We start from the raw sequence: 121,896 nt of genomic DNA on the forward strand, positions 1-121,896 counted from the left end.
TGAATAGTAATAATATTATATAGTATTCATTTGGAATGGTAAAAACGTAATATAACGTAGAATTAGTCACAATTATTCACAAAATTGTCAAAGTTTTTTTTTTCATTGAAATTTTGCTTTACATCACAGCTTAAGATATTTACTAAACTTCAACAGAAGATCCATCACTTAAGAACATAAATATTTTTTCACATTTATCGGTTTCCATCTTTGCTTTACATACATGTATTGTCCACAGGTAAATACACCTTACCCATAATGAACACTATTAATTGTCAATATGAAGCCCTTGATTTAAACACTTTTCTGATTTAGATAGTAATCAGGCAGGTGTAAAAATTAAATGCTTACCAGGAACAACTCTTATATCAATCAAAATATAACAGAAGCTCCTTATATTACTGGAACAAATATCATACTGAAGGAAAAAATATTCCATGACAGAAATTCTGCTGAATATATATCATTACAACATTGTTTCCTTTTGGAATAAATATTATTAGGAACAAATATATGTTGACAGTTCAAGTCATTCATAAGTAATTTAGTGATTCTTGTTATAAATTCCAGAAGCCATGGTAACATACTGAAAAAAAAAATATTACTGTCTTTTAGTACAAATCAGGGGTGCCTTTCCAAAACTAACAGCCAAGTACTATGTTTTATAAACTATCAGGCACTCAGACACTACCACAGGATGAAAGCATGCATGGCGTAGGTGGAAAAAGGGTAAAAATAATAAGACCACCTGATGCTGAGAAGAGGAACTAATACATCAGGAGACTGAAACATTCTGGATACCATTCTTCATTTGAATTGCACCTGTTTACCATTACATATATTATATCAGTCTATGTATAAATGCTTAACTACATTTAAACAATATATCCACCAAATTTCAACTTTTAATTTTAAGTTTTACAAAGTTTGAACGGGGTAACTTGGTGTGCGAAACAGTGCATCTTCATGTAACTGCATAGTGCACCCTAAACATCTCAAGGAGTGTACAAGTTTGAGTCCTGCGGAGTGAACCACCAAAATTTGCTTTCCAAATTTGAGTTCTAACATTGTTGGGAATTTTTCAGACTCTTCTATACTTATATTATCTTCCATGTATCAATTTGATCTGATGGAGCAGAGTGGCGAATAGAGTTGTCACATTCTTAAAATTCTGGCATTTTAATATTGTTCGTCTTCATATTTATTCATAGTAATGTAGTTTGTCATAATGTAAACATTGTAGAGTTTTTGACATTCAAGACATCATATTAGTTTTTAAAATAATTATTGCAGACTCTTTTTGTTATTTTGTATTTTCTCACTATACATATAACTTTTTTAGAATGAATTTTTGTTGGCAACCTCCTGCAACCTAACTTGTTCTAGAGCTCTCTACTTTCTCTGTGGCTTTGTGGCAGCTTGAGTTGTGCTCGTTATAAACTGGAAATATTGTGAGCAAGCTCACAAAGAGAATACTTCCTGCTTAAAATAAATCCCTTAAGTTGGATTATTCTCTATGGCATCAATCCACAGTAACTATGTTCCTCCTTGGACATCTACATATGATGCCTAACATTCTAATAAAGTTTTATCAAAATCCCTTCAGTGGTTAAGAAAGTGTTCTGCTTATAAAAAATATGGATGAACAGACCAAAGAACAGACAGACAAGGTGATTCATATATACCCCCAAAACATTGTATGATAGGGGTATTAAAAACAGCTCACACAAGACTGAAAAGCCAGTTACTGTTAATTTAATATATTTTTTTTTAATTTTATACAATATTGTTCCTCAAATATATTTTGTTTTTATATAACACATTTAAATGAAGAAGAAATGTTTCATCAGTCTCTTCCTATATATGCATCATTCTTTGACAGGATCAAACCATCCATCTAAAAAATAATTGTAATGTTATTGGGACTGTATCATTATAGATCACATTTCAGCCATAGTTACAAGAAACTAATCAATATATTATTTATGAACATAATTGATATGATAAAATACAACAAACGTATATGTAATACAGCAAGTGTTACCAGATTGATGGAAAAAAGATATGGTGAAACCCCATAACACCAGCATATAACCTAAATACATGTAAACACTTTCAGAGATCACCAAAAGGTCTTCAACAAGTGTAAACACATCTTTAAGTAAGTTCTGAAGGGCCCAAATAACTGATGTAGTGATCTCATAGACTTACCCAAACAACTGGTGTCTTGGTCTCATAGACTTACCCAACAACTGGTGTAATGATCTCACACTTACCTCGACAACTGGTGTCATGATCTCATACGTACCCCGACAACTGGTGTGATGACCTCACACTTACCCTGACAACTGATGTAATGATCTCACACTTACCCGACAACTGGTGTAATGACACCATAGATTTACCTCGACAACTGGTGTCATAATCTCATACTTACCCCCACAACTGGTGTCATGATCTCATACTTACCCAATAACTGGTGTCATGATCTCATAGACTTACCCCGACAACTGGAGTAATGATACCATAGACTTACCTCGACAACTGGTGTAATGATACCATAGACTTACTCCCCAACAACTGGTATAATGATACCATAGACTTGCCCCAACAACTGGTGTCATGGTCTCATACTTACCCCAACAACTGGTGTCATGATTTTATACTTACCCCCACAACTGGTGTCATGATCTCACACTTACCTGACAACTGGTGTCATGATCTCACACTTACCTGACAACTGGTGTCATGATCTCATACTTACCCTAATAACTGGTATCACAATCTCATATACTTACCCCAACAACTGCAGTAATGATACCATAGACTTACCCTGACAACTGGTGTCATCATCTCATACTTACCCCACAACTGATGCCATAATCTCACACTTACCCGACAACTGGTGTTATGATCTCATACTTACCTCAATAACTGGCGTCATGATCTCATAGACTTACCCCGACAACTGATGTATTGATACTACTGACTTATCCCAACAACTGGAGTAATTATACCATAGACTAACCCCAACAACTGGTGTAATGATACCATAGACTAACCCCAACAACTGGTGTCATGGTCTCATACTTACCTTGACAACTGGTGTAATGATACCACCGACTTACCCCAACAACTGGTGTCATGATCTCATAGACTTACCCCAACAACTGGTGTCATGATCTCAAAGACTAAACCCAACAACTGGTGTCATGATACCACAGACTTATCCCAACAACTGGTGTCATGATCTCATAGACTTACCCCGTCAACTGGTGAAATGATGTCACACTTACCTGACAACTGGTGTAATGATACCACAGACTTACCCCAACAACTGGTGTCATGGTCTCAGCCTGAATATAATGCCCAACTCTTCATAATTTTCATCGAAACTGAGTGGTTTAAGAGAAGTTGCACTTACAGGAAGTGTAAACAGACAGGGTGATTCCTATATACCTCAAACTTTGTTTTTAGGGCTGGTGAGGGGGTACATTAGCAAATACCGAAGTTACTGCTTGAAAACCAAGTGTCTTTTGATATGATGACACAGACCATGATATTAATTTAACAACAACAGTTAATGATTTGCTGGACAAAGCTTTATTCAACTGCAGAAGTTAAACCCTGAACAGTTGATGAAACTATGGCCACATCATTCAAGCTTTGTATGGCTATAAATTTCTATAAATGGTCACTTTTTGGTCCCTCATTCATAAATAGTTCCAAATCAATCGAATCATAGATTTCCTTAGGTTAAATGGTACTCAAAGAAATCAATTATAGTCAATTTATTGTCCAGAAAAAAAACAAAATGTTTGTTTCTGGCCCATTATTCCTTAACAATTCCAGTCACAATTCCATAATGAATTCCAGCATTATTTTTGTGGTCTGACACCTAGTGGTTCATTTCTAAGAGAAACCCAATCCCTTACAGTCAAGTTATTGTCCTTACATAATGAAAATGCTTGTATCTGACTTCTTTTTGGCCCCTAATTCCTAAATGGTAACAGTCACAACCCAAAAACCAATCCAAGCCACCCAATAATTGATATGGCACCTTGTAAAATTTCAGAAAGATTTATACAATTAAACTGTATTAAGTATTGTCTGGACATCAGAATGACACTTACAATAACAGTGTCATACCATTATACACCTGATATTTTTTTTTGCATTAAATTGTTAACAACTTACTTCTTCTTTTAGCTCTAAGTTGCTTCCACAACTCTTTATTTGCTTCATCACCAATCACTGTAAAATAAATTTAAGAAATTTATGATGAAAAAAAAGGTAAAACTAACCCCCAAGCTATGCCTTGTCACTAACCCCCTTAGCTATGCTTTGTTACTACCCCTCTAGCTATGCCTTGTCAATAACCAACTTAGCTATGCCTTGTTACTAACCCCCTTAGCTATGCCTTGTCAGTAACCCCCTTAGCTATACCTTGTCAGTAACTCCCTTAGCTATGCCTCATTACTAACCCCCTTAGCTATGCCTCGTTACTAACCCCCTTAGCTATGCCTTGCAACCAACACCCTTAGCTATGCCTCGTTACTAACCCCCTTAGCTATGCCTTGTCACTAACCCCCTTAGCTATACATTGTCACTAAGCCCCTAATTTAAGCCTTGTCTCTAACCCCCTTAGCCATGCCATGTCACTAACACCTTAGCTATATTATGTCACTAACCCCCTTAGCTATGCCATGTCACTAACACATTAGCTATATTATGACTAACCCCCTTAGCTATGCCTTGTCACTAACCCCCTTAGCCATGCCATGTCACTAACGTCTTAGCTATGTTATGTCACTAACCCCCTTAGCTATGCCTTGCCACTAACCCATTTAGCCATGCAATGTCACTAACGCCATAGCTATGTTATGTCACTAACCCCCTTAGCTATGCCTTGTCACTAACCCCCTTAGCTATGCCATGTCACTAACCCCATTTAGCTATGCCTTGTCACTAACCCCCTTAGCTATACCTTGTCACTAACCTTTAGCTACATGTATGCCATATCACTAACCCCCTTAGCAATGCCTTGTCAGGGTTGGTTTTACAAATTATTTTAATCTCATTTTCTAATTCCAAAATAATTCTAACTTTAAATAATACCTTGTAAATAACAGTAAATTTTATTACATACCACAACTGGAGGGAAAACCAGCATTGTATTTCACAATTCATTGGAAATGCTCAAACTAAATATATTTTTTTCTACCAGGTAAATAAATTTATTTTTACTGCTATCAGATTAAAGTTTCTGTATAAATTATCAGTACTTGAAGTTAATTAACATCCCATCAATAATTTTCGACATTTTAGATAGACTTTCAAAGTTATAAAAGATTAGACTAGTAAAGAAGAAAAATGTATACATTTTGATGGATATTTATATTGCTATGACTTAACCTTAAAAAAGTTAAGTTTATCTTCAATCTTTTGGGTGTAAATACCAAGCAAGCAATGACTTATGATTATATTAAAAAGGTACATGTATGTCTAAATAACATTTAAACTTTAACATGTGTACAAATGTGGGGGGTCATTAATGAAACAGTAGAAGGAAATGTCCCAGTGTTCTCCCATGGCCAAAATTTTCAGATAGTGCAGTATTCAGTGCGAGTGACGAAACGTGCCACTTTGTGTTTAATGTATTATATAAAAATTTATCAGTGTATTAAAAATGTACATTTGTACATTGCTGTTTATGTTTACATGAATTATTTGCAGGTAAATATTTTACCTGTTTTCTTCTACTGCAGTATTTATAATTTTAATACCATTTTTTTAATTTTCCTTCTTAAATTAACAGAAAAATTAAAGATATTCTATCAAATTATGACAGGTAATTCTTCATAAACATTTCCTCTAATTCATACACACCCAGTTTCTTCAAATTTCTGCTGACACCAGATCCATTGAAAATTACAGTTTTTCATTTATTTTGGGGCCTCAATGGCTCATTTGAATGTGATATTCATTTGAGCAATCTCAATTAAACTCTAATCTTAGTAATTTTCAATAAATTTATAGATTTAGAATAATATCTAACCATGTAATAGACTACTCTGGTCTTAATATTCATGTTTCTAAAAAATGTTCAGGAAGTCAGTAGTGTGGATTTGACCTAGTTATACCAGGAAAAAACATAAATCTTATTCTTGTTATTTAAAGTTGGCACACTAGATTTGTTTTTTTTTGTTTTTTAATTATTATGTTAATATGTAGTTTATTCATGACAAAAACCCCACATCATGACTTACAAAATTTTTTTTTACACACACCTGTTTTTAGACTTGGGGGATTTTACGATCTATTTCTTAACTAATCTTTCAGCCAAAAAAAGATGTGCTCATTGATACACAACATGGCAATGTAAACAAAAGACATTCATTTCCTTTTTCTTTTCAATGTGTTTTGGAAGTATCTAATGGAATAAATATTGTTTGGGAATTTAATATGTTCTTTTATAAGGTAAATCAGCTTCTTAATGTTGAAAACATGTGATTGTACAATTATTCTACTTTGCATTTATAAATAGCCACATGCTTTTGGCCAGGGTTGAGTTAATTTTTACTAATTTTTAATTTTTAGTCAGTTTTGATTGGTTCAGTGTAAGAAATTAGTATCTGATTGACACCGTCCTTAAAATTAATTTGTGGCCTGGTGGGGTCCTATCAAACATTTAAATAAAAATTGCAAACATCCTGCCAAAGAGTGTAAATGTCCTTTGCCAAAATTTTAAATTGCCAAATGAAGTAGGTCGCTGGCATAATGTACCACACCAGGAGTTGGAAATGAAAACCATTATCTTTTTACTTGTAGTAACAATGAGTTAATGGAACTGAGGAATACGTATAATCCAAGTCATTACGCTCTAAACCATCTTCCGTCGGGATGCAGGGTTTATTGTCCATTCATAATAAAAAATTGTTGTAAAATTTCTAAGGAAACAAGAAAAAATGTTTTCACGACTTTGACATACGTGTTGATTTTCATATAAGCTGTTGATATGCATGGTTTGCCACTTGTTTACATATTCCTCTTATAGCACTTAATTGAGTAAGCAAAATAAATTATCTTGTCTTGGCAAGTTATAAACAGTTTTAAAATAACTTGCACAAACATCATTCACAATGGATTAAGTAAACAAATAAATCTATATAATTTTTATATGAAATACAATTTTCCTTTATATTCCATTGAAATAAAGGGGATGAAGTCTGTTTAAAACTTTAATATATGTACATTGTAATTACTCTACATAAAAAATGATTCTTCAAGAGTTTTACTTCCAAACAATCTCCTATGTTACACTCATACATAACAAAAATAAGAAAATATGGTAATTTTCCAATAATTAAATATACAATAGCACTGCCACAATTTTCCAATTTTTCTAAAGGGCAAATACACATGTACCATCTAATTAAAGCACCAATGCTACTTCAAAAAGCACCAATTTTTCCACAAACCACTAGTCCTGAACTTAATGAAGATGGTGGATCGAAAACACCCATCCAAAACTATGTTTACACTTTTCATCATATTTATAGGTGTCATTTAATGCAATAGGTAGCTTTTTGAGCTGTTTGTCAATTAGAATGATGTCAATCCTAGAGTAAAGTTACCAATAATCAATGTCCTGCAATGACTAAGCATTTTACTGAAAATGTTGCTTGTGGGTTTGACTAATGATTTAGTGTATTACAGCTTATCAAGTGGTTGCTGTTTTTCAATATTTTGAAGTACTCGTCCTTTTATTTCACAGGTTAATTCATTGCCTGAATATAACTGAAATATTGCTGCTCGGGCGTTAAACCCCAACAATCAATCATCTCCAAGCAGACTGCACATATAATAAGATAAGTAACTTTATAAATGAACTCAATTATGGTTAAAAAAGCAATAACATACATGTACTTAGTATTTCCAGATCAATCAGTCAACATATAGATTAATAAATAGACACATAATTTTGGCAACCACTTTATGTGCAACAATGACTGCATACACTAATCAAACCATTACTTACTTGCTTTCTGAATATTCCATGCTAAATAGGCAGCAATTGGCAAAACATAAAAACGGAACCTCAACATTCTGTCATTATGCCATCTGTATCTGTAGTTAAACCTGGCTAGCTTCCCAAAAAGTGTGTATGGATAAATCATCTGCCTTCCACCTGCAGGTTCCATCTTCCTGAGAAAAATCAAACAACTGATAATATTTAACGGAGTATGAAGAAAGATGGGGAGAAAATCAACATCTTAAAAGCTTACTTCATGTTTCTTTCCTGACTAATGTTTTGGCAAATAAATATAAACTAACCGGTATGACTTATATAATGAAGCAATCACCACACTATGTCTATGGCATTACAAACTTGTTGTTACGGATAAGTTATTTTCAAGTGTTCAAAATAAAAGTGAGTGAAATTTTTTTTTTCTACAGCTGAAGAATACATGTCTTCACAAACTTTGTGGACACCTCATATCCAAGTACCATAAAAAAAACTGCATTGAAAATTGAAATCACCTCTAGAGTGATTTTTTTATACAATGAAATGTAGACAATCATTTGTAAAAAGAACAAAATTTTACTTTATCAGCTATTCTATTTTACAAGATACATGTACAATGTACATGTATCTTATAAAATAGAATAGCTTATTAAAGATGGAGTGTCAGTGACTACTATATATGTAGATGCTCTAATACATGAATAGCTCAGAATATGTACATGTATTTCATAATTAACATATGAAGTTAGGAAGTGATAGTTTGAAATTTCAACGCAGATGCAAAGCATGATTTATAGAAAATCTGGTATATATAACCCTTGGTTGATAAATCAGGTTGATTACCGGTAAACCTGTGAAGCTTACTCTTAAATGTATAAAAAAAAATCATCTAAAAATTCCTCATATTGACCACTTGAGAAACTTTTGTCAAAGAACACTACATGGCTATCTGTTGAAGTTTTGAAAAACACATGTATGTATTGTCAAAACACTTCTGTCTAGACAAAACATTTGAAAGACAAATATTATTTCATAGGAATTATTCAGATATTAAAAAAAAAATGAAACTTCCTGTTGAAGAGATAGTGACAAAACCCAGCATTCAATACCAAACCTTTAACTGTTCAACTGACTAAATAACAAATATTTGGAATATCCTTTGCAAGCTCCAACAGATGAAAATATCATAAATCAATCCCAACAATTAGGGGAAGATTTCTGCTAGGCTTACATTTAAGACGTTAATGGTCATCAACTGGGTCCCGTATACTTACAGCCAGAAAAAGCATCGGGTTTGTGCATGTAAAATTGGGAACTTAAAAACAACTCATAGCACCTTCATTCTCATATACTAGTAAATGCAATTGAGAAATACACCATTCTCTGAAAACAATTGCTAGATATCCTTTGAAAGCTCCATAAATACAAGCGACTCTATGCTTTTTCCATGATAGGGATGGTCAAAACTTGGCACCCAAATGTTTACGAAAATGATGTAATCAGCTTATCAATACTGGACGATTAGACCCAAAGACATTTCAGACTATGACATCCCATAGTTCTGTATGAATCCCTGACATTTCAGCCCATAGACATTTCAGACCATGACAATATGGAGAATGCGTTAGGACAATAAAAACAGTTATTGAATACAGTATATCAGAACAAATTTTACCATTTTGGAAGTTAATAAGAATAATATATTATATCAAGGCTGACAAAAAATATAAAAGGTGTTTTTGGATTTATGTTCCTTCAGGAGTGTTTAAGGTTTCACCTTCCTCATAGGGGCGGCTCTGGCTCATAAAACAACATATCAGTGCATTATGATAATGATTAACAAAGTCAAATGTTATTTGATTGATTGATTGTTGGTGTTTAATGCTCAAGCAGCAATATTTCAACTGTATCTGGGTGATGAACATGAAGTGAAGATGAAATGAAAAATGGGACGGGACACTCCTTAACAGAGTTGACGAATTTTGATTGTCACTAGAAATAGGGAGATGTTGATAGCGTAGGGCAATTGAGCCTACTGTGTTGGAGCCACAGCAGGGTTCTTTTAAGTGCAAGGAACATGGCATCTTTCCCAACATGGTGCATTGCTATGGTTTGCAGTCACCTTTTCTGTATTCTGGCTTGACGACCCCCACATGTAGCATGACAAGGCTACCCCATTCAACCAACTGGGCCACACAACCCAGTTGCTCTGTGGGCAAAGCACCCTTGTCTCTGGCCAGGGTTCTGTGCACTTTTTAGTCTCCTTTTAAGGCAAGCTTAGAGCTGATGTGGACCTATTCTTTTGACACCCAGACTTGCACAGGGCAAAATGTTATTTGAGTACAAATATCCTTATATCACAAGCCATAAACAGAAAGTAATATCACTTTTCGATACTGCTTCCAAAGTTGTCATGGTGACGATGCCCACATTCTAATTATATAAAAAAAAATGTTTTACTAAAATGGGAAATTTGTTGGTCTAATATGCTCCTAAGGGAGCGTTTATGATTGTATTATCAACTTGGTTCTGTATATGGCAGGAAAAAGCATCAATATCCAGTTTGAACCTTCATTTTCAGGAGCTGAAAGACAGCATAATGGCAGCTTCATTTGTGTATACTTGTATATATGCGATTGAGAGCCAAACCAGTCTCCAAAAAAATTTGCTAGTTTCGATAATTAAATACAAATCGAAATACAGCTTTTCCAAAATAGGGTTGGCCATATTAGTCTGCAGTATGGCGACCAGATGTTTACAAAATTACGTAATCAATATTACCCATAATTCTTGGGTCATAAAAATTGTGAAACGAAAATAATAGATAAAAAGAATCAAAACAAAACAATTCAATAAAATGAATCAAATCGTAATAAAAACATAATTAAACGATACAAATCGAAACAGAATGAAGCAAAACTAAATTGAATAAAAGAAATCTTTTAAGACATTTCGCAAATTAAAAGAACCATAATGTTAACCAGTACCGGACAATTCAACCCAAAGATATTTCCGACCATGACAACCATCCTTATGAATGCCGGACATTAAGTATAACTTAAGTATAATGGGTAGGTACAGATGTGCGGCCCATATCGGTCTACTTTTTTATGATTAGAAATATATGAAAAGGGTAGGAATTTAATTGCAGTATATGTGATTGGGGTTAAAATTTACAAATGATAGCATATATATTTACGCATGGTAATCGATTTCACATCAATTGAATCATCCTTAATATCATCAAAGTAAATAAAGATTAACACTTGACTGATTAGCAGGAAGAGATCCAATTAGCTAGGACAAGATAATGTCTTTAGATACTGAAGTCAAATGTTCTGATCAGCATGCTGCTGTGACAGGTAGATTCTGATAAACACCACGCATATGTATGAATGGGTGTCGATTTTTCATTGTCAGAATATATGAAGGGGGTGGGTAAAAATTTTTGGGGCCGCACACCTGTACCTTTTTACCAGTTAAGTTACCCCCCCCCAAACCTCCTGCGTTATATTTATAATATATCAAATCATCCCCAGTGATTGGACTAAAGTTCTAATTGTAAAATTACCAAAGAAGGGGGATCTGCAAGTATGTGAAAACTGGTGAGGCATCACCTTTTTGTCCACCCCCAGTAAAGTCTACTGTAAAATACTACTAGGGATTTAGCCAGGATTTTCAACCCATTAGTCACTTTTGCGTAAGACTAAATCTCAATACTGTTTTTTCTTTTCGCGTCGCAAATTTATCAGCATGCAAGTATATACTTATAACAACTATATTATAAATAATAACATGTTTATTTCTATTTCAGCACTGGTATATAAATAACAGATAATTCATAATAAAAAATATATAACAACATACAGTTTCTACATGAGCAACTATTCATGAATAAAAAATGCAAAAAAATACTTTGTTACTGTGTCATACATATCATGTGTGTAAAAATCTAAAAATTATATACATCAGCTACTATTGTTGGTATGTGCCTAAGAATGTAAAGCACTGTTTACTTGATCAGTAATGCATAAACCTCCTGTCCTTAGCCATGCACCACAAAGTGAAAGCCCTCTTAAAATCAAAGGAACCCATATCAGAAGGATGGAGACAAACCTTAAGAAGAGTGTTCACTGATTCCACCTTCAACCTATTCCTCAGACTGGTCTTGATCAGATTGTACCTACTAAAGTCCCTCTCAGTCCACAGAAGATACAGCAGAAAGAAGACAAACAGAGAGCAACTTAGAAACATTAGGATAGTCATCAGAAAAACTGCCCTTGGATAACAAAGAAGAGAATCTGCCATACTCAAACCTCTATACCCTTCAAGAACACGCCTCATCATAGACCATTCCTCTCTAAAATGCACTTCACTGATCAAAGCACTGTACTCACCCTTGTCCTGTCCAAAATGCCTACAAAGAAAATCCACATGAACACTGCCATAGGAAACAAGCTCCTGACTACCCTTCTCTGGAATCTACTTGGGATCAAAGATAGAAAGAGCATTGAAAATGTCCTGTGATGGGAAATATCTTTGACCACTCTGGTTTAAATTTTGACTTTAATAGTCGATCACTGCGACTCTTTGTAGTAGTTGACTTATTTTTAGACTTTTGACCTTTAGGTACGTTGTCATGTGACGACAAACTAAAATAGGTTGTAATGGCGAACATAGTTGCGATTCGAACTGTGATTGAAAAATCCAAACATCTTTCCATTTTAAATACATACGATGACACTTTGAGTACTTTGAGAACGTGTCACAGCGCTCAACAAACAAATCATTACCGTTAATTAATTTGTTTGTCGGGATAATTAGCCTCAACCAGGTGATCAAGCAAGGTGTGATCAAAGGTGATGCAATCAAAACATTGGTCATGATTGTTTATTGTAAAACCCTAATTGGCTTGGGAAAGGTAATAAAGTTGTCAATTATGGGGTCATGGAAACATCGGGGGCTTTTTTACCGATATTTTTTTTGAGGGGGGAGCAAAATATCAAGTTACAAATTGTGCACGAGAAAAATTCGCCACTTTCGAAAATCATTCGTCAATGGCGAAAATGGCGAGCGCTAGCTAAATCACTGACTACTATCTAGAATAGAACCATACACCGACCCAAAACTCTGTCCATACACCGACCAAAAACTCTGCGAAGAACAAGCCGGATTTCAAAGAGGTAGAGGATGTGTAGACCAGATCTTCACTCTGAGAAACATCATTGAACAATGCATTGAGTGAAATAGTCCTCTTTACATCAACTTTATTGACTTCACAAAGGCCTTCCTTAGTATAAATAGAGATACGCTATGGAAGATATTGCAACATTATGGATTACCATGGAAGATAATTACCATCATCAGAAAGTTCTACAATGGCTACGAGTGCAGTGTCATCCTAAATAACAGCACATTTGCTTGGTTCCAGGTCGAGTCAGGAGTAAGACAAGGTTGCATCATCTCACCTATTTTCTATCTCTTGACTGGGTAATGAGAAAAACATCAAACAGACCAAGAGGGATACAATGGAACCTTATGTCACACCTTGAAGACCTCGATTTCGCTGATGACCTAGCCATTCTCTCCACAAACTTTAAGAATATGCAAGAAAAATCAGACAACCGAAACAAATTTTCCCGCCAAATAGGCCTTAACATCAGTACTACAAAAAAAAAAGCAATGAATATCAAAGCTAACTCTTTACCAAAGATCAATATCGGAAATACCCCAATAGAGTTTGTACAAGAATTTACCTACTTAGGAAGCTTGATCAGCTCTGACAACGATGTCCAAAAAAACATCAAAGATAGACTAGAGAAAGCACGGATAGCATTTTCCACCCTGCGTCCTATCTGGATATCCAACTTATACTAGTTGAAAACTAAGATCAAACTCTTCAACAGTAATGTGAAATCAGCTTTACTATATGGATCTGAGTGCTGGAGAATCATCCAAAGCGACCTACAGAAAATTGTGAGTTTTTAACTATGGATGCCTACGGAAGATGTGCAAAATCTTTTGGCCAAACAAAATATAAAATATCATCAAACTGTTCCAAAAAACAAATTGCAAGAACATCAACATTGAGATCAAAGAAAGGAGGTTGAGATGGCTAGGGTATGTTTTTTGTACGGACCAGCAACGGTTACCTAAAATAGCCCTCAGATGGGCCCCAACTGGAAGGCGGAAGCCTGGTACGCAAAAAAACAACTTTGCAAAGAACAGTGGGGGCTGTGCTGAAACAGAGTAGATAAACATGGGGAGAAGCCCAGAACTTGCAGAAGATAGCCAGACAGACCCAGGTGGGGGGAAACAATTGCAGCCTTATGTCTCACCGGAGACAAAGAGGATTAGATAGATAGATGTCAAATCAAAGCTGACGAATATTCAATAGTAAAGTTGTTTATATTTAATGTTTCTTCGTGAGCGCTAAAAGATTTCGCCGTCATCATATTAAAATGACTATACGAGACAAAAATCCTTTAAATTTAGGTAGTGCCTTCCTAAAATTATGTTCTTGCAAAGATCAAATAATTACGGCAAGATATTGAAAAAACCTAAGCCTAAATGTAACCCATTAATGCTCGAATAAAGGAGAAATTCGAAGTCGACCTTGCCTTACCTGTCCTTGTAACAAACAACCGGAAGTTAGGATATGTTGGGGTGTCGTTATTTTGTGTAGTTCGAACCCGAATCGGAATTCCAGAACCGGAAAATTCCGTTTTCTCTGTATATTAGTTTAATGAAAATAAAGTCATTTTTATTTGTTTGTGTGTTTGAAGTTTATATAATATGATGAAGGTGAAACCTTTTAACGCTCCCGAAGAAACATTAATAAAAACTATTTTTTTTTGTCAGCTCTTATTTGATATGTTATATGAGCAACTCGGCGGGTGTTTCTAGAAAAGCAGAGGACGCTTACCCTACCGGTACACCTGGTCCATGCTCCCAGTTTTTAGTGGAGTCCGAATTGCTCATTTACTTTTGTTACTTTGTATGTATGATTTTAGTTACTTTATGTCTATGTTTGATTACCGCTATAACCTTGGTTCCCTTGATTACTCTTATACCTTCTAGGTTACAGACCACCAATTCAACCAATGAGCATTTGGAACGTAGGCAAAAATAGTCCTAAGCAGAAATTACCCCTGTTCCTCATAGTGCTGTGAAAAAAGTTCTCATCTTATTTTAAAAAATTAAACAGTTTCTGAAAGGAAAAACATTTCTGTACATTTTATAGGTGCATTTTGCTTCTTGTGACGTGAAGCCTAATCTCCATAATGATTTCTAAATATACCCCTATCTTGTGAAAACACTGGGATTTCCCATGCTATTTATAGACACTTCATTTCCGGTGACCAGTACTGCACTGCAAGTCTGCTAACCTCACATGCCATTCTGAGGATTGTGAGCTGTCATATGTAGAATCATGCTGATATATAGTCTTCTGCAGGTTAAAGTTAAGGTAAAGTCCAGAGAAGCCATTGGATATTGTGAAATTTGCATAGAAGCCTATGGGAAGTGGAATTAGTGGTTTCTAGCCTCAAGTATGGTAATTTTGTAATGATTGTATATATTTGCCCTATAGCATTATACTAATTGTCATGGTCTGATATGTCTATTGGCCGAAATGTCCGGCATTCATAAAGAATTATTGGTTTTCCTGGTCCGAAATGTCTTTGAGTCGAATTGTCCGGCACTGATTAACATTATGGTTCTTAAAATTTGCAAAACGTCTTAAAAGATTTCTTTTATTGTATACAGTTTCGCTGCATTTTGCTTCATATTAGTATAGTTTAATTATGTTTTGATTACAATTTGATTCATTTTATCGAATTGTTTCCTTTCAATTCTTTCTTTTATCGATTACTTTCGTTTCGTTTTGGTTCGTTTTCGTTTCGCAATTTTTATGACCCGACAATTATGGGTAATATTGATGACGTAATTTTCGTTAATATCCGGGAGCCATACTGCAGACTACAAGGCCAACCCTATCTTGGAAAAACTATGATTCGATTTGTATCTAATTATCGAAACTAGCAAATATTTTCCGACACTTGTTTGGCGTTCAATCGCATATACGCAGGTATACGCAAATGAAGCTGCCATTATGCTGTTTTCAGCTCCTGAAAATGCGGGTACAGAATCGAATATTGTAGTTCTATAACATGAAACCACACATTTTACGTTTATTTTTAATGTTTTCATCGGATATTTTCATTTTTTGTTTATAAAAAAAAACAACAGCCGAGACCTTATGATCTAGTTAAAAAAACTTTACAGTACATTCTGAAACATTACAACACAAGCTCTACTGAACTTTTAAAACCGACATATATAGCAATAAAAATGAATACACATAAGACACAATATATAACAATAAAAATAATACACATAAGACACAATATATAACAATAAAAACAATACACATAAGACACAATATATAACAATAACAACAATACACATAAAGACACAATATATAACTGTAACAGGAGGGTCGGGCTTGGATTCTTCCGTCCCCTGCTGTTATCTGAAAATGTCTAATTTAGACAATGCAATGACCTCAAAAAGCACCAACAACGACTACGCTTTCCCAATTCTCAATTCAGACCATCGATTAATTGACGATGGCTGCAAAATGAGGCAGTTGCTCTGTTATATATAGACACTCTCAGTTTACATAAGTTCGATCACAGGGAATCGAGTTATGGCAGTATATAGAGAAAATACTATAGTTTTTTATACTTTATATAAATTCAACATAATGTATATGCAAACATAACAATGTCATATCAAAACATATCAATTCAACAGTTGTAAATTAATTGAGTATCAAAAATATAAATGTATATTTAGCTAGCAAAATTAATTGTAGTTTAACTATTGCACTTGTGTATTCCCTAATGAGCACCATAAACACCCGTATTTAAATCTATTACTTACATTTCAAGACATGTACTTTGTAAGTCCGGCAGCACAGTTCTATATTTTAACCTACACCTTGAATTTGGATATGAAGAACAAAAGAAAAGACAAGAAAAGAAACACGCTGTGGTGTTATTTAAATAAACAAGTTACCTATTTATAATTCACGTTTTAGTAATAAAGAAGCTTCTGAAAAATAAAAGATTTTGTCATATTTTATTCTATTGTAGTATTGTCACATTAGTGACTTTCCAAAAGTTCAAGTAACACTTATTTCATTATGAAATCATGTGTTAAAAGTGAGCCATACTTTAGCTACTGGTCGTCCCAAGAAAATTCGAAAATGTTTTGTAAAAATATATATGTAGAAATCATTTCTTTTTCCATTTGGTATTGAACGATCAGTAAAACATCAAATATTTATTTATTATAAAACTTTAAAACTTTAAAAGACACAATATATAACAATAAAAATAATACACATACGACACGCAAGACACACAGCATTATAATACATACAAAGCAGCAAAGCAAGCAAATAAAAAAATGGCAATAAGAGACAGGTCGGGAATGTCACGCTGTGCTCTGCCCTTAAACTACATACATGCAAACTGTAAAATTTACTATAAATAAACTAAGGCTAAAAATAAAACAGCTAGTAATAAGCATAACCCAATTTTTTCCTGATGATAGCTGATCAGATATCACTATAAGCAAGCAAATACAAGTTATAAATTAATAAAAACATAAAAAGCACTATTTTAACAAAAGCACGAGGTTATGTGCATGCAGTGCATTTGCACGAACTGCCATTCCATGCATTGATGAGACTTTTAAATTGATTGAAAGAAGTCTGGGATCAAAAATGGTTGGCAGCTCGTTCCATAGTTTGGGTGCAGCGTACCTGAATGATTTTATGCCATATGTGGTTGTTCTTGCTGATGGAACTGCAGCTAAATTTTGGTACCTAAAAGAATAATTGGTGTTTTTAATATTTATTAAGTCGTGTAAGTATGATGGGCTTCTTGATGTTGGTGTTAAAAACCTCAATTGCCATATATCTTATTCTTCTGATTTCTAATATTGACATTTTAGATGTTTCTAGCAGTTATTCGTAGTTTTACTTTGATAGTCTTCATAAATAAATCTGAGAGCCCGTTCTTGAATTTTTTCGATTTTGTTTGTATTGCTTTTGCTACAGAAGTGCCAACTGAGTAGACAAAAGTTAAAGTTTGATAATATGTAGGAGTGGTATATGGTAAGTTGCTCATTCTGTTTAGGTATTTTCCAATCCTTTGAGGACATTAAGTTGTTTTGATACCTTTTTGTAAATATTTGAGATGCGACTTGAATTTCAGTTCAAAATCAATGGTTACCCAGAGTAGTTTTACTTCATTTTCACAATGGATTGTATTTCCAGCCAAATTAAAGCTTTTATTTTTATCCCTTGTTTTTTTTCCCACCGCCAAAACCTGAAACTTTTCTTGATTTGTCTTCATTTGATATTTCTGGAAAACCAATCTTTAAGTGCTAAACTGTCAGATTCTAGATTTTGTATAACATATCTATGTTGTGATGTGCATAGGATAGGGTGTTGTCGTCTGCATAATTGTATAGAGTGCTATTTTTCGTGAAGTGGAAGATGTTATTGATGAGGAATTATATAATATGTATATTGATGTGATAGAGAATTATCAATTATTCCACTCCCGATTCAACCCGGAAGGCGTCTTTTATATGCTCGACTCCGCATAAAGATGCGCTATCGTCACCTGAAATATGCAACCCGACTCCACGTTCGAGTTTGAAAAGAAAACATGCTTTACCGTCTCCATACGCAGGTGCCACAGATGAAAGGAAAGTTAACAATTCTGAATGAAAAGTCATCCCGTTTGTCGTAAAGTTTGATCAATAGTTTTCCTTTACCATCGATTTCGAAGTGTAGGTCAAGATATGAGGCTGACAGACAGTGTCCGTAGTATCCTTTATCTCAAGTTCTTTGGGGTTGATGCGATGTATCAAGTCCCCGAAATTAGGATTGTTTAAAGATAACGCGTCATTTATATAGCGGAAACTGAGATTAAATGGTCTAGGTAAACGATATTCTTTCTTTCAGATCAGATCAGCTATAAAGTCAGTCTCATAAGAGTGAACGAATAGATCAGCAAGTAGAGGAGCACAATTTGTTCCCATTGGAATAGCGACCGTTTGTTGAAAAATGCATCCACCACACTGGACAAATATGTTGTCGATTAAAAATTTCAGCATTTTGTAAACATCTTCTTCTGTATATTTGGAAGATGATTTTGAATTATTTTACAAAGTATGAGGAATATCTACCACGAACTATATATTTGTATCTAGGTGTACCATCTTTTTTGAAAAAACAACGATGTATAATGTATTTAAGTCGGGAAGAATTTATTTATCTTTATTCGTAATTTATTTATCTACATATTGATTGTTATAATTGACACTGAGAATGAAATGGGGTGGGTTCCTTTTGATGTTTACATTAACAAACTTATATTCAAAACGGAAAATATTCTGCCTTAGGATACAACACGGTGATTTTTTCGTTAATGTCAATATGATGTAACTAGATTATTGATCAATGTGCAAACAGATTATCTGGTACGGGTAATACAAAATATCGAGTTGAATTTTGTTTCACAAATATCTTCCGTTTCATATTTTTCTGTAAAAATTTTGTCGGTTATATATAAAAACCGACTCTCTCTTTAACTATCTTTTAATTTTAGTACACCAAACACTTTAGACAATCAATTTATTCAACTCGTGGAAAATTCCGGTTTGGGTTCGAGTTTGGACTACACAAAATGCTGACACCCGAAAAGTTGCATTTTAAAATGTGTAACCAGTATTCGTACCCGTACTAATTCCCACAGCAAACTCCGGAGCATTGGTTTCTTCCATGCCGGCACTACTTTTTGCCATTCCACCGGTACCTGGAGCTCTGTTAGTATGTAAGTAAATTCTGTATTGTAAAAGGCTTAGGGTGAAACTCTTGAAGAGTAATCAAGGAAACCAAGATTATAGCGGAAATCAAAAGAATGTAGTTCAGGGAAAAGACCAGAGATGGAAAACCGACAAACACATCAAAGGACACAAAGTAACAACAATAATGCATACAAAGTTACAAAAGTAAATGAGTAACTCGAAAATGGAAACACAAATAAAATTTAAACAACTACACAACATATTACAGCATGTGTGTAACAATACTGGGCACGTTATTGCTACATACTACAGATATTATGTAATATAAAGTCCCTGTATACTCTAAAAATTGTCTTTAATCGCGGCGAAGTATCTATCCTCTTCAATTACAAAATAAACTTCCTGCATGGATGTTAAATAAAAGCACGAACCCTATTCAAAAAGTGAAGTTATTCATCATTACAATTTCAATTTAATGATTAATTTTTCGACAGAAAATGAGAAAAAAAACGTTGAAAATACGATGTCACTTTATACCAGTATATACAGACGTGCCGCTTGGGTGGGTCTTTTTTTTCTAGAGTTGAAATATATGATTGGGTCATAAACGTTTCCCTTTCCTATAGTAGAATATATGAATGGGTATGCATTTCTTGCAGACAAATATATGAATGAGGGAGGGGGTTTCCAGCTCCAGCTGCACCCCTTAAACAAAAGTTACATTCCTCCCCCAGTGCGAAATTCACTCGTGTTCTACGTTCAAATTGCTGGAAATCGATATGTCTGCTCTAAAAAGTTAAAATTGTGTGATATTCAATGCTCACATCATAAATGTCATGACTTGTAATCGGTTCTGGCGTCAGTTATTTCAAACAGCAGTTTTTGAAGGTATCAGGACAGCAAAATTTGATGGATGACCAAAACTAAAAAAAGAAACAGCCAGATGTGGCAAATACTGATAGAAAATTGTGCATATAACCAGTGACCTATAATTTCACAGGTCTATGATATCACTTTAGAGTATTCATTGTTTTTTCCATATACATGCAAGTACATTTTCGGTAGAAAATTTTGCCACACATTAATTTTATCAAAGAGTAATCAAGGGAACCAAGGTTATAGCGGTAATCAAAAGAATGTAATCCAGGGACAAAGACCAGACATGGAAAACAGACACACACAACAAAGAACATAAAGTAACTAAAATCATACATACAAAGTAACAAAAGTAAATGAGCAACTCGGACTCCACTAAAAACTGGGAGCATGGACCAGGTGCACCGGTAGGGTAAGCGTCCTCTGCTTTTCTAGAAACACCCGCCGAGTTGCTCATAAAAAGTGAAGTCCGGGGTAGACAAACGACGAAAGGTAAACTATGACCCGTTGAATAAATCAGTTTTCATGGTGCTGATGGATATATCATAACGATCCACGAGTTCATGATGACGACCATAAAATTTCTGTAGTGATGACTTCAATCTTGTAGCAACATAACCCTGTTCCAGAAGCAACATATCCGCAAGTCTATCAATTTTGTCCAACGCTGGAGTGTTTGCATTTAAAGCTACATGTATATTGTGTCAAATACGTGGGGTAGGAAAAAATTACATTTCCAAAAAGTATAAATTAACAGTACACGAAGTAAGCTTTACAACGAATCGTTTATCATTGAGATGTTTATTTGATGTATCTGACACGTGACATTAAACACTTGCAGAGAAATTACAAATTAACTATAAAACTCTGGACGAAAATGTTAACTTGCATAGGGTCATGAAGTACTATTACTACTAAGTCTAAATAAAACAATTCTAATGAAAAAAAAAGAAGTGTCAGAATTTAAGTGTTTAACATGCAACTCGGACTTACATGCACCACAGGGGCTTGAGTTCACGAATTTGATCCACAAAATTGCAAAAAAATCGACTAAAATGCCATTTTAATGATTTTTTGCGTTTTACTATCCATGGCCATCACACAAAAAACCACGTCTTGTGAGACGGTTGTCTGACATGATAATACCTTAAGTGTGCTGGCCGTAAGTCTGTCCAGAGATCATGTATTGAGTGTGCACATTAAAAAAAAGTTTATGAATGTGATAGCCTTTAAAACTGTATTAATGTTAGAATGTAATCATTTAAAAAGACGACGAACACTTTTAAATTTAATGTTTACATTTTATAACCTTCTTGTCATTTAACTAGTATTTTTAGCTATTTTAAGTGAAAAAAATCTGAACTAAATGTTTCATTGTTGATTTTTATGTGATGTATTCAATTAAGTGTAATTACTGTAATTACTTCAATTTACGTGTATCGCCTGAATATAGCTGAAATATTGCTGCTCGGGCGTTAAACCCCAACAATCAATTAATCAATCAATTTACCTGTACGTTCTGGCCGCTGTTAATAAACTTGATAAAACCGGAACTTAGGGACGGGGAGCCATTGCCTATAATTAACATATAGTATACATGTTTATGGAACGCCTAAACTGTCTGATGAGATACACATTTGTTTACGTGTTGTCAACTTTATATTACTTGCTGTGGTTTTATAATTACATGTGGTCATTTTGTAATTACGTTATGTAGGAACATCTTTACATTATGTCCTTTTGTCTTTAGATTGATTGATAGATTTTATTGATACACTCAGACACAATTAAGGTAACATGAGGTCAATAATAAATATATAAATACACAATGACAGGAAGAATAAGTTGACAGAAAGTAATACAATAATCATAGAAAATATTTGTTAAGTTTGCTTACAAGAGTTGCAATATAAGATAACAATTTTACATGACAAAAAGTTAACATTCCTTTCATCTTATAAACACTGGGATTCATATAATAGTACCTTGGTATGTATGTTTGCCTAAGCTGAACAATAGATTCATTATCACAGATAAATAGATAGTGGTACTCATCTCCTATACCATTCCTACACAGAGGACATATCCTCTCATGTCGAGGGGTCTTATTCCATCTACCCGTTTCGATTGGTAGTTTTAGATTACATGTTCTTAATTTCGTAATATATTTTCTTTTTGACTCCGGCAGCCGTAAGAGGTAATTCTCGATGCCAAAATCTGTTTTAAAAGTTTCATAAAAATCCCCTTTAGATGAATTCACTATATTCGAAAACCAACTCTGAATAAACTGATCCCTAAAGCGGTTATACAAAACAGGCTTTAGAGTATTCCATTCAATGTGTAGTTGATTTGCAAATATGTATCCAAGACCAGTATTGTCAAATAAGGATCTGATGTGGGCAATCCATCTAAAGTTCATGCCTTCGTTAATGTTTAAAGCTAGCATCAACTTGTAAAGAATGCTACTAAGTTTTGTCTCATTCTTTAAAAGTCTACACCAGAACGAGACCATTCTCATATTTGCTCGAACATGTAATGGGTGACGTCCAAGTTCTCCATACACCATGAAGTTTGGGGTCGAAGGTCTGAGATTGAGTATCCTTTTACAAAACTGTAGGTGCACTCTTTCAATTATCTCAAGATTCTCGTAACCCCAGACCTCAGATCCATAGAGTAAAATAGGTTCAACCAAGGAGTCAAATAGCTTAAGTTGCACATCTATAGGTATACTATGGTTTCTAATTTTTTTGAATATAGAAAACAAAGATTTTTGTGATTGCTCGACAAGTTTTTTTCTTGCATCGCTAAAATTGCCGTTAAATTTAAAAACAATACCAAGGTATGTCAGCGAATCAACAATATCTAACTCTATACCATTTAGTTTAAATACAGGATTATTTCTGGATTTACGTTTGCTAAAAATAATAACTTTAGTTTTTGATACATTTACCGAAAGCTTCCATTTAGGCTAAAAACCACTAATTCCACTTTCCATAGGCTTCTATGCTAATTTCACAATATTCAATGGCTTCTCTGGACTTTACCTTAACTTTAACCTGCAGAAGACTATATATCAGCATGATTCTACATATGTCAGCTCACAATCCTCAGAATGGCATGTGGGGTTAGCAGACTTGCAGTGCAGTACTGGTCACCGGAAGTGAAGGGTCTATAAATAGCATGGGAAATCCCAGTGTTTTCACAAGACAGGGGTATATTTAAAAATCATTATGGAGATTAGGCTTCACATCACAAGAAGCAAAATGCACCTATAAAATGTACAGAAATGTTTTTCCTTTCAGAAACTGTTTAAATGTTTTAAATAAGATGAGAACTTTTTTCACAGCACTATGAGGAACAGGGGTAATTTCTGCGTAGGACTATTTTTGCGTACGTTCCAAATGCTCATTGGTTGAATTGGTGGTCTGTAACCTAAAGTACAAAATTCTTGAAAAATATCAAGTGCTTTCTGCATTCCTTCTTCAGATTCAGAAAAAATAACTGTATCATCAGCATATAACAATACAAAAATTTTAATTAAATGGTGAAGTGTGTTTTCAATTTTCTCTTTAATGACTGTTAATGGTAGAACATTAAGATCTTCAAAGTACTTTTCTAAGTCATTTAGAAATATTGAAAAAAAGAAAAGGTGAAAGGTTTTCACCTTATCTAACACCATTCAGACACAGAAAAAAATCAGAAATCTGGTTGTTAAATGACACACAAGATTTAATATTATCATACATGTTATAGATTATTCGGAAACACTTTCCCTTGATACCATAATTTTGTAACTTTTTCCAAAGACCAACTCGCCATACAGTGTCGAAAGCTTTGCGAAAATCGACAAATGTGCAATATAATTTTTTACCACAAGTCAAATATAATGAAATCAGGGCATGCATAATGAAAATATTATCTGTGGTTGAGTAACCCTTCCTGAAGCCGGATTGACATTTAGAAATAATATCAAACTCACTAGAAAGAAAGTTTAATCTACTGTTGATAATTGATGTAAATAATTTACCTAAGCAGCTAATTAGTGTAATAGCTCGGTAATTATCTGGATCATTTGGATCACCTTTATTCTTGTATATCGGACGAATAATTCCATTTAACCAGGTATCTGGCACAATACCAGAATCAAACACAATATTAAAAAGTTTACAAAAAATAGAGACGAGATGCGGCGAGGAACATTTAAAATATTCATTTACAAATTCGTCGATACCTGAAGCTTTTCCATTCTTTAACCCTTTAATTGCTTCATTTACTTCATCTTCAGTTATCACCCCATTAATAATTACATCATAAAGATCATTGTCGCATATGTTATCAAGGAAAGCGTCCGAATCATCTTCATCAACAACATCTTCACTGGTATCATTTAATTTCTTAAAGTATTCATATAATTTATCAATATCAATATTAGCATCTGTCTTATTTGAAAAGTTCATATTATTAAGTATTTTCCACATTTCTTTGGGATCAGATTTAGAGGTTTGTCTAAGTTTTGTTGCATTCTGCTCTTGAAAAAGTTCAAAACTTTTGTTCATAGCATTTCGAAACTCTTTTGCTTTTAGATTTAATTCATTTTTGACTTGATCTGATTTATCATGTTTATATTTATCTCTGAGTTTATTAAATTCTTTGCGTTTTTCAGCACAAGTTTTATTAAACCATGGTTTTGACTTATTATGATCATTTAATCTCTTTTTAGGAGTGTGTGTCCCAAATGTATTTTTTGCATTATCAACAAAAATATTTTGAAGATCTAAAAACAAATCATCTATAACACCTTTGGTAATGGTTTCTATACAAACGGAGTTGACCTTTTCATCTAATTCTCTAATGCAATCATTTTCATCTGAATTAAGATTATTCACAAACTCTTGACTCTTCACCTGATTCCATTTAATAATTTTTTCCCCTTCACTAACTTTAGCACGATTATCATGCTTGTCATTTTTGGACAAGATAGTAAAGTGTATTCTATTGTGTATGTCAGAGAACATGGGATTAAAATCACATATTTCAAACTCTATAATATATTGGATTAACAATGGAAACATAATTAGATAATCAACAGTGCTAATGTTTTTGCTAGTTGTTTTACCACAAAGTTTATCAGCATGTAATCTACCATTAACTATAAATAAAGAACACCGTTTACAAAGATCTAATAATTTGTGTCCATATGGATTAATTCTACCTTCATCCTTGTTAAATCTTTCAAGAGGAATACCTATATTTTCTAAAATTTTGTGAGTATACATGTTTTCAGTTAAATCATCATCTACAATATGGAGTATTTCTTCTAATAAATTTTCATCAGGTGTAACATAATCTGGAAGTCGGGCGGTTCTTGCATTAAAGTCGCCAACTAGTGACACATACTTCGATTTTTGTAAAAAATTAATGATGTCATTTTCTAGTTCAATAAAAGAATTTTCAGACGAATAGACCGAATTTTCTGGAGGTATATAAACACAACCAAGATAAACTTTACTCTCCAGGTTTAGATTTAATTCTACCCATTGAACAACATCTGATTCTGAATCAATAAACTTAATAAGGTTAGATAAACACTTTTTGTAAATAATAATAATACCCCCAGATTTACGTTTACACCCTTTCCGATTTTTACAATAAAAAAGATAATCGTTTGGTAAATCTATAGTATCAAGTTCGTCTAGTTTTGTTTCAACAAAATTAAGTACATCATATTTTAGTATGAGTTCTGAAAAGTCAGGATTTAACAATTTCGATTTTAATCCACATACATTAAGATATGTAACATTTAGTTTTTTATCGTAACAGTTTAATTCATTGGGATTTAAATGTCCAGTGTTATTGTTTACAGATGTTTCGTTGGTATTGATTGTGTCCGAGTGACTGTCCTATTTACTCAAGTCGACGTGGGGTCCCTCAGGGGTTGCGCTTTCATATGGTTTGCCATTTATCAAGATTTTGTCATACACCATTTTAGCGTTTATGCCTTGCCTTTTAAGTTGTTTGAGTTCTGGTAATAACGCTCTGCGTCTATTTGCAATTTCTTTTGGGTACTGCTGATTTACGGTGTAGCCTCTTTTTCCTTTAAGGGCCCTTGGTACAGCTCTTAAAACTCGTTCATGATCACTATATTTTGTAAATCTAGCTATGATGTTCCTTGGTTTGTCATCGTTTCGCTGACCCAATCTATGAACATTTTGGAATTGTATGCCTTCCACGTTTTCAATATGAAGTTGTCTTTCTAGAAACTCACGAATTACCACCTCAGTATTTTCATCTTCATTGGTTTGTCTAATTCCACCAAATATCAGGTTATACTTCATAGAGTGACTTTGAAGTTTCAAAAAGTCTTCTCTCAAGTTATAGTTTTCAGCCTCAAGATATTGGTTTTGTCGTTCCAGCTCTTGAGTTCTGTCTTCTATTTCATGATGATGCTTTTCCTGTCTTGTAGTAATTTCACTTTGATTTTTCTGAGCCTGCTTTATATTGTCAATCTCACCTCTCATGTTGATGATATTTTCTTCCAGTGCGTCAAATCTCCTGGAGATTGAGTCTAGAACATCAAGCTTCTGTAATTTTTCATGTAGGATAGATTCAAGATGTTGCATCTTTTGTGAGATTATATGAATATCTTTAACAATGTTTACAGATTGCATATTATCTAAAGTTGGTGGTGCACATACAGAGTATGTTTTGTTTGGATTCAGTGATGTCATTTGAGGGATGTATTCTTTGTTCACAGTGTTTAGAGGAGGAGGTGGCGCTGGCTGTTGAGTATAATTATACTGTGGTGGTTGTATAATGTTTTGATTTGGTACAGGTGTACTATGTTGAATATGTGGTTGGACTGGTGTAGATTGAAACACAAGTTGCTGTGGCTGGACAGGGGATCCTGTTATGTTCAAATTAGGAGCTTTATATAAGGTCTCATGAGCTTGGGCTATAACATTTGAGGTCTCATTTTGTTGTTGTTGTTGTTGTATGGAGGCCGCCATATTTGACTTGAATGGTGGTGTCTCCCCTGAGTGGCTAAGATCGTTTTTCTTTCGCTTCTGGTTAGTTTTCGTACTCATTTAAATGTTCAGTTGATGTTCAAATGTTTAAAATACATCAATATCACTCTAAGCACTTATAACTCTTCATAAAACACACAAGAATAGTCTTTTTATGTACAGTGTATACTTCTGTCAACTCACTCATCCGCCATTTTTTTCCTCCTTTACGTTCTGTCGTTTTATGATTACGTTATTCAAGATGGCTGGTAAAACTTAAGATTGATTGGCAGTATTGGCCACAGCTTTATTATCATTATTGAAACCAAAGTAGATAATACACACAGATAATAGATTTGTTCAACGTTAACTAACACATATACAGATAACTATATTATAATATTGAAATAAATGTCAACTCTAGATAGATAATTAATTCATTTTTTGGTTACCTCATCGCTATGGCAACCTACAGATGCTAACTAGATAAAGATAGATATATATAATCCTGGGATACAGCGATCTATGAACTTTACTGATGGATCCTGGGATACAGCGATCCATAAAATGAACTTTATCAATAAAACTAAAGATGAACTGTAACTATAACTTATCACACGCAGCAAAGTTTCCATATTATGATTCTAAAAAAAATAATAATAATGAGTCTGTAACGGTTTTAAAACTTCAAAGTTTTTATCATGAAATTCCATCGTTACACTGTCGACGTGAATGTATTTGGAGCCATCACTCTCTACTATTAAGGAACTACTGCATCTTACACTGGTACCTCCATTTTACCTGAAAATAAAGAGCAAACCCAAAGCAGTATCTAACACAATACAAATGAAATATATGAGAGGGTGTGGTGGGTTTCATTAAAACTTCTCTAACAATTTTTCCGTCTTTTCTGTCCCAAGTTGAACGCTGAAAGAACGCTCACGTCGAATTGACGTCACAATTCTATAGGCAATCCTATTACCATATGCATGACAAATAACCTGAAGCACAACTACGGACGGATGAAGTATTCCCCTTGAATAACCGAATTTATGTAGAATTACATAAATTCCATTATTCAAGATGGCTGGTAAAACTTAAGATTGATTGGCAATATTGGCCAAAGCTTTATTATTATCATTATTGAAACCAAAGTAGATAATATACACAGATAATATATTTGTTCAACTTTAACTAGCACATATACAGATAACTATATTATAATATTGAAATAAATGTCTAGATAGATAATTAACTCATTTTTTGGTTACCTTATCGCTATGGCAACCTACAGATGCTAACTAGATAAAGATAGATATATATAATCCTGGGATACAGCGATCCATAAAATGAACTTTATCAATAAAACTAAAGATGAACTGTAACTATAACTTATCACACGCAGCAAAGTTTCCATATTATGATTCTAAAAAAAAATAATGAGTCTGCAACGGTTTTAAAACTTCAAAGTTTTTATCATGAAATTCCATCGTTACACTGTCGACGTGAATGTATTTGGAGCCATCACTCTCTACTATTAAGGAACTACTGCATCTTACACTGGTACCTCCATTTTACCTGAAAATAAAGAGCAAACCCAAAGCAGTATCTAACACAATACAAATGAAATATATGAGAGGGTGTGGTGGGTTTCATTAAAACTTCTCTAAAAGTTGAACGCTGAAAGAACGCTCACGTCGAATTGACGTCACAATTCTATAGGCAATCCTATTACCATATGCATGACAAATAACCTGAAGCACAACTACGGACGGATGAAGTATTCCCCTTGAATAACCGAATTTATGTAGAATTACATAAATTCCATTATTCAAGATGGCTGGTAAAACTTAAGATTGATTGGCAATATTGGCCACAGCTTTATTATTATCATTATTGAAACCAAAGTAGATAATATACACAGATAATATATTTGTTCAACTTTAACTAGCACATATACAGATAACTATATAATAATATTGAAATAAATGTCTAGATAGATAATTAACTCATTTTTTGGTTACCTTATCGCTATGGCAACCTACAGATGCTAACTAGATAAAGATAGATATATATAATCCTGGGATATAGCGATCCATAAAATGTACTTTATCAATAAAACTAATGATGAACTGGAACTATAACTTATCACACGCAGCGAAGTTGCCATATTGATCCAGCATAGCCTGAGGTGCCGTGTACTGTATCCCGACAGCCTGGGTTGTATTGTACTCTATTCCGGTAGTACTTGATGTTCCTGTTGCCAAACCTCCTGAAGTCGTACTTTGTTCAAATTGCCCAGAAAGTGACATGTCAGGGATGCGGACTATATTGTTTTCAGTTGAACTGTAAGTGTTACTTTGTAATTGGCCTAAATGTGGCGAAAATGTCACTGTTGAGGTAGTTGTAGACAAATTCAGAGTTCTAGGTTCTGAAATCTGAGCTGGCCGTGAAACCCTAAAGCATGTCCTGGCCACAGACGTTCCCTGTGATGTCACCGGGGTCCTGCTGACGCCCGTCCTGACTGAAACGGTTCTTTTCCTAGTACTTCTTCTCAACATACTGGCTGAAACTCAATGATAATAATAATAATAATGTACAATTATATTTATGATAATTTTATCATTCTACACATAAAAGTTTTACACCATGTAACAAAAAAAAATTGTAATATTCATACTGCTGAATGAAACATGAAGCTCTGACCGTCTAATTGTAGGTTATTATTTTTTTAGTGAACCATCGTGTGTGTTTGTTTGTATGTGTGTGTCTGTGCTTTTGAATTTCAGATAATTAAAACATTTATATCATACCTCCGTTTCAACCACGTGGAGACCATGCGGTTTCCAAGCTCACAATACTTTGCTTTACTTTGCCTGTAGAATGCTGAATATCAAATCGAAATTATCAATACCCAATGAATTACTTTACCTGTTGCGTTACCGGGTAACAATTTATTTTTCAATTCTAAACATTTTCTATTTTTAGCGATAATTATTTGAGGCCTGTTAGATTTCTATTATAGATGTTTCATTCCCCGATAATAAGTTTCCTCATGTTAACAAACCACATGAGCATAAACAATCGACAATTCGTTTAAATCTATGATAGCTCACGATGTAAGTTAAATTTTATTATTAGTTACAATATTTATGTAGTAAGCATTGTTATAAGCCTATTTTTTATATAGGATACGCCCCAGAAGGTCAATTTAAGAGATGTGTTTATGTAAAATGTGTGGAGCGCCTTGTGGTACTATTTATGGTTTTTGATTATGAATTATATTTTTTGCGTTATTATTCCATATTTCACTTACCCAAATCTAATTATATGATTTTCGCAACCTTAATTACCCTTTAACCGAGATTTATTTTGAAATTTTTGGTTTTACACCTCTCCTCGCTTTTTTCGTTTAAAAAATGTACGGAAAGCCAAAAGTGTCACCTTGGTAATTTTTTCTACGTTATTTATTGTCGAATATTTGTCGAAACACGTGTCTCTATGCTATATTTGAGGGATATCTACTTGAATAGATCTGATGTTTAATCATATGTTTTTCTCGTTTTTGTGTTTATTGTATTTTTCTTTTCATTTTAGTTAGAATAGTGAACTTAGAATGTGTTCCTTTTTCTTTTGTAGCTTTTACCGCTATCATTGTTGAATAAAGATGTTCTATGAGACGATGTTGGTTATACTATCTGCACTGCGGCAGAATAGTAAAAAGATCGTACAGATTCAGATGTAAATGAAGATAAGTGGATCATGGATGCAACAGACGTGAAACCAGAAGATACTGTTCGAGCAATGACAATGACTGAACCGGGGAAACAATTATTTCAATCACAAGTCGATGAATTTAAACGTAAAATCTATAAAGCATGGGAAAGATTCGAAACAATACTTGAAGGACTTGATGAGTCTGCCAAGGACCTCAAAAGTTTACGTACGTTGGAGAAATCGATACTTCAAAGTGGGGAGAAATATAAAGTAATTTCTAAAGAATATATAGAATTCTTGTCAAGGAAAAACACCGACGAAAGTGGTGGTATCTTGTTAATGTTTAGCGCGGAATTTAATAAATGCTCAGGCATTATACAACAGACACTCTTGCGAATAAAATCAGAGAAGCTACAGGTAGCCGAGACGATGTCACGGTGTGCGAGTGTTAGTAGCAGGGAAGGATCTGTCGGTAGTTCAGCGTTAGTTAAGAAACGCGCAACAGCTGAAATACAAAAGACAAAGGTACAATTTGCACAATATGAGGTAGAATTAATGAAACAGAAGGCGAGATTAAACGAACTTGAAACTCAGTCAAAAGCAATCAGTGAAAAGAGAAGAGCAGAGGTTGATGCTGATTTAAGTCTACTCAAAGCACAAAGTGAAGCGGCAATATCGATTGCAGAAATTAAAGTACTGGAGGAAGCTGAAGGTGAAAATTGAAGTGGTGAAATTCAGGAGCCGATATTTAATGTTAACGCGGAACCTTTCGTGCCATTAAGTTGCATTTAAGACGACTTAACGAAACAATATGTGAATGAACAATATCACCGGAATAACGCTCAAGCTGAAAGTATACATACTCACGACACAGCAGCTTCAAAGTTAAATGTTGGACTTCAGTCAACTCCAGGAAACTTAAATCCTAACGGTGTGAATAGACCATGTCCGCCAATTAAAGCCGGTGATTTTAACAATTTCAGAACATTTTCACAACCTTGTCAATCAAATAACGATCCTGCTATTGTGACGGACTTTACAAAATTTCTACTAAAGAAAGATTTACTACTCTCTAGATTCCAACAATTTGATGATCGTCCTGAAAATTCCTCAGCATGGAAAGCTAGTTTCAAGAGTATAGCAGAAGAATTATCAGTGACTGCTTTCGAGGAAATCGACTTATTAGTGAAATGGCTCGGTCCAGATTCGTCAAGGTTCTCACAAAGTATAAGATCGTCAAACGTAAATAATCCATCGATTGGACTTGTTCGTATCTTGGAGAGGCTCGACGAAAGGTTCGGGAGACCAGAGATGATTGAATCACTTATTAAAGGAAAACTTCAGAAATTCGCTAAAATTGGAAGCAAGGACACATCACGTTATTACGAACTTTTGGACATTCTCGTTCAGATAGAATCTTCAAAAGCAAATCCTGAATATGCTAATTTACTGCCTTATTTCGATTCATCGTCAGGGGTTAATCCGATTGTTGAAAAGTTGCCTTACAATATCCAGGAGAAATGGACATCTCGAGCATCTAGATACAAAACTGACTATCGTGTTCCATTTCCGCCGTTCTCGTTCTTCGTGAATTTCATCAGAGAAATTTGTACAATCAAAAACGATCCAGCATTTAACTTTCATAATACAGACAATGTGTATTCCAAGAAACAAACGTCGAAATGATCATAGTGCAACTACGGTATTCAATCGTAGAACTAAGGTGAATGTCGGAGAGAAGGAAAACGGAGAATTTGAACAGTAAAAATCATGTAACGGTAATGCATCGTCCCGAGAAAGTCGAAATTCCTGATGGCGGGGAGCGCTCATTTCCTCAAACTTCGTTCGAAAATATTTCATCTAAGCGTACGTCTTTAAGTGATTTCAGTGGCAAGTCGTGTGGTAAAACCGTACTGGTTCGTCTGACTCCGAGGAATTTTCCGGAAAAAGTGATGGACGTCTATGCGATCTTAGATGATCAGAGCAATAAAACTCCTGCTAAACCAGAACTTTTCGATCAACTTGGTATTGACACTGATAAGCTTCAATATACAATGTCGACATGCGCTGGTCGAACAGTAATGTCAGGAAGATGTGCTGGTAACCTCGTCGTCGAACCTATTACTGGTGACAATAGTTTGAATTTACCTTCAATTATAGAATGTGCTAATATTCCTAACGAACGTTTAGAAATCGCTACACCAGATGTTGCGGCATCCTTTTCGCATCTGAAGGAAATGTGTGAATACATACCAATACTAAACAGCGAAGCTCAGATACAACTGTTGATCGGACGCGATGTTCCAGAAGCACATCACGTTTCGAAACAGATTACAGGTCCTAAAGGAACTCCATTTGGTCAGAAACTACTGTTAGGATGGGTGATTGTGGGTGACATTTGCTTAGGACAAGTTCACAAACCCAAGACTATAAACGTAAATAGAACTCATGTGATTACCAACGGTAGAGGAACGATATTCGAACCTTGTGCGAACACTCTATTCGTGAAAGAACGTGTCAAGAAGGAAGTTGATACAAGACAACAAAGTGAACCTTGGTTTTCTGATGGTGACGTATTCCGTAAAACTAAGGACGATGAAAAGGTAGGAATGTCAATAGGAGATCGGGAGTTTCTCTCAATCATGGACAAGGAATTTGTAAAAGACTCTAGTGACCACTGGTCAGCTCCATTGCCGTTCAAATCGAACCGTCAACGTCTACCTAATAACAGGGAATTGGCATCGAGACGAGCTCACACATTAGGCATTTCGCTCAAAAACGACCAGACGAAACGTGCTCATTTTGTTGAATTTATGCGTAAAATTATCGACAACAAAACAGCTGAAGTAGCTCCACCTAGTAGTGATGATAAAGAATGCTGGTATTTATCCCCCTTTTTGGATAGTGATGATAAAGAATGCTGGTATTTACCCCCTTTTTGGAGTCTACCATCCCAACAAACCACATCAAATAAGAGGCGTATTTGACTCATCGGCAACTTTCAAAGGTGTGTCTCTAAATAGCGTTATGATGACCGGTCCGGATTTAACAAATAGTCTCTTAGGCATTCTTCTACGTTTTAGGAAAGATAAGATAGCTGCAACAGTCGACATTGAACAAATGTTTTATCAGTTTTTCGTGAATGAGAATGATAGATTTTTTGCGTTTCTTCTGGTATAGAGACAACAATCCCGACAACCCTCTTATTGAATTTCGCATGTGTGTTCATGTGTTTGGAAACTCTCCCTCTCCCGCTGTGGCTACATATGGACTAAGACGCACAGTTGAGAATTGTGATCGGTTGTATGGATCGGACGTCAAGTCGTTCATCGGTAGAGACTTCTATGTGGATGATGGGTTAATTTCGATGCCGGATAGTAATAAAGTCGTAAATCTAATTAAACGAGCGCAACAAGTACTAAGAACGGACGGAAACATCAGACTGCACAAAATTACGTCAAATAGTGCCGATGTTATGAAAGCATTTGCGGTCGAAGATTTGGGAAAAGAGATAAAAGACCTGAATCTAGGTGAAGATATTTTTCCGATTCATCATAGTTTGAGATTAGAATGGGACTTGAATACCGACAGTTTCATGTTTAGTCCATTGGAAGACGACAAACCTTTCACTCGCAGAGGCATTCTCTCATCCTTGAACAGTATTTTCGATCCGATTGGATTTTTGTCACCGATTACGATAAGTGGTAAAATTTTGTTACGAGAAGCATCGCCACCTGGAACTGACTGGGATGAGCCTTTATCATCGGACTTTCAAGATAAGTGGATTGCATGGAGAAATTCAATTGTGACATTGAAAGACTTTCGTATTCCACGCATGTATTTTCCTTGCTCCTTCAGTGAGATGAACAATCTTGAAGTCTTAGTATTTTCCGATGCCTCTGAGAAGGCTATTTCTGCTTCTACGTATTTACGAGGTGTCGACGACGAAGGACAGCTTCATATAGGATTTCCCATGGGTAAATCGAAGCTTAGCCCAGCAAGCGGGAATACGATACCCCGACTTGAACTTTGTGGTGCAGTCATGGCTACGGAAATTGCTAGTATTGTATCTGACAACTTGGATATTCCTCTTGGAGCAATCAAGTATTTCTGTGACAGCAAAGTCGTATTAGATTATATCGGGAACAAGACGAGACGTTTTCATACTTGCGTGTCAAATCGAGTTGATCGTATACTCAGAATGTCAGACTCGTCACAGTGGAATTTCGTACCAACGCATCAGAATCCAGCCGATAGTGGAACTAGATATTTATCTAATCTGGAAAGCGAAGATTATAACACTTGGCTAAATGGTACACCATTTTTGAAAATGTGTGGTAGTAATAGTGGACTCTTACCTTATTTTCCGCTTGTAACTCCGAATCTGGATAAGGAAGTGAGGCCGGAATGCAACGTAAACGTAACTAGTCTTGATACTTCTGGATCAATCGTCGATCGTTTCGAGAACATTTCAAGTTGGAAAAAGCTTCTCAAAGGAATAGCGCTGTTGAAACACATCCCTAGGAACTATCGATCAGACAGTCAGTCATGTGAAGGATGGCATGTTTGCGAACATTACATATCAGTTGATGCAATTAAAGAAGCTGAACAATATGTCATAAAGGAAGTTCAGAAATCGGTATTTGCACAGGAGATAGACTTACTTACACAAGGACAAAATGTTTCATCGAGATCATCGATCAGTGCGCTTTCACCATTTCTTGACTTATCAGGAACACTTCGTGTCGGTAGACGATTAAGTAAAGCTACAGGATGTCTTCCGACAGGAGAAATCAACCCGATCATAATTCCTAAAAATTCACATGTCGCAAAATTACTCATAGATCACTACCACAATGCTGTGAAACATCAGGGTAGACATTTTTCGGAGTGTGCCTTGAGGAGAGCTGGTTTCTGGATTATCGGTTCAAAGAGATTGATATCTTCATTCATTCAGAAATGTGTAGTATGTCGAAAGCTTAGAGGAAAATTCCAAGAACAGAAAATGTCTGATTTACCAGAGGACAGACTTACACCGGGTCCACCTTTCATGTATGTCGGTCTGGACACCTTCGGACCCTGGAACGTATTGACCCGCAAGACTAGACAAGGATCATCGAATAGTAAGCGATGGGCTATTCTTTTTACGTGCATGACAACCCGGGCAGTACATATTGAGCTTATCGAGTCAATGAGCGGTTCATCGTTCATAAACGCTCTCCGAAGATTTCAGTCAATTAGAGTTTTTCGTTCTGACCGTGGATCAAATTTCATAGGTGCAACTGACAATCTAGACATAGAAGCTATTCATGTGGAGAATAAAGCCGTCAAGAACTATCTTTGTGAAAACGGATCCGTTTGGAAATTTAATCCTCCCCAATCCTCACACATGGGAGGAGTGTGGGAAAGAATAATTGGTGTGACAAGGAGAATATTAGACTCAGTTATCTTAACATCTTCGAGCAAAACATTGACAAATGAATCTCTTCTTACCTTCATGGCAGAAGTTGTAGCAATCATTAACTCTAGACCCATTGCTGATATATCATCGGATCCTGACATGCCTTCAATTCTAAGTCCATCGATGCTTTTTACCGGAAAACAAGATTACTTACCTGTCTTAGTGGACTCTTTGAACATGAAAGACATTTATAGAGCCGAATGGAAACACGTCAAGATGCTGTCAGATATCTTTTGGAAGCAATGGAGGTCGGACTATTTATATTCTCTGCAGAAGCGACGGAAGTGGCACAATGACAATGAAAACTTGAAATCTGGTGACGTAGTTCTATTACAAGACAAGACTCTTTATAGAGGTGAATGGCCTGTTGAAATCATTGTTGAAGCCATCGAGAGCGATGATAGTAAAGTGAGAAAAGCTAGTGTCTGCATTCACAGGGACGGCAAAAATGTGACTTACACAAGACCAATTAGTGAAATGGTTTTGTTGGTAGATTAATCGTGTGACACGGACAATTGTCAGAGAATTGTAACATTCAATAAGAGTTATTTTGTAATTATTTTGGTTCATTTGTGACATTAATGGTTTAATGTCAGACGGGGAGTGTTGCGTTACCGGGTAACAATTTATTTTTCAATTCTAAACATTTTCTATTTTTAGCGATAATTATTTGAGGCCTGTTAGATTTCTATTATAGATGTTTCATTCCCCGATAATAAGTTTCCTCATGTTAACAAACCACATGAGCATAAACAATCGACAATTCGTTTAAATCTATGATAACTCACGATGTAAGTTAAATTTTATTATTATACTCGGCGTCACATAAATAACATACTGTTAAAATTTGAATAAAAATATTTTCTACGACTTTATTGACACCTACCGTCGTTTAAATTGTCTTAAATGACTTGCTCATTCGTTTAGCCAAACGGCTTCTCCCTAAACATTGAATGGTTAAATTCCGGTCAGATTTTAATTCTAGGTGCCAATATTTACATTGTAAAAAGTCGGTCATGTTTACAGTGATCGGGTTGCTAGGAGATGTTGTTTACGTTTAAATGGTTTGTCCAAAAACCGAAGAACCCAGAATGCACTTCGGCGTTATTTCGGATATCTCGGATTTATTTTACGCGAACAACGTACAATACCGAGAAGTTGATCAAGCAGACGATTGTCACCGGACTTCGACGGGAACTTACGAACTTCGTTTGTAAACAAATCGTCCCGTAAAAACCAACATGGCGGATATTAGTATGGGATTTTCCCGTAAGGATTTGTTACGCATGATTTAAGCTAATAAGCGACTTGTTTTTGAGAAGCTGTTTGGCTAAACGAATGAGCAAGTCATTTAAGACAATTTAAACGACGGTTGGTGTCAATAAAGTCGTAGAAAATATTTTTATTCAATTTTTAACAGTATGTTATTTATGTGACGCCGAGTATAGTTACAATATTTATGTATTAAGCATTGTTATAAGCCTATTTTTTTATTTACGCCCCAGAAGGTCAATTTAAGAGATGTGTTTATGTAAAATGTGTGGAGCGCCTTGTGGTGCTATTTATGGTTTTTGATTATGAATTATTTTTGCGTTATTATTCCATATTTCACTTACCCAAACCTAATTATATGATTTTTGCAACCTTAATTACCCTTTAACCGAGATTTATTTTGAAATTTTTGGTTTTACACCTCTCCTCGCTTTTTTCGTTTAAAAACTGTACGGAAAGCCAAAAATGTCACCTTGGTAATTTTTTCCACGTTATTTGTCGAATATTTATCGAAACACGTGTCTCTATGCTATATTTGAGGGATATCTACTTGATAGATCTGATGTTTAATCATATGTTTTTTCTCGTTTTTGTGTTTATTGTATTTTTCTTTTCATTTTAGTTAGAATAGTGAACTTAGAATGTGTTCCTTTTTCTTTTGTAGCTTTTTACCGCTATCATTGTTGAATAAAGATGTTCTATGAGACGATGTTGGTTATGCTATCTGCACTGCGGCAGAATATTACCTATACCCTCATACAAACCAATTTAACATCAAGTCTACTGCAAAGATTTTCGTTCTTTTCATTAAAACTTCTCTAACAATTTTCCCGTCTTTTCTCTGTCCCAAGTTGAACGCTGAAAGAACGCTCACGTCGAATTGACGTCACAATACATAGGCAATCTTCTTACCATATGCATGACAAATAACCTGAAGCACAACTACGGACGGATGAAGTATTTCCCTTGAATAACCGAATTTATGTAGAATTATATAAATTCCATTATGTCAACATATATTTACATTATGTGGATTTATCTTTGCGTGCAGTGGTTTTCTTATAACGTGAGGTCGTTTCATATTTACGTTATGTCGATCTATAAAAACTTTATGTGCATTTTCTTTTCTTTGCGTGCAGTGATTTCTTCTTTACGTGATGTGGACAAAAATTTCATGATGACCTGTGACCCCGGAACTTTTCGATCCGGTGTTAACTTCAAATCAGTCCGTAAAAGGCAAAATAGACGCCACAACGCCGATTAGAAAAATGCTGAACAAAATACACTTGGGTAGTCTATCCAGTCACCCTAGAGTGTTTATTCTCTAGTAAAAAATAGCTTATTTGTTATTTACGTTCAATATCATCACAGTTGATACACCTGGGACTCTGTTGAAGACTTGTGGCGATTTTCGTAGTCAGAATATATTGTTTTTAATTCCAAAAACATGGGAATTTCGACTCCCGCGAAAATTTGCATAAATTCGACTCTACAAGTTATTGCGTGACTAAATTTATTTTCTTCACATTAATAAACCACCAAAACTAATTTTCAAGAAATAATTTTCAAAAAAAAAAAATTAAAAATATTACCCCTAACCCTAGAAAACTGGTCTCAGTATCAAACATAATTTTCATTCACAGCGTACCGACACTGTGAAACTCATATTTTAGGCATTCACAATTAAGATAATGATTTATTCAACATGTCTGATCAATTTGAATTTCTTTATGACTTTTCCCTTTTTATGAAAAAAAACCACATTATTGTCGCCTACGCTCTTGAAATTAGCAAATATGTTGGATGCATCGATAATGAAAGCAATCGCCCGCAACATGCCCAATGTACGCCGTTAATATGTTAAAAATTAACATTTTTGTTCATGTTGAGGTTTTTTTCAATAGGTAGGGGTGGTAATTTTTGCATCAACTTTACTTGGAAAATTTCAAAAATTAATTACCTGGCCGATTTGAAAGCTTAGATACTATACAAATCTACTGTATCACACAAAAGCTTGTTTAAACTATGGTATTCTGAAAAAAAAGATAATAACGGGTGATGTAGAAGAAATTCTGAAATTCTGTAAATTCTACTTTTTACGATTTCATAGTAATTGTAACCCTATAAAAATCACACGCCTGAATTGTTCAGATATTTTGGGCAAATAATTATCTTTTAAATTATGAATGCCTAAAATATGAGTTTCACAGTGTCGGTATGCTGTGAACGAGAATTATGCTTGATACTGAGACCAGTTTTTTCGGGGAAGGGGTTAAATTTTAAAACATTTAAAAAAAAATCTTTCTTGAAAATCAGTTAATGGTGGTTTATTAATTCAGGAAATTTAATTTCTATCGAATGATTATTTGAGACTTTTTAGTCGAGTAATATCTTGTAGAGTCGAAGTTATGCGACTTTTTACGGGAATATTGACATTCCCATTTTTACATTTTTTATTATTATTATTTTTTTGTTTGTTTGTTTTATAAATTCTGACTACGAAAATCGCCACAAGTCACCAACAGAACCCAAGAAGTATCAGTTGTGAATATCCCGAAAATAAATAACAGATACTAGTAAGCCATTTTTTACTGAAGAATAAATACTCTAGGGTGACTGGATAGATTACCCAAGTGTATTTCGTTCAGCATTTTTCTAATCGGCGTTGTGACGTCCAATTTGCCTTTTACGGACTGATTTGAAGTTTACACCGGATCGAAAAGTTCCGGGGTCACGTCATCATGAAATATTTGTCCACATCACGTAAAGAAGAAACCACATCACATAAAGAAGAAATCACTGCACGTAAAGAAAAGAAAATGCACATAAAGTATTTAGAGATCGACATAACGTAAAGATGGAACAGCGCTCCAATGCCCCCCCCCCCCTCCCGCGAAAAAAAATGTGGAAAACCAAGGCCATAACTTCAATAAAAATCAATCAACCGTAACCAAAGTCGAACTTAACCTGTAACTTCTCATAGTAAGACTAAATACAAAAGAAAATATCAATTCGAAAAAGCATTACAAATAAGTGCGGAAAACTGTAAATTCACTGAAATATTCTAAGTCCAAGGCCATAACTTCCGCAAAAATCATTCAACCGTAACCAAATTTGAACTTAATCTGTATCGCATGCTGTATCAACCCTCGACCTATATCACCCCAAGGGCCTATGATGATATAGGTCGAGGGTTGATACAACATGTGATACAGATTTTGATATGTAGTATTCATTATCTCATATATTCTAACCATACTTCAAGTCTGTAAAGGGCGTGATAATGGGTATGCGATATAGGTCTAGGGGTGTGATAATGGGTATGCGATATATGTCTAGGGGTGTGATATATGGTATGCGACATAGGTCTAGGGGTGTGATATATGGTATGCGATATAGGTCTAGGGGAGTGATATAAGGTATGCGATATAGGTCTAGAGGTGTGATATAGGGCATGCGATATAGGTCTAGGGGTGTGATGTATGGTATGCGATATAGGTCTAGGGGAGTGATATAAGGTATGCGATATAGGTCTAGAGGAGTGATATAGGGTAGACAATATACGGTTAAAACAAATTCTTATAATGCATATACAAAAAAGTTATATTCTAAGTTAAATTTATGATATAACACTGCCATTTATATAACAAATAGGTAACCTAACGTTTCTCATACTAGGTTTTTTCTTCGCAATTTTCTTCTGCAGTGATAGTTAAGCATAATTCCTACGAATCAATTTTGTAAATTTTGGATGTTTGTCCACTATTTTCATGTTTTTTTTTTGCTGCGCTTGCAGCATCAGGCTGTCAAGTGACTTTTTATGAAAAAATAAGGGCTATTTTTAGGGCCAAATTCTTAAAATATAAGGGCTAAATTTATAATTTTTTAGGGCTTTGAACACAAAAATAAGGGATGACATTCTTTCTTTTTCAATTATTATAATAAAAGAAAAACAAATTACTTACCACTGGCTAAAGACAACAGTTTAAAAGCTATTTATCATGTCAGTGGCCAACAACAATTGTATTCAGCAACTGCTAATGACCACCAAAATGTCTTCTGAGGTGTTTATTTGATCATAATATTAATTTTCTGAAAGTATACTAAGCTAGATTCCATTAATGCAAACAATATAAAGGGAAATTACTATTTATAAATTTTAAAATTAGAAAAATAAGGAATTTCTCAACAAAAATAGGGCTTTTTTAGCATTCTTCTGCTTTTACTAGGAAAATTAGGCCTGCTTTTGAAAAATAAGTAAAATTAGGAAAATAATGGCCCGATTGAAAGCCTGCAGCATGGTACTTGGTAAGAAATGACTGGTTTCGTCCAATGTCAATAGTGTTTGACAATGTTGGTCATTTTTTAGTTTATTTTGAAGAAATGTCATCGTTCTGTTACCGTGGATTTTATTACTTTTGAGAGCTTACTTGAAGGTGTGTTTACACTTATTGAAGACCTTTTGGTGACATCTGTCAGTATTTACTATTTTTATAGGGGCCATACGACGGTGCATTCGCCACGTTTCACCATATCTATTCCTTTCGTCTGTTGGTGTAAACTGTAGTGACAGTGAATGATTCTTTAAGAATGCTATAAAAGCTCTTCAGTTCATTAATATTTGACCTTTCCGATGTCAGGTCATCAAATTATTATTGAACATGTATATTTATTATATAGATAGCAGTGTTTTATTGAAAGTTTCCAGTGTAATAAATTATGATAATTCACACTGTGAAAATAAATTCGGTAATTTCACTCTCGGACTTTCTCCCACCAAAATGTCACAACGCTAGACGTCACAACTTTGATATCAATCCGTCGTTCCCAACTTTTTAAAATTATGTTGAAATCAGCAACCAATAATACAGGAAATCTATATAAATAATAGGATAATCAATTGGTTATCGTGAATAATCAAAATATGATCACTCTTGCCAAGAACGAATTAAGATTTAACAAGTTCCGCACACTCGTTAAATCTAGGCGTTCTTCGGCACTCGTGATCATATTTTTAGTTATTCACTCCTTCCAATTAATTGTCCTATTATTTATGGATATTGTATCAGCTGTCCTACCAGTTATATTTTAAATGTAAGGTTTTATTTTCAATAGACGATATGGGTAATAAGGACAGTATATACATGTGATTCCTATGCTATACGTCCATAGAAGACAAACTATGACAACTTTATGCTGTTGCTGAGATGAATTTTAATATGTTAAGCAACAGTGAGAAAATGTTTTTTTAAATATTGTAAGAAAACATTGTCAAGGGTGAACAAACCAAGCAAACAAATGTTGAAAAATGTGTATTAAGCAATGTTCATAATATGATTGGTATACAGGTCAAATGTGAAGACCTAATAATAAAAACCATAATATATGAAATGTAGAATTTTGATCAAATTGATTTTATGTCAGACCTACATGATATAAACAGGGATATTAATGTAAAGAGCAACATAAACTCGGAGTATTATCATGTCAATGATAAATAGTTGGTAAACAAACAGGCTCAAAGAAAGAAAATAATTACCAGATCAAATACCGTTCGTTCATGTCAATAAAAACCTTAAAAAGAATGCCTTCCATTTATTTCAAATTTACAACAATACCAAAAAACATGGGATGCATGTAGAAACTAGGTCACCAAACTTTAAAAAAAAAAATAATAATCAATAAACAGCTACATGTATTTTGAGGAAAGATGTTTCGGGGGCCCTAAAGCAAAAGGGTTTGTCCCATCATATTTAGCCCTTTTTTAATTGAATATCGCAAAAAGTATTGGTGACACAAACATTGAAACTAATAACAACCATCCTAATATCAAAGCCATGAAACAACCCCAGAACTCAGATGTGAGAGAAAAAAACTGAAAATAGTAACTTTCAAACAGTCGATGAAGCTTTTAATTGTTGCCCAATGTATTTAAATAAAATCATGGCAAAGAAAGCAACTGGTATTGACGGCATAACAATAGAAATATTGATTTATGCTAAATAAATTGACACCATGACACCAAACCAATTACCGTGCTTGTAAATCTATCATTGTCTAGAGCTACTTTCCCAGACAAGCTGAAAATATCCCAAGTGGCACCAGTTCTTGATAAATTAAGAGAGAAATCTCTCTGAACCTGTTTATACTCAATTAAACCGAAACATTTATATCGAGTTCCGTCTATCCGTCTATCCTAAAAATAACATTATTTGGTAGCCAGTTCTATTTTTGCAGTAAGGTGTTTCCTGGATTTATATATAAGGGAAAAAATAGCAAAAATGACCAATATCATTTTCAATAATGAAATCACAATAGCAACAATTAATTGGTACAATTATACATTCTATCCGTAGTATTTAAACATCAATTTAAATGATTGAAAACACAAAGGGTAGAACTTTTAAGGTAAGATTGGAAGCCTCTCCATAAACACGAAGTATATTTTTCATAATCATATTTTGAACCTTTTTAAATGGAATTTTACCCATAATATCGAAGTTAAGTTTAAATTCCGACATCCATGCTGGGAATCCATGCTTCAGATCCATAAGTTAAGATAGATGAAATAACGGAATCGAACAGCTTTATCCATTTTACATAAATATTTAAGGGTCTGAAAAAATTCCAAACGATGTTAGAACTCAAATTTGGGAAGCTTCGCAAATTTTTGGTCGTTCCCTCCAACTAGACTATACATGAGTTATAAGATCTCTAACACACTAAGTTGGATCTAGTAATATTTTCCTATCTGCCATCACAATTAACGCATAGCGACTCATGAAATGAAAAATAAATTGTGAAATATGTGATCGAGAAGTAAAATGAAGTTTTCTAATGGACATAAGTGATCATATGAGTATGATATGAATGGAAGAGTAATCAAGGGAACCAAGGTTATAGCGGTAATCAAAAGAATGTAATCCAGGGACAAAGACCTGACATGGAAAACAGACACTCACAACAAAGAACATAAAGTAACTAAATCATACATACAAAGTAACAAAATAAATGAGCAACTCGGACTCCACTAAAAACTGGGAGCATGGACCAGGTGCACCGGTAGGGTAAGCGTCCTCTGCTTTTCTAGAAACACCCGCCGAGTTGCTCATAAAAAGTCAAGTCCGGGGTAGACAAACGAGGAAAGAAAAACTATGACCCGTTGAATACATCAGTTTTCATGGTGCTGATGAATACACCATAACGATCCACGAGTTCACGATGACGACCATAAAACTTCTGTAGTGATTACTTCAATCTTGTAGCAACATAACCCTGTTCCAGAAGCCTATTTGTTAGAGTTCTAGCCCGATACAAAATGTCTGCGTAGTTTCGGCAAGCTCTGGCATAATGTATGAGTTGTGGTATGAACACTCCATACGCAGGAGCCGAAGGGATGTTGCCACAGATGAAAGGAAAGTTAACAATTCTGAATGAAAAGTCATCACGTTTGTCGTAAAGTTTGGTCAATAGTTTTCCTTTACCATCGATTTCTAAGTGTAGGTCAAGATATGAGGCTGACTTCACAGTGTCTGTAGTATCCTTTATCTCAAGTTCTTTTGGGTAGATGCGATGTATCAAATCCCGGAAATTAGGATTGTTTAAAGATAATACGTCATCTCTATAGCGGAAACTGAGATTGAAGGATCTAGCCAAACGATATTCTTTCTTTCAGATCAGCTATAAAGTCAGCCTCATAAGAGTGAAGGAATAGGTCAGCAAGTAAAGGAGCACAATTTGTTCTCATTGGAATGCCGACCGTTTGTTGAAAAACACGTCCACCACACTGGACAAATATGTTGTCGATTAAAAATTCCAGCATTTTGTAAACATCTTCCTCTGTATATTTGGAAGATGATTTGGAATTATTTCTTACAAAGTATGAGGAATCTCTACCAAGAACTATATATTTGTAGGTGTACCATCTTTTTTGGAAAAACAACGATGTATAATGTTTTTAAGTCGGGATTTTAACTGAGTATGGGGAATAGAAGTATACAGTGTTGAAAAATCATAGGTTTTAATGCTATTATATTAAGATAATAGTCTTGAACTGATTGTCTCCAAAAGATCTTTCGAATTTTTCAGGATCCACATTGAATTAATACCACTACGGGAGTAACAAGTGTTGTGGTAGGACTTTAGACCCTCTTTGACAGTTGTGAGTATAGAAGTTAAAAGTTTTGAAAGAGGTTTGGTGGTACATTTTGCAGATCCAGCTATGAAATGTTGTTTGTATGGATTCTTGTGAAGTTTAGGAATCCAGTACATATACGGTAAATCACAATCATCGTCCTTGGTAGAGAGACCAAAAGACGATAGCACAGATTTATGGTTTTCCACAATCTCTTCTTTGGAGAGAGTGGTAGCAGTGTAGGTCCTATCACTGCTATTATTTTCTACGTCTACCTCTGATAATAAACATTGGATATAAAACGTTTTGCAGACAAAAACAATGTTGTTTTGGGCTTTGTCTGCTGGTACGACAACATACTTGTCATGTATAGTAGACAATGTTTTTGCTACATCGGGGTCTTTGAAAACTGATGTAGCCTTGGCACACATTGACCTACCCAAAACCTTCATTCGTTTCAAAATTAAAGACCTCACGGCCTTTAACCACTCTGACAGAGAATCAATGTCTTCTTGTTCTCGTTTTATCCATTTTCTTGCATAGTTCTCGACGGCATCCATAAGAACTTTAAAGTTATAATTCCAATTTATGGAGCGTGGTTCACGGTACTTGGGACCTTTAGAAAGGATATTACGCAGAGATTAGTTTTCGATAATGGTTAAATCTCCCGTAACGACGTGACCGGAAGGACCATATTTGAATGGAGGGGTTTTGCTAGAACAGTCAGGTGGTTTAGCCTTGAAGTCCTCAGTCTCGAGGTTCTGCAATAGCCTTTTATAATTGAAAATTTTGGATGCGATGGGTGAAGTATAGGAATATGAAATAATTGGTATGGATTTGTCTTTGAAATATAGGGGAATTTTGTTAGTAACGTTTTTGTGGAGGATGTTAGCCAAATTAATTGCATCTATACCTTTGTTGACAAACGGTAGTGGAAGAAATGATCGTTTTTCTTCATCTTGACTTTTCACACAAACTGGTTTAAAGAGTCTGTGGAAACCAATATCCAAAATGATGGCAACAAGTCTGTATAATGATGACGTGGGGTCAGAAACAGGAGTGTCAAGACTTGTTTTGTAAAGGGAGTGTAGTAGAGTGAGAGGTATAGAATAAAGTTTGGTTCTAATGTGAAGTCCAAGAGGTTTTTGTATGAAAGGAAGGAGACCATCTATGGAGACATCATGTAACTTAGGTGACGTATAGTGGCGATGGCCATGACTCCTTTCTCGTCTTGGATTTTTGTCAAATAAATTCATCACATGTATGTTATTGTTATATTGGCTTGAAAGGTTTCCTATACTTTTGATGTTGTCATTGCATCCGTAAGGTATTGCAGTACCTAGTCTGCGTATCCAGTACTCCTCTCTTTCCCTACGATACTTTTTACTTAGAACGGGATTGTTCGTAGGATGGTAATTTTTTTTTCTAAAATACGAACTTTCATGGAGAATACTTCATTGATAGAATGGATATTTGCATTTAGAATCTATGATAAAACTATTATCTATATTTTAAAATCTAAAATAATCAAGGAGGATCGTAAGACACAAACTATACGTAAAACCTCATCATGCCAATGAACAATACTAAAAATTAATATCAATAAATGATTTAATAATATGTAAATAAATATTTATTAACGTGTTAATAAATCGTACAGTTGATTGATATTAATAATTAATTATCAACATGTTAAATAAATATTTATCAACGTGTTGATAAATCATTTATTGATATCACTATTTATTTATTAATGTGTGAATAAATATGTAATATTTATTGAAATCAATGAATTACAATGTATTAATATCAATCCCTAATATCAATAATTCATTTGTAGAAATCAATAAATGAAGAATTGTGAGACACACACAACAAAGAACGTAAAATAACGAAAATAATACGTGCAAAGAAACAAAAGTAAATTAGCAACTCGAACTCCACTAAAAACTGGGAGCATGGACCAGGTGCACCGGTAGGATACAAGCGTCCTCGAGAACTGCTTTTGTAGAAAGACTCGACGAATTGCTCATAAAAGGTCAAGTCCGAGGTAGACGAAAGTGGAAAGGAAAACTATGACACGTTGAACAAATCGGTTTGAAATATACTTTTCCTGCCTTATCAGGAATTAAATTTGTCCGCAGCAACTTCCAATTTACCTTAATCAAAGTATTTATATGCACCAGTCGCTTCTAGCGGAAAATGTCCAAAGTATATATTTTGTTATTTTTCTATAGATTTTCTATTTGCTCTCGGATATGATCATTGCTTTAGCTTTTAATGTAATAATAGGCATCAAATTATGCAGTAGTGCAAGCCTGAAGGCCTAGTTGTCTCAGAAATTAAAACCATATTATACACTTACATAATTTTCTTCCAATGGGAACATCTGTTATGAATGAATGTCTATTCCGTGACAGAGTTGGTATGAGAATCCAGATTGAATCAAATTTAGCGTTTAGGGTGTACTATCTTACGTCTTACGTACTGGAAGAATTGGTACGGATTCGAAAATGGATTACACATTTTATACTGAACCGGAAATGGTTTGGCATTTACAGAACACCGCTGAGCTGATGATGGAACTGTTTCGAGCAGTCGTACAATCAACTTCAAATGTGTAATAGATGACATGTCTGACATTTTTCATGGATTCGAACTTTTGTTGTTCAAGAAATTTTCAAGTTATCCAGAAATATGGTTGAGTCTGAGGAAGCAGATTCAAGATAAACTTAAGGAATGCAGCCCCGATGAAACAAAAATAGATATCAATGATATAGTACAGGTCAGGTCATGATGAATATCGTGGAAAAATATGTCATTAAAATATTTTTGTACTTTCAATACCCGGGAGGTATTATGATACAATTGCTACATAAAATACTCCCTAAGAGCTTTTATTATATATCTTCAACTGATTAACAGCTCCCTCTTAAGGCTAAGCTAAACAGTATGAGTATTGCATAGCTACATGTTCGTATAAATATGTAATAGACATTTCCTATAAATTGATTATACATTACGCAAATGCACAAACAAAGGACTTCTAGCTGTGAATTGACAGCTCCAGTCCAGTTTAAACTTACTAAAAGTTATGTCCTAATCATATGAAATATTAATCCCACAGTACTTCACAAGTCATACAATAAGGACACAACCCATGTCATGCCGAAAACTTCTTCAGTGCTAGGCATTAACTGAGTGTGTAGGGTGGTAAATAATGTGAACACTGCATCTATTGAATACCTGTGACATATTAATGTGTAGAGGACAACAAGGATTGAATTATAATTTTTTGTTATGAACTTTTGATACTTTAATCCAAAACTTTTCCTGTTCCTCCTTTTGTATAGTGGTCCAATAACCAATAATTATGTTCAATAATGAGGATTTTATTTGTATTAAAATCCATGAGGTTGTGGTCAGGAAGCTTGAAGTGCTGACTTATTGGAAGAAAAGGTTTTTTCTCAGGTTGCTCCTGTGGCCATTTAGCCATTTGTGAAAAGGTTGTATTGATTCTCCAACATACTGGAGACCACAGGCTCGGGAAAGATCTCTGAAGTTTTAGGCTCTTTTCAAATAATTTTCAATGTGTATGGATAATGGCAGAACTGTGTTCCTTCAAGTTTGGTGTTATTTAGAGAACACCAAGAACTCTCTTCATTTTTCTTTGATTTTGTATCGCAGCAGTCTGCTTTCGTGGAATAGACCCTGCTTTCATAAACCTTTTTTTTTTATAGTTTTTAGCTCACCTGGCCGAAGGCCATCTGAGCTATTGCCATCACTTGGCATCTGTTGTCATTGTTGACAATTTTTCAAAACTCTTCTCCTCTGAAACTACTCGACCAATGGTAACCAAACTTGGTATGAATGTTCCTTTGCGTATCCTGCATAGGACTGTTGTGGGGATTTTTTATCCATTGAAAAAACATGGCAGCCATTACTAAAAAAAGAACATATGGGGTCAGACTGAAGTTTTTCGCATATATCTCAAAAACCATCAGGTTTAGTCATATTTTGAAATGAGTAAAAGTGTTAAGCATGATGAGATCTATCTGTGGTCAAATTTTAGTTTTAATCCATTAAATCATGTTAGAGTTATTGCCCTATTTCAACATTTTTTGCTATTTTTAATGTTATATCTTTCAAAAATCTTTTCCTCTGAAACTACTTGTTAAATTGGAACCAAACTTGGTATGAATGTCCCTTGGGGTATCCTGCGTAGAACTGGTGTGGGGATTTTTGATCTGTTGAAAAACATGGCCACTCTTACTAGAAATAGAACATAGGGGTAAGACAGTAGTTTTTCGCATATATCTCCAAAACCGTTAGGTTTTACCAAATTCTATCAATAGCTGAAATGATCCTTATTATTAGGACTACAAAAGTCTTAAGGGATAAAAGTTGTCAGACAACTCCTTGTAAGAGTTATTGCCCTTGAAAGGGGAAACAATAATGGTTTTTTTTTATGAGTTTTCTGCCAATATCTTGAAAACTATAATACATTTAGATAGAAAGAAACTTTCAATTGCTGAAATTATCCTGGTGATAAGTCCTACCAAAGTCTTCATGAGTCAAAATTGTTGAACAACTTCTTGTTGGATTTATTGCCCTTGAAAGGCAAAATTCAACCAGGTGAGGGATTCTGGCTCCTGGGAGCCTCTTGTTTTTTGTAGCCCCTTCTCTTTAAATGACCCCTCAGGACACCTAGTTGCTGTTTCATGTTGTCAATGTTGGAGCAGATCCACTTTATAGGAAGAGCCTCACTGTATGCAAAGCTTCCGTCGCAGACGGATGGCAGCTTTTTGGTGACAAATGTGGTAATTGACCTGTTTGAAAGAGTACTTGAGGTGTCCAGAAAAGTGATATTGGTTTTGGAGACTTCTTGGGTGAATTTAATTGTTAGGTGAAAGTTGTTGACATGAGTTATCAAGCTGTGAAGATCTTCGTTGCTTTTGTTCCATTTCATGTCAACATCCAATAAAGCAAAACCAAGACAATGGGTTTCCAACTGAGAGCTCGAGAAGTTGTTGCTCCAGTTTGCCCATGAAGATGCTGGCATAGGAAGGGGCCATTTTGGTTCCCATAGCAGTCCCATTAACTGATATGAAATTGTCTCCATTGAACGTTAAATTGTTGTGTTTAAGGACGATGATGAGCTTTTTAGCTAGGCACTCATTTGGTGGATGATTACTCTTTCACAACTCCCAAGCTTCCCTACACACTTCTATGCCATCAGAGTGAGGAATATTTTTATAAAGAGAGGTAACATCTTAAGAAGCTAGAGTGATACATGTATCAGTGGTAAGAGGTTGGACAGCTTCTATTTTCAGTACATAAGTGGTGGTGCTTTATATAAGATGCTATTAAAGCTTTTACAAAAGGATGGAGGTAATAATCTACTAATGCTGCTATTTTTTCCCTAGGTTGTCTGTTGGCTGTTCCCAGATAATTCTTATGAATCTTTGGTAGAAGGTAAAAATCCTGCTTTTAGATCTTTAGGTATCAAGTATTCAAAAATGTTTTATCGATTTAGCCTTTGTAATGCATGTAATTTAAGCTATCAGATATATGTTGGCTAAATTGGGCAATTGGATACGAGTCTAAATTCTTGTTAAAACAACTGTTGCTATGTTGGTGTTCAGCTTCTCGGGTATAGGCTATTTTTTGTCCATAACTGGTACTGCACCCCCTTGTCTGCAGGTTTGACGACCAGTTCTTTGTTTTATTTAAAGAACTCAATGCATATTGTTCACAGGGAGATAGAGTGTCACGGCATGGATGTTACTATTGTCTTGAGCAAAAAAAGAATGTGTTTTTTGCATTATCAATGGAGTTTTCTAGGGTTGTGTTTTTGCTTGCTAGGGGAATCCAGCTGCTTTTCTTACAGAATTTGAATGTTTCCTCTTTCTCTATATCAGAGTCACTGTCTGAGCTGGTATCGTAATTTTTAGCAAAATATTCCCTTAATATATATGTATTACGGTAATACTTGGTTATATATGTACATACATTGTAGCACAGATTTTACACTTCTCGGCACAAAATTTTCATTATGTCTTGAGAATATGATAGAGCTAAACCTTAAACAAAAATTGCAGGACATTACAAAACTATTGAAAAGTTGGAAGCACCGTAAACTATCTCTTTTATTAAAGGTCCCAGTTGTGAAATCTTTACTTCTACCAAAAAATGTACATCTGCTTACATCTTTGCCAAACCCAAACGTTTCCATGTTGAATGATATTAATCGACTTTTTTTATAATTTTTTTATGGGATGGAAAGACAGAAAAGATTAAGAGAAACACTATGATTGGAAAATTTTGTGATGGTGATTTAAATGGGGTCCACATTGAGTCTTTTATTATATACTTAAAACTTAGTTGGGTTAAAAGAATTATAAATGATAGCTCAAGCATTTGGCAAGATCTTAGAAAAAAAAATTTATGAAGTCAGGAGGTTTCAAAATTTTTCAATTTGAAAAAGAAAAGTTGCTTGAAATGATGGATTTAGTTACAACACTTTTTGGTTGGATGTTTTGAAAGATTTATATATTGTCAAACCTGTTATGGATATGAAAATTTATGATATACTGAGTTTTTTAAAACATTATAAATTATGCACCAGTACATTACATTCCTAATTTTGTAAAATGGAAGGAAAAAGACATTGAATGTCTCATGGATTCGATAGATAAAAAGGAAAACAGATTTTACAGTTTCAGTTAGAAAAGCCAAATTGTTAATACTAAGAACTTCCTATTATCACATTAATTGATCACTTCCATTCTCGTCAAACTATTATCCCGTTTCATATATGTTTCACAATCAAGTTTGAATACTGTGTTTATATTTGCCCCATTTGTTCAGGGTTAGACCTCTGCGGGCGCTACTAGATGTACTTTGCCAAGCATTTTATTTATATCTGGTCCGATTTTGAAATTTTTTTCATTGGATTCCTGGATTCCTTATGCTTTTAGTTACTATTTAACTCTGAAACAATTGTTAAGGATATGGGATCGGAAACTATTCATAAATATCTGAGGGAAAATATTAACAAACTTTTGTAACTAACTGTAAGGAACTTTGATGCACTGCATATGTAATTAAATAAAATGCCAAGTTTGACCTGTGTCAAGATGGAAATGAGTTGAGATCTCATGTAACTTTAAATCCCCACTATTTGTGATTTCCTGATAATAGCATGAGAACAGTTTTATTCTGAACAACTGTAAGGTTTCTATGGAATGACTTTAAGTTAATTCCCATTTTCAGTTCTCCAGTTATGCTGTTTGAAACTGATGCCTTCCCTCTTTTATATGGTTTGACTTTTTTATGTACATAGTTTATTCTACAATGTAGCAGTCCTATAAGATGCCGTATTTTTATTATTGTGATACACTGTTAACATATATCTTAGGGAACTATAAGAAATACATTTGATTTATAAAGAAACTGTTAAATTTCTGCATTGATTAATAAACGGTCTTTTTCCCAAAAGTCACGCCAGGTAAACAGTACAAAAAGTTGTTATCAGTGATTACTTTTTATGGCATTTGGGAAAAACCATCCATTATTGACTTCCACTTGACTAAATCACATAAGTGTCCTCTGAACCTTCAGAAAATTATACAAATTGTATGATATCCTGTGGCTGTGTCCTGTTAAAAAAAATTACATGATTACATTTTATATGGTATCCTATGTCCTGTCAGAATTCTTTTTAAGACAAATAATCTAGCAATGATTGTTTATTTATCAGATAAATTATAATATTATGATTTTATAGAAAATTCCTCAAGAGTTATGGTACCTGTCTGTTTGTTTACATCGTCAGCCAAAGAGATTAATAGAACTTTGCCAGCATGATTTACAACTAGACTGCAAAATATCAATAGGTAGAGTATCAAATGTAAGCCAACAATTAGAGTATCAGATGTAGAACAAAAGGTAAAGTATCGGATGTGGGGCAACAGGTAAAGTGTCAGATGTGGGGCAACATGTAAAGTAATAGATGTGGGGCAACAGGTAAAGTGTCAGATGTAGGGCAACATGTAAAGTAATAGATGTGGGGCAACAGGTAAAGTAATAGATGTGGGGCAACAGGTAAAGTAATAGATGTGGGGCAACAGGTAAAGTGTCAGATGTGGGGCAACAGGTAAAGTGTCAGATTTGGGGCAACAGGTAAAGTATCAGATGTGGGGCAACAGGTAAAGTATCAGATGTGGGGCAACAGGTAAAGTAATAGATGTGGGGCAACAGGTAAAGAGTCAGATGTGGGGCAACAGGTAAAGTGTCAGATTTGGGGCAACAGTTAAAGTATCAGATGTGGGGCAACAGGTAAAGTTTCAGGTGTGGGGCGTCAGGTAAAGTGTCAGATGTGGGGCAACAGGTAAAGTATCAGATGTGGGGCAACAGGTAAAGTGTCAGATGTGGGGCAACAGGTAAAGTGTCAGATGTGGGGCATCAGGTAAAGTATAGATGAGGGGCAACAGGTAAAGTGTCAGATGTAGGGCAACAGGTAAAGTAATAGATGTGGGGCAACAGGTAAAGTGTCAGATGTAGGGCAACAGGTAAAGTGTCAGATGTGGGGCAACAGGTAAAGTATCAGATGTGGGGCAACAGGTAAAGTGTCAGATGTATTGCAACAGGTTAAGTATCAGATGTGGGAAAACAGGTAAAGTATCAGATGTATTGCAACAGGTTAAGTATCAGATGTGGGGCAACAGGTAAAGTATCAGATGTAGGACAACAGGTTACATATCAGATATAGGACAGCAGGTTACATATCAGATATAGGACAGCAGGTTACATATCAGATATAGGACAGCAGGTAAAGTTTTAGATTTTGGCCAACTAGTTAAGTGTCAGATATACTATGGTTATTATGAACAATATTGATGTATCAGTGTCATACAATACAGAAGAATATTCTCATTTGATATGAAACTAATAAAGCGAAGGGGCTTACGTGAGCAGAAAATGTTGGACTGTAATTTGCATATAAAAGTCTCTTTCTAGTCTATGCATTTTTGTGGTCTTAAATCTTCATTAGGCAGTTTGAAATAAAAATATTTTGACTTCAAGTGGATGATATCCTGGCAACTTCATAATAATGTTACCATAGTGAACTTAGTAGTACAGATGTTATTGTTGAAAAATAAAGCTTGTTTGTGATGATGAAGGTATTGATTATTAATTTGTTGTCCATATATATAGATCTTAAGAATTTTATTCATTTGATGAGTTATTTTTACAGATTATTTGTTGACCACATATGTAGACCTATATAATATAACAGAGTTCCATCTGGACAGTATCTTTAAATTTCGTGAAGATAGAACATTACCAAAAGAGGTTTGTATGAATAGAAGTAACTTATAGAAGTATGCAGATATTGTTCAAATAATAAAGTCATGTAAATCAAGCGTCACATGTAATTCTCTTACCATGAACTTCATGTGAAAAGTTCACACAAATATTATGTGAAAGATCTATTCACCTGAATTTCATGTAAACTCTTGTCACAAATGTTATTTGCTGAACTCTGGGGAAAATCATGTGAAATAATTGAGTCTGTGGTAGGTATACCATCCTTGCTCAATAAGTATGCTAATGTGACTTTTTTGTAAACTATTGTATTCAATTTATAACATTGTTTTTGCATGAATAAGGTATAAATTTGTACACATTTTATAATTATAGTTTCATAATGAGTGAAAGTTGCATATCGCAAAAGCAACTGAAGTTATTTAATTTCAAACCTCTGCAAGGTTGTTGTGATGTTGAAATTAAATAAAGCAAGTTGATGTTTGCAACATTCAAGTCTTCATGAGTTATAAAACCTTTTTTCTCCATAATTCTCTTTTTCTTAAGTTGTCTTTCACAAAATGGTCATTTTGATTTTTGAGCTGTGAAAAAACTGGGTCGCCTTTACTGAAAATAGAACATCAGGGTCAGAGAGCAGTTTTCCCCATAAATCTCCAAAATCATTGCTTGCTTGCTTTGCTTAAGCCTTTGGAACCAATGGGGTTCATAGGCCACAAACAACACTTCTCCATCTAATTCTGTTTTGTGCCAGTCTGACCATATCTTGCCACTTGTATCCCTCTTCTTCTATTTTAAGCTTGCAGATTTCTCTTCCATGTGATTCTTGGCCTTCCAACTTTTCTTTTTCCTTGAGGGTTCCATTGCAATTCTTGTCTGGTGATGGAGTGTGCTCAAAATCATTAGGTTTTGCCAAATCCTTACAAAAGGTAAAGTGTTCAGCATCTGTGGTGAAATTACTGAGAAAATTTGTTGACCCATGTTGGAGTTACTTTTTTGGACATTTTTTAAACATTTTAAATGTTAATACTATCAAAAATCTTCTCAGAATTCAATGAAAGTTGGTCAAGGGAAATCCTGCCCAAATTGACCATTGGGATTTTTTATCCCTGAAAAAAGAACATGACCACCATTACTGAAAACAGAACATAGACAACTTGTATCTCCAAAATTGTTAGGTTAAGTCAGATTCTGACTTTCATAAAAGTCTTTAGATCTACATGTGGTTAATCTTTCATGAGAATCTGTAAATCCATGTTGAAGTTTTTTTCATTTTTTCTGTTTGCTGTTCTTGCTATTTATTACATTGAAAAATGTTCTCAGAAATTATTGGACAAGTTCAAAGAAAGTTTCTATGATTGTTCCTTTGAATACCCTGCAAAAAATTACTTCAGATTTTTTTTTATCCATGGTGGCTTTAACAAAAAAAAACAAGCTTATCAAACAAGGTGAGCAATTCAGGCTCTTTAGAGCCTCTAGTTCAGCATTGTATGTTATGGTTGGAAATACTTTGTGTAAAATATTTCGCTGCTTTTATTACAAAATAATAGAATGATATCATAGTGATTTGATGCACTTGAAAATGTACACCTATTATGGACAAATTTCATAAATTTATTCCTACATTTTAACTTGTTATAATTAGCCAGATTGAGCTGTATAGTCTATCATTGGAACATTACTTTAGAAAATGAATAACCCACACTATTTTTTTTTTTAACTTGCTTTGGTTAAATATACATATTAAAGATATTTATTTTCTGACAAATACATGACAGTGAGGCTGGTCCAGACATGGTATTGGCCTTGTCCATTACATTTGTTCTTTTGACAGTTGTTGTTAATTAATTTGCCGGTCTTAAATTGAACCTATTTATTTAAATTTTATGAATGCATATGTTTACCTTTCAGTTGTTTCGATGTTACAACATGAGAATTCTTTCGTTAAAGTACAATTGTTTAGAAGCGATACCTGCAGATATTGGGCGATTGAGGAACTTGGAATACTTAGCTTTGACAAACAATAGACTTCAGATGCACTCGTTACCCTTTACACTGACATTCTGTGGTAAACTACGTACAATATTATTAGACAATAATCAGTTGGATGCACTTCCTGGCTTCCTTCTAGAAATGTCATCTATAGAAACAGTCCATCGCCATGGCAACCATAACTATTTCAAGTCTACATTTATGTGGTATCATACGGATGTTGAATACCGTATAATTCCTACCTCTGGTACCAATGTTTTACCTTCATTATCCCCAGAAACCTTACAGTTCGTGTCAGCACAGTGTATTATTGGGTCAAGGAAAGATTTTTACAATGATCCTGACGTCGCTGGAATATTGAAAGACTTCATCTCAGACATCTACTCATTGTTTAATGTCTGCTCTCACTGTAATGCTGTATTGAGAACATATTTGAAAGGTCTGTTATTTATCTACATTAGTAATGACCATCCTTATATGTTGGTAGTAAAAATGCTGAGGAGATAATTGCACGTATTATATGAACTAAAATTTGGATTCATTAGATATTGGCAATCAAAATATTCATTGATGTTAGTTACTCATGTGCAGACACAGGTAGATCAACTACTGTGAAAGTACCTTAATTTGTATATACCAATTATCATGGATTAGGGAAGGAACACAAGTTCTTGAATTTGAGGTTTTCGGTATACACATCAATGGGAATCTCCTTTTCATTGGGAGTCACATTTTGTGGTCTGGCCTACCCATGAAAACCAATTTTAACTTTGGGAATTGAATTGTATGTAAGAAAATAGATATTTTATTTCTAACACTGGTGATTGAAGTATAAGTTTTATTTCTAATGCGGGTGATGGCAGTATAGGTTTTATTTCTAACACTGGTGATTGCAGTAAAGGTTTTTTTTCCTAACATTGGTGATTGTAGTATAAGTTATATTTCTAACATTGGTGTCTGAAGTATAGGTTTTATTTCTAACATTGGTGATTGTAGTGTAAGTTATACTTCTAACATTGCTGATTGCAGTATAGGTTTATTTCTAACATTGGTGTTTGAAGTATAGGTTTTATTTCTAATGCTGGTGATTGCAGTATAGGTTTTATTTCTAACATTGGTGTTAGTAGTATAAGTTTTATTTCTAATGCTGGTGATTGCAGTAAATGTTTTATTTCTAACATTGGTGATTGTAGTATAAGTTATATTTCTGACATTGCTGATTGCAGTATAGGTTTATTTCTAACATTGGTGTTTGAAGTATAGGTTTTATTTCTAACATTGCTGATTGCAGTATAAGTTTAATTTCTAATGTTGGTGTTTGAAGTATAGGTTTTATTTCTAATGCTGGTGATTGCAGTATAGGTTTAATTTCTAATGTTGGTGATTGCAGTATAGGTTTAATTTCTAATGTTGGTGATTGCAGTATAGGTTTAATTTCTAACACTTGTGGTTGAAGTATAAGTTTAATTTCTAATGTTGGTGATTGCAGTATAGGTTTAATTTCTAACATTGCTGATTGCAGTAAAGGTTTATTTCTAATATAGGTGTTTGAAGTATAGGTTTTATTTCAAACATTGGTGTTTGAACTATAGGTTTTATTTCTGGGGATTTTTTTATCCTTTGAAAAACATGGCTGATGTTACTAAAAATAGAACTTACGGGTCAGACAGAAGTTTTTTGCATATATCTTTAAAAACATTAGGTTAAGCCAAATTCTGACTGAGTAAAAATGTTAGCATGATGAGATATATCTTTGGAAAAATTGTCTTGTTAATCTGTTAAGCCATGTCTGAGTTATTGCCCTTTTTTTACATTTTTTCGTTATTATTTTAAAAATTTTCTCATCAGGAACTATTGAACAGAATTCACTGAAAATTGATATGATTGTGTCTTAGGTATGAGCCTTCAGAATTTTTATCCAAGAAAAAACATGGCAGCTTTTACAAAAATAGAATGTTGCTTATTGAGCCAGGTGAGCTATTCAAGCTGTTTACAGCCGTTAGTTTGGTTTTTTCTTTAACTTTTACACTATGCATAACTAGAAGCTTCCAGCATGTCTAATATATTGACACTAACTGAATTAAAAATGCATAAAAACTTATGCCATTTCCATGTTTTTAACTTGACTAAAATATGTATCTTTTTAGGCATTTATGTTTTCTTTTCCAGGATACAAAGTGATAACTTTTAAAAACCCATATCTAGGTAATACATGTGTTCCATTCATGCACTGGACATGTTCCCTAGATTGTGCTAAAGCATTAGAGGTACCTGCCAGGCAAGAACAAATAAAAGCAGCATGTATGTTGGACAGCATGTATGAACAGTATATAATTGACTGTCAGAGACAGTTTGGATCACATCATCAATCTGATTGGCTGTGTCCGTGTGTACAATCTCCAGATAATACACAATCTAGAAATAGCTGCATCATTTTGTAATGCTTATACATTTGTACATATGTTCTAATGTAAAAATTATTGTCAGACTGTACGTGTTCAGTTAGCCATACCCACATTGAGTGGAAGTTTGAAGCTGATAAAATTCAGTGTTTAGTTGGCTGGTACACACATTGAGTGGAAGTTTGAAGCCAATGGAATTCAGTGTTTAGTTGGCTGTACAAACATTGGGTGGAAGTTTGAAGCCTATTATACTCAGTGTTCAGTTGTCCTTCACACACTGAGCAGAAGTTTGAAGCCAAAAGAATTCAGTTGATGAAGTGTACACAAATCATTTGCTATACTGAAACTTCGGAATGAAATGTAGTCTGGTAGTTTTCAAATCTAAGGTTTAAAGCCAAACAAGTCACTCAACTTCAAACTTGTGTTGCCTCTCTGATTTCCCTCTCATAGATAACACCTGTATTTACCAACCCATCAATAGAGAAAAACCAAATATTATTATTTTTGAATGTTTTTTGCTGCATTTAAATGCATCATATACTAGTAACAAATACATGTAGATTTTTTGTATGGTAATAAGTGATTTAGATTTTATCCAAATGTAGAGGTTCCATTCTGTGTTTCCATTATGTTTTTCTCAAAGTGATTAAGACTGAAAAGATTTTGGTGCTATTTATAGGAGATCTCTGAAAGTATTTACTATTTTGTATTTAGGTTATATGCTGGTGTATTTGTTGTTTTTCACCTTATTGGTTCCTTTTTCTATTAGTAATAATGCTGTGTACGTACCATGTAAATGTCAGGTGTAACAATGTAGTGATAATCTGTAGACCTATATAGGGTCTGTTAGTCTCATTCTAGTTTTATTTTCCCTACCAGAATTTCTGATGTAGAAAGTATTGAAATCCGAAGACACTTTTATGATGTTGAAATAGATATTTGACTTTTTTCTTAGTATTTTACACAAAAACACGTTTTGAAGCCAACGCTTTGAAAATGACAAATCTCTATGCATTTGATACTTTAAGTATTTGAGTACTTTGGAGTTTAATACTACAAAGGTCATATTGTGATTAACTTTTGGAAGTTAATGATTTAGGAATTAGAGACTGGAAAGGGCAAAAAAACCAATAGTTTTTATCAGTAGCATGAATCAAAGTCTATAGATCTTGTTGTACCATAAGCTTCCATACCACAACAGGATAGTTTTGTTTGATTGAAGTGATTTTTAAGGGTCCATAGCAAAACATATACTTTGCTTTTGATGAATAAAGGGTACTACTTTGTAATATCTTATCCACAACATCTACACCACTGAGACCTGAATTTATTTTTGGATGTTCTCCATAACAAATAATGGACTTTGCCTTGCAGTAGTAAAGGGTACCAATCTTTTATCTGCAACACCTCATACCCCATGGAATGGAATTTAATGAAACTTTCACATTATTTTTAGCTCACCTTGCCAAAGGCCAAGTGAACTTATGCCATCACTTGGTGTCTGTCGTCGTGGACAAATTTTCCAAAATCTTCTTCTCTGAAACTACTAGACTGACAGTCAGATGGCAGTTTTTTGCAAATAACTCAAAAAGCGTTGCTTTTAGCAAATTTCTGGCAGGGTAATATTGTTCAGCATCACGAGACAGACCTATGCCCAAATTTTCAAAACAATTCAACTGATGTAGGAGTTACGGCCCCTGAAACAGTTTTTTTTGCATTTTTGGCATGTGCAACTTTGAAAATCTACTCAAAATCCATTGCACAGAATTCAATGAAAGTTGGCATATATGTTCCTTAGGGTATCCCACACAAAATGACCATTGGGATTTTTAATCCATGGAAAAACATGGCCACCGTTACCAAAAATAGAACATAGGGGTCAGAAGGCAGTTTTTTGCAAGAAAACCTCAGAAACCGTTGCCTTTAGCAAATTTCTGGCATAGGGTAATATTGTTCAGCATCATGAGACTGACCTCTGCTGAAATTTTCAAAACTATCTGTCTACTGGTATTGGAGTTGTGGTCCCTGAAACAGGTTTTTTTTTTTTCATTTTTCACATGTGCAACTTTGAAAATCTTCTCAATATCCATTGCACAGAATTCAAGGAAAGTTGGCAAATATGTTCTTTAGGGTATCCCACACAAAATGACTGTTGGAATTTTTGATTCATGAAAAAAACATGGCCGTTGTTACCTAAAATAGAACATAAGGGTCGGAAGGCAGTTTTTTGCAGATAACTCAAAAACTGTTGCCTTTAGCAAATTTCTGGCATAGGACAAAAAATGGTAAATAATGCCCACATTTTATCTTCTATGTAAACATTGCACCATTGAGCAGTATGCATGAAAACAAACCTATTTTAACCATTATCTCACTGTAATTTATTATGGAATACAAGATTTAAAGCAAAAACCTGATCTAAATGAACTCTGAAGTATTACTATGATTCATTAACCAGTACTTATCATAAATAATGATGTTTTTCTTCAGTAACTGTATGGTATTATTTTATCATCCGTCTCTCATCATGTAGACTGTAGTATACATTGTCATCTGTCCCTCGTCAAGGAGACTGTAGTATACATTGTCATCTGTCCCTCGTCAAGGAGACTGTAGTATACATTGTCATCTGTCCCTCGTCATGTAGACTGTAGTATACATTGTTTTATAGTTACTCAGTATGAGCTTTATTTTACTCTATTACATGTGAAGAATTATCTTTTTTTTTTTTCAACATCACTACTTCCTAAAACAAATGTGATATTGAATCAAACATGATCACATTTTACCAGAACCTTAACAGACTCTCAGTTTGCACTGATAAGTCTATGACTAATTTGAAACAAGTTATGATCTAAGTACCTGTGGTAACATTATCATGTTGTAACTTTTTTTTGTATTTTTATCTGCACTTATAATTTCTGAGTAGTTTTGATACTAAAATGTGTAAAACTCATTATTTCAATAATTAATTGAGTATAGTTTCTGGGTATAAACTAAAATTTGCAGAAATTTACATTTCAAGGGACATAACTCTTACATTGCCAATGTAGATTATATCATTGTAAGTTGAAAGTTTAGATAAATTTTAATCACTCTTTAGATTAAATCATGGACTTGATTTTACATTATATATTAGTATTTTATAGTCACTGATGAAATGAAATATTTTTGATAAATGAATGTTTCTTGCAATTAACTGAAGTTGTTACCCATTGTTTATACAACCCTTGATTGTTCTTGACTATTTTGCATTAATCTTAGATGTATGGAATACTGTGAAGGTATTTTCATTCATGGATATCAATTGTTGTGGTTGGTTCATTGATTTTTATACAACCGAAAAAAATTTTGGTTGTATAATGTATGCTGATGTCATCAGCGTCTGTTGACACTTTCGCGACCACTCAGCAACTGGAGTATGAGTGTATAGATCTTAATGAAATTATACTACAAGGTGCAATACCACAAAAGGAATCTTGGGAGTGATTTTTTGGGTTATGACTTGAACCATTTATGAATTAGGGGCCAGAAACAAGTATTTTCAAGATGTCTGGACAATAACTTGAGTAAATGTGAATGGATCTCTCTGAAATTGTACCACAAGGTATCATACCACAAAAGAAAAGCTGGGCTTTGATTTTGGGGATGTGACTTGAACGGTTTAAGAATAAGGGGTCAAATAGGCATTTTCTTGAAATCTGGACATTGATTTGACTAAAGGCAATTTAATCTCTTTGACAAGATGCCATAAGGAAGGCTTAGGTTGATTTTGGGGGTTATGACTTAAACTTTTTAGGAATGAGGGGCCAGAAACAAGCAGATTCTTGATGTTCAGAGAATAAACAAGAATGGATCTCTTTTAGATTTTACCACAATTTGTCAATACACAAAAATAAAGTTTTGATCAATTTTGGGGGTTGTGACTGGAACCATTTTAAGAAAGAGGGGCTAAAAAGTGGCCAGAAACAAGCATTTTCCTGATGTCTGGACGATAATTTGAGATCTCCTTGAAATTATACCACAAGGTGTCATACAATAAGAAAAGGACAAGGATTGATTTTAGGATATGTGACTTGCACTGATTAGGAATTATGCGCAGCTCCAAAATGGGCCACATCATTTCTGGTCAATTTCATATCCTATCTCAAAACCTAATTTAGAGCGGTTTCAATGAAGCTTGAATGATGTATTCATACTTGTTCTAACTGATACATTTGTTCAAATCTGTATCAGTAGTTTGTGTTAATTACATTATAGTATTTGTCCATGAGATAAAGTGAATATATTTTGGTTGGAATTGCACAACACACAAATTGTTCTATTTTTAGGTCTTACTCAATATAGTTGCATATTTATTGGCTTATCTTTTGAGGTGAAGTGGGGTAAGCACATTGTAACATGTTAAAAAAGGTTCATTAAAATAAATAGAAGAGATATTTTAAGAATATGATTATTGTATACTATGTGGTGAGAAATTAAATGTTTTTTTCTATTTCTACAACCAGATGAGTAACTAACAAATTTATGTAAATAAGAAAGGCTCATTGTAATATTTTTGGGGACTTACATTTATTATTCACTCTTCTAATATACCCCCACTTGCAAAGTGAAGGAGGTATATAGCGATGGGGATGTCCATCCATCTGTACTTCTTTCCTTTGATCTCACTAACCACTTCCGGGTTAAATGGCCACCCCCCTATGTAGTACCAAAAACAGACTGAACCTAGACATATGCATTGTAAGTGCATTATTTGTGTGTTTTCCTATCAAAAGTAGTCAAAATAAAGCTGAAAATGTGTACTTTAAAATCATATTTGTAATTTACTACAAGTGTATGAATATTGTTTACATGTGTGAGTAATTTGCCTCCATGCTGTCAGTTAGCAGAAAAGGTAAAAATGTGGATTTTCAGTATTATTTATTCAAGTAATTTTGTGAAGAATTTCTACAATCATAGTACCATTAGCATAATGATTTTGAAAGCCTTATCTTCCAAGCTTCGCAGTGATATGCAACTTTAAGATGTCATTTGTCCTGAAATTCTCAAGGAAACTTTGAAAATTACTTTTTTAACATGGAAAGAAATGGAAATGTTAGAAGTGGTTAGTGAGACCTTTACATAGGGGAGACCCATCTCTTATCCATTACTCCTTCTATACCACTGAAATTTCACAATCTTTTTTATATTGTGCATCTCCTATTATAGTTTTTGATCCAAATCAATATAAAGGTGCATGTTATCAAATGGGGGAGTTGGGGATATCAAGTTAGTGAGCATTGCTCAGTTTTTCTTGTTACTATGAAAAGTTGAATAAATTTGTTTATTTAATTGTCTTAATATACCCCTGCAAACAATGTTAGGGGGTATTTCAGAATCACCCCATCTGTCTGTCATTTCTTGTCAGTGCAACTCCTTAATCGTCAAAGGGATTTTCATGAAATTGTACAGGTAGATTGGGCATCACATTTAGATGTCCATAAAGGAATATTCTGGAAAATTACTGTCAGATTATTCCAAAGGGACATAATTGAACTCCATCATTTGAAGCAAGGGGGATTCTCTTTGTGAGCTCTTGCTCACAGTATTTCTAGTTAACGCTGTTAGGTGTTTACTGATATGATCATTATATCAAAGACTTGTCCCATGTGCTCTTACATAAATGAAACTATGGGTATTCTTAATGTGTTTTGTTTAACAATTTTGAATATCGGGTCAAATTAAGGAAATGTTTAAATGGAAGTTTTAAAGATCTTAACAATTCAATTCTCTGTCAGAATCTTATTCTGTGTCAAATATTTAATCACAATCCAAACTTGAAACTGTATTAAGCTTGAATGTTTTGTTCTTATTTGCCCCAACTGTTCAGGGTTCAACCACTGCAGTAGTATTGAGCTGCGCCCTGCAAAGCATTTTATTTAATACCTAAATTTCATGGATGCACCACTGTTTTCAAAGAGAACTTTATATTTAGTTGGGAATTTGAATTTGTTGTTTGACCAAAACATAAAACGACAAAGTTTGATACCTCCTATGATCTACTGCTTCTGGCCATCATCTCCTATTTAATGTATATAATATTGGTTACCGATACATCATTTAATCTATGTCTTCCAATGACTGCTCAATTAGGCACTAACCATTTTATCGGGGGGGGGGGGGGGGTAATTAATAATTATAAATTGATAATTAATGGTCAAGAGTAATCAAGGGAACCAAGATTTGAGCAGAAACCAGAAGAATATATTCCAAGGCTAAAGACTAAATAGGAAAAATAAAACTATGTACAATCATTATTTTTATTTTTGTTCAATGGATGAGGTTTTTTTTCCAACCCCCCCCCCCCCCGGCTCCTCAAAATAAAATGGTTGGTGCCTTATGTGATTAGTTCTCATTCTATGAGGCATGAACTGTGATATATTTACTTGAATAAAACTTTTTACATCACTTCATTTATTTCTCTGCCATCAAATATAAACCTTTGTGAAAGAAACAGAAATGTGTAGGAGGGTATTGTATATGTTAGTATTAAAATCAAAATGAACCACCACTTGTGTTAGGGTTTGGGTCAAGTTTCCCAGTATTTTGTTCATTGAAAAGTACTTACAAGTTAATGCTATTGTTGTTATAGTATAAAAATTATTTTAAAGTAAGACTTAAACAAAGTAATGACATTATGATATTGACATTTTAACCACAAAAAAAAATACATAAAAATTGACTAGGGTTAGGCTAGAAACCTATTCTTTAACAACGAATAGAGTCAGTTGGGCTATGAATTGTGTTGCAATAATTTAAATAATGTTTACTATTTCTGTGTTTGTTTATTTTTTGGACACTTTCACTTTTAAAAAAGCACTTTAACAGCCTTCTTGCCCATTTTGTCCATTGTATTTTTCATAAAAATCACGAGCACAAAAAGAACCCAATATATTGTAATGGTAGCAATGGTGCTTTTTGGAGGCAAAAATGAAGCAATGCTAGCCTGATACAAACCACATCTGTATTGAATACATTATTAAGTATCATTCCATAGAAAATTCAGACACTAAATATAGAGAGGTTTCATGGTGCAGAGAAACCCACTGATACCAATCTAATCAATCTATAATACTTCACGTAATTATAGTCCTTTCTGCATACAGATTTGAATATTTTAGAAAATCATGCATTCAACTGTCACTTTAAACAAGCAAATCAAGATAGATATTTCATGCATAGTGCCAATTTCATGTAAAATCTATGTATTTATACTCCCAGCAAACGAAGAACGGTTTCACCCTGTCTGTCTGTTCAAACTATTTTCTAAGCAGCTTACAGCATTGTTATGAATTTTTGTAGGATGAAATATAACCACATGGAGATGTGCATACTGTCAGGAATTTATGTTAGAACAAAACGGCTTTTGAACTAAAGTGTTTTTCAGCAAAACTTGCTCATGCATTGTCCGCAACTCCTCCTCAATGACTTAAAATTGCACAATTGGTATATGAAACTTAATAGGGTGTTAAATTACCATATGAGGATGTGCATATTGTCAGGAATTTATGTTTGGAAAAAATTTGTAGAAAAGACATCTGTTCGACAAGTGTTTTTCTGCAAAACTTGGTGTGATGCGTTGTCCACAACTCAATGACTTGCAGGATTGTAAGAAAACTCAATGGAGTGTTAGACTACTATGTGGAGATTTGCACATTGTCAGGAATTAATGTTTGGACCAAAATCATAGAATTGACAGCTTTTGGACTTGTGTTTTTCAGCTAAAATTGGTCTAGGCATCCGCAACTCCTCCTCAAAGACCTGCAGGATTGTTTTGATACTATATATATATATGAGGAGTTAAATTACCATATTGTCAGGAATTAATGTTGGGCAAAAATTGTAGAAATTATGACCATTGGAACTAAGGTATTTTTCAGCAAAACTTAGTCTGATGTGTTGTCTACAACTCCTCCTTAACTTGCAAGATTATTATGAAACTCAATGAAGTTTCCATATGGAGATGTGCATATTGTCAGGAATTAGTCATATTCTGTTATTGTGTATTCAACAACAAAAAAATCGATTATTTATATTGAACTGATTGCTGTTTTTTAAATGACAGCAAATTGTTTGTCAAAAGTGCTTAGTCTATCCCCCATAAAACTGTGTTGAATATCAGAGACCTATAATTACAGGTCTATGCTAATATGAATCGTATGTCCACACTGGTCCCCTAATGTACATGGTTCAACAGGCTACAGGGGTATAAGTCCTGTTAGGTGCAATGTCATTTTTTTATCTAAAAAGTGCAACAACCCTGTGAATAAAGAGCTTTTCAGAGACAAAATACTTGTTTTTGAAACACTTAAGGGACTAAGATTACAACTGGTTTGGACATACTGTAACACAAAATTTGAAAATCAATTAAAAAATTTAAAATTAGATCCCAACTATAAGTTGATTTTTTCATTGCATGCCTCAATTTTGTACCCCTTGTAAAGAAAAGCCTATCCTGTAAAAATTTATAACAGAATTCCAAAAGGAACAGATTGGCTTCTGAATCAACAATTAACTTTTCAAATCAATTCTAATGAAAACACCCATTTTCCCTCTTAGTGCCTTATTTCTAAAAGGGGTGGGGCAAAAAAACCTTAAAAAAAACTATAGGGCCTTTTGCCATGTCACTAGGAACAATGTGTTGAAATTTCAAAGAAGATAGGGTAAGTTTCACTCAAGTTATCATAAAGAAATTGAAGTTAATGGAAGCCAAACAGGGTGATACCATTAAAAGACTATTAATAGTATTTTGTGGTCATATAAAAACTAATACTTGTAGTCTGTAACTGTTTTTGAATAAGAAATAAAAGTGGTTTTCGTTGGTTTGTGACTTGTATGAATCACCTCTTTTTTTTATAAAGATTACTACTTATTTTACCCCGTGCAGGTCCGGGTGTTAAAAGAATAGGCCTGCAGCAGCGCTAAGCTTGTTGTAAAAGGCGACTAAATAGTGCTCAGAACCTTAGCCGGAGGCTAGGGCGCTCTGCCCACAGAGCAACTGGGATGTGTGCCCCAGGTGGTGGAATGGGGTAATCCTGGTGTGTTACATGCTGGGGTTGTCAGGCTATAATACGGAAAACCTGACTGCAAACCATAGTGGTGCACCGTGTTGGGAAAGATGCCACGTTCCTCGCACGTTAAAGAACCCTACTGTGGTATTCTCCCGGAGTAGGAACCACAGGGCTCTGCCACAGGAGGCTAAATTGCCCGACCATAACCATCTCTCCAAATTTCCAGTGGCCCCATTGTCCTTGTGTCCCATCCCTTTTTCATTTCATCATCATTTCATGTTCATTTCATCATCATTTCATGTTCATTTTATCATCAATTTCATGTTCATCGTCTGAATATAGCTGAAATATTACTGCTCGGACATTAAACCCCAACAAACAAACAAACTACTTATTTTAAACAGGACATCATCATTGAAGTGATTCAAGTGGCCACACTTCTGCCATATTTATCTTGGCCACAGTATTTTAAAATATTGTTCATGGTTCGAAATATTACAGTATTACAATAATTTGGATACATAAACTCATTTAAGTAAAATATGGGTGACAAGGTAAACTAAGTTCATATGAAAACAAACCCAGCATGTCACCCATAGTGGTCATAGGGCTATAACCCTCAAAATTAATACCAACTTTCCTTTATAGTTCTGAATCTTGTGCTTGTGGTAAAATTGTGTAAAGATATGAACTGCATAATATTCAAGTTATCACACAAGACCCAAGTGTCTACAAATGATGACAGACAGTGACAGGGCCATACCATAAGGCCACAATTTTTTTTGTGGCTGTATAAAAACTAGTAATAATATTACCATACTAAATTTTATTTTTCAAGGACCAGTCCCTCACCATAATAAAATGAATTTTCAATGTCCTTTGCCCAATGAACTCATGGATCAATACATTGTATTCATCTGCATCATGAGAACTGATTTGTTCAAAATGCTAGTTTTCCTTCCCTCTTTCATCTATTCTTTACTTTTAATGAGCAGCTTGTTGGGGGTTTCTAGAAAAGCAGAGGACGCTTACCCTACTGATGCACCTGGTCCATGCTCCCAGTTTTTAGTGGAGACCAAGTTGCTCATTTACTTTTGTTGCTTTGTAAGAATTATTTTTGTTATTTTATGTTCTTCGTTTTGTGTGTGTGTCGGATTTCCCTCTCTGGTCTTTTTCCCTGGATTAAATCGGTTCCTTTCATTCCTCTTTTACTGATATATTCTGTTTCCTCAGTTAAAAATACATTTGTGAAAATAAATTTTATTTCGCTTTCTATTTACATCATTATATCAATACAATAATATATCACAAAAACAAAAATGACAACCAATAATTGCCTCACATTGTATGTAGACCTACATAGTATACATGAACAAAACACATTTTGCCCCAATAATGATCAATGTCAATAAGTGAATAATCCAGTCACCTTAAAAGTCTAAAAATGCAATGATGTCATGAGTATGAGACTTCAATAATTGTTGAAATAGGCAGAAAAAATGCATTAAAGAAAAGCAAACTGAGAACAATCAGTTTATCTTTCACAATTCTGAACAAACATAACAGGTGCTGTTAAAATCAAAGATAAACAATGTCTTAAGGCGATAAATCAAACAAATTACAGTCAAACCTCAATAGCTCTTCAAGGGACCATTCCAATCAGTTTTTGGGAGTCCAAAAAATTGAAGTGTTTAAGATTTCCTGTTTTTTTTTTTGGTTGCCAGTCATAGTTCGACTTCATCATTAGAAAATCCTTACTTCCTACAAATTTTTGTAGATTTTTTTCATCATTCTTAGTAAGTTATGTTGATCAGTAGACATTATAAAAACTTACGGAGTTCTAGTTCACTGTTTTCATTTCATTTCGTAGATTCTTTTATCTTGCCAACTTTGGAACATTCTGGAACTTCAATCAGTACTAGGTAAGATTTAAACTTCAATTAGTGATGACATAAAAATAACCTTTGATTAATGAAAAGGTTTTTGTTTTTCATACCCTTTATCACCCACGCTGACAAAATTGCTGACAAGTTTGAGTTCGTGACATTTTTCCATAGATTTATTACTGTGCAGACTGACAAGTCTGTTCAATAGTTCCTGAAATCCATGATTATTTATATTGATTACTGGTATATTGGAGAAAATTTTTGTACGTTTTGTACTTTAAATTGTGTTAGAGAAATCCTAGGTGTTCCAGCCATCCGAGTTTGAGCGAGTGAAGTTTGAATGTATTTCAATACTATTGCATTTTGGATTTTACATGATATTCATTAAATTCCAGTTAAACATTTCCCACCCTACAACTTACAAGTCATCCCTTACAACAAACTAAACAATAAACCCAAATGTTATATCACCATTTTGACCACCTAAAACTGCATATCATTAAAAATAGTCATCAACTTGATTTGAGTACATCGTTTAATATAGCACTAGAAGTCCTTGATGAGTCAGTAATGGGTGAAAATACCGGCAGTGTTGAAGTTAATGGAGATGATGGCATTAATAAATGTTGGTCCTCACGAGAAGCTCTATCATCCACATGACGAGGTGCAGTAAAGGGATTGAAGACAGGCTTATGGTGTCTCTGAACATCTTTGGCCATTTCTTCTGCAGGTAATTTCATTGTTTGTTTGGGTGATGATTCTGTTTCTAAAAACTTGACAAACAGTTCAGAAAAAGACTGAAAATAAAAGGAAAATTATCTATCAATCTTATAATTTTACTTAAAATCACATGGATGAATCTTCTTTTTCTTAATTAGTTTAAAACAAGTACTATTTTCAATGCCACAGTAAAATTTGTTCTTTTTACTTATAAATTTTCTACATTATAAAAACAACATATCGGACACAATTTCAATTTTCCACACATTTTTTCATACCCCACTATCAGAATTATAATCAAGTAAACATATGAAATAATCACTTTTATAAATTAAATAAACAACTAAATCAAATACAATTAATACACAACATTATATAAAATGCCTCTTAATTCTTTTAAAATCAGGATCGTAACAAAAAATTAATTAAAGCTTCTTTTTGTAGTATGGAATTTTGTTACACAGTTTAATAAAAACATTCAATTTTAGACAAGTAATTCTGGAAACAATGAAAATCTTTGTTTTGGTCTTAGTTTTCAGTGGTAAAGCTAACTAGTTCTCAGTGGTAAAGCTAACTAGTTTTCAGTGGTAAAGCTAACTAGTTCTCAGTGGTAAAGCTAACTAGTTCTCAGTGGTAAAGCTAACTAGTTTTCAGTGGTAAAGCTAACCCCAAAATCAATACCAACTCTCCTTTTCTGGTACAGAAACTTGTACAATTTTATAGAGATCTATCCACCTTCATCCAAGTTATAATTCAGAAACCACAAAATTTTTGTTTTAGTCTTAAAGAGTTAGGCCAATAAATCCCTAGTTAAAATTATTATAGTTAAAACCCAATAATAAATTTCAACCTTCTTTTTAATGGTAATGAAGCTTTTAGTACAATTTCATAGAGATCTATCCACTTTTATTCAAGTTATTCTCAGAAAACCCAAATAATGCTTTTCCTCAAAAGGTAAGGTCAGTGGTATTGTTGGCTTTTTTTTTCAAAACTACCACACCTCTTTTAATAAGGAAAATATTTCAATTTTTCAAATTAGAAAATTCAGGATAAAGGTACAATACCTTCAATTTGTAGTTACAATCATTAATCTTACAGAGGACAACACAAGCCATAAACAATTAATCAGTGTAATATTGAACAGAAACACCATATTCAGTGCTTCAATCACCAATTGGGAAATGATTTGGGAAACTTTTATTAGGGAAAATAGCCTTACTTCAGAGGTAATTCAAGGCGAACAGAAGTTCATTAATCCTAAAATCAATCCAAGCCTGACTTTAATGATATGGAACAATCTTACAGAGACTGAAGTTTTTGTGCAGAAACCAAATGTTTATTACTGATGCTGGCATCATAACTTCTACATGTTTGCAAATTTTAAGGTTGTATAAAAACTTACTTTATCAGGTTTATCAGTAGATGATACTGTATGTCTTCTAGTAGGTGTGGTAGGGAGTGTGGCTTGTTGTCCCCCTAATCCTAACCACCCAGACATCCATCCTCCTCTACCATGACTGCCTAACACCTGTAAATGAACAATAGTTTTATGATTTGAGGTCTGAAAATGCAGTGTACTATGATTTTGTATTTTTCTAACATACAAAAAACAAAAATAAAATGTTATCTATAAATTACTGATAAACAGAATATGAGGCAACTGGTTTTCGATACTGGCTTTCTCACGGAATCTCAGGTCGAGCCTGAGATTCCTGTGAGAAAGCCAGTATAAAAAACAATTGCCTAATTCAGTATTTAAGAGGCACAGAAAAAAGGAAGCACAAGTATTGAAAACCTAGAATGAAAAGATTTGAAACAAGTCACAATGCCAAATCAATATACCATTAAGTCCAGTAGAAGCTTAGAAATATGTAATGAATTTTTGCCTGAATGGACCTACACACGGACAGAAGTACAAAGGTTATAGCAGTATAGCCCAATACTTAGAGAGGGAAAAAGTACCTTTTCAAATTCCTCGGGACCAAAGTTGAGTACACTACCAATGGTATGAAGTATGTCTTGCTGTTTATTCTTTGGTACAGTAAAATATCCTAATAACATACTTTTGATAACCAGCCTAAAACAAAACATACATCATCTACAAAGTATAATTCTATACATGACATTATACAAATGAAAATTTACGGCAAACTTGATTCTGAATGCTTAAATTGAAAATATCTTCCTGCCCTACTCATCACAAATTACATTTTAAAAAGTGAATTATCTCCCCTTAAATAGCAATCTTCACAATTTCATATTGTACTCTTAACCTATAAACAATAAAATACAAACAAGATTTTTTTTAAAGTTTAGTTACTGTATCAGATGTTAACTTACTTGTCCACTTTGGAGTTCCTAAGGTCAAATGTTATCTTACTTGTCCAATTTAGAGTCTTTGGAGTTCCTAAGGTTAACTTACTTGTCCACTTTAGAGTCTTTGGAGTTCCTAAGGTCACTTATTTCTACTTCAGCATTTTTCAGAGCAGCTTCACGTAACTGAACTAAGTACAGCAAAATACAATATGTAATACAACTGTATCCAATATTATAATGCTTAAATGTAGTGTAGAATTATAAGATGAGAAATAATATACCCTGTAGTTAGTAGATTTATATATATTATCACTTTGGTGATACTTTTACTGAAATGAATTTAACAAAGTTCAAGATGTGACTGTACAATTTATGGACAGCTATTGATCTGAGAAAAAAAAGAATATACAGGTAAGTCTTTATAACTGTAAAGCTTCTTGACCATTGACAGTATCCAAAAACTACATACTTTGTATGAATACTTGTGTATCAGACCATTAAATGAGGCTATTTGAATAAAAGTCGTATATGAAACTAAAGCACATTATAAATTCACTTTTGGGAAAAAATATATATATTCTCAAGTTATTCTTTTATATATTTAAGATTTATAACAAGACAATGATGTATTCAAAGAAGAGGTTCAGTAAGAAGCATAAGCTGCACACACACAAACACACAATCTGTCTGTTTTTTGAGTCGTTGGTTAAACTGTACAAACCAAGAGAATTACAAAAGATACTGAAGATATTCAATACTCAGTACCTGATGTAATACTCATCGATTATACATCACATGCTCATGCTGGATTAATACTAGTCTTCAAATCATAATGGTCATGATTACCATAAATCATGCTGGGTTAATACTGGTCAACAACTCATAACAATCGTGATTACCATAACTCATGCTGGATAAATACTAATCTACAACTCATAATGGTCAAACATTACTGTGTCATGCTGTATAAATAGTGGTCAACAGCTCATAAGGGTCAAATATTATCATGACTCATGCTGGATTACTTCAGGTCTTTTCCTCATAGTGGTCAATCATTACCATGACTCATGTTGGATTAATACTGGTCTTCTTAAACTCATTATGGTATATTATAACTGTAACTCATTCCTGATGGTTCATGCTGTTCAGAAATAATCATTACACATACTGTATAAATACTAGTTAGTACAATGGTCACCCGTCAATGCTGATCATCATATGATTGAAGGTAATGCAGCCAGTCCATGCCAATCTTATGTTAGTCACCAAAACATGCTCGTGATTAATCATGCTAAGGAATCATGCTTAATCTAAGCCAAAACCTTTCTAAGTTAATTAACTTCCTAAAATTCCTTCTAAATAGTCTAAAAGCCAAACTTAAAGAGACACATTTGTTTTAATACACCAGTGTACTGTTACATGCTTGTTATATTTTATTAATCATAGTTCAATTATTTCATGCTGTTGATGTTTGTTTAACAAGGACTACATTTCAATAAAATAAAAAAAAAACATGCAAGCAGAATTAGTATGATGTGAAATTAATTTGGATTATATCTAAAAAGTCCATTGATTGGCAAGTTGGTAAAATGTATTTTTCAACATGACTAACATTTTCATCTTTAAGTGGTTTCAAGTCAAAACACACAAACAATACTTCTTGTTTTTTTACAAATATACAATTAAATAAAGTTTACAACAGTGAATTGCATAATTGTTGCCTTTATGTGTAGTTAACATAATCTCGGCTAGTAACTTGAGGTCATAAGTAAATCTCAGATTTACCAGCTGAGATTAAGTTACCAACAGTTAACCAGAAAATAAATATAATCAATCTGAAATCAAAATGAAAGATATATACATGGGAATGAACAATCAATGTCTTGTTATAATTACAGCTTATTAATAAAAGCATCAATTTTCATTGAAGCATAGATTTGTCTATAAATACTGAAAGGTAATCTAATGTTCTACAATGGAAAGCTATAAATAGTTGATCATTATTATAAAGCCTGTGGCCTGCACTACCTGCCATGTTCTGATTAAACAGCTAGTTGGTAAACACCAGCTAGTATCCGGAGTTCAGTTCTGACCTCAGGATTACCAGCTGATATTAAACAACCAGTGTGACCAATCACAAAGCAAGAAAATCCAAAGCAAATTCAAAATTTATAGCAAAAGTAGGCAAGTAGCAAAAATATCCAGAACCAAAAAGCTTTTAAGGTCAAAGGTCAAAGCAACTGTTGCACAGAACATGGGCAGTTTGCAGGTAGAAAGAGCTAGAAGCCAAACTACATCTTACTGTATGTTATCTAGCAAGGCAAAAGCTGAAAGGTTTATTGAGAAGTTTACCTTCCTCTCTGAGGGCAGATATAGTCTGATCACATTTATCTAACTGTTGATGGAGTCGAGCTGCAGCCTCTAAGCCGTCTTCTGCATCTTCCAACTTTTCCTGTAATTAGAGAACACCTAGATACTTTCAATTAATGAGAGGAAAACTTTCTATAAAACACAATTTTCCATTGCAAAGATTATAATAAAATTTTCTACGGTTGTCACCATGAATATGAACTCAAGTGTTATAGAGGTCTTTCCTCTGCACTCAACTTGGATTTTAACCAGCAGCACAACTGTGTCTTACAAGAGGCAAGAGGCAAGAGGCAAAAACTGTTCATCCTTCCCGAGAACCGAAGTTCATCCATGGTATTAAGGTGGGTTCCTTTTTTTTGATTTACACTTGTTGGCTCTTTCGTGAATGTTTTGTTCCTAGTGTGTTGTAATTTTGGTGTTCCCTATTTTTCCTCATTTCAACCTTTAGTATTATTACTTCAGTTAATTCTACATAAACCCTGATGTTTGTTCTTGTTGTAGTTAAGTTACCATCAAAGAATTTTAAAGCATTTATTATACCTGAACAGTCTTTAACTCCTTTTCAAGTTCCTGAACATTTCTCTCAAGTTTAGAATTTTCTCGCTGATATTTGTCAACCTCTGTGGAAACCTGTTCATCTTTATCTGTCAAATGTATTGCAAACAAAACAAATTATGCTATACATCAATATAACTTCCTAAATTATTGATGCCTTAATTTTAGAGCAAGAAATTTCAAAATCCAACTGATTATTTTAAAGAAATATCATATACACTTACTTTTTTACAAAGTCATGTTTTAAATCCTACTAACCAATATTGTTTACAGTTACTATGACAACAATGCCTACCTCTTTGGAATTGTTCAAGGACCACTTGAAGGTTAGACAGAGAAACAGAATATTGCTGCACCTGGTCTTGTAAAGCAGAGAGTTGAAGGTATGCCTGGTCCCTTTGGGATGCCACCTGATGAAGCTGTTGTTGTAAACTCTCCACTTCCTGTATTGCTTTTTGACTAGAATTAAAAAATTACAAAATGTCAGATCTTAATGACTTATTATAGAACACATACCATCAACTGACAATTGTTTTATCATTTTTCATTACTATTCTAAAATAACTGAAATATTTTCAGTACCATAATCTAGTTATACATGTATGTTGAATTTTTCATTATCAGACAAAATTCTGTATATCAAAAACACACAAATTATTTTCTATTGTTATGTATCAAATCCTTATTGTTTTTGTTTTATTGCTGTAGATAATGAAATACTGTTGCACAAGATATAAAGATAAAATAAGACTCTCATAACCAATGGTAATAATAGTATGTTTTCCTACCTGGCTGATTGAATTGCAGACGATGATGATAAAACCTTTTCTTCAGCAATAGCAAGACGATTACGTAAATCTTTCTCTCTTTCTTCAGAATCCAGAGCATCTTTAGTGTAAGCCTCCTCCATCTGAAAATAAAATATTCATTTAAAATACTGAATTGATCTTTTATTTTCACTACCTTTTGCAGCATACAGTGGTTTCACTTAAAGGAGAAGACCATGTTATTGTGCAAGTCATAAATATCGAAACTAATCTGTCAAATATTCATGAAAATTAAATTGAAATAATTTACTTTTCTTAATTAATTAATCAAGATTTATAATTAGGAAATTTGAATTTCCCCACGCCTATGGGCACACCACCATGATCGGTTGAACTATGACATCACGAAGTCGGTTTGTAATGTGAAAGTAAATAAATAATTGATTACAACGTCTGAAGAAATCGCAAATTTGGGACTTTTCCCCTGTAATTTCAACCCAAAATTAAAAGAATAAGAGGGTGAGGCACAACATGTAAGCAAATGTCAGACATCATTGGCGAACAACAGGATTTGCAGCCAGATGACTAGTATTTGTAAGGAAAATCTTATGGCTACTTCCGAAGTAAACATGATCGTAGAAATATTTACGGAATATTCTTTGTTTACATATTATCTGCAGTACTTGTATCAGTATCAAACCGACTTAGTGACGTCACGAACCAATCAGAAGCTATCGGTAAAAACCAATAAAATCTGGCTATGATCTTCCTTCATATAGGAGAGTTCTGCAAGATGGCTATCCACTTATATTTCAAGGATTTCGAACTTTGCATAGCCTTGAGCATTTTATAAAAGCGGATTTTGCATTAAAAGTTATTTATTTTTTAATGATTTATCATAAGAGCCTAACTTAACGCAAAGGTGGTCTTTACCTTTCATATCATGGATAGCGGAAACAAAGACATTTCGTTGGATACTTAAATTTGTGGTTTGTGCGATTAAGATTTATCTGCATTTCTGGTAAATTAAAAGTGAAACTACAGATCTCCATTCAGTGTGGAACAGTGGAATATGGTAGGATATTTATAGATCATTTTTTCTGTGATAGCAAATTCTGATTTCCTATCCTTTGGAGTGCACGATCCAAATGAGAATTAAGAAAATGACTTGATTCAGAAATCAGTTATTTGTTTATTAATGTTTTGTGATTTTTACACTTTTAACAGTACATGATATTGTAATTCTTATGCCATGCTAAATTAAAAGACAAAAATCACAACAACAAAAAATCATATCCGCCTAATAACTGCTCTCTGTTTCGAGCTATTAAGTCAAATCTGCATGCATCAAAACTGAATCATTTCAGTCCTGTTATTTTGTACAAATATTGTGACTACATGAAAGTGCATGGCATTAGCAGACTGTGAATGTGTAAATGCTTGACTGACCTGAATCAGATGGCCTCTCAGCCTCTCAAGTTCCCTCTCATACTTCAATTCTTTATCTTTATGTTTCTGACTCTGAAATAATATCATACCATTACATTTTTTACACCTACACAGCAAACTATCATAAAAGTGTTGACCAATCAGTATGGCGAATGATGAATATTTCTATCAATATATACTCAGACTTCCATTCATCATTTGGTCCAAGAAGCATAATTATTATATTCTAAACATTTTTCCCGTCTTATTTTAAGTTAAGTGGTGTCAAAAGGCAAATGAGTAATAACTGTGTAGTACTAACAAATATATCATATTGCCACAGTTATTTATTCTAAATAATAGCTTAGCCTTAGGCACATATGAATTGGGCCTTTTTGCAACAATCAAATCCTATCCTACACTCATAGTTTTAGCCAAATATAATAATTAGTTGCATTTTCACATAAAAATATGACAAAAGAATGACATCAATATCTAAAGGTAACATCTATTTACTTTATTGATTTATAAGTTTACTTTGAGATTCTTACCTCCCTTTGTAGTTCCTGTATTTCTATTTGTCGTTGCTTTAATGCCATAATGGTTTGATGTCGTTCCTGTTGTAGTTCTTTTATTTGTGACATCAATGATTCATTTTCTTTCAGAAGCTTGTTTACTTGTCCTTCTTCATCTCGTTGACCTTCAACAACGGAGGTTAATGTCTGAAGTTTCTCCAGTAAGCTTTTAATTTCAAAATCTCGGTCGTGTAGTTGTAATGTTAGTTTATTATTGGACTCCTTTAACATGGATATGTGAGATACATGTTCTGATGATTCTTTTTCAGATTGACTGTGTTCTTGTTTTAAGTCAACTAACTGTCCCTGTGCTCCTTGCAACTGGAATGACAAAATATCTATCTGTTTCTTCATGCCATGGATTTCATTATCACGCTTGGCTAACTCTTCCTCATACTCAACGTTTTGTTGATGGAGAGTAGTTATTTTCTGCTCAACTTCTCGTAGGCTTTCATTAGCTTCCTTAAGTTTTTCCTGTGAATGTTTAAGTTCCTCTCCCTGAGAAGTGTATGTGGTAATATCCACAGTGTCTGATGAATTGACTTTTTGTATCATTTCTCCATACTTCACTTCTAGCTCTATGTATTTCTGTTTATAATTGATCAGTTCATTCTGAGCTTTAAGTAATGCTTGCTTTTTATCTTCGAACTGTGGAGCTAGTTTAGCATACTCCTGTTGTATTTGTCCATGTTTTTCCAGTTCTGTGTTGATGTATTGTGTTAACCTTTGGACCTCCTGATGATACTGAACACTCTCTTCATGTTTTTGATTTACGAACACAACCATTTGGTCTCTTTCTTCCTGCAGTACTTTTAATTGTTTAGTTAAGTTGTCTTTATCCTGCATAAGTGTACCAAGCTCAGAACCATCAGGAGAGGAATCCTGCAGAACAGCAAGTAAAGTCTCATTCTTTTGTTTTAAGGCCTCTACCTCTAAGTCCTTGTCACGAACCAGACGAGAAAGATTTTGTAATGCCTCTCTTTGCATGTCATCCTTGTCTTCAGGTCCTGACCCCTGAACCATATCTTTCTGTAGTTTATCTATTGCACTTTTCTCTGCAGCTACAACATTCATTAATCTATGAACTTCAGACTTCAATGAACTTGCTTCTCTTGACTTCTCATTCATCACAGCCATTATCTGTTCTCTTTCTATTTTTAGATTGCGTACTTCATTTTCCAGCCTGTTGATATCAACTACTGCCTTATCATTGGTAGATAATGACTTATTTTCCAACATTTTGAGTAGAGTTGCATTAGTAGTCTGAAGCTCACTAATCACATCATCTTTGTCCTTGATCAAACTTTGTAAACTTTCCATTTCTTCCATGACATTGGAATGGTCTTCTTCTGTTTCTTGTTGACTAGAAGTACAAATCATCTCCTGGTGAACAACCCTTTCCTTCATAATTACGTTGTTACTAAGTTTTTCTTCCTGCTCTAATGAACCTTTTTCAGGGTATTCTAACGCAGGTATATTAAAATTAGGAGCTGAATCCAGGTCTAATAAACTGTGTTGATTTTTTGGTATCAAAGATAAAGCTCTTTTCATCCTCTTCCTAAGGTAATTCAGCTGTTCTTCCTTCTCGATAGAAGCCTGGTGAAGGACTGTTATAATACCTTCTTGTTTAGTCATGTGACTCTCCTTATCCCTCAATGATTGAACATGAACTTGACATTTATCATTTAACTCAATGATCCCAGATTTTTGGTCTTCAATAGTTTTCTCTGATGATATAATCTGCTGCTCTAGTTTTTTAATATTTTGCAAGGTTTCTTTTTCTTTTTTCAGTAATGTATTCACTTGACGCTGGAGTTCATCCTCTTTGAACGTCATCTGATCAATATGAACTTTCTGTTCCTGTATTTTAGCCTGACTAACTTCATTTTCATTTGACAAGGTAACAAGATCATTCTGCAAGTCCATTATTGTTTGTTCACTTGCTGTCAAATCTACTGACTTTATTTCATCACAAGAATCAGATTTTACTTCCTTCTTTACACTGTCTATAGTTATATCTCTCTCACTGGTTTCATGCATATTTTCCTCTGAAGAGTTTCCTTTATAATTACTTTGCAAAGTTTCCACCAAATTTTCATAATATTTTACTTTATTGTCCAAAGTTTCTTGTAAATGTTTTTCTTTATTTTGTAAAACCTCATACTTATCTTTAAATTCTATTTTTTGTGTAGCTAATTGTTCATGATATGCATTTACTTCCTCATCAAATTGAGCAAGTTTGTCTTTAAGTTCTTTAACCTCTTCCTCTGTATTTTTTTTATATTCTAAGTAATCTTTTTCTTTATTCATCAATATTTGATTTTTTTCTAACAGAGTTTCTACTTCTTGTATTTTAGTCATTAATTCTAATTCATTTTTTCCAATATCATCTGCTAATTGTGGTTTTCCATCCTGTATTGATGCCAGTAGAAGTGATTCATTCTCCTCTTTTAATTCATTAAGATTTTGTTTCATTTGATAATTCATCTCTTGCAAGTCACAAACTTTCAGAATTTTATCATCAAGCTCAGACTTTGCTTTAGATAGTTTCTCTTTTAATTCTTGAATGTCCATGTGTAAATTATTAATAGTCATAGCCCCATTATTAAACTTGTCCCTCATTTCAGTCAGTTGTTTACGCACAACTTCTCCCTCTTTCTGAAGCTGTGTAACAAAAACCTCAGCTTTCTCCTTGTCTGCTTCCAGATCAGTACACTGAGATTTCAGTTGATTAATTGAGGATTCTTTTTCTGATATACTATCATTTAAACCTTTGATTTTTTGTAAATACTCTGATGCTTCAGTCTCAGCGGTGTTTTGTAGTTCTTCTGATACAAAATGAAACTTTTCTTCCAAATTTTTTATTTTTTCATCTTTGTCTTGAAGACCTCTTTCTAATGATGATATAATTTCCCTTTTACAATCAAAATCTTTTAACATTTCGTCTTGTTTTTCAACCAAAACTTTATTTGAAGAAATTTGAAGTTCTAACTCTTGTTTTGTTTCATCCAAATCTTTTAAAGCATTTTCTTCAATGCCAGTTTTAACTCTCTGCAAGTTCAGTTCATTTTCAACTTTCATTCTATCTATCTCTCCAGTAAGCATTTCATTTTTACTAGTCAATTCATTCACTTGAGATTTAAGATTATGAATCTGTCCTTCAGATTGACTGATCTCATTTTTCAATTCCTCTATAAGTTTCTGTTGGTTATCATTCTGATCTGTAAATTGATCTTTAAGCTCAGTCAACTCTTGAACATTTAACCTAAATTTCTCCAGTTTGCTCGCTAGATCATTCCTTATACTGATAACCTGGTTCATTTCCTCTTGATGCTGGGTATCAAGTTCTATCAAACTGGCCTCCATTTCATTTTTTTCATTAGATAACTCTTCATACATCTGACATTTTTTGATAAGCTCATTTTGGAGCGTTTCCATGCCGGATTCAACTCCTTGTGTCCCTTTCTGTGACAGTTCTATGTAAAAAATAAATAAAAATGTTGAAAAAATGTCAGATAAGTTTATTATCTTAACACTTCAATTTACATAACTATGACCACAAAAACAGACAACTGTCAGTATGGGTGATATGTACACATTTCTGTTAGTGTGGATATGTACACATTTCTGTCAGTGTGGATGATATGTACACATTTCTGTCCGTATGTATGATATGTACACATTTTTATCAGTATGGATGGATGATATGTACACATTCCTGTCAGTATGTATAATATGTACACATTTCTGTCAGTATTCATGAATGATATGTACACATTCTTGTCAGTATTTATATGTATATATTTCTGTCAGTATGGATGGATATGTACACATTTCTGTCAGTATGTATATGTACACATTTCTGTCAGTATGTATATGTACACACTTCTGTCAGTATTTATGGATGATATGTACACATTCTTGTCAGTATTTATGATATGTACACATTTCTGTCAATATGTATATGTACCCTTACTGTCAATATGTATAGATATGTACTCATTTCTGACAGAAATGCATACATATCATCCATACTGACAGAAATGTGTACATATCATTCACCCATACTGAGAGTAAGGATGATATGTACACATTTCTGTCTACAAAGATTATATGTTCACATTTCTATTAGTATGAATGATATGTACACATTTCTGTCAGTACAGATGATATGTACATATTTCATGTATTCATTATCTTTAGAAACTATACATAGGTCAATAATTGATATCACTGCAAATTAGAAAATTATTGTATGCATTAGCAATTTTTATTTTGTCATTTAAGTAAAAAACTATATTATTTTTTGTGATTATGGAAAGAAAGTCCATATTAGATATGTTGATAAAATGCTTCAAGAACCCAGCTTGCTACAGCAGCACCAATAAACCCTGAACAGTTGGGGCAAATATGGACACACCATTCAAGGTTGACATAGTTCTGAATTTTGATTGCAATGAATATTTGACACAGGATAAGATTCTGATCAGAATTAAAGTAGCCCATTTGTGGTCCCTAATTCCTGAAGGATTCCAGTCACAACCACCAAAATAAATCCCAGCCTTCCTTTGGGTGCATTGTACTTTGTGATACTATTTCAAAGAAATCCATTTTCTTTTACTGAAGTCATTATCCAAACATCAGGAAAATGTTTCTTTCTGTTCCTGTTTGGGCTCCGTATTCATATGCGGCTCAAGTCAAAACCCCTAAAATCAATCACAGTCTCTATTTTGTAATACGGAACCTTGGCATATAACTTTACAAAAATCTATCTTCTCATTCTCAAGTTATTGTCTGGACCAGGACCTGGTTGTTTGAAAGTTTTACATGCTTGACAAAAGTTGGCCACTGGATAAGTCGTATATAAATTATTAAATATTTATCCAGCAAGTAGAGTTTTGAACAATACGGCCCAAATCTCCACAAATTCTACAGTGTAAGTTTCCACTGTTGTAAATTCAAGTCATTCAGATTTAAAAAAAAAATTTCTGAATTTACTGTTTTTCATTTGGAATTATTTTTTTAGTTAAAAAGTTAAAAGTATTAGTTTGGGAATCAATCAAAATTTCCTGATCGATGACTGTTGTCAGGGAGTTTGATTAGGATGACCCTTCAATACTGTATTGCCAGAATGCCCTTCATTACATAGTTTAGATATTATTATATCTTATGTAAATGTGTGAAATCATCATCAATAAAGCCATGTGTTGACTTGAGGCCTGACTACCCCTGGCCGACAAACAACAAATAGAATCATCCATGTTACAGTTAAAGATAGAACAAATTGTCAGTCAACAGAAAAATAAATAGTCCGGTCAAACAAGAGAAAAGATGACTTTGAAAAGAAGGATAAAATTAAAATGTCCATATTTTTAAGACATGAACGAATTGATCTTAATATCTTGAAATTCATCAAATCAAAGCCCCCCAAACAACTGATGACTTGATGTTCCCACTATAAAATATATAATTGCCTAAACTTACCTAACCTGCTCTCATTCAAGCTTTCTTCTAGGTCTTCCTGTTAATTAGATGAAAACAAGTAGACAAGAGAGAATAGTTACAGCAACAAACTAATAATGAAATGTAGTTTACAATCATGAAATCAATACATTCATTTAAATACATTTAATTCCTACCTAGAATATGTCTTATAAGCTTGTTAGTTCTACATTACACAATAATAGCAGTAATACTAAACATATTCAAACAATCTACCTTTTCTTTCTTGAGAGCAAAATTGTCACACTCCTGTTTTTCAAGTTTGTCCCTGAAATCCCCAAGTTCAACATCTCTTTCTTTCAACTGCTGCCTCAGATCTAGAAGAACTTCTTCAAGCGCTTCTTTTTCTGCCTCTAGATCAGCTTTAATAGCATTCAATAGTTCATCATCGACTGACCTTGTTACATCTTTGTTATCTGTACAAAAACATACAACAACAAAATGTTCAATGTAATAATAAACAATATCAGTGATTAATTCTTCTACACTGAAAACATGTATTTAATTTACATGGTGGAAATGTGTCAAAAAACAAAGAATTGGATGAACTGAATAACTTTATTGGCCCAACTTACCACAAAAGGCAGCAAGATCATTCACCTGATGTAAAATTATATCAACCAAAGAAGTAACCCTTCTCTGGGTAAAAAAATCATGTTAATGTATCATAAAATATACAACTGATTGCAGTGTAATACAAAAGAATAACCAGAGAAAGTGATACCCCCATACTCCACATGGAAGAAACAAGATAAATAGATACCCTCATACTCCACATGGAAGAAACAAGATAAATAGTAACCCCATACTCTACATGGAAGAAACAAGATAAATAGATACCCTCATACTCCACATGGAAGAAACAAGAGAAATAGATACCCTCATACTCCACATGGAAGAAACAAGATAAATAGATACCCTCATACTCCACATGGAAGAAACAAGATAAATAGATACCCTCATACTTCACATGGAAGAAACAAGATAAATAGTAACCCCATACTCTACATGGAAGAAACAAGATAAATAGATACCCTCATACTCCACATGGAAGAAACAAGAGAAATACATACCCTCATACTCCACATGGAAGAAACAAGATAAATAGATACCCTCATACTCCACATGGAAGAAACAAGGTAAAGTGATATCCCTGAGCTACACATGGAAGAATAACCAGACAAAGTGATTCCCCTCTTCTCCATATGGAAGAATAACCAGACGAAGTGATTCCCCTGAGCTACACATGGAAGAATAACCAAACAAAGTGATTCCCCTCTTCTCCATATGGAAGAATAACCAGACAAAGTGATTCCCCTCAGCTACACATGGAAGAATAACCAGACAAAGTGATTCTCCTGTGCTACACATGGAAGAATAACCAGACAAAGTGATTTCCCTGTGATCCACATGGAAGAATAACCAGACAAAGTGATTCCCCTGTGCTACACATGGAAGAATAACCAAAGTGATTCCCCTGTGATTCACATGGAAGAATAACCAGACAAAGTGATTCCCCTGTGCTACACATGGAAGAATAACCAGACAAAGTGATTCCCCTGTGATCCACATGGAAGAATAACCAGACAAAGTGATTCTCCTTTGATCCACATGGATGAATAACGAGACAAAGTGATACATCTGTGCTCCAGATGAAAGAAACAAGATGAAGTGATATACCCCCAATGCTCCACATGGAAGCATTGGCTTGTTTGTGTCTAGGAGACACAAATTATGCCCCTGCACATACAATGTCCAAATATCAAAATTATATATGTGAAATTATGTGATATCCATATATAAAGCCGTCTACCGAATATGTTGAATTTCGGAAATATTTTAAGAAAATCAAAATCCATTAGTCCTGTAAACCTCCAATTTGCACATAAACTGCATGCACATTTTCAAAAAAAAAACAGTAACTCAAAACTGAGGTAAAAGACAGCCCATCAAACCCCAATGTCCCTATACTATGACTGATGGACAAACAGACAGAGGTAAATTAATAAACCTTTTGACTGTAAGTGGCAGAAACACACAAATAAAGATGTAAACATTTTGCAGACTTACTGGTTTTTATGGACTGGACAGACCTTTCCAATAGAACTATCTGCTCTTGGAGCTCTAAATTCTTTTTCTTTAATACAAGGTTCTCTTTCTCATATTCATTGAATGAATCTGAAACATTACATAACCTATATGACAAATGGGGATGAAATGAGTCTTAATGGCAATAATGTCTCAATTTTTTCCAATCTTTAACAAAATTGTTCTCTAGAGGGTTCACAAAGGTGAAACAAATGGAAGGAAAACCATGTCTTTTTTCAAAAGAAGATTATTGTAAGATTTTAGTTCTCCTTTCCTCGTTTGTCTACCCCGAACTTGACTTTTTATGAGCAACTCAGCGGGTGTTTCTAGAAATGCAGAGGACGCTTACCCTACCAGTGCACATGGTCCATGCTCCCAGTTTTTAGTGGAGTCTGAGTTGCTAATTTGCTTTTGTTACTTTGTATGTATGATTTTAGTTACTTAATGTTCTTTGTTATGTATGTCTGTTTTCCATGTCTGGTCTTTGCCACTGGATTGCATTCTTTTGATTACTGCTATAACCTTGGTTCCCTTGATTACTCTTACAATAATCATTTTAGTTTTTGTAGGACATTTCGGATTATTTGAATTTAAAAGATGCAAACCTGATGATGTGGTTTCAAAAATAGCATTTTCTTGTTCTCCCTCCAACTCCTCAATTTCAGATTTTAATACTTTTTGCTGGAATATATTAAAACTAGTTTGAAACATAACATACAGTATAAAATGATGATAATTAAATGTCAAATGACAGTAATACATAACCACGGTGATAATACAGTGTCACATGACTACAATCTATAACCATAGTGATGATAAAGTGTATCGTGACAACAGAAATTAACCCTAGTGATGAAACACAAAAATGTGTTCATTTTTCGATTTCAAAATGTTACTGAACTACTGAGTGAAACTGAAATGAATGTGTGAACACCTACAAAAGATAGTTAAGGCATGAGGACTGTGCTTCAAAAAGAGATTGTCTACAGTTAAATCAGGTCAATCTATGAAGAAACTAGAAAAAACAATGACTAATGCTCACTGACGTGATACCACCAACTCCCAACTTCGATAACATGCATCTTTTAATCTCCATATTGATTTGGATCAAAATGTAAAATAAGAGGTGCACAAAGGGAATATGTAATTAAGATTTAGTGAGAGTTTCATTCAATTCCATTCAGTTGGAGGAGTAATGGATAAGGGATGGGTCCCCCATGTCCTCATATTCACAAATGATTAAGTCCATGTTTTGATATGTGAAACCCCCAAACTGATTCAGATCAAAATCTAAAATAAGAGGTGCACAATGGGAACATGTAATAACGATTCTGTGAAAGTTTCATTCAATTCCATTCAGTGGTGTAGTAGGAGTAATGGTGGATAAGAGATGTATAGTAATACAGAAGTTTTGAGGTTGAAATACCACAGGGATAGGGAAATAATGGTGATGCTTTGAGAATTGAGAGGTGTGATTCTGGAGATGCTTTCATCACTTGGCCAGGGGAAGGTGTGATGCTTTCATCACAGGGCAAGGATTGGTCTGATATTTATGATGCTTTCCCCACAAGACCAGGGAAATCTATGATGATAATAATGCTTTCATCACAGGGATAGGGAAAAGTGTGATACTGATGATGCTTTCACACTAGGCCAAGGAAAGGTCTTATATATATGATGCTTTCATCACTTCGCCAGGGAAAGTTGGGATACTCATGTTTTCACACAAGGCCAGGGAAAGGTGTGATACTTAAGATGCTTCATCACAGGGCCAGGGAAAGGTGTGATACTGATGATGCTTTCATCACAGGGCCAGGAAAAGGTGTGATACTGATGATGCTGTCCTCACAGGGCCAGAAAAAGTTGGATACTTATGATGCATTCATCACCGGGCCAGGGAAAGGTGGGATACCTATAATGCATTCATCACAGAAGTAAAGTGAGATGTGAAACATGTAATGCTCTCAATATGTTTAGAAATGTGTTGTTAAGTGATCTCTTAGTCAGTACAATGTCTTGTTGAGGTATAATGCTGATAATATGAACAAAAGTTTATGGTGAGATGGTAATGAAAATACAGGCAAGAAACAAATGGCATGAATCATTAATATTAAATCAAAACTTCTAACCTGATGTGTAGAGTCAATAATCTGTTGTATGAAGTATTGTTTATCTTCAAGAAGGTTATCACGGCGTTTGATAATCTCGTAGCTGAATTGTCTACGGACCTCTCTCAGATCCCCCAAGACCTCTAAAGATTGGGCCTGAAATTTTGTATTATCTCAATTGTTTGTTTCCTCACTACTTTTTAAATTGCACATTTAAATCTCAAGACATAAAATAATTCAGCCATAAAGTAAATACATGCCAAACTCTTTTCAACACAATCTTTTTAATGTCAAGCTTGGGGAATCACAGCATGCATTAATACCTAATGTTTAACTTCCTTTTGTTCTTTTGAAGCTAATTCTTTAAACATTGAATACTTGGACATGCTTTTATTAGTATAGGAGAGACTGGGTTAACTACTTGAGGAAAACAATACTTCATTATACTGGACACTGTATCATTACCATGCCCTCATTATTTACACAAACATGCAACAATCTGCCATCTAATAAATTGATTCTTATGCAAATTAAATGCAAATGAAGTTAATAAGGTAGGATGATGTAGACATGCAGGAAGTAAGAGTATAATGACAATAAGTTATACAACTCGTCTTATGAAACAAAACAACTAAAGCAAGTAGTTACTTTTTTAACGGTTCTTTTAATTTGTCAAGCTTTTTTAACACTATCATACTATGATAACACAAGAATGAAAGCAATATTCCCTGCTGTGTTATAAAAATAGTTGGAAAACATGAAATAAAGAACCTAAATTTCTCCAGAAATAGTATTAAGTGGTTGTCACTGTTAGTTCAAGTGAAATAATAATGTTAAGACTGACTAGTTTATCAAATTAGTATACCCTTTATTATCTAGATGCTAAGGGTATTATCTTGCCATTATATATATTACACATCACTAGTATTTCATTACCTTAAATTTAAGGAGATGTGACACAAATTTATCATTTGCTAACTTAATTTAAATTTTCTTGAAATGCTGATCAAATATGAAGGCCATGTCCCTTGAAGTTCAAAAATTGCTTGATTGATGATAAAGTGGTCCTAAATCAAACTGATAATAATGCTAGTACATGTAGTGTTTAATTCAAAACTGAAAAGGAAGAGACTCCTAATTATCACATCATAAAAAAAGGAGGACCAACAGTTTTTTAGGGGTTTTTTTTTGTCTTTTTTTTTTGGCAAAGAAATCTGTAAACTGGCCAGGCCAAGGTAAAACAATAAAAGACTGGAGTCTAGCAGGCATATTTACATGATTAGAATCCAGTTGGTCCAACAGCTGATTCTTGGCATGTTTCAACTCTTTACATACAAATTCATAGTCCTGCTTAATTGTACTGTGTTCTAACTGCAATGATTTTAACTTTTCCTCTAACTATAAATAAAAACAAATGAAGAGATCTTACAGCAACTGTAAAATAAAATTTAATGATCAAATGAGCTAAATTTTATAATCTAAAAATGTTCATACAGCACTCTTATCTTTGTGGAAATTTTAGTGGAAAGGTATATTGTTGCTGACTTTTTAAACAATCTAATTTCATATTAAATATATTACATGTCTTCATTCCAAATTTTTAATCATCTACTACTTTTTCAATAGGTAGTTTCAGGCAAATATATAGAATATATATTCAAAGAGTAATCAAGGGAACCAAGGTTATAGCAGTAATCAAAAGAATGTAATCCAGGGACAAAGACCAGACACTGAAAACAGACATACACAACAAAGATCATAAAGTAACTAAAATCATACATACAAAGTAACAAAAGTAAATGAGCAACTCTGACTCCACTAAAAACTGGGAGCATGGACCAGGTGCACCGGTAGGGTAAGTGTCCTCTGCTTTTCTAGAAACACCCGCCGAGTTGCTCATAGTCAAGTCCGGGTATATTTACATCTTTTACATCTTTAAGAATCATTTACATCTTTTTCAAAAGTTATTATCCATATCTGAGACCATTAATTACACTACTTAAACACCAGGACAAAAAAATAAAAAGAAGATTCTTAACAAAAGTAATCATAATAAAGAGACTAGACATATTTTAAAAGGTACTGTTTTTATATTTATTTCCATTGGTATTAATTTTCATGGTTAGAATGAAAAAAAAAACCAATGTTTCGTTGGGTTCATTGGTAAAGAAATAAAAAGTAATCTTTAATTTTCATCACCAAGTAAACATTACGGTAAGTTAAAATTCTTCACCATCACTACATCTTGTTAAATGGAAACTGGTAAAGCTCACTTTTACTATGGGAAGATAGAAAAAGCTGAGAATTTCAAATGTCACTCAAATGAGAAACAATGTATTTACATTGACATTACATAACTCAGGCAATCACCAGGCAACTAAACAAGGGATGAAATGATGGCTGTTTCAATAACAATATAATTCAAATATTTAATATTCCAAGTCAATTTATCTGAGATGACATCCATCCATGGAGATAATTGTTTGTTACAGTCTTTATTTCACAGTTCCACTCAGAGCAAAAACAGGCAAATTGGTACCCAATTAATAATAAAAAAAATCTCTACCTGTACATAGCTAGCTGACTTCTTATCTTCTGACACACTCAAGCTTTCAACTTCTAGAAAAAAAATATCAAGGATTAAGAAATTCAAAAAATACATTTTTGCAAGACCTAAGAATACCAACAGGAACTTTTTAACACATAATTTTTAAGAAAGTCTATTTAACCATAAAATCATAGGCACAGAGACTGAGGAAACTTAACCATCTCAACTAAGAAAACAGAAATAACATCTCTAGATCTAACATCTCTTAATAGATATAACATCTTTGAAAGATAATTCAGAAATAATATCTGTGGAAACACACAATATATATCAATATATATATATATCATATCTAACATCTCTCAAAACACACAACCAAAATAACATCCCTTGAAACACATGTAGAAATAACATTGCTGGAAACACATAATAGAAATCACACTCCAGGAGTGCATAACAGATGTAACATCTATATAACACCCAACAAAAATACAAAATGTGACAAATGACACCTAGATAAACACAACAGAAGAAACATTCATTGAAGCAATTAATATCTAGAAAAGAGAGAGAGAAATGAACAGATGGGCAAACAGATTGACAGGGAGATTTCCATTTACCCTCAATGGCAGGGAAACTAAAATTTCGGGCAAAGTTAATTTTATTCAGATAGAAATCAAGATAACAGGTGAACAATGGTATTATTCTATAATTATTTCTTCAAAGTTTAATCAAAATCCATAAATTGGTTTCTACAAAATTGCCTAAACTGGTGCAAATTACCACTTTAAATTAATGGCTATGTGCATGTTACACTAATAGTAACCCAAAAATCACATAAATTAAAATCAAAATAACAGATGCACAATTACATTACTTAATTATCAATAACAACTACCAAGCAATTTAAACTGAAGATTAAAGGGCATCCTTATTTGCCTGTTTTATATCAGGGGATATATTAACAACTCCACATGCACAAAACATTAAAACATATCTGGAAAAACACAAAAGAAATTATATTTCTTGAAACACACTAGAAATAACATCCCTGGAAAAGTACAAAAGAACTTCAATCTGAAAACACATAACAGAGATAACAATACCTGAAAGGCTGTCTTCCAATTGTGATATCTTTTGCTTATACTGGAAAATTTCATCTTTGAATTTTTTCCTGAGTACTGATGACTTCTGTGAATGGATGTCCTGGAGTGACACCACTTCATGTTGATGGTTTTCCTTCTCTACTGACAATTGTTGCAAAACATCCTTTAATCAAAGAAATAAAAAAAATAGTAAAATGCTTGGCAGAGCACAGCTAGATATGCCTGCACAGGTTGATGGAATAAATATGGACATGAAATTCTAGCTTGATACAGCTTTTACCATATATAACCTATGCTTGGGATACTATACCTACAGCATGTACAATTTGGTGTTGCTGCTTTGACTACATAGGAAAATTTGCAACATGTTTTTTCATATGTTTCTGAAACATATGAAAAGATGTTTTCATGTGTTTTCTCATATGTATAGGACCATCATGAAAAACATATGAAAAACACATGTTTTCAATTAAAATAATAATATATGATACTTTCTCATTAAATCAGAAATAGGAAAACAAATGTTTCCCAGACGATTTCAATCAGTAAAGACATATGTTTTCATTTGAATTGGGGCAAAATATGCAGTTCATTAGATTTAGTGGGCAAAAATAGATATGCTTCCACACTAGTCCTAAACATATGTTGCAAGTTTTCCTTTGTACTACACCTGTACAACCTGGTGGTGTTACCTTAACTACTACACAGACAGCCTGTACAATTTGATGGTGTTTCTTGAACTACTACACCCATAGCCAATACAATTTGGTGGTGTTGTTTGGACTACACCCATAGCCTGTACAATTTGGTGGTGTTGCTTGGACAACTACACCCACAACCTGTAAAATTTGGTGGTGTTGCTTCAACTACTACACCGACAGCCTGTACAATCTGGTGGTGTTGCTTGGACTACTACACCCATAGCCTGTACAATTTGATGGTGTTGACTAAACTACTACACCCACAGCATGTTCAATCAGGAGGTGTTGCTTGAACTACACCCATGGCCTGTAAAATTTGGTGGTGTTGCTTGGACTACATCTATAGCCTGAACAATTTGGTGGTGTTGCTTGGACTACTACACGCACAGCCTGTAAAATTTGGTGGTATTGCTTCAACTACTACATCGACAGCCTGTACAATCTGGTGATGTTGATTGGACTACTACACCCACAGCCTGTAAAATTTGGTGGTGTTGCTTAGACTACTACACCGACAGCCTGTACAATCTGGTGGTGCTGATTTAGTCTGTACAATTTTATGGTGATATCAAAGTCTATAGAAGTAAACATACCTTAAGTTGTCTCTGTAGATCCTTTATTTCTTCCTGATACTTGCTTTCAGTAGAAGAGTCAGTACCAGTCTAAATAAAGAAAAAAATAATACACTAACAGGGTATAACATGGAAAACTTGGCATGAACTATTCATGGAAGTATAGCAGACATAAGGTAGAATCAATAAATAAGTTTGATCAGGTGCAGCATGATACAATTGAACAAATGCTTTTCACACACTAGATTCTCAATATTTGACACAGCATAGGTTTCTGATACAGTACAAATGTGGGTATAAAATCCAAATAATTACATCAACAGTAATGACTGAAATAAACCTTTGTGTCTCAACTAAATCAGACATCACCTAAAAGATCATAACAGTGTAAGGCTGACATTTGAGACATTATCATTTTTCTGTATTCTTTCATCAACAACAAAAATTACTTTGTACCAATAATAGTATATTATTGTTTTAAATAAAAAAAGAAATTTCAAAATTATATTCCATCTTCTTCTGAATCTGACTGTGAGTAAATATTTGACACAAATGTATATAATAAAAAAGAAGCTTATATAAATAAAAAAAAAAAAACCTAAACAATTCAACAAAGTTTCAGGAAAGGTGCTTGAAGCATTTTGAAGTTATTGTGCCATTATGGGAAATCCCCCTTTTTTTATGAATAAAGTCCAGAAACTTGAAAACTGAAAATCAGAAATTCATAACAATTTAAGAGGGTGCTAACATGAATATTAATAAACCATTTTCCAGTTTCATGAAAATGGGTGCAACAACAACTGAGTTATAGTCCAAAAAATATGAAACACACCCCCCACCCCTCATCCTTTTTTATGACCAAAGTCCATTAACTCTAAGTCGAAAAATAAAAATTTACAAAACTGGAAGGATGATTACATCAATTAAAATAAACAATTCACCAAAAATACATTGACATTGCTGGAAGGATTTTTGAGTTACAGTCCTGAACAAAAAGTCACCCAATTTTTGTAAAAATCAAGTCCCATAACTCAAAAACAAAAAAAGATAGAAATTTATAGAAAAAAAATCAAAAGAGAGCTATTTCATTAAAAAGAAACAATTCAATTTTACCAAAATTGGTGAGATAATTTTTGAGTAATTGTGCCAAGTGTGTAATGGACAGACAGCCAGATGGACATCAGTATACCATAAAACATCTAGACAGATGGCATATAAAAATAACCAATTCAAAAAAGCAAGTACTTGAATTTTTGAAAAATGGTACAAATGATTTATTAACACCCTACAAAGAGTTAGTAAAACCATCTTGGCAAAAAGTTATAAGAATTACTAACTCCATATTCAGGACCACATGATATACTTTTTCTAGGTTAGGAAGTTAAACATCAAAATACACAGTATGACTTAACAACTCCAAAATTTCTACATTTATTGAGATCAAACAAAGTTCAATTCAGTACATTTTAGACTCCAATGTGGACCAACAAGAAAACAAGGTAAAATTGTCATGCTAGGTATATCCTCACTTGTACAGGAAGTTGATATTGGACAGTAGCAAAAATCACTTACAATATATGTCCTATATATGTAAAGTCACACACCATATTGGAAATCAATCCTTCCATTGGGAACAGAGATAACTGCAACAGAATTTGGAAGAACAGACAGACTGACAAGGTGATTCCAATTTGCCATCCACTTGTTGAGAGGGGGTAAAAAAATCTACTCATTGAGTAGGGTGAATAATTTTTAAAATCTCAATAATGGTTTAATTCAGCCAATTCATGACTATATTTTTTGTAGTTGTATAAAACAACACACTGAGATAAATAAAAACTACATACAAGTAGAATGAACACATGTATCCATACATTGTACTTGGTTGTTAAATTTATTTCTATACCAACATTTTACCTGATATTTAAATTAACTGGTATATTACAAGACAATAAAATGCACTAAAACCATATGACAAGTCATAAAAAATGTCTAAATACATCATTGTTGTCCTAATTATTGACATAACATGCATTATATGACAAGAGGAACATGACATGCAGTCTACTTTCAATTTAATGATGATGTCATCAAATTTAAAAAGATTTATCGAAATTTAAATTTACCTGTTAAGTTCTGATAAGATATTGACCTAACTTACCTGTATCAACCAGTCGTAGGGAGGGATGTACTGTCTTGATCTGACTTACCTGGAGTAACTAGTCATGGGTAGGGCCTTGTACTTTCAACTTATTTTAAGGGAGGTGACACTTCCTTATTCACAAGATGTTCATTGGAGCATATCAACATAGCTCACGTAATTCTATTGACATTGTACAAGGGTTGTTAGGGACAAATATATTAAATCCTGCTTATTAAAATTTTCCTAAAGTTTTATTTCATGTAATTTAGTAACAACTGTGACAAAATTTGAGAAAATATACACTTCATTCAGTAGTAGCAACTTTCTATTGAAAGTTTCATTAAAATACATATTTTTGTTAAAATTCTAATAACTTGTTTAAATAACATTTTAATGGTGAAGCATTTAATATGAAATTCTCTTGATTTTGAGTCAGTGTAGAGAAAGTTTGAAATCACATCAAACATCTAGTCATCTATGATCCTATCATCATGCTAAAGTATAAATGTAAAATTAGTTGCTCTCTAGAATACCCAAGTCCTAAAACTGCTTTTATCATAATATTTGCAAAAATAGACATCTATCTTTTTGTAAGAATGCAGTGGGTACATTGAACAGTAGGTAAAAAAGCAACCAAATTACAAAACTTCTTGGACGCACTTTCATTAAAACTTTGACCCTTGACCTTATAATGCCACATCTGAATCATTTAAAATATCCTTAAGTATTAGAAATTTTCAAAAAAAGTTGGTAATCTAGTTAGAAATTTTTCAACTTAGCAGCTATGGTAATTAAGTATCAGGCATGTTATCAAAGAATATTTTTAGATTAGTAAAAAAAAGTGAACAGAGACGGATATGCACAGGATATCAAATAATAAAACAGAAATATGGTACATCTGCACACAGGTGTATAACTTACTTGGTAGCATTTCCTGTCAGCTTCATAGCAAGTTTTACCATTCAAACAAATATCACAAATGAAGTTATATAATCTATCAAAAATGTATTTAAATCCTCTTAAAGTTTGTGTAATGCAAACATGATATAATTCCACACATTCAAATGCAAATAATATCAAATACAAGTTACACCTTAAACTGCACTAAGTTTTCATGATATTGGAACATACAATTGGATCGGCGTGATAACTTGTACAGTCTGCAACAGCAAGGTCAACGCTTCTCTACAAGGTCAATTTAAAAAACTGCAGGTTGTAAAATTCCAAGATACAGCTCTCACAAGGAAATGTATGAAAGATGCATTCATTTTTTCTACCTTGAAAAATAATGTCACAGGTAACAAAAAGCACCGCGCCATAAAAAAGGCCATTAAGTGGAACAAACAAAACTAATATTGAACAAGTTTTCAAAAACTCCTTTCAAATGCCAAAATAAAACAACTTATTATTACTTACTGGTAAAAGAGATGTATTACCAAGCAGCTAGCCGGTGTTACAGTAGATCCTCCAATGAAACAAGTGACTCAGCCAGTGTGGGAAATCTGGCCTCCCTTGACCCAGCTTATCTCTGTACCAAGCCAGTCCTAGTACCGTCTTACTAACGCACCATTCAAACAAGCAGATTAAAGCATTTCTGATAACATGTACAGTAGAATTCCTCTCGTCCTAAGTAACGTCAGAGATAAACAATCCGTAACACTCACTTTAACAGACCTTATCTGAGATGGCCTTCTTAGAAACCAACATATCTTGCCTCTGATAAGAGCACAACTGTCATGACAATTTCAAACATGAGGATTACTAATATCATCTAAACTTACTTAATTAACAGGTGAAACCTAGATAAAACCTGGCCAGGTGATCACCATATATTGTGTTTCACTTCATGTCTAGTTTTAAACAAAAGTCAATGTACATGACGTAATATAAAATCAATTGGAGCCAACTTTTGGAATTCTCAACTTGAATTATATTCTGTAAACATAAGGACAATTTATTGGTATGGTTGTATTATAGTAAATGAAACATCCTTAATGTACTGTAATATTACTTTCCCTTATTGAACAGTACACATACTTATATCAAATATAAATTATTTTATAGAAACATATGCTTTAACATGATAAATCCTTCATAAGAACTATAATACTGCTGACTTACTTTAGGGTAATGTTAACTCCACATGAAGTACAAGCATGAGACACAATTAACAATGATGTGATCAGTTAAAAAGATTGAGTAATAAAAGTTCACCTGAGCTACACAGGTAAAATACAGGTATTCATATTAATATCTGAAAAGTTTTTGGTAAAATTCAACAAAGGATAAAGCGACAGCCAATTTCCTGTCCTATGTCAATATTCCATAGCTTTTAAAGGAGAAATAATAGATTCAGTACAATAAAGTGCTCTAAAACATATTCAATTTCAAACTGTTTTAATAAAGTTTACAAATGTAAGACAAAATCATTTACCACATACAAATACATACTGGATAAGTGATGAAATGCTAGTTGCCAACAATAACTAATGATTTGACGTTATATTTTTAGTAGTTTTAACATTTTTGTTGGGATAAGACTTAATGAAGTCTTGAAAAAGGTATTCTTAAATTAAAGACCAGTATGTGAAATCTATAATGTAGCCTTAAATGAAGGAGAAGTTTGTGAAGTTTATTGATCTTTCTATAATTAGATTTTAGATTAAGTTTACTTCCTTAGCAGTACCTGGTAATATACTTGTATTACATAAAACCAAAGAGAAGATAATTCCATGTTTGATAATAAAGACTTTAATAATCATGTAGTACATTCCTAAGTAAATAGCTATCAGATATAACTGTTATCCAAAACCTTACTTGTTACTCACAAGCTAACTTGCTTGCACAATGTGTAAAAATGCCAGAAGTTTCTAGATACATAAAATTCACAATTTTCTTTCTTTGCCTTTTGTACCTCTGTTTTGTATAAAGTCACAAAGAAATATCCTTTAAAAGTAAGATTATATAGCGATATAACAGAAGTTATCCTTACTGAGTTCCATTCACCTAATAATGATTTAAAGGCAAAACAAGAGGAATCTTCAGACAAAACTATGTGCATTAGGAAATCAGCTGTAAAATAAAGTGTCCACCCAAGACAGTAAATCTCATCCTGCTGAAACAAAGAAGGGCTGAGCTGATGGAATTATGCATAGCTATGCCCAAGATGCAATAAATGATTGTTGTCTGTTTAACATCCAGTCCAAATTATTTCAAATATAATAAGGACACGAACAAGTTCAACAATAATTAATAAGGCAGGGAGGAATGGGAAACAAGGAAAAGAAAAATTTTGAGAAATGAGAAGGGCTGTAAAATTTTGACATCTGTTGTGGCCCTCAGGAATCTTCTCTGAACAAACACTACAGATGGGGTCTTAATCATGAATGAAGTGTGGTGCTCTCCACAAATGTTGCCCCACTAAGGTCCACAATAAAGTTTTCATCTTATTGTCCTTTTACATGTATAGCTACCTTCAACCAATTTACCTGTGAGGCTCCCTTCAGCCAATCATTCACTGTCCTTTTTCCTGTGAAGCTACCTCCAACTGATCATTGATTGTAATTTTACCTCTGAAGCTACAATCAACTGATCATTGATCTCCTTTTTTCTGTGTGAAGCTACATTCAGCCAATCATTTAATTTATTGACCTTTTAACCTGTGAAGCTGCCTTCAGTCGATCATTGACCAAATTGTCTTTTTACCTGTGAAGCTGCCATCAGCCCATCATTTACCGAAATGTCTGTTTACCTGTGAAGCTGCCTTCAGCCGATCATTTACCGAATTGTCTTTTTACCTGTGAAGCTGCCTTCAGCCGATCATTTACCAAATTGTCTTTTTACCTGTGAAGCTGCCTTCAGCCGATCATTTATTGTTTTTAGTCTTTGATTGTCCTTCCTTAAATTGTTAATCTCATGTTGCATACTAATGCTGTCACCGAAGTCTAAGTCATCAGCTGTTCCTGAAAGACAACAACAAGATTAAATTTTGATCTGGTGTTTATTTTTTTTTAGGAATAAATTTTTATTTCTTAATGAATTAGTAATGGATTTACCCTTTTATTTAAAAATAAAGTGCTTTGCAGGGTGCAAACTGAGAAAACCACTGTGGATGGACCCTGAACAGTTCGGGCAAGTATGGACACACCATTTAAGCTTGATAAATCATCAATTTTTATTGTGATCAGACATTTGACACAGGATAAAAATTTGACCAGAACTGAAGTGGTCCCTTCCTAAATGGTCTGTCCAATCACAACCTCCAAAATCAATCTAAATCTTTTGGGGTCTGGCAACTTGTGGTACAATATCCAAGAGATCTATTTCCTTTTCTTACGATATCATCCAGACATAAAAAAAATGCTGGTTTCTTGTCCCTTTTTAGGCCCTTAATTCCTAATTTGATCAAACCACAACCCTAAAATTAATCACAGCCTCCTTTTGGTGGTATAACATATTTTAGTACAATTTCAAAGAGACCCATTTCAATTATAGTTACTGTAAACCAGGTTATTTTTGCCCAATCTTTTTCGTGATTTCTGTGATCAATCTACTTTTGCGAAGTCTTTCGGTGAATTACAGTATAATGTTCTTCAATAAAAACTTTCACGACAATTTTATTTTTATACTACAGCTCTTACTGCAAAAATAGCCAAATCCAAAAAAATCAACCCTAGTCTGTCCTTTGAGGTATAGAATATTGCAGTACATTGTCATAAATGTCCATGTGTTTTTAACTGAGTTATATAGTTACATTCTATGAAATACTTGTTTTCGGCACATAATTCCAAAACGATTAAAACTATATCCCCTAAAATTAATACTAACTTTTCTTTTGTCATTTTGGATCTAGTTATTAAATTTTATAAACATCCTTCAACCAATATTTTTTGTGGCCATATAAAAATAAATACTTCCATTTGTGCTGCTGAAAGACTGAAAGAATACAACCATTGGATAAAAATGTGACACCAAACCATATGATTTCACACTAATGTTGAAACCATATAAATTATTAAATTGATGTATACAACACAACATGGCAAGTTACAGAGTGACAACACTATACTTTGACTGTACAATCTAAAGCATAAGAGTTAATGGCTTAAACCTATTTAATTATTAAGAGGAAAACAAAGAGGTTGTATGGACGGTCTTGCTACGCATACCCTATTTCATAGATCCATTCACTAATTCTTAAGAAACTGAGGACACCTATGCTGATGACAATTTCACATTATTGTATAGAGAAAAACCAAGAGTTTGTTGAGGACACCAATGCTGATGACAACCTCATATCATTGAACAGCAAAAATTATTTTTGTAGTTATATTAATTTTTTTATTCAAACATCAAAATTTTTTTTCTTAATCCTTCTGACATAATCAGGAAGTCATCAGATTCCAAATGTGTACATCAGACAAAAAGATTGAAGTATTGTTGTGAGATTGAGTCTGTGGTTTGCCATACATTGACAATCTATTCATAGTAATCTTATCTAGAGTCCAACCATTATGGTAGCGAGGGACTTCTATCAGATGTATAAATGGCATTGTTTGTTAAATGTTTGTGTGATTCAGGAAGTCTAACCTAATGATAAACAGTGATATGTTTGTATAAAGATCTTCTCTCACTATATAGAAAAGTTCAGTCGTGTTTTTCTTTATATGCCAAGTGGTTTGTGAGCATACAAGGATTAGGATTTCAATTTTATTCTATATCTTGCTCCTTGTAAATTTTGTGAATGCTACAAAAATGTTTCCATTTCATTAAGCTTAGCATATACACACATACATATTTTATCATTATCTGAATTTATCAGAAATTCAAAGTCAGTTTTGTAAAAAATTTTACGAACTAAGTTGTGATTTTCCATCAAAGTCAAGTAAGGTAACTACGGTAACATGCATGCATTTAAAAACTTTTAAAACAAATATTGAAGAAAGATATAAAGATTAGACTTGTCAGAACAAACATTATAAATTGAGTTTTTTATTTACCATGTCTGGAGCCTATCTCACCAGCCCTTCAATTCACTGACTAATACAAGTTGATGTTCTTCATGAGAAGTATGTGGACCTATTTTGGTGGCCATACAATTCACTGACAAATATAGGTTGATGGTCTCCACTTTCACTAACAGTATTTTGCCTTTCAATTAACTGACTTAAGGGTCTTCATGAGAAGTATGTAGACCAACTTCTTTTCACTTCAATTCACTAGATACAAGTTGAGGGACTTCATGAAAGGTTTGTTTCATGAGGACAAAGATTGTACTAAAAGATTTTCCTAACATGTCTGTGTTTCTGAATTATGATAGGAAATATGAACGAATGGACTAATGGATAGAGACCACAGGTAGTCATTACAACAGACCAAAGGTTAGAGACCAACAGGTAGTCATTACAGCAAACTGAAGGGTAGAGACCACAGGTAGTCATTACAGCAGACTGAAGGGTAGAGACCAACATGCAGTCATTGCAGCAGACTGAAGGGTAGAGACCACCAGTTGGTCAGTAGAACAGACTGAAGGGTAGAGACCACCAGTTGGTCAGTAGAACAGACTGAAGGGCAGAGACCAACAGTTGGATAGTAGAACAGACTGAAGGGCAGAGACCAACAGTTGGATAGTAGAAAAGAATGAAGGGTAGAGACCAACAGATGGTCAGTAGAAAAGTCTGAAGGGTAGAGACCAACAGGTGGATAGTAGAACAGACTGAAGGGCAGAGGTAGATAGTAGAACAGACTAAAGGGTACAGACCAACAGGTGGATAGTAGAATAGACTGATGGGTAGATCAACAGGTGATGAGTTTAACAGACTGAAGGGTAGATCAACAGGTGGTGAGTTTAACAGACTGAAGGGTACACTTAAAGGTGATCAGTAGAAAACAATACTAAAGTCTCTTGAAGAGGTCCTTATTTATATAAAGTACTACATTAATTAAGAAATAATATGTAAAACAATGACATACAATCACACTGATGATGCAAAATACTGCATTCAGTTTCCATGAAGAACCTATGTGAGAAAAGTTACTCAAGTCTGAGAAAATTCTTTACTGTTTGTGATGTCATCAATTTAAGCAACGTTGATTGGAGTTACCATAGAAGTTATGAATAATCCCAAACTTAGGTATTTTTTTAAATTTCTGTGTCACCAGGGCCAGAAATTCAAATATAATACATAGGTAACTTTACAAAAAGAATTTGTACATGTTGTTGTGCTAAGAATACCCCCATTCATACAGGAAATTTGTATCAGATAGCAACCTAAATCGCAAACAATGTATGCCCCATCTTTATAAACCAACACACCAAATCTGAAATTAATCCATCCATTTTTTTGTGACAATGAATTTCAGTAATTCCATAAAGAAACATTAAGTCCCATGAAACAGAAAGTTGATATTGGAGAGCAGACAAAATTGCTTATAATATATGCCCTATCTATAGATAGGCACACACCAAATTATTTGAAATCAATCATTCATTGGCAGTGGAGATAATTGTGATCACATTTGGATGGACAGGGTGATTCTAATATACAACCCACTTATTGAGTGGGGGTATGAAAGAGAACAGAACATAAAGTCAGAGTCACATGGGTTATCATATTATGTGACTCACACTATAATGCTGATGCATTTAAATACTGCATCCTATGCTCTGAGTCAAAGGACAAAAATATTATGGAAGAGACTAACTTTCCTGTCCAGCAAATAACAGTCCAGTCTTCATAAAAAAATACAAAAAGCCCTCACAAATGTAGCTATCAGTGATGAATGCCAGATAAACCTGGCCCTAGCTATAGTTAACAGTGACAGAACACCAGATAAACCTGGTCCTATCTATAGTTAGCAATGGAACACCAATTTTCAGATATTTGAGCCAAAATGGGTGCCAAAAAAAATTATTCTATTTTCGTTTTTTAAAATGACAGTATTAAGTCCACGGACGACTTTTCTTAGTCAATTCATCAAAATAACCCCTTCATTCATGACATACATGTACCTAAGATTCACTCTTGATGCATGTATAAAGCAGGTTTTCAGCTCTAGTCTTAGTCAGGATCTAAAACCATTAGTCACCTTTCATATGCAAAATCGTAAGTACTACTCCAGAAATTTTCAACAAACAATTCTTTTTTCAAGTGATAAAATTTAAAATTTCTAGCAAACTACCATGGACTATTAATTGTGTCCCTTTTTAATTATCCCTTGTTGTCTTATACTCCTGTTTGATATTATGACTTAATGTTTTCATTATTTCCTTAATTAGATTTTGGGAATCCCCATTCTATTTGTTTACTGATTGTTCCACAAAAAAAGCCACATGGCAAAAGTGTAAACAAATGTCATCCATTTTCTTTTGTCAATTCTTGCATTTCCAGGTATTTCAGACATTTCCTGATGGGATAATCACTGTTAATTGGATTTAATTTATTTAGTTATAAGGTAAGTCTGTTTCTGTATGTATCATATGGTTTAACAGGGCTGTGAAGCTTGTATGTAGCGACGTGCACATAGCCTGATTGTGTTTACCTTTGACCAGATGATGAGAGTTTTGATAGGCTCTATAATATATTTACATCTGATTGACACCTCCCATGAGAATATTATGAGTCACAGTAACACAATTGTTAAATTGGAGAGAATATATATTGCAGATTAACTTCCTGTCAATTTTAATATACAAAACCTACACACCAAGAAAATCGCCAACTGGTTATTTTTGTCACCAGATCAAATAAAAAATCGCAAATCGTGACATTGGCAAAGCATGATCCCTGCCCTAGCTATCGTTAGCAGTGAAAGATAAACCTGGCCCTAGCTAAAGTTAGCAATGGAACACCAGATAAACCTGGCCCTAGCTATAGTTAGCAGTGACAGAACACCAGATAAACCTGGCCCTAGCTATATTTAGCAATGGAACACCAGATAAACCTAGCCCTAGCTATAGTTAGCAGTGACAGAACCACCAGATCGCTTCAACAGATTAGTCTCTGAGGACAGATAAAGATGGTGCCTAACCAGATTTAGACAAAGTGGAAAGTTCTCAGGTTCCACCAGTCAACAGTTCTCTGAGGACATATTAAGGCAATCACACACCATTCTGAGCAATGGAACATCAATAGTCTACTCCTTTTTGCTAATTTGGTCATTTTAATAGCTACATGTCCAGCATAGATACAAGCACCACAAGCCATAGTTATATCAGATCCAGACAGATTCAGACGGTCGTACATGAGTACTGACCCAATAGGGAAAGAAAAGTAAGGAAGTAAAATGACTTCATTATAAATACCAAATTGTTTGACAGCAGTCCAGGTGAAACTTTTAGATTTGACCAAAACTCAGTTTCAACATTTCTATTACACTACAAACTTACTACATTTCACAACAACCAAGACAGAACAACAAATTTTAATACATACATGATATGAACTTACCATTTGTTGGAGAGTATCCACCATTATAACCAGTGTATACTGATGAATTCTGAAACAGTTCATTCTGATTTTCCTTTAATTTATTTATTTCCGTCTGCAAAATGGAAATGTGACATTATTGATAAGAATTAAACCATATTGGTCTTTTCCACAATAAATAATGAAATGTTCAGGTCAAGTTCAACTCAAATGAAGTAATGAAATTTTACAGTCAAAATCAGTACACATGAAATTTTAATGCCAACTTCATCACAAATAGAATAATGAAATTTTATAGTCAAGAAGAGCGAACAAGAAATTTTACAGTCAAGGCTAAAAAAATTCACACAATTCAGTCAAGGTCAACACACCTGAAGTTTTACAATCAAGGTCAACATAAATGGAATAATAACATGTTACAGTCTTGGTCAACACGCATGGAATAATAACATGTTACAGTCTTGCCCTTGGTCAACACGCATGGAATAATAACATGTTACAGTCTTGGTCAACACGCATGGAATAATAACATGTGACAGTCTTGGTCAACACACATCGAATAATAACATGTTACAGTCTTGGTCAACATTCATGGAATAATAACATGTTACAGTCTTGGTCAACACGCATGGAATAATAACATGTTACAGTCTTGCCCTTGGTCAACACACATGGAATAATAACATGTTACAGTCTTGGTCAACACGCATGGAATAATAACATGTGACAGTCTTGGTCAACACACATCGAATAATAACATGTTACAGTCTTGGTCAACATTCATGGAATAATAACATGTTACAGTCTTGGTCAACACGCATGGAATAATAACATGTTACAGTCTTGCCCTTGGTCAACACGCATGGAATAACATGTTACAGTCTTGGTCAACATTCATGGAATAATAACATGTTACAGTCTTGGTCAACACGCATGGAATAATAACATGTTACAGTCTTGCCCTTGGTCAACACTCATGGAATAATAACATGTTACAGTCTTGGTCAACATTCATGGAATAATAACATGTTACAATCTTGGTCAACACACATGGAATAATAACATGTTACAGTCTTGGTCAACTTCACATGAAATAATGATGTTACAAGGAAATAATGTTACAATCAAGGTGAACTCACTTGAAGTAATGAAATGTTACAATCTAGGAAAACTCACATGAAATATTATCAATAAGATGATGTTTATATTTTAAGCTATCATGACTTAAATTCTTTTATAGGTTCCCCTACCCCCTAATCTTCCTTCTCCATCACAACATTACTTTATAACTGACCTGCTTTTCTTCCAGTACTTGGCGGTACTGCTGTGATATGGTGTTGATTTGGAGCTCCGAAGATTCTGCTTTTTCCTCCAAATCATGGTTCAATTGTTTCAGACGTTCATTCTAAAATTAGTTCATGTCCACACGAAATCAATGTAAACAGTTTTAACAAAGAGCTAAACAAACATTTATGAATACTTGAAGAGATAACTATAATACAAACTGTAAACATAGGCTCCACTTATTTAACTTTCTCTTTAGTACACGAAGTTGTCCCTTGTGCAAGTAATTAAAATCAAACACAATGAGCCTGTTATCATAGACTGACATATAAAGTCTTTACTTACAATAAGCTTTGTGAGACTTTGTCTCCAAAATTTCTACATACATTTCAAAATATCATGTAATAACTAAAGCATCCAGTACAAGATTGTAATAGTTCCATAAACTACTTTTAAAAACAGCCAATGATAATAATGAACAACAATAATACAATATACTTTATCATAACAACTGAATGTCTGTCCTCTTGAATTAATACATTATAAAATTACCAATTAGAAATAGAAAGTTCTATTAAATCTGTATCTAGATTTATTCTCATAAGATCCTCAAATCTAAGTCTATTTAGAATGCACAAGATAAAACATTGAGGTACTGAACTATCCCAGATGGTGGTTCACTTTATCTCCTATACAGAAGATCTGTACCTATGGAGCTGAACACATAATGTGTGTCTACTTAATTCAAATAAAGTTATAAAAATAACTGCAATTTAATTATAAATGTTTTTTCTTAAATTTACCTAGTTATATTTCTTTCATCAAACAAAACTGTAGATAATATATCATTTCAATAAAAAACTAACCTCTGTATTCAATGCTGTGATAACATTCTGGAAATCCTGAATCTTGTCTTTGGCAATGCGCAGTTCAGCACCTGGATCTGTAATACAACCATATATGGTATGACTGAATCATGACTAACCTAACCTTACCGCCAAAATAATAATTCTAGCAGATATAAGAATATTTTCAAATAACAAAATTAATTGAAAACTAGAGAATGTACAAAAAATCAAAATCCATTTCCAAAAAAAAACATTGCCCCAAAAAATAGAAAATGATTCCATATACCTTAAAAAACATTAGCGCCATTGCATCCTGTGTGGCTCGCCACGTCTACCTCAAAAGCAAACAAATCCCCGGCTAACCATCGTAAATTAAGGTAAGTGACACATACTTTAGTTTCTAACGATCGTCCAACCATCTGCAAGCTAGCCAGATAAGGTATCCAGTCTGTATGTTTTAGAAATAGGTGTGCCGAAAACTTTACTGATAAAGCTTTAAATTAAAACTACTAAAATCAATAAACATTTTTCTCAAAGTTTGAACAAGCAAAGGAGAAGAAATTTTACAGGACAAAATTTATAACATTAAGTATTGTTGATTTTGTAGAAATTTTGGATACTTCAACATGTATTTACAAAGAAGTCAAATAAAAAGTACTCATGTCATCAGTTTACTGATACTTTGATATGACTTTTATAAAGACGACATGTAAAAAGAGTTTATGTTTAAATAAAAAAGGTTTCTGGTCAAAATTTAACTTTTCCAGTTTGATGAGGTTCTACAGTATCATTCCCAGAAGTGGCAGAGAGTGTAAAGTTGTCATCATTTGTCTTAGTAACTAAAGTGCCAATATTCCTTTATTTCCATCAAAAAATCTTTCCCAAAATAAATGGCAAAATTTCACATATTTCTCTTTTATTTGTGAAAATTAATCTAGAAATGACTTTCAAATAATTTTTTGAAAAAAATGTAATTTGCATATATTGATTGATTGATTGTTGGTATTTAACGTCCAAGCAGCAATGAATTTGCATAGAAACAAAGGGAAAATATACAAGTGACCGAATACTTTTGTCACATCACTGTACATAATAAATCTATTAAGAAAAGCAATGAATACAAGATTTTATTTTTTTCTGGAAATAAATGCAGTCTGGTCTTTAGACTTCAATTCATTCTACATTTGAAATTCTGGTAAGGAAAATGAATGTAGAACAAGACTTGCAAACCTTGTTCATACAACAGGCTTGTTTCAGACTGTTTTTGGCCCCTCATTCCTAAATGGTTCAAGTCTTTACTTCCAAAATCAATCAAAGTCTAACTTTTGTGGTATAGAATTTTATGAACAATATTACAGACATCCATATGCTTCTATTAGAGTTTCATAGTAAAATTCTATGAAATGCTTGTTTATGGCTCCCTTTTGGTCTCTTAAGTCTCTAATTCCAAAACTTTTAGATCAATAACCCCTAAAATCAATTTCAAGCCTTGTTGTAAAATTTTATTAAAATAATAAATTTATACTCAAGTTAACACATAAAAACCAAACTATGACACCGACATGTTTATATGGTTACAATTTTTTTTCAAAATTGTGTTGAATATGATCAACTACATATGGTGACTAATAATCTGAAAACCTGTTGAGTGGTTTCTGAGGAGTACACAAAGTGTTACTATAGTGTAAGTCCCATAACTACTGTAAAATTAGTCAAATGAAAATGGTGGGGCAATATGATCTAGTAAAAATTGTGACAATGCTACATTTGAAGAAAACGTGACGAGTGGTTACCCAGGAGGTACATCCATAAAGTGTTCCTATATGGGAGCGTGTTCAAATTCAACAAAGTTCCATAACTCCTGTAAAATGTGTTGAATCAAAATTGTAGCACAATATGATTAAATACATATGGTGACTTACAATCTGATGCAATTGAACAGTTTCATCTATGAAGTCAAGTGTGACAGATAAAAGCACACACGCACACAGACACATTGCATTGGGAGACAATCATAAAATGCTTTGCAGGGCACAGCTTGATCAAAGGTCACAAACAGTTGACAACCCCAAATACTTGGAGCAAGAATAGCTGCATCACTTGATACATCTATGAATTTTTATTGTGGTTAAGTCAGAATGCCGCTAAGTTTATAGAATATTATCGTTTACAATAGTTTCAGACTAATAAGACAAATGTCGCAAAAGCTGAATCATTGGTATCTCTATTTACAACCACCTAGCAATATCTTCTTTTATGCACATCTACACATGATGCATAAACTTCCGATAAAATTTCACTGAAACTAATTGAAAAGTGAACAGTAAGTCAATGTCCTTGAAACATGGACAGACAAACAATCAAGGTGTTTCCTACATAATATACATTCTAAACTCTGCTGGTAGAAGCTACAATTAAAATACATATAATAATGTAAGTCCTAATTGATGACATCAAACCTGTGTTAATTGCATTTGTTTCCAGCAGGTTGTAGAAGTGTATACAACAGTCATAGGTACATTAAAGCTTTAATAGAAGCATCTGTATCCCTTGTTGCCCCTGACAACGTGTAATTCAAAAATGGTTGGGACTGAAACTATTTAAATCAATCAAAACTCATTGTACTGAGGTATGGAACACAGTAGATTAATTTCATAGATATCAATACACTTATATAAAGTTATTGCAAATAAAATACTTCGCAAGAAGACCTGGACACAACCACAGAAGTCCAACCCTGAACACTTGGGGCAAGTATGGACACACAATTCATACTTGAAACAGATTTGAAGTTTAATTGTGACTAGACATTTGACACAGGATAAGAATTAGCAACCTCTTTTGGCCCTTAATTGAATAATAATTCCAGTCAAAACACTAATATCAATCCCAACCTTCCTTCAAGTGTATGACCTTTCAACTAACTTATACTGTGAAAGTTCATTTGTGGATACCAATTTTTGTGGTTCTGGGAAAAAATACCAGTACATACATGTACATGTAGATTCTTGAATTTGTTGATTTGACAAATCTTTCATAAAATTGAAGACAACTCTATAATACAACTGAAGGGAAATTTCCATTTCGTTGGGAACCAATTTTTGTGCTTTGCCGAACCACAAAAAATTGATACCCCACAAACAATAATACACACATAGTAGTCAGCTTACTGACTGGACTTCAGGAAAATGCTTGATTCTAGCTCCTTCATTGTTCAAATCTTCATTTGTAAACCCCAAAAATAAATCCCAGTATGACATTAATTGTATAGAGTATTGTGGAACAATATCATAAACATCCATATGCTCTTACTGGAGTAATATACATACATGTAACTAAGTTAAATTCTATAATGTGCTTTTTCTGATCACTTTTTAGCCCATAATTCCTAAATGATTTGAGCCAGGGACAATCATGAGGACAACACAGATAACAGCCCCATACATTTAATAACCACCAATTGTTTTCAGTTGTATCCATTCACAGCCAAGTAATTGATCTCAAATCATGAAAATACTTGTTTCTTTCCCCTCATTCTTAAAATGTTTCTAGTCATTACCCCCAAAACAAAGAATGTAGGACGGAAAGTCACAGGACAAAAGGTCACAGACGAAAAGTCTCAGGATAAAAAGTCACAGTGGAAATTGAGGACAAAAAGTCACAAATCATAAAATGTTAATAATTTTTAAGGCAAATATGAAATGGAAATTTTTTTTTTATTTTTGGGGGGATTAATTTTTAGTTTTGTATTTTTTTTTCAATTATGGTAAAATAATAAGAGTTTTGCTAAAGTTTACAGGCAAATATTTAATTTATATGAAAAAGGTATTAAGATTGTTTTGAAGTATTATTTTTTTCTTTTTTGTTGGATATACATTTGTACAAGTGAAATTTCCAGTAGTTTTTTTTTATGACCAATGAATGTGCTACAAAATCTGTATGACTTGATAGGAGGTGCATAGTGAAAGCTGTGAGTTTTGTTTCACCAATCAATGTGTGATTTTAAAGATGTATGGCTTCCAAGGAAATGCATGAACATCTGGACAGACCTGCATGTACTAATTAAAACAACAATCTAATTGCTAAATAAACAATTTGGGGGTGATAGTTAGTAATTAGTTTTTACAACATTTAAGGGCTTCTCTAGAAAGGAAAACAATACAGAGGAGACAGCTAACTTTCATTTTTTCCAAAAATATATCTCTGTCCATGGTAGGGCTTTTATGAGTAAATGTCTGGCTTTTTGCAAAATTGGCATAAAAAGGACAAGATTTGTTGCCTCATCATTCAGTTCCAAATGGAGATCCTAACTTTTTATTTATTGACTTTCTGTGCTTATATTGTTGTTTGTTTATTGTTTTGTATAAAATGTCTATGGTGCTATATAAAGTATTGTGACTTTTTGTCCTACCGAAATTGTGACTTTTTGTCCTGTGACTTTCCGTCTGTTTACCAAAACAAATACCAACTTTGCTTAAGTGGTATGGCATCTTGGAAGTACTTGCAATACAATTTCAAAGAGATATCCCAGTATGACCTTAGTGGTATAGAATATTGTGGAACAAAGTCATAGACATCAATATGCTTTTGTTGCAGTTATATACATGTACATTTCAGGGTTCTCCATGAGCTGTTTTAGAATGGTGTGCCGCCATGGTTGAAAAAACGGTGCCATGGTTAAATTATCATCTGCCATGAGTAACTTTTACCATTATCGATCTACAATTATATCATGCAATGCCAGAGAAACCCATCAATTACTGACTCAAATTATATAAACCAATTAATCATGGCAAATTTACCACTGGAGCCAATCTGAAGATAATTATGACATTGTCGGTAAGATTCTTAATAAGTTACCCTACAAATTAATCTGAGGGGAAGTGTCAATCAGATGAAAATATTTATAGTGAGCAAATCAAAAATGACTATGGTCAAAGGTAACTTCAGCCTAATGCACATGGCTATTTTTAAATACAAAAATGAATGAAGGTTGACTATTAAAGCACTTTTAACATAAAAAAACTGATTTACTTAATCAAAACATCTCAAATACCCAAACCAATGTTTATACAATCTGTTACTTGTACTTGCTAAAACACTTTGAATTGAAAATAAAATAGCTCTTTTGTTTACACTGCCATACTTCTCTTCCTCCAATGTCAGGAGAACACATTTTTTGGTGGGAAAATAAGTCAGGAAAAAGAAAGTAAAATTCTCCAAGTTTAAATATGAAGCAACTAGCAGGATGAAGAAGAATGGACTGTTCAATTTATATGTATATGCTTTGATCCATATCAATTTAATGACTGAAGATGGGGTTTCTGTCATGAATTAACCAGCCCTCATGTCATCTTCTTCGATTCATGCACAAGCATTTTTTTGCACTTACATGTATATGCTGGTTTCATTATAATGACCGGAATATACTTATGAAATAAATATCATACATGGCGAACCCTGCATTTGTAGTCAAATTTATGAAATGCTTGTTTTGGCCCTTTTATACTCCAAAACGGTTAATACCATAACCCCTTAAATCAATACCAACATTCCTTTGTGGTTTGGAACCTTAAAGGCTTAATGTAAAATTTTATACACATAAAAAATGTAGATCAACCACCTTAAATTCAAGTTGAATGATTTCCATGGTGAAACAGAAATCAAAACTGACAATTGCAACAGCCCCATTATGAGCATCATTTTTTGAGGTCCATAAAGAGATCCATTCATATCTAATCAAGTTCTTGTTTAGACATCATGAAGATGTTTGCTTCTTGCCCCTCATTCTTAAACTAAACAAAACATATAACCCAAGGCTTCCTTTGGTGATATGGCACAAAATGGAACAATTTGAAAGAGATCCTTTAACTTATAGTTTACTTTCTGTCTGGAGACTCACTCCTACATGGATCAAGTTTTAATCCCCCAAAAATCAATCAGAGCCTCACCTTTGTGATGTAAAATATGAGAGACATCTATATGCTTTTAAAGGAGTTATATATTTGAATTCTTAAAAAGGCTTGTTTTTGCCCCTAATTCGAAAACAGCTGACTTATCAAAAAAAACAAAAAAAAATACTGACATGTCGGACATTCTGTTCATGGAAATTGTCTGACCAAAAAATAATCTAGACGAATTCCACCTATAATTTTTACAAAGAAAAGCTCCTATTTTTATTTTTTGCCTGTTTTCACTTGTTTTGTTACAATGAGACTTTGTGCTACTTGTTTATTGTATAATTGGTGCTACTGGTCTTTTGTATAGTTGGTGATTCCTATCTACTGTCAGGGGCAGATCCAGGGTGTCAGATTGGGGGGCACAATTTCGCAAAGCGGAGCGAGGCGAAACATTTTTTGAGGCTAAATTTTTGAAATATTCTTCTAGAGTGGGTGCAATGTGAATATCTTTTGTGGTAAAATTAGTGAGAAATTAAAGTTTCAACCTAAAACCACCTAAATCTACCCATGCTTATATTAGGGGGCTGCACACCGGTAACATCCCTGCCTAAATCTACCCTTGACTGAATAATTGGTGCTACTTGTCTACTGTTTAATTGGTGCCACTTGTCTATTGTATAATGGGCGCTACTTGTCTACTGTATAATTGGTGCCACATGTCTACTGTATAATTGGTGCTACTTGTCCATTGTATAATTGGTGCCACATGTCTACTGTATAATTGGTGCTACTTGTCTATTGTGTAACTGGTGCCACTTGTCTATTGTACAATTGGTGCTACTTGTCCATTGTACAATTGGTGCCACTTGTCCATTGTATAATTGGTGCTACCTGTCTACTGTATAATTGGTGCTACTATTATGCTTGAGTAGTGCCTTTATTTTGCTGCAAGCTTATTTACTGTATAATTGGTTCCACTTGTCTACTGTATAATTGGTGCTACTATTATGCTTGTGTAGTGCCTTTATTTTGCTGCAAGCTTATTTACTGTATATTTGGTGCCACTTGTCTACTGTATAATTGGTGCTACTTGTCTACTGTGTAACTGGTGCCACTTGTCTATTGTACAATTGGTGCCACTTGTCCATTGTATAATTGGTGCCACTTGTCTACTGTATAATTGGTGCTACTTGTCTACTGTGTAACTGGTGCCACTTGTCTATTGTACAATTGGTGCCACTTGTCCATTGTATAATTGGTGCTACTCGTCTACTATATAATTGGTGTTACTATTATGCTTGTGTAGTGCCTTTATTTTGCTGCAAGCTTACATACTGTATGTGTTTGTATATAATCCTGTATATGTCTGTATCTTGTTGTAGTCAGTTGTAAGAGTTCATTTTGCTTTGTTGTTATATGTTGTAACTTTGAAATTGTTGACAGCAAAATAAAAAAAACCTGCTCTGACCACTAATTTTATCACCTGAAACTGATTGGAGTTGAGTTATATTTGGGACAAACAACACAGTTAACAACTGGCACTCCTCTAGAACTATAAAGACTACCAGAAATTAGACTAAACATTTTGATTATGCATGTTATGTGACACAATACATTTGTATGTTAAGGCATTGTTGCTAGTATTAGGATGATAAAAAAATCAAAATATCAAATTCAAGAACCTAACCCTCCACAGACAAAATATAGCTTGGATTGTATTATTGAAGCACAGCTTTTTTAGATAGGAAAGGCATTGTTTATCTTCTTGAAATACACAATCAGTTGTGTCTAAAATCTTTGGTGTGAATTTGTTTATGACGATAAGTACATAAAATATTCCTGCCTTCCATATACACATGTAGAACCAGAGACATATAATACACAGAGATAAGAAACTTGTTAATTAGCCAGTTTATCACTACATGTATTATCATGGGGTGAAAAACAGGATTCCCTGACCTTTCCACTTATTTATTAAACTAAAATTTTCCCCTTTTGATGAAATGATCTGAAATACATGTAAATTGTAGCAGATGCCCTCCGTAAAATCGTAATTGCCCTCATATCACCCAACATGTGCCTTACACATGTGCCGTAATTGTCCCCTTCGACACAACAAGATAATCAAATTATCGATCAAGTAGGTAATTAAAGGCTGTAAATATGTCCAGGGCTTCCGTTGACCAGTGGATACTAATTAAATGTCATAAGGTGTGTAAACAGTCCTGCCAAGAATTAATGTGATATATTAATTGAAAAATAAACAAATCTTTGCTGTCACTATGTGACATCTTCCTGAAGCTTCACCAACTTCGACTCATTCTTCATCGATCTAGTCTACTAATAACATCAAAAATGCCTAAGTGTGAAAGACTTATGAAAGACATGAAAAACGCTGTTTCTGCTGATTCTAAACAGAGAAAACTTGGTTTCTTCACAGTGTCTTCTCCTATTCCGTAAGTAATCACACAAATTAATTATATCATTAATCTTATAAATCAATAATTGACGGAACCAAACAGTTATTAATTTATTCAAGATCAATAAGTTGATAATTTTGATTTTTCTCCTTTATAAACCAGACGGGTTATAATTATTTTTAAATTACATATATAATAATTATATTCTTAAAACAATTTTACCTGGATACTTTTCAAGTGCGCTGTTTCATGTACGATAAATACAGTAACTCAGCGTCTCAATATATGAATTTTCCAACATTGTTAAAGATGAATTCTAAGACAATGAGTACAAAATGAACTGAATATCAATTAAAATAACTGATAAATTTGATCATATTGGCATTTATTTTAGTACATTTCATTGTTTTCGTAATTCTAAATGACAGTTTGTCATACTTATTTTTTTTCTTCAAAATACATCCTGTAAATTTTAGAGATAGACCATATCCGCATGGTATTCTGTAACCATTTTTTTCCATGTTTAAAGAAAAATCAAAATTGAAGCTTTTGTCTTCAATGATTTTATGTACATTTATATAAGTGGCGATGTAGCTGACATATGTAATTATTCTAATTGCTTTAAACAGTGACATTCTAGACAATATATTATTTAAAAATTATATTTTAAACTTTATTTTGAATTTTAATCGTAAAAAAATATTACATCAGTCTCTGGATTTGTTTTATCTCGTAGGTCAGGAGACGAGACATCCAGAGATTCTATTATTGACGAAGATTCGACCCCAACCAACTCTCCCGTTGTCCACTCATCAACATACACAACCTCAGTATCCACTCCATGTAAATTTAACAGTGGCCACAAGGAGGGATGGTCAGATTTCCATGGGCTTGTCCAGTTACCCTGTATAAGGGGGGCCACAAGGAGGGATGGTCAGATTTCCATGGGCTTGTCCCCTGTATAAAGATGTACCAGTTGTTGCTGTTAGATGTACACTTTGTAAAAAACACAACACAAAAAGTTTGAATGGAAGTAATACATGGAATGACCAGCCATGTACAACTGTCCGTCTAGATATTTTACATCATCAAGAGAAGTCGACCCAATATCAAACCGCCTTACGCTTAGAAGTTGTACAAGATGAAAGAGACGCAGCTATGGACCAATATTAATCGCAGGTATTCACAGCTATCAAGGGAGCCTTCAAATTATTTCACTTCCTGACAAAGCGTAACATTCCATATACTACAAACTTTGCACCTCTTCTTGGTATCTGCATAGAACTTGAAGCAACTGATCTTAAATACTTGCAAAAAGGCGGTAACGCATCATACACAAGTATACGCACAGTTGAAGAGTTCCTAGAATGCTTGTCAGAGACAGTAGAGGAAGACACAGTCGCTAAGTTTAGAAACACAATAGCCATCGGTCTAATGATAGACGGAGGCAACGATATTGCAGTTAGGAAAGAACTTGTCCATTGTGCTAAAGTAATCAGCAATGGTGTTCCTGAGACATTGTATATAACAACCACACAAGTTCCAGATGGTACTAGCGAATCCATCGTTAGTGCAACGATGGACTACTTGGAAGAATAAAATATTCGAATTACACAGGTTACTTCACTGACTACAGATGGAGCTGCAATGATGACAGGAAAAAAGATCAGTGTGGCAAACAAATTGAAAGCAAGAAATCCAGCTATCATTGATATTCACTGCATGAATCACCAGCTGGCTTTAGCTGCTAAGGGCAGTTTTGAGTCGATCTCAGAATTCTGTGCCAAGGGACAAGACTCTTACAGCGGTGTTTAAGTATTATCACAACAGCGCTGTTCGGACTAACTCCCTTCAAGAGATACAAAAAATGACCATCAACGAAACTTTGACAATGAAACATGCAGCACACATTCGTTTGTTAACCACGAAGCATCAAAGGAAATCTAAAGAAGTTTTACAGTTTCATCAAAAGCAAAAAATGTGACATAGGAGTATCAACACTGAGAAACAAAGATGGCCTAACTTACTCTGACAACAGTACCAAGGCAAATATACTCAATAATCAATTTTCTTCCGTTTTCAACTCCAATGAAGATAAATCCACCATTAAGACAATGAAAAGTGATCCATATCCATCAATGACCAACATTACAGTCACAGAAAAAGGAGTACTTAAACTACTATCAGACCTCAATATTTACAAAGCAACTGGACCATACAATATCTCAACCCGATTATTAAAGACACTAGCACCAGAGCTGACACCACTATTCACCATCTTCTTCCAAGCCTCACTAGACCAGGGCAAGATACCAACTGACTGGAAGAATGCCAATGTAGTTCCAATATTCAAGAAGGGGGACCGTAGCCAAGCATCCAACTACAGGCCGGTTTCACTAACAGCAATACTCTGTAAAATGCTAGAACACATCATCTGCAGTAACATCCATAAACACCTGGAGCAACACACCATCTTGACAGACGCACAACACGGATTTAGAAAGGAAAGATCATGTGAATCCCAACTGATACTAACAGTCAATGACCTGGCCAAGAACATAGATGACAAGGGACAAATAGATCTAATCCTACTAGACTTTTCTAAAGCCTTCGATAAAGTACCACACGAGAGGCTATTATACAAGATTGACCACTATGGCATCAGAGGTTCAACCCTAACCTGGCTCAGAGACTTCCTAAGTAATCGGCAACAAAAAGTTCTTCTGGAAGGTGAATGCTCAGCAACAGCTCCAGTCCAATCAGGAGTTCCGCAGGGGAGTGTACTTGGACCACTAATGTTCCTCATCTTCATAAATGACTTACCAGAATATGTATCATCTGCCAACGTAAGATTATTTGCTGATGACTGTGTCCTTTACCACCAGATCAAGAATACAGCAGACACAGAAACCTTACAAAATGACTTGGTTTACAACAATGGGAGTCTGACTGGCAAATGGAATTCCATCCCCAAAAATGCCAATTATTGAGAATTACCACCAAAAAGACACCAGTCAATGGCCAATACAACATCCATGGTCACACTTGAAGAGGTAGACTCTGCAAAATATCTAGGAGTGACAATACACAAAACACTGAGCTGGAACCATCACATCAGCAACATAACAAAAAGAGCCAATTCCACCAGAGCCTTTCTCCAGAGGAACTTGCGTAGCTGCCCTAGTAACACCAAGGCACTCTGCTACCAGACACTAGCCAGACCATTGATTGAGTACTCCTGTACCATCTGGGATCCTCACACGCAGGAAAACATCAGCAAACTAGAAGCAGTACAGCGAAGAACAGCACGTTTTGTTATGAATGACTACAACAGGAAAAGCAGTGTAACATCAATGCTGCAGAATCTTAAATGGGAGCCCCTACAACAACGGAGAGCGAGATGTAAAGCCATCATGATATACCGTATAATACATGGTCTGGTTGCCATACCACCAGGTGCATATCTAACATCACACACAACCAACACCAGACGGAACCACCAGTTCAGCTATCTCGTCCCATTCGCAAGGACAGAAGTATTTAGATACTCATTCTTTCCGGACACTATAAGATTGTGGAACAGGCTACCAGACACATTGATATCCAGCAGCTCTCTTGATACTTTCAAGTCAGGAGTGCAGTCCGTCCAAGTCAGATAAACAGCTATCGTCATTTTTAACCGCACTATATATATATATGGATCACTCACAGCACTGTACAAATTTGCACACAGATGTTTTTCTCGCATCGACCACTGTATATAATAGTACGACGATACTCCAGTGGAGGACTGTACTTATATGGAAAAGAAAAGAAAAGAAGCAGCTGTTAAAGCTGTTACAAAGTCATACACGCCGATAACCAGATTAGAGACCCTTAGTACATATATCTTTGTCATGTCTTTGTACTTGGATTTCAAGGAAAACTACTTTTTTTTCTGCTAAAAAGGTTGTCTTGCCAATTCTCCCTCTTTAAGCATTCAAATACAATGTACACTGTATGTAGAAAATGCCTACTCCATATTATAATTTATTTAAATGTAAAAGTATGTATAAAGACTCCAAGGGTGAACAGCCCCAGTACACAGACACAGGGTAAACAGACCGATTCCTACATGTACACTCGGCATTTACATGTATAAAGGTACACAGAGTCTGTATTGGTCAGAGAGTAGATCTCACCATTTTCAAGACTATGCAATTCTTGCCAATCAGCTCATTTACTTAAATAAAGTTTTATTTCTCATTGAAAATCGTTGTATGATAGCTCATTTCTGAGTGCAAAATAACTGCAATCTGTGGGACATTTGTCATGAAATATGGTCACGATCTTGTTTTACAGGAGAGGACGAAAAAAATCAGTTGGCAATAGTTACATATACCTGCTTCAGTGCTTGGAAAGAACTACTCCTTGACCAGTAGGCCATTATTTCTCTACACACAAAGCAAGAAGAGCCAAGAATACCTATTGCTTATAATTTCACACATACCAACGGTTTTTCCTAGTGTTAAATACAGAATATTCAGCAAAATTTACCATTTGTTTCCTCTGTGCCTTCTGTCAAAATATCTTTAGTAAGATTAGAAATCTGTCCTGTAAGTGACGACAAACTTCCTCCAAGCCATGACATTTTAAATGTCCTACATCATCAGCATTGTTTTTCAGATAATTGTCTTAAAGTGTATGTTAAGGCATAGTTACTAGTTAGTATGATCAAAATCAAAATACGGAATTGTGTTGTGGATTTGCCAACTCGGCGACTGCCATATTTTTCCGGAAACAATCAGCATTGTGGGAAAAAAATTACAGAATTCCTTTTCTCATAATGATGGAACGAACATGAGCAATCAAGGAAACCAAGATTCTAGTGGAAAACCAGGGACAAAGACCAGACATGGAAAACAGATTCACACACCAAAGAACATAAAATAACCAAAATAATACATACATAGTAACAAAAGTAAATTAGCAACTCGGACACCACTAAAAACTGGGAGCAAGGACCGTGGCTGGTGCACCGTTTTGGGTAAGCCTCCTTTGCTTTCTAGAAACACTCGACGAGCTGCGCATAACAAGTCAAGTCCAGGGTAGATGAAAGAGGAAAGGAAATTCATTACACGTTGAACAAATCGATTGTCATGGTGCATATGAGTACACCGTAACGATCCACGAGTTCATGATGACGACCATAAAACTCCTGTGGTTTATAAATCTTGTAGCTACATAACTCTGTTCCAGAAACCTAATTGTAAGAAGTCTAACGTGGTACAAAAGGTCTTCATAGTTACGGAAAGCTCTGGCATAACGTATGCAGTTCCATACATATATCCGCAGGTGCTGAAGGGATGTTGCCATAGATGAAAGGAAAGTTGACAATACGGAATGAAAAGTCATCGTGTATTTGGTATAGTTTGGTCAATAGTTTTCCTTTACCATCAATCTCTAAGTGTAGTTCAAGATATGGGACTGACTTCA

General features: G+C 34.0%; 5 protein-coding genes and 1 long non-coding RNA gene across 16 annotated transcripts; 3 read left to right on the top strand and 3 right to left on the bottom strand.

The window, feature by feature from the left end:
- Nucleotides 1-1,739: 1,739 nt before the first annotated feature.
- Nucleotides 1,740-14,679, bottom strand: LOC148623318 (uncharacterized). The gene is made up of 4 exons (XR_015919415.1): nucleotides 14,650-14,679; nucleotides 8,042-8,208; nucleotides 4,198-4,254; nucleotides 1,740-1,897 (listed from the first exon to the last, which is right to left on the bottom strand). It is a non-coding gene; the product is annotated as an uncharacterized LOC148623318 (long non-coding RNA).
- A 12,003-nt stretch (nucleotides 14,680-26,682) lies between these two features.
- Nucleotides 26,683-39,099, bottom strand: LOC148623319 (uncharacterized). Of its 8 annotated transcripts, none has more exons than XM_088565105.1 (3): nucleotides 39,013-39,099; nucleotides 30,612-30,684; nucleotides 26,683-30,364 (listed from the first exon to the last, which is right to left on the bottom strand). In XM_088565105.1, the coding sequence occupies exon 3, from the start codon at nucleotides 27,877-27,879 to the stop codon at nucleotides 26,695-26,697; it is 1,185 nt and encodes a 394-aa protein (XP_088421231.1). In that variant the 5' UTR covers nucleotides 27,880-30,364; nucleotides 30,612-30,684; nucleotides 39,013-39,099; the 3' UTR covers nucleotides 26,683-26,694. The 8 variants fall into 8 exon arrangements, with proteins under 8 accessions (XP_088421231.1, XP_088421228.1, XP_088421229.1 ...); XM_088565102.1 differs by having other exon boundaries at nucleotides 37,863-39,098; XM_088565103.1 differs by having other exon boundaries at nucleotides 26,683-30,370; nucleotides 37,863-39,098.
- Nucleotides 31,561-32,238, top strand: LOC148623320 (uncharacterized). The gene has a single exon (XM_088565109.1). The coding sequence runs from the start codon at nucleotides 31,561-31,563 to the stop codon at nucleotides 32,236-32,238; it is 678 nt and encodes a 225-aa protein (XP_088421235.1).
- LOC148623321 (uncharacterized) lies at nucleotides 34,664-37,474 on the top strand. Its single transcript, XM_088571269.1, has one exon. It carries the CDS (start codon nucleotides 34,664-34,666, stop codon nucleotides 37,472-37,474), a length of 2,811 nt encoding a protein of 936 aa, XP_088427395.1.
- Nucleotides 39,100-48,936: 9,837 nt separating the features above from the next.
- On the top strand, nucleotides 48,937-66,553 carry LOC148623322 (uncharacterized). Its single transcript, XM_088565107.1, has 5 exons — nucleotides 48,937-49,167; nucleotides 54,172-54,280; nucleotides 55,642-55,739; nucleotides 57,621-58,140; nucleotides 59,871-66,553. The coding sequence occupies exons 1-5, from the start codon at nucleotides 49,015-49,017 to the stop codon at nucleotides 60,140-60,142; spliced, it is 1,152 nt and encodes a 383-aa protein (XP_088421233.1). The 5' UTR covers nucleotides 48,937-49,014; the 3' UTR covers nucleotides 60,143-66,553.
- A 3,847-nt stretch (nucleotides 66,554-70,400) lies between these two features.
- Nucleotides 70,401-121,209, bottom strand: LOC148623323 (thyroid receptor-interacting protein 11-like). Of its 4 annotated transcripts, none has more exons than XM_088565080.1 (24): nucleotides 120,958-121,209; nucleotides 108,120-108,196; nucleotides 107,264-107,374; nucleotides 105,991-106,084; nucleotides 100,385-100,503; nucleotides 94,420-94,488; nucleotides 93,126-93,288; nucleotides 92,038-92,090; nucleotides 90,747-90,869; nucleotides 89,493-89,627; nucleotides 87,969-88,044; nucleotides 87,346-87,453; nucleotides 85,492-85,691; nucleotides 85,258-85,294; nucleotides 79,750-83,249; nucleotides 79,220-79,291; nucleotides 77,792-77,913; nucleotides 77,299-77,462; nucleotides 76,989-77,092; nucleotides 76,431-76,530; nucleotides 74,185-74,266; nucleotides 73,725-73,839; nucleotides 73,165-73,290; nucleotides 70,401-71,839 (listed from the first exon to the last, which is right to left on the bottom strand). In XM_088565080.1, exons 1-24 carry the CDS (start codon nucleotides 121,049-121,051, stop codon nucleotides 71,555-71,557), a joined length of 6,129 nt encoding a protein of 2,042 aa, XP_088421206.1. In that variant the 5' UTR covers nucleotides 121,052-121,209; the 3' UTR covers nucleotides 70,401-71,554. The 4 variants fall into 4 exon arrangements, 3 of the variants coding, with proteins under 3 accessions (XP_088421206.1, XP_088421208.1, XP_088421207.1); XM_088565082.1 differs by lacking the exon at nucleotides 120,958-121,209 and adding an exon at nucleotides 108,388-108,533; XM_088565081.1 differs by lacking the exon at nucleotides 89,493-89,627 and having other exon boundaries at nucleotides 120,958-121,203.
- Nucleotides 121,210-121,896: the final 687 nt, after the last annotated feature.

Source organism: Perna viridis, chromosome 2, assembly GCF_037379345.1.
Source record: "Perna viridis isolate PV_CMFRI_1.1 ecotype Kerala chromosome 2, ASM3737934v1, whole genome shotgun sequence".
Lineage (NCBI taxonomy): Eukaryota > Metazoa > Mollusca > Bivalvia > Mytilida > Mytilidae > Perna > Perna viridis.

Bases quoted from the DNA above. Each gene is read 5' to 3' on its own strand.
- LOC148623320 (XM_088565109.1), top strand. From the start codon at position 31,561: ATGGATGCAACAGACGTGAAACCAGAAGATACTGTTCGAGCAATGACA.
- LOC148623321 (XM_088571269.1), top strand. From the start codon at position 34,664: ATGATAGATTTTTTGCGTTTCTTCTGGTATAGAGACAACAATCCCGAC.
- LOC148623322 (XM_088565107.1), top strand. From the start codon at position 49,015: ATGTCTGACATTTTTCATGGATTCGAACTTTTGTTGTTCAAGAAATTT. The intron at 54,281-55,641 runs GTAGAGTATCAA...TTATTTTTACAG, and splicing joins AGACTGCAAAATATCAATAG to ATTATTTGTTGACCACATAT. The intron at 58,141-59,870 runs GTCTGTTATTTA...TTTCTTTTCCAG, and splicing joins ATTGAGAACATATTTGAAAG to GATACAAAGTGATAACTTTT.
- LOC148623323 (XM_088565080.1), bottom strand. From the start codon at position 121,051: ATGTCATGGCTTGGAGGAAGTTTGTCGTCACTTACAGGACAGATTTCT. The intron at 93,289-94,419 runs GTATGTTTACTT...CTTTGATTAAAG, and splicing joins ATCTACAGAGACAACTTAAG to GATGTTTTGCAACAATTGTC. The intron at 85,295-85,491 runs GTAGATTGTTTG...TCTAATTAACAG, and splicing joins TTGCTCTCAAGAAAGAAAAG to GAAGACCTAGAAGAAAGCTT.
- LOC148623319 (XM_088565106.1), bottom strand. From the start codon at position 27,879: ATGAGTACGAAAACTAACCAGAAGCGAAAGAAAAACGATCTTAGCCAC.